Here is a 142,226-nt window from a genome sequence, read left to right on the forward strand (position 1 = left end):
CACCTGACTAAACTTCATAGGTGTGTGTGAATGTCATCATAGTGATAGTGCAGCATGTCCTGAATTTTTTATTTTTATTTTTTATTTTTACATTGTTTTGCCTTGTGTAGTTATCACTTACTTTTATTTCAATCAGGCATGGTTGGGCTGAAGCTATGGCTGGAATCAGGACCCCTCACGTGAAGTACATTTGCCCTCATGCGTATGTACCAACGTACAATACACAACTGTTAACTCTTCATGCGGCCTGTCTGTATGTGTGATGTACATGCCGCTTTCGGTAATTTTCCTGTCACTACTTACTGTGCCAGACCGGTCATGCCAGTCACCCTCAACATGAACATGGCAATGCCCTCCTGGTGAGTCTTGGTAATGTATTTGTATTTTTGCCAATATGCCTCCCCAAATGTTGCGTCTAATGTCATAAAATTGACATGACCCACAGGTTTGACATCATTGGACTGAGTCCAGATGCTGAGGAGGATGAGACAGGGATTAAAAAAGCTGCAGAGAACAGTATGTTCATCTTGTGTGTTTAGTAAAATGTTAAAAACATACTTATACATATTGCATGCTGGGTGGCTTATAATTATCTGTAATGTCTGTTTACTACTGCAGTAAAATCTTTGATTGATCAGGAGGTAAAGAATGGGATTCCATCTCACCGGATTATACTGGGTGGTTTTTCTCAGGTGAGAATTCTTAGTGAACTTTTGAGTGACCTGTGCCCTTTAGTGTCCCTTAATGTGCTATTATTGAAATCATTCAAGCACATGCACACTGCCGGTACTGGAGTGTGCTGCTCATCATTAGTAAATTATTTGTTTATTTTAATGTCTTTGTGTCTGTGTGTAGGGTGGTGCACTTTCTCTTTATACAGCTCTCACTACTCACCAGAAACTTGCAGGTGTTGTTGCTCTGAGCTGCTGGTTGCCCCTCAGGAACACTCTCTCTAAGGTATAGCCTATGGTACATACTGGGTGTGTATGTATGCATAATGGTTCTTCCCTCTCTGACTCTGGTGAGTAGATGAGTTATTTTTGATCCTTCACATTATCTTGTATTAAAATATGTGTTCTGTCTCTCTGTGTGTGTGTGTGTGTGTGTGTGTCTAGTCAGCCCTTGGCAGTAATAAGGAGATACCGGTGCTACAGTGCCACGGGGAGGCAGATCCTCTGGTTCCACTGATCTTTGGCTGTCTTACAGTGGAGAAACTTAAGACCATGATGAACCCCAACAGTGTCTCCTTCAAAACATACCCCAGGATGCCCCATAATGCCTGTCCCGAGGTTTGCTTCAAGCTTGCTAACTAATTTTTAGCATTTTCACCTCAAAGCAGATTGTATTTTTGAAAAAGTGGAAGATTTCTGTTGGGGTTTTTCAGTTAATACATCTGATTTTAAAAAATGAGGATCAACATTGGGAAGTTTTCAAACAAAACCTTTCCTTTCTGTTTCACTCAACAGGAAATGGTGGATATAAAACAATTCATTGAGAAGCAGCTTCCTCCAATTGACTAATCAGTAATGTTTAATTGATCATTTGTAATGATCAATAAGCCCAAGCTCCGTCCAGCTGCTATTTTTTCATTTGACTGTACTAAATACAGCCGAACGCACCCAAACCTCAACTTGGACTAATCCTGATAGTAGTACAAATCTTAGTATGCTTGACAGTAACCATACTGGACTCTACTGGATTTATGCAGGACTTCTGTGACTTTAAAACCCCCAGCCATGAACACCGTTACTATAGTAACCTTTGACTTTGTGACATTGAAACCTCTTGCTCAGGCTAAGGTTTGGTTGCCATTTACACGTCACCTGTCATAAAACACAGTTTCTGGGACTACTGTAGGGCTCATGTAACAAAGTAGTCAGGACTGTAGGGCATTAGCAAATAAAGTCATTTGTTGGGGCGGGCGGTGGGTTCCTAATGTTATAATAAAAGACATGAATGATGCCACGTGAGAGTTTCAGTTTTGTGTGAAATGTGTGAGATAAATATTTGCCTGTAATAAGCCTGTTGCATTAAACACTTGCATGCATGTGTATATATACAATGCAGTATAAAAAAGAAACAGCTGTGAAAAATCATGGTCCTGTCTATTCCTATTCATCTGTAACATGTTTGTATACTGGTTATTTATGGTGTACAAAGCTGTTGTAATCCTATAACACTGAATAGCAAAGAAGTTGTTATTTTAGACAATAGCACATTAGACATTTTTTAAAGTAGGATGTTCATGTTCTGTGCACTAGTCATGGGATTTCAGATATTTTCATATTAGAAGTACATACAAACTTGATTACTGAAAAAAATAACTCAGTGTTTGCTAGGTGAACTCCAATTTTTATCTGGAAAGTGACATTTGACCAAAAGCTTGTGTAACATTAAATGACAACACAAAATGACATGAAAGGTACAGTATGTGACAAAATGCTAGTACAACAAAACAATGATTCTGCACAAGGCTTTTGAATAATGCTGCATTCTGCACCTTGTGCTTTGTGTTGGAATTATGTATTTTCTTCTTTTTACCAATGTTGGATGTTTGAAAATACTGAGCTCTTTCTACATAAAGTGGTTACACCCCTTAAAGGAGCAAGAAGTTATTTTCCCAATGCCAAAAAAGAAAGCTTTATACTGACACCTATTGGTCTGGATGTTTCAGAGATTCTGTACTAAATCAGTTTTAAACATGGCTGCCATCATGTGGGGCACCCACTTACAAAATCAATGCAATATAAAATAAATATATAAATAATAAATAATCACTATCATAAATATTATTTGCTACTTTATGGTGGCAAAAGTGATTACTTGCTCCTTAAGTGCTTGAAGCTTAAGAGTTTTTAGCATGTGCACATAAGAGAGTAGACATAGTAATACACCAGCACACAGAATCACTGGCAAATGTTTGTGCTTTATTATTGATTTATCTCTCTTTATACAGTCTAACCTGTATACACATGTGAATGTATCAAATGGTTTCTCAGAACTTCAAAAACATGCATGTAGTCATAAATATGAGATCAAAAATCTGAGTTTGGTCCAAGTAGATCAGTTTTGCTTTAATGTCTGTGCATGTGTGCGACAGATAGATATTTAAGTCTGTTTATACAGTCATAACTTTCTCTGTTCTACTATAATTGAAAGCACCTTGATTTGTAGTGAACTTTATATTGAGAACATCTATATCCTAATCCACGTCCTCTATATTTATAGCAAGGCACAAGTATAAGTCTGCCATTTTAGCGCCCTATGCACAAGTGTGGCAGAAAATAAATATTCATATATCTTCATATCGTTAGTGTATCCCTAATCCCAAAGCACAATACTACTGTTTTCCATTTTCAACCAATATCTAATAGCTTTGTGGACTCAAAGTGTTATAAAAATACACAAGAACCTTATTACAGTACATAAGGGACATTGTAAAGTGAGGATGTGAAGAGTGTGTCAATGTTTCCAAGTTTAGCCTGATGCAGAGCACTCTGTGTGTAGAGCAATTTTACTGTGCTGACATTTTTATAAAGGTTTTGTTTGCTTTGTGTTGAATGGGTTTACTGGCCAAGAAATGGACTGTCCTAGGCATTTGATGATATGTGTGAGTATAATTGTTCAAAAGCTGTGTGTGCTGTAGATTCTGAGCACACAGGTACACATGTCTGGGTGTGTGCCTGAGTGTGCATGTGTTAAGACTCGTTGGGCAGGTCAGGGGTTTCCAGGCTCTTGATCAGCTCGGCATACATGCTGGAGTTCATGTATCGTGGGTAGGAGTCTCGCTGCATGAGTGTGTATATCTGCTGCTGTGCGTCGTCAAAGGTTTGTGACGATGGCTCCAGCATGTTTTTGTTTATCACGTCTCGCACGCGAGAGTCCAGGCTCACCTAATTACACACACACAAACACAAGACAGGTGGCAAATGTAAAGGAAATAATTATTGTTGTACCCAGTACCCCATTACAGTGTGTTCCCATTATGAGCTCTGTTGCCCTTTGCCACAGTCTGTTTCGGTGTGTATCTACACTAGCTTTGTGTGCACGCATCTCGAGATTCATAGCTGTGAACTTCAAGTACTTCAAGATATTTCTGACCATTGGCTACAAAACAATGTAATTACATGCTCATCTTTATACACAGACATCATTGATCTGACCCAACATCCTTTCCACAGATTTTCATTTTTTACACAGTATGTGCGTTTGTGTGTATGCATTTAGTGGATATACATCTACCTCTCTTGGTGACAGTATGGAGATGTAGTCTTCATATATTTGCTTAACAGTCTGTTCCACCACAGTTCTGTTGGTCTCTTTCTTCAGCTCCTCACAGGCCAGCCAGAACAGCAGGTTCTCCTCACTGAACTCAGTCTTAAGAAACTGCCGGAAGTGGTCCCTGCCGCGTGCGCTCTTAATCAAATGTTCGAACGACTGAGCCCACAGACGGGCTTCATCTAGGGTGGGACCAGGTCTGTAAAGAACGCCACATTCATGTTGCACATCCTCTGCCTTCCATTTCTGATTTTGCCATTAGACGTGACTATTAATTTACATCGACTCATTATATGAAAAAGGTAGTTATCCTTACATGGATACTTTGATTTCTTTAACATGAGTAATAAATAACTACAGTCATATTTATCTGTTATGTGGAGCAATAAAAATAGCTTGAACTGTTATTGTACTCACAGATCCTCCACCTCAGGCTCGCTTTGTTTTTCACACATCCGCTCCTGAATCTTTTCATCCTTGGAAGCCTGCACTGTAAGGCTAGATGCACATACACACATAATGCAGCAACTTTTTTTCTACAGAAAGATGTACTGCTTATACTTGCTTAAGTGTGAGTAAAAGTAGGGTTCTGGTGTGTATACAGATCTGTGCCTGTGTTTCCGCTGGGATTATGTTGTATGTTGCAGTTTCTCCCATAAGATTAATGAAGGTTCCCAGTACACCTGCACCCAATCCACAACCCCCTCCCCAACACGCACACTCAAATAACAACACACGCACTGTGCAAATATAGTCTACAATAAGGTATATACAATGACTGCATACACATTAAACCCAAAGCCCCTTGGGCACTATTTCTATTACAGCCATACAAACAGAATTGTGGAAAAGTAGTGGGATCCAGAAACCATTAGTTCCGTTGGTTGAACTCTTCGCAGTGCTAACTCAAGCGTGGCTGCTTGACAGGCCTGGATTCACTAGCTCTGATTTTGTTGACGTTGTGTATAACCTGATCTGAGTCCAGGCTCTGTGCGCCACCAGGCTCAAAGAGCTCAACACAAGTCCTATGCTTGTTCTGCACCACGTGAGAATTATACAGGACATGAGAATTTTGTCCAGAATCAAACGGAATTGTATGTGTGCGCTCTCACCAGGAACAGCTGCAGCAGCAACACCAGCAGAAGCAGCAGGCGTTCGGGGGCGCGTTCAGCCAGCCGAGCGCGTGTGTGTTGACGCTGTCACGCACGTGTGTGTTGGAAGGCGCGATGACACGCGTCTGGGCTGCATTTTCGGCCTCCTGCGGCGGACGTTTCCCCATCTCCAACCGCTCTGACCCCATGAGCTACGGCACGAGGTTAGCTTTTATCACGAGTAATATCGGGAAAAAGGTTCAAGCCAAAATGCTGTGAAATCAACCAGGTGTGGCCTGCAAAATTAAGAAGCATTTACCAGCCGACACAGGCCATTACTTTATTACAAGACTAATGTCTAATCTTAGTAACTGCACACAGACGTACGGGTGCTTGCAACACAATTAATACTAATTTAGCCCAGGAGCACTGAATGCTGTAACACTGTAAATTAATTTAAGCAGCTGTCCGCTGGGACTACTCAGGAAGGAGGCCCGAATACCACAATACACAGCAGGAACGTAGCAATAACTAGAATCCATTGAGATCAATTACAGCACGGCACCTGAGTACACCACTGCAACACGCAAACAATAAAGTATCTCTTATATTAATTTCCATAACTGACTAGCATGTGGTACATTTTCGTTACGTAACCTAACGAAACAACATAGCAAGGATATGTTATTTATGCAAAAGTTTTGTGCTTAAATGTTTTTAAAGTGTTATGAAGTAAGCCATATCCAAACTCAAGAAAAAATATTAATTATCTTTAAAATAGCATTAAAACAAGAACAATACACCATAAACCATAATAGTTTATCATATATAAAATGGCTATAAATTAAACTATAGCCCAGTAGGTGTAAGAAAAGCGTTGACCAGTAACCAAATGTTATTTACGCGCTGTCGTTTCAGTTATTTCGTTTTATAGCCTTTGTCGTTCTTAAAAAACATATATTCCCTTGCACTGTATTCGTGAGAAACGGCAACGATATCGGCGTTTCTTTCAACAGCATCCTCGAGCGCAGGCTGAGGAATTTCTCAAGCCGTGGGCGCTAGAATGTTTTCCCAGAATGCAGCTTTATATGTCAAAAATACTGACAGAGGCGCCAGGTTTCTGAATAGTCTAACTCCATCAATTTGATACATTTTAAAATTACTCACCGTATTACCATTGGTGCCCGGTATGGATTAATCTTGGCGCACAGTTCACACGCCCATCACCACTGTGATTTCGTCCAGATACTGATTTCCACGCGCATGCGCGCGTCTGGCTTTCGCTGGGATGCGTTCTCTTCTGACAGATCAGATGTGTGACGGGGTCCTTTTCTACCAAATAGCGTAATTTTACCTAAATTATTTAGTTATTGTATGATTATTAAACATTCAGCAGTATTAGTGAACTATACGTAGACTGTGTGAAATATGACTAGACAAACCATAACTGTCCACATGAAATAAAATTCAGCATTTTACAGAAAATAAAAGTGCTTGGTCATAGTGTATTTATGACACATCACGTCTCCTAATAACGTCATCAGTATTGTAATAATAAGGGGAAAAAATACTAATCATGAACAGTCACCGATAGACATTAATAAGCTTCACTGCTGGCTGACGTACTGAATATGGGGTATATTAAGTACAGGTGGAACCTTTTCGATTAACCGATAAAAGGGACAAGATGTAGGCTTGCGGTCGATGTTTTTCTTAAGGCCATTTTAGCCTGCTAATGTCCTTGATTACTATCAGAATGACCTCAAAGACTCTTCGTAGGAAGACAGACTAACGTTAATCGACTAACTTTTGATATCTGTCGCGTATATCATGCTTCCTTTAAACCCGTTAACCCGTAAATCTGCTTAATTACTAAAGTGTGAACTACATGCTCACTGGGTGGTGGACATAATGTAAGGATGTTATTATTTAAAAACGTATAGAATATGTTCTTATTTAGTACATGTTGAACAGAAGCCACCCTTTACCTTCTTTCAGTCTTTCTTGGAATCCAGGCTAGTCCTGATATAAAATGACAGGGCTTATGTTGTTTTTTGATTAGGCCAACAGAAAAACCTGCTTATTTTTGTATCCTAAACACCATATATTCTCTAAAAGGGTCACTGAAGTTCTCAAAAAGCAAGTGTCCCTGGAAGGCTTTTGATCTCATCTTGGTGTTAGTTACACTCTTCCTGAATTTGTTTAGCAGTATACAATAAGGAATTCTTAGAATATGGGAATAGCATGAGGGACTTGTGAAAGAAAAATAAGATGTGCACGGTATTGTGCACAAATATGGATCCACAGGCTCCACAGACACTGAAGAAAGGGATGTTTTGTATTGATGATTGGTCCAGGACTTTGTGCACCTTACACCAGACTATGTATTTTCTTAACTTGGCTTTGAATACAGTATAAACAGTCAGCACCCCTCTCTGTAATATCCATTTTTCACCTTGCTAGCTAAGACTTGGTCATGGGGTACTGTTTGATTTCTGCAGTTCGGTTCATTTGGTGGTGTTTAGCAGTTGGTGTTTACCAACATTATTGGTTTATTTTATCTGCATTTATTTTATCATTTTTAAGGATGCAGTTCCTGACACATTAAATATATTTACTGTTTTTTTCACTAGGAACTGACTTTTTAGGCTATTTGGAAGTCCATCTCATTTCATTTTGTTTTTAAACTCACAATATCAAAGTGTTGATTAGTAGACCTCTTTTATATCTAATAGGTCATGCTTATATAGGTCTAATATGTACATAATAAGTCCATTTTCATGGCCTAACATTTCTGTTATTTTGTCCACTCTCTGTATATAACTTATTGAGTCATCTCATTGAAATCATTGGGTAAATTCAAATAATTTCAAAATTGTTTAATCAAGTCTAGGAACTGATGAGAAAATTAACTAGCTTTGTATTTTACAACTGACAGTTGTGCTGCATCACCACTAGAGGGTACTATCACTGTTTTTATAAAGGTGCCCATAACCAAAATGTGGAATTTGTATGTGTCTGTGTTATCATGAGTACTGTTATCACACTAAGAGGAAACAATGAGAAGATGAATCTAAATTCTAAAGATAAATGAATCTAAATTAATCTCACAAAGATTTATTTTTGAATACTGAGTTTAAAATTAGGGATGAGTGCCAGCACAGTGCTATAATCACCACAGAAATTCAAAGAAATTCTATGGACCCACCCCACAAATAAATTACTGTGTGAGTGAATTATTGGTTGTTTTAAACCAAAATGGGCCATGTTTCCTATTATGCTTAACGTCAAAGTCAAATTTGTTTATATAGTGCTTTTTATAATACACCATATCACAAAGCCACTTTACAAATGTATGGGTCCAGATCCCCAATGTGTAAGACAGTGGTAACAGTGGCAAGACAAAACTCCCTGGTCTGAATTAAGGAAGAAACCTTGAGAGGATCAAAACTCAGGAGGAAAAGCATCCTCCCTGGGCATCCCACTGTATAAACAGTCCATGCTATATTTCATTATATACTGTATTTAGACCATTTAAACCATTTGAGGCTGGTAGCAGTATTTTAGGGTAGGGATTCAGAAAAGGTTACGTTCAGGATTAATTTTAGTATTAGGATGATGACAAAGGCAATTTAGCTTTAGGATTAAACATTCAATTGTGCAAGGCTTGATTTCTGGAAAATAGCAACATCAGTTTGCTCACACTGAGTAAAAACAAATAGATAAAACCATGTTATATGCATAATCTCAGCATAGATGTGCAAGACATTTCAGCTGTCTTGAGAAAGATGATGTCTATATTGAAATCTTAAGATTTTTCATCTGGACAGCTGAAAGGCATCTTTCTGATAGCTTTGGGAGCTAAAATACATATTAATATTTCATCTTTCATATTTTTTTTTCCATGTTCTTCTCCTCTTAGTTCATTTCAGTGTCATGGTATCCCAGATAGTTTTTATTCTTCACTACAGAAAGGTATTTTGAAGATAAGATTTTACTGTGCTTGAAGCAGATTACCTATAGTAATGTTGCAGTATGCAGACAGAAAAAAAAATCAGTAAACGACCCTAATCAGGCTGAGAACATGACTGGTTCTGATGCCCTTGTTACCTCCAGCCACAGATGGGAAATGACACATCTCCACTTTTTATAGAATGCACATTTTTGTGTTAGGCAGCATTTGGATTAAAATAAAATTGTTATTTCTGCAGATAGTAAACTATATCATGGCAATGCATAGTATCGTTTTTGAGTGGAGCCATTTTATACATGGAAAAATCAGATTACTGGCAGACTAGTAAAGGACCAGGCAGCACATAATCACAATAATGCTATGAGTCCATTACAGTGCTCCCTCCCATTCTCTATCAGTAGTGCATCCATGAAACAGGAGCTTCTCTTCAGGGTTTCCTCTTCAGCGTTCAGCTTCATCAAGGGCAGTGGAGAGCTGTATGGGGAGAGCAGCAGGAGCGCAAGGCTGGCCTTGGAGCTCCAAACGCCTGAATGGACCTGTCTTTAGACTTCTGCTGCTCGATCCGCCAAGCGTGAGAATCTGAGCAGGGTTTAGTACAGCATCACACATATCATGCTGACAGCACAGCAGTGCAGGCACCAGTGAACAGGGTGTCACACAGGGTGTAGGAAACTGAGCCACCGGCTACTGAAACGCCGTCCGTGTTTTCACTAGATCTGACTTTCCTTCGCAGGCAACAAGTTTTGTTTTCAAAGGCTGCACGGTGGCGTGTGGTATCCAGTAAAAATAATATTTTTATAAGAGCAAAACACACGCACGCACACACTTACTTAGTATCATTCAAACAGTATTCTCCCATTCCTGTCAATTTCATGGTAGAGAGAACAAGATGGAATAATATTACTCATTATTCTAGCTTAAGAGAGAGAGAGAGAGAGAGAGAAAGAGAGAGTTTAAAACTGATGGGGTGAATGACCTGCAAAGACTATATCCATCCTGTCCCACTTGAAGTGAAGACTAGTGTCATAAAGTAAATCCACTGTGCATTTAAAGGGTAAGTGAGGCCTTTCATTCCTTTCTGGCTGACTGAACAGATAAATAAGAAAACAATGTAAACCTCAAGACATTAGCATTTAGATGAAACTATGAACCTATTATGGAAACAACACAACTGAACAGACATAACTCATGACATCCAATGTATTATTTTTCACAAAGTTTCTTGAAACATGAATGTTACACTCAAGACAGAGAAAATCTATAATTATAGATGTGCAAATCTGCCTCTTATGGGAACTAAGTCACTAATTGTGCTGTATTGGCTCCTTGAAGGCTCACTGAAAGCTCATTAATTTCTCCTTTACATCAGCAGTTCCAAAACAGAAGGACTGAGGCCTTTTGCTCTCCACCATGGTCTCCAGACAGCAACATGCAGGGAGTAACTGAGAGCATGGGGAGAGGGAATGAAAAGGTGCTAATGACCTGTCAAAGCGTTCCCACTATCTGCCTCGCTCTCACCCTGCCTCTCTCTATCTCACCCTGCCTCTCTGTATCTTCCCATCTCTCTCACCCTGCCTCTCTCTATCTCACCCTGTCTCTCTTTCACACCCACACTGCCTTTCTCTATCTAATCCTTTCTCCCTCTCACCCTGTCTCTCTCTATCCTTTATTATTCAAAGCACTGTGATGGTGATGTGGTTTCTGACGTCAGTTGTGTGGATAAAGAATCAACGGAGGAAGTGAACACCTAGTGTTCAATTGAATTGTCTTTATTTGTGTCCAGCTAAACTTACATAAACACTGTAATTCAATGCTGTTTTTTGTTTATATACTTCGATCCGTATTTTGAGCAATGGTTAATACTGAAAAGCAAGTCTGATATCATTTATGACCTCTCTGTCCCATGTAACACTGGAGACAATATTCAGACAATCACAGAGTTTACAAAGGGGTTGAACCAAAGCCATAGTTGATAGACATGCGAGGGTCAGTAACCAAAAAGAAAGCAAGCAAAGCATATGGAACAGATGAGAAGAAGAAAAAAACAGCCCAAGGTCAAACACCAGAGAAAGCAGTCCAAACAAGGCATGCAGGACAAAGGCAGACACAAATATCAGTAAAGTAAACAGGTCACTATACAGGGAGGCTAGCAAAAGGAAATCCACTCAGTTTGCACATTGTGGCCATGGCGGTACTTCACGAGGGTATGGCGCTATCGGTGCCGCGCATCATCAGTCATCCTGCATCTGGAGCCATCACCTGTACCTGCTCTGAAGCGCCCCTTTGTTCCTGTGTTAACTGGCACATCAAGCTATTATGGTTGCCTTCTCGGCTTCTTTTGTTTGGAGTTCGCTCTAGTCGAGCTGCTATGGAGAATGAAGATTCTCTCGACTTTCACTTGCCTCTGGCTCCCAATGCTGTCACACAGGGCTTGTGGGAAGCGCAACACCATGTTGAAAACAGAATGTGAGGAGAACATACAGGGACACATGCACACACAAACACAAATGTCTCATTTTATCTTATCAAGGTATTCAAGAATCTTGTGTTTATTTAGACACACTGCCATGTTGCTAAAACACGAATTGCCTTGATAGTGTTTAAAACATTATTTTTGCAGTACCCAAAATTAGCTGGCCACTTACTAGCATGTTGGGTTTTAAACTGTATTCAAACAAAGTATTTATTAAAAATCAAATCAGATATTGAAAGTTACCTGTTATATAAAACATCTCACCATGCTGTATATTTTGTATTTGTTTGTGAGTTATGTTTTTGATTGTGCGTGTGTCATTAAATCTTTAGTCAGCCACTTAAAATGACAGAATAAAGATTTAGCATCAAATTATCATGTTCTGTTTATGCCTGAGATGTAGCAGTTATTCATAGGCCCATTCTTCTCTAGGCTCTAGTCAACTGCAAATTATAAACCAGGGAATATGGCCTGAAGGGGAGAGAGAGAGAGAGAGAGAGAGAGAGAGAGAGAGAGAGAGAGAGCGAGAGAGAGAGAGCGAGAGAGAGAGAGAGAGAGAGAGCGAGCAAGTACTGGGGTACTGAGTAGCATAAATCAGTATTAAACCATGCCAACCACCACCCCCTCCACCTCTCTCGCTCACTCACTCTCTCTTTCTCTCCTCAGTTTTCTGGCAACAGTGTTTGCATACCATTATCTGTTGATGCACAAAATATCTCTTAACATTATGTGTATACCTCCTAACTTTAAAATCGTGCACTAATTAGACAGTACTTGTTGCAAGGCTCAACTTCCTTTGATAGGACCCAGTAATTTAGCTGTTGTGCACATTCATACATGTCTAGTAATTGGGATGTCTTTGTGTTAAATATTAATCCATGTGTATAAACTCATAATTATGTATATTTTGTACAGACCTTGGATGGCCTGTGGGTTAGCTGTATACTTATGATGTCCTCTTACAGAACTGGGCAGAGACAGACTACATTGTACTTAAAAATGTTCGCTTGAATTCTCTTATTTCTGCATATTAAATGTATTATGAGTCACACTATGGCTTTTTTATAAATGTTTACTTAGCCAATAAAAAAGACTTTGGTTTGGCACTTGCTGTCTCTTTCTTGTTCATTTGACACATGCACTCACCCACCTCCAGTCCCCTTTATTTATACTAATCAATGATCAGTGTTATGCAATTATGCAGTGTTGGATGGAAGATGATGTGGTGGGGGACTTGGTGGGATTCATGTCAATCCCAGAATGGACAAATAAATATAGTCTCTCTGACTCAAAATCTTCTAACTCAAAATGTTTAATCCTCAGATCTCCCATTAGGCTCCTCCATTAGGTCACTGTGAAGGACAGTGTCTGATCAGATGTGTGTGCAGTCCCATCGAAATGAGAATCTCATTGATTGGCTGCTGGTTTTCTCTGACTCCACTGACTTCTGCATTCATTGGGAGCAAAGACATTAAACACATACGAACCCAGACATGTACATACATACCTATGCACAAGCATCATTTTCCTTTATATGTGTTCATCATTACTGAAGCTGTATTATTTTTATTGTGTTCCACTATTCCCCTTTTTGCAATTAGGAACATTGCATTGTATATTAAATTCAATTAAAAAAACTATTATAAAAAAGTATTTTTTATATTTTGATTACTCAGGTAAAGATGCAATGTTGAGAGTTTAAGGCAGGATTTATTTGAGTAGATGAGTGACCTTTATTGTGAGCAATTCTAAAGTCATAATCTATAAAACAGTTAATGGTCATGCAACTGGGAGTCAGTGAAACAATAATAGAGTACATGAAAACTAAACCAAACAAGACAAAGCAAGAGAAACATCGAATAATACAAAACACAGAAATTTGGGGGAATAAATACCAAGACTAAGCTGAAACATGAAACACAGAAATGAATGTCAACATGAAATATACTACAACATGAAAACACAGAGAAGCTTACAACAACAATGACCAAACAGGTCACATAGGAGTCCACATGGCATAAGTACATACCAGGGCAGGGATATACAAAACACGAGACGGGCTGAGAGAGAAGTAGAACTAAAGCAAAAAACACAACCACATGGCACTTAACGCCACGGGAACCTTGACACAAGGACATGAAGAAACCATGACGTAAGGCTAGGTTTAGATGTGTGTGTGTGTGTGTTGGGGCATATTTTCTTGTACAGCTTAATCAATGAGGATGAATCCTTCCTACAAATCAGCCATTAGAATGAAATGAGGTCTTAGATCACTTGAGTGCTCTAATTAAGATTTATTATCATTTTTCTTTTTTTCTGTATGCTCAAATAATCTATACGTGATTAGAAAATCAGTAGTGTTATTAGGATTTGAATGGTTAGTTTAATGCTTTTGTGTCACGAGGAGCTATCACGAGGTGGATGCATATGCTGAGAAGAGCAAGATTTATTAAGGGCAAATCCACGATCCGAGTTGTTAAAATGGTACAGGGTCAGTGAGCCAACATGGAGAGTCCGGGAATACATAGTAAACAAAAGCGACAAAAAAAATACGATAACAGAATAGAAAACAGGCTACAAAAAGGAACACAAACTACATGACCAGGTTAAGAAACACCAGCAGAGCAAACATGACAGGGTTTAGTACATACAACTACAGAGAACAAAGAGATGTGGATTAAAAAGACAACTAATAGGGAAAAACACAGGGATTAAATATACAGGGTAATGAGGATTAACGATGCACAGGTGTTAAAAATGAGAAGGTGAAAACCAGAATAAAGACTGGAACAAAAATGGAGAAAATGAACCAGTGACATGAGACAGGAAAACCACAATGACAGGGACTTTCTTTTTATCATAGTTCCTAATGATCACCAGATGATGTGCCACTAGGTCATCTCTATGGTTTTCGAGGCCACAGATGCAGTTATACTATAAAATTATATTCTAGAACTTTTCTGTCATTTGATGTTTTCTGCTGCAAGGTTTCATCATCTATATTGTCCCACAGTACCTTAATGATGACTATGTAATGGAGTTGTTTTGGAGGCTACCTTAGGCAAGACCAGGCCCACAACAATTGTCCTTGGCCATCTGAGTCAGAGTTGAGATCACGAACATAAATCTGAATAATTCAACATAGTTTTTTTTAGAAATACTTGAGAATTTGAAGGAAAAGTTCAATGTTAAGTTCAACATACACAGTAACAAACACAAACTGTTTAATGTGCAATTAATTGATAAAAAGACAATAACTAATTAGTAAATGTCCTCCAAGTCCTAAAATGGTAATAAAAGCCGTGATCATCAAAAATTTTTTTTACAATTCCTGCAATTTTTTTTTCTTTCAGATATTCGGTGGTCTCAGGAATAAATTCCAGGTGCATGGTGATTGAAACTGAGTTAAAATAGATTCTAAAATCATTTGAGTCCATGAGAAGGCCGATACAATTAATATGTGCTTTCAAGATAAGACCAAGACCAGTATAGAATAATACAACTGTAAAAGGTAACAAACTCATTAATTAATTAGTAAAAAATACAGATGTATATAATTATTATACAAAATACTGTTACCTCTGCGATCCAGTGAACCCAGTTTGATGCCAGGCTGTTGGTGTGGAGTCTGCATGCTCTCTTTGTGCATGTGTGGGTTTCTTCTGGGTCTTCTGTTTTCCTCCCACATTCAAAAGTCATGCACGTTGGGTCGATTGGGATCTCTAAATCGGTGTGAATGAGTGGGTGTAAACGTTTAGCATGGAATGCTTGCAAAGTGTGCTCAGTATGACTTTTCTCAGTAAATGCCCTGAGTAATCTCATCCACTACATTGTCTCCTGATTGAATATAATGACATGCCTGCCAATGCCTGAATATCTGCAACTTGTATGCCTACAAACATCTAATGCTAGGAACTGGACAATGGTAAGTGGATTTGTGCATCTGTGAGAGTTGCACATAGCTTGAGATGTTTAACCAACTGTTCCTTCCTGGCTTCAAAACATAGCCTTGCAGCTGAGAAGGCAACTTTGACTTGTCATGTTTTTTGACCCATAATTGGTGCACCAACACCTTTATGCTGGTAGTGTTGGAGTTGATGTGGTCAAGAGGATTGTAAAGACTATCCAGAATTCTGTAGTTGTTCTGCACTGTGGTCAAAGAACAGTCCAAAGTCCTACATTTGTGCTCAAACCTATGCAACTGAACATAAAATTATTTTTGAATCATATTCTTAATATTCTCTCCAGGCTGGCTGTGACCCTGGACATGCTTTTGTAATATGAACGTTGCAAGATACACAGGCTGCATTTGGTTCCAAAGTGAAGTATCTGCACCTGATATACTGATGGGCTGTCTCTCTGTAAATCCATCCAGAGAAATTGTAGAAGGGGCCTATCTTCTGGAAACAGCCACATCTGATTGCACATCCCTGGATGTCACTGCTTAAAGCAAACAGCCTGATGCAAACAGCCATGAGAGCAGAAATCTCATTCACATTGAGGCCATACTTTAAAGAACTGCATGGTTCATGCCATTATTTTGTACCATATGAGAAGGACTGTACCAGGATTCTTCTGACTGGTGCGTGTAATCTGGATTCAGCGTCATGGCATAGCCAACCTTCAACTGCTTCTACATTTTAGCAAGTGTGGGATGTTTTAAACCCTGAGAAGAGGTGTAAGCACAACATTTGAGGAAAAATCGGGTCTTCTGATACTGATGGCACTGTGAAACATTCGTCCACTGCAGAAGGCAATTGGGGATTTTCCTTTAATAAATCTCATTCTTCTCAGCGTATGCGTCCACCTCATGATTGCACATCATTACACAAAAACATTCGAAAACTAACATACACAGACTGCTCAACATAGTGCATTGCATAAAAAAACACAAACAACAAAATAGTTACCACTGATGCAGAAAGAGCCTTTGACAAAGTCAAAAGGAAATTCTTATTTGCCACATTACATAGACTTAGGTGTGAAGAATAATTTATACAATGGATCAAGCTTTTATACCCCTCAACTTTCATATCAGTAAACACTAATGGGATTATATCACAGCGCTTCACACTACAAGGATGCCCTCTCTCCCCATTTTTTTTTTCCATATTCATTGAACCATTAGCTGCAGCAGTACAGCAAAACATAAATATAAAAGATAAACAGACAACAACTCAGCACAAGATCAGTCTATATGCATCCAGCTTTTCTTACAAAACCGATGCTTGTGAATTAAAGAATCTATTCAGACTATAGAAGGTTACTCCAAAATCACAGATTAGTCTGTCAGTTGGACCAGATCCACTGTACTGCCAGAACACAGTTGACACAACTCAAACACTACCTACTAAACACTAACAATACCTCTCCCACTAAACACTAACACTACCTATCCCATTAAACACAGATACTAACTATCATACTAAACACTAACACTACCTATCCAACTAAGCACAAACACTACCTATCCCACTAAAAACAAAATAGTTCATATATTTAGCATCAAAATTTCCACCTACCTGTCAGAGTTAAAACTAAACTCAACTTCAATCCCCTTCTCAAAACAAAAAGTGATGATCTCCAGGAATGGATGAACCCCCTGTCTCTCTCCCTGGTAGAATAGCTATAATTTAAATTACAGTATTACTAAGATTTAATTACTTATTCTCAGGGATCCCTGTTCAGCCACTCTCCACTTAATGCTATAATTTTTACTGGAAAATAAATGACCTAAAATTATCTTACCACACTGCAGAATTCTCAGATCCATTAAAGCTAAAAGCTCCAAATGTTTACTATTATTTTCTTGCTAATCAACTACAGTGCATATTAAAACAGAAAACAACCAGACAGACTACTCATGGGTTGATACAGAACAAACACTATGCAAAGATATCACTATATCAGACTTACCATTCATCACATATTCATAAATTACCTATTTCAAAAGTCAAACAGCAGCATCAACTCTAATAGCTTGTTGGAAACTCCACAAAAACTCCTCACATTCACCAAATGTTCACTCCTGTTGGAACAACTCTAATTTTGTCATAAACAAACAATAAATAAGCAAAAAGGTTTTATGGTATGGACTGATAAAGGTATCACACATCTCAAACACATTTGACACAATAACACTTGTCAGTGTAACAACCGTCCCAGAAATATAGCATTGGCGGCAACCAGTTTCTCTAATTCTATCAGCTAAAATCCCTTATGCTCTCCAAAATCAAATTAATGATTTGTAATAATATGAATGATTTGTAATAATATGTAATTATTCATTTTTAACAATCCTTTTCACACTTGTCTCAATACCATGCCCAATTTTTCAAGACACTTTACACATTCACCATACCAGTGGACTATGTGAACTGAACTGTCTATATAATATGTAAGACATATTATTTTAAATTTATTAGAAGGTTTATTCAGGTTTTTTGTCTTCAGCCTTGTTACAATTGATAAAGTGGTCAAATTTGCATTGAAATGTGTATGTACGTAGGGAAAATATAGATGTAGCTGTCCCTGAAAAGATTTTTCCACTATTACTGCAGTACATGTCATGCTGAAATGCCTGGCTGCAATTTCAGCCCCCAACTTACCCAGGTGTTTTTGTTTCTGCCCTATTACTATATTTGGAGTGATGTTGATGAAAATCTATGGCCAAATGCAATGGACAGGATGGATGAACCAGGCCAACTTCTGATATCGGAAGGCAGAAAAATATGTTTGAATTACTGTATTCAGTGAAAATATTGATTTGGCAGTACTGTATTTGTTATTGATTCTATATATATTTATTTTCTGAACTACAGTATATTGCACTGAGTGAACAAATACAGTAAAACAATACAGTAAACCCGCTGATGAATACTGTGGCTTTTGTGATTTGTTTCATTATATTGTTCATGTATTGTTTTATATTATATAGTAAATATTATTATTCTGGGTTTCTGAAAAATTTTTGTGTTTTTGCTTTTTCTCTATTTTTTTGGTATTTTGCAATGTTACAAGTTGTTTGTTTTTTGAAGTTCATTGTAAATTGAGGGACAAAATGCCAGCTCCCTGGTATAGCAGCCAGCGTGCCCATTTAACACTAAGTGACAGTGTCCATCATACCATCCTCCCCTTCAGATAGTAACAGTCCCCATCACACTGCATTCACCTCTGGAGAGTGTCCCCTGTGCATGACACTGTCCACATGTCCGTCCACACACAACTGCCCTTTGCATCAGGGCCACACCCAAGCCATCAGGGGTCCTCACACTGGGCTACACCATCCCCTCACAGCAGAGGTGGGTTCATCAATCTGGGCACACTCCCAATGGCAGTGGGCACTTCTGACACCATGTGTAACAATGGCTAAAGGCAGCCACCAGGGACTCAAGCCCAGGGCTGACAGAAGGAAAACATGAGCTCTGATCACTGGACCAAAGAGCCGGTCTGCATCACATTTGTCAAATTAGATCATCAATGTAATTTTTTTGTTGTTTTTTGCTGAAGTAACCATTGACTAAATTAGTAAAAGGGACAGCCCCATATAATTATGCAAATGTAATAGTCTACCATATGGAATTTTGATTGGGTGCTGTGCAATGCATAGTGAGTGAGAGTTCCAAGGGTGAGCAGATGTTTCATTAATGAAACTTTGTAGCAAAGACAGAACCTTTACAATGTCAATTTTTGCTTACCTGTTAACTTTTTTAAATACAGTGCATCTGGCATTAGTCTTGCTGAGTGGGATTCCTCAAGAGCCTACAGTAATGACTGCACTGACTGTCCATACATGTAAGTTTATAAATCCCCCCCACCCCCATCACCAACAAAAAACAAATAAATCCTGGAACCCCCGTTGCACTGATGGAGAAAGAGATGTGAACTGTCTTCCACAAATATAACTTTTTATATTAACGGAAATATAGCAAGTGGGTTTGCAGATAAAGTACTATTCAACATGGAAATTAAACTCACTGTCAAGGACATTTAATGGAATCCAAAAAAGAAACATGAAAATGTGACATTGAAATAAACCTGTGGCCTAATTTGTTTAAATTCAGTACCCTAAATGCACGTAAATGTCACTCTCTAGCCTGGATCCTCTTTCTACGTGTTTTATTTTCAGAACCATTATCAGTGCACATAGACATACTGCACCATGTCTGCACATGGTGCCATTTGCTGTTACAAGTCATTATGAGTAATTTGCTGTAACATTTTCGAGATTTGTACTCATGGTGTGCTTTCTGTATTTAGTTCCTGCTGGGGATATTGAAGAGGTTGTTGTTCAGTTTTGATTCCTACAGCATCTTCATGATGATGACTGGAAGTAATTCAGAGAACAAGAACTCATGAAAATAAGGGGTTCCATATATTTGATCTACTATATAAACTTTTCATATACTATTTAAATATATGTTATATAAACATTTTACTCCCAAATTCCATACAGTCCACATATTGAAACAAAGAACTGAATTAAATGTTTTTTTAATAAAGCACAATACAAGGCACATTATGCCTACCAGATACTGCTGAAGGGCAATTTAAACTTAACTGACATTGGACCTAACAGCAACCTAACCTTGAGCACTGTCAGTTTCAGTTAGTTGAGTGGTCTATTCATTAGTATTCAGTACTGACAGTGATTATGATCCAGAATTATCTGTGCTGCACACTTTTGTCAAGGTCAATTAGTAAGACAAACTGGCTTAAATGTATCATATGAACAGACTTAAATATGTTATGTTTACAGTACTCATAATACTCATAATACATTAATGGAAATGCCACTGATATAGTAAACCTTTAGGCCTCCATTTATGTGGTACATGTCTGCCATCATATACCATGTTTATGCAATATCAAATATCATGACTACTAATATTCATGTTAGACTTGTCAGACAGCTCAAATAACATCAGTCTGAGTTTAGCAGTAGTATTTATGACTTTAAGCAACTCTGAGTGCAGCTTTCTAGTCGTAATCTTGGAAATATATAAATTTACGAGGACCTTATGAATGCACTTTCTAGCTAACTAACTAGTGTTACCTAGTTAGGGACAATAGACCTCACATAAATCGTAGATTATAATACTTACCATTGTGTAAGCATGACTAACTGCTGTGATTTATATAAGTAAATTAGGTTGGAAAATTGAACATGTAAATTCTTTATGAATTCTGACTGCTTTTGGTTCAAAAAATCAAACAACTGTTAAGCGGTTTTAGGGGAAAAATAAAATACAGAATAAAATATTGAATATGGGCCTTTTAAAGGTGCAACAGTGGCAAATGAATACAATTAAGTGAAAATAATGACAAAGTCTCTTCTACTGATTGCTATCACAAATTGTAATCCATGTCAAGAAAAACTGGAATGCTTTTGTATGCTTATGTATGTTGAAGGCCAAACACTTCATCTACCAGTGTGAATATTGTAATACTTATCTAGGACAGTGAAATTGCTAATCTGACTATTTAAGGCTAGTTCAGCAATTTGACTAATTAAAAGTGACCACATAAAGAGAAAGAACAGGTCATAAAAAAACTGCTTCAATAACCCCCCCCCCCCCTCACACACACACACACACACACACCTTTCCATAAGCTTTATTTGATTTCGCTGTATTTTACGATTCACTGCTTTAAGCAGTATATATTTGATTATAGAACAGATTAATGATTGTGCCTCATAAACTCAACAGTTAAATGTGTGCACAATCTGACACACACACACACACACACACACACACACACACACACACACACACACAGACCATTGCACACTAGATTACATTTGAAACAGGTTATCAAGCCTGGACTATCTTCATTAAATGTTTTGATTAATAAGCCCCACTTAATTAGAAGTATTTTGCTGCAAGGTGTGCATGTGTGTATGTGTGTGTGTGTGTGTGTGTGTGTGTGTTTGTGTGTAGATTTACTGTCAAGCCTGTGCTGACAGTTAGAGCATAGCAGTATAAAAGAGGCACTCAGTCAGGGCCAACATGACTCTCTCATATTCTCTCTCTCTCTCTCTCTCTCTCTCTCTCTCTCTCTCTCTCTCTCTCCCCTAAGGTGCCTACCTAACTTTCATAACTGAATTTAAAATTTCCTTTATTGACATGATTGCATCAAGTACAATATTGATACTCAGTTCTTTTCTTTTAATCAGAATTTCTAAAGATAATGTAATTTAGTTAAATGAAAGCTAGTCTGGAAACCTGATCTTCAGAACATTAATAGAAGAATAAATATAATAACAATTATCTGAGAGAGTTTGCACATGTTTTACACTTCTAGGTATCAGCATTGATGCCTGTATTTCAACAACATTCTAGTTCAATGGTATCTTGAACTCTAACCTACTGCACTTGCTATGATACATTCTATGAGTAAATGACAAAGCACTTTTATAAGTCGTTGTGGATATGAGCATCTGCGAAATGCCATAAATGTAAATGTATTACTTACGAGAAAAAGTAATACAAAACATTACACACATTTTCTAATGATGATTTTCCAAGATACAGGTTAAGCCTGACCATCTATTAATTTACAGCTTCAAAAAACAAACTTCTTTACATCTGAACCAGGCTTTAGGTCTGCAGCAAAACGCATCTTAGACACTGTAGTAGGCCTATGATTCAGTTTACCTTTGAGAGTCATCATATTGAACTTGAAGATGAATTACGTAACAGTGTCAGAAGTGTGGAATTAAGAATGGCTGATGGAATAAAGGTGGGAGGTTCATCACTCACTGTCTCTCAGGTGGGGCGATAATGTCTCATATTTTATAGTGATGGCTGCCGAGTCTCACTCCAGTAAATAAAAAAATCAAACAAAATACAAGTTGCTTGTTGCATTTGTGGGTTTTTTTGGCAAAATGGATTTTTTCAGCTAGGAAATTTCTCTTCTGAGAAATTCAGAATGGCTTAGAAATCTGGACAGCTATGTAGAAAGCATACCTCCTTCTTAACTCTCACCAAACATTTATACTTTTATCTTCACATAACCAAATCAGTTCTTTGCTGCTGATTTCTGTATCTCGACTGGTCACTTGGTCTTGTAACTTGGTAAGAATCGTTTTTTGCTGTTTATCTCTGACAGGGAGGTGATAATCTTTTTTAAGACTCAGTCGCACTGTAATTGGAACAGCTGTCAAATTGTAAAAAGCAACAATATTCCCTGTGAAAAAGATTTTGGCAAGTCTGCCTGAAAACCACACCTCATGTGCCTGTGCTCTCACAGATGGGGTAATTAGTCCTTTCTGCCAACAAAGGAAATGATCGGACTACACTAGAAACTGAGTGGCCCATATATTCCTTAGTCTGAAACTGTGTGATAGGCTTGTCAATCCAGGACGCACAGCCAGCTCTAGCATGTTGCTGTCTGTCTGACAAGGCTTATTAAGAAGATAAATGTCTGCTATCATGATTTTGACCTTTGACAGCCCATCTAATTGCAGTGTCCCAGCGAAAGGGTCCCAAATTCAAATGCCAAAACACAAGTATAAGAGGAAGACTTGAGAGGAAGACGACTCTTTGACTTTGGTCAAGCACTGAAAGAAATATTCATTGACACATACCCTCCACATCACATGCACTTCCAAAATACACAATGAAATGTTCTTTTCACACTCTGGTTTTTACACTGAGTAATGTCGTCCTTTTTTATTGTTTTTGTTTTGATATTGTGCAGTTTACATATGTACCATGTATAGACCAAGGAAAAAGTAAGCAGCCCAGTGGAAAATAAATACGTATCTCATTTTGTGAATCTCATTTCAAACCTATCATTAGAAAAAAGAGTGTGGCGCTCAAGCCAAACAGCAGCTTTTCATTCTCCTGGTGTTCATGTTGGCACGTAGCCTTGGCTAAGGACATGAGAAGCTGGTCAGTGGGGACCATTTACATTGCCTACCAGAAGTACTGCTGACTAAGGCCTTGGCTGAACAGGGTTTTCATGAATCAGGACGAAATATTTGAGTTGCTTGTCCATTTTTTTTTTTTTTTTTGAGCTGGGTCTATCAACCAATTGTCTTTACTTTTAGTTAATTTCATTCACCCAATTTATGTTTACTATACCAAGCCCTGTGAAAACAGGGGAAAAGAGGATCTTTCAACTTGTACTTACCGTTGGATGTGCCAAAGATTTTATAGATTCCTGATAAATGCTGTCTGACATTTATAAATGATATAGCTATGTGTGTATGTGTGGGTGTAAACCCGGAGACACGTTTGAATGCATGGCTTCTACAGATGCACTTCTCTAAGTATTGTCCTAAACGGAGCACAAAATGTTCTATTTAATGGAATGTCATTGAATGTTGTCTTTTTGTTGCAGTTTAATTATTCATGACATCACACCCTCACTTTCCCTGGCCATGTGTGTCTGTACTTGCTGTCTCTATAGGTGTTTGTGTGTGTGTGTGTGTGTGTGAGTGTGTGTGTGTGTGTGTGTGTTTGCATGGTGAAACTGCAGCCTCTAGCTTCGTATATTTTGTGTCCTACTGCACCTGTCAGAGATTCATCCTTCCTGAAGATGAAATTATTGAATTATAGATGGTGCTCAAATTTGGTTTTGATGCAGTGAGGATAGCCCAAGGGTCATGTGTTTGAGTTACTGAATGTGTGCATGTGCAAGTTACTGTTAAAAAATAACACTGCTGGTGAATTCACTTGTTTTCTGGTTGTGTGCAGGAGAGTGTGTGCCTCTCCATGAGCAAAGCTGAGTCTACTGCTTAAGTCTTGTTCTCTTCCCCCCTCTCTCTCTCCCTCTTGCTCTCTCTCTCTTTCTCTCTCTCATACACTATCTCTTCCTCCCCTCCCTTTCTGCCACTGTCCCTCACCCTCTAGTGCCCTCTGATTTCTCTTACTCCCTCACACACACACACACACACACACACACACACACACACACACACACACACAGTGAGAGAAGCTGAGTCAGAGCTGCTCTGTTGTATTGGCATGTTCTGCAGGTTTGTGGGAGATTCTAAATGCCAGATCTCCATCTGCTACTGTGAATTTTGCTTGGAGCAATGAAATTCATGCCTTCTGGACCCCACTAAACTGCCAATACACAGTCTTATCCCAAATAAGAATGCCAGCTGTACAGTAACAGAAATATCAGTGATATTCGATGTACAGTGAAAATATGACCAAGTGATAGTGTGTGTTTGTGTGTGTACCCACCTCTTCCCATGTTACCATTACGTAACTCGGTGTTCACACTCTTCCCTATGAAATGATCAAGCTGTGTTGCTTGCTGTACAGACCTGTGGACTCTTCAGTTACAGTCACTCTCATAATATGGCTGAAGGATAATGGACAAATTTGTTTTTTGTTTCTCTGGTATTTTTCTAGGGTTCATATGGTGCAGTATGCCAATGGCTATTTGTTTATTTGTAGCTGTTTGTTTATTTGTTTTGCAAACTTGGAGCTGTGGTACTGACTGGAGAAAACAGCCAATAGGTGTTGCTGATGAATTTTAAAAAATGCATTCAGCTGTAGTTAACTGTAGTTAAAGTTATAGGTATCTAGAGTGCTGGACTCTTCCATACAGAGACTGCCACAATGAAATGACCTAACTTGGGAGCAATTTGAAATGAGAGAACATACATTTAACAATTGTTGTGATTTAATATATTTAAATATTTTAAAACATTTAAATTTAATTCCATAGAATTTATTTATAGATTTCTCTTTTGGAAAACAGTTGCCTTCAAGCAACTGGAAGAAATGATAGCTTGCATAAGAATTGATATCTTGGTGGAAATATTTAGCACTAATTAGAAGCAGCGTGTTTTTTCTCGCCAAACAAAAACATTATTCTTGGATCTTCACTACAGGCCACTTATAAAAACGAGCACAAAATCTCCACAAACTTATTTTCCTCAGGAACATATGATTTATTTAAATATTTATATATTAATTAATTGATTTAGGTGTTTTTAAATACCCCAATATGCTGTGTGCTTCTGGATCCACACTCTTCACCTATCCAACCATTTTTCTGTATGGTTCTCACACCTTATTGTCAGCCAGTCCAGAAAACAGACAGCATATTGCAGTATGGAACATACCTGGAGTCATGTATTTGTCAATACAGTATTGTTTTAAGCAGATTTATATATTCACACTTCCCAAAACTGTAAATGTCACATTTTATTTTTAAGCAAGGATATTATTTATCTAAACACACACACACACACACACACACACACACACACACACACACATACACACACACACACACACACACACACACACACTATCTGCCCACTCAATATGAACCCGAATTTATGAACTGCTGATCCAAGGGCCATCAATCAAAGATGTCCTGGATGTCTTTGTATGTGTGTGTGTGTGTGTGTGTGTGTGTGTGGTAACCTTTGAGTTTGTGGGTTTACCAACTCTTTCCTCAGGATTAAACTGCTCTGCTCCTCCACTGGGGAGTCATTTTGGCCAGGCCTGCCATTCACTTTAAAGTATACATAATGAATCCTTCTGTCTCCATCATCCGGCTCCTTGATTCTTATGATATTAGCAGCACAAACCATTTAGTAGCCTAGATATTTGCAACTCACCAATCCCAATAATCACAGCCTCCCCTTGAGTGCAAAAAGAAAACTGCAGTTTCTTTAGCTAAATAAACGTTATTATTGTTATTTTCCACCAAAACTATCATAATCTATCCATGCAAATATGCATTTTGTCAAGAGAGGAGTTCAGATCAGAATGTATTAGCAGTTGTGAATATATATGTGAATGGTTCATGATTTACTCACATTGTGTTTATTGGTATGATAGACACCAATAGAGAACTATATTGTGTCTTTATCACACGCACACACAGACACACACACACAGACACACACACACACACACACACACACACATTCTCAAATGCAGTTAGAAAGTTTACTCTGGAGCTTTAACTCAATGAGTATTCAAAGCATATTTAATGTGAGGCTTTACTGAATACCAGAGAACTGAGCTGCTATAGCAGCAATAAAGGCTAACATCAGACATTCATCTCATGTACTGCTGTATGGCCATATTACAGAGTTGGTGTTAAAACTTCAAGGACTTCAAAAGCACAAGAACGTCAAGAACTTCAAGAACACTAGTCTAGAAACATTACCACACAATTAAATCAAATTAAACCAGAGAAATGCAAAAATATTTTTATGTGCCTCTCAGAAGTAATAATGATGAAACTTTTGGCAAACACAGACATCATACAATATAAATAAAGTACGTATGTCTGGTCCATGGTAATCATCTTAGCCTTGTTTAATTTCTTTGATTTGTTTAATGCAAATGCAGATTTCAGTCCTTCTCTCTCTCATGTTTTTATCTCTATCTTTCTTAATATTTTGTTTTTTTTCTTGCACATATGTCAGACTGGGAGATTGTAGTCCATTCACATTTTACTATAACAACAACAAAGGTACTTTCTCAGACTTCAACATTACATAACACACCTGAACTTTGAGACATTAATGCAAACAACTGTTCAGCAGATATGTAATAAATAATATTTAATTCCAAATGAATTCATTTCCATTTCAGCGAAAAGGAGAGAAAAATCAACTTTTTTAATAATAAAGAATGAGTAATGAATGAATTAACTAATTAAAACCAGTGGTGATTTTAGAATGCCTTTATACAGGCACGTACAGGCACACATCATGTCTAAAGATATCAAAAGGTCTCAAATTTATATATAATGTCTAAAATTTCATGTGTGGAAAGGCAGTGTATGAAATAACAACATAACGAACGTTGTGATTTTTGTCAAAAAAATCAGCAAACTGACATTTTTCTCTTCCTTTCTCTGGTGTTTTTCTCTTCATCTCCCTGTTGTTTTTCCTTTCTTTTCTTTTTCAAGAGTACATTTTTACCTTTCTTTTTTCAGACTACTCTGTTATATGAGAGAACCTGCATGCCCTTGTGTTCAGATCAACTTATAGATGAATTTCCTTATCCAACAGGACACAAGGCAAGATTGATTTATCCAATATCCCCCCCTACACACACACACACACACACACACACACACACTGACAAGTCATTACCCCTTTATTTCTTGATTTACCTATACATTAACATATGGGTGTTGAGTAAGTATGATGAGTGTGTGTCAGGGTGTGTGACAGGCCTGGATGTGATGGATGAGTGTGTGTCAGGGTATGTGACAGGCCTGGATGTGATGGATGAGTGTGTGTCAAGGTGTGTGTCAGGCCTGGATGTGATAGATGAGTGTGTGTCAGGGTGTGAAGAAAAAACTGAAGAGTGCTGCAGTAGTGAGATGTGGCCTGTCAGGTGAATGTGACATTTATCATACTCACCCCACTTTGAGGCACATACACATACACACACACACACACACACACACACACACACACACACACACACACACACACACACACACATGCACACACACATGCACACACACATACCTTGTGCTCTTTTTTCACTAAACATCTATGTGTCTAAGTGTAGTGATTTTAGTACTTTTAATAAATAGTCAGTTACAGTTGATAAATTTAATTGGGGCACCACCCTGATTAACAGGGAAAATGTATTAATTTTAATGATTGCATTAATGACTAATAATTCAGTCTCAAGTCATGAAAGTTGCCAATTGGATATGTGATTATTTCTTGTCTACCAAACATTATAATATCACTCGGGCTCACAAACGTAATAACCAAGGTATGTTTATTGAATAAGCTGAGATAAGAAAAACATGCAAAACAATCATTGAATCAAAGATTCTATTAATGACCAGGAGTGTCTAGTTCACTAGAATCATGATCACAAGCCTAACAGTGTAAACATGCTAAAGTTAACACAAACAGTTTATGGTGGATACAGGTATCTAGATAATTATTAAAAAATAATTAGAGAAACAAAGTAAATAGATTGGTTTACGCAATCTATGGGAGTAATCAAACAGGTTATCGATCAAAACCAACAAAGGAAACTTATTAATCAACAAATGTGTAATAAGAGTATGCCAACAGTAGGAGGATCAGGAGTGAAGGCCATTGCAAACAGTAGACAAGTAGAGTTATGAGGTGGTGTCGCAGGTGAGGGAAAATAGTTAACTCATCTAATTTGATTAATAATCACTAAAGCTAATAATGATACCAACTGGTAACATATGAGGGAAATGTTGCCGATTAGCTGGCAAACAGTCTGGAGATGCATGAGTGTATTTCATTGGATCGTCCGGATAGCACAGAGAGTGCAAGGGAGTGTCCATTTGACTTTGGGCGACAGGTCAACGTGCCAGATGTTAAGATCAGTCTTTCATCCAACTGCCTGAATGATGATGAATGTAGTGTCCTTGCTGTTATTGTCCAATGACTCTGAAGCAGTTTAAAGTTCTTGGCATCCAGTGACTGTGTGGTGACCAGGGCTCTTAGACCATGGAATTGGACCTTCGAATCTGGCTCTAGTGAGAGCCACATAAGTAAGCCTTTCAGAATTTAGAGTGGCTTCTTTATCAGTAGTGTATTGGAATTCCAGTCTTGAACAGATGGGTGTGTTCAATAAGAGCCATGATGGGTTCCGACAAATACACACTAACAAAAAGAAATTAGCATGATAATACATTAAAGGATAATAGACATTAAAATATGACATTAAAATATGGTAATTTAAGAAAACCAAGTATTTCTAGCTGCTTATTGAGAGGTTATTGAGTTATTTAAGAAATGAAAAAAACAACTATGTCTACGCCAAAGTTTAGTGGGGGGTTCGCAGTTTACACCTTGGACCCTACTAGACTGCTAGACTCGACAGACTCCACTCTACCCCTCTCAACTTTTCACCTCAGCTCACCGACCCAACTGAGGGGGTAGAATTGATCAGTTATCTATTGGCCTGCCTAGGTCATGCATATTCAATAACCTCTGTTCACGATTAGGGGAAAATAATTTAAGAAATACAGGAATACAAGAATACTTAGACTCCACCATGAAACAATTATAAAGAAAATAAGGAAATAAAACAATAAAGGAGTTTAAAAAATAATAATAAAGAAAATCATACTCCAATCCATTTCTACTTCCTGGTCTTAGAACGGGGTAGAGCATTTGGATAATCAGTTTAATTACAATCCTGGTTTCTAGACATTACAAATGACTAACTGTAATATATTGTCTAATTGGTTCATATAGGATTTCGGGTAAACATAACTAGGAGTGAGTAACAATTTATTTACAATTCTAGAGGGTTAGGAGCCAGGCTATCTTGATAGCTGGAACATTTATGTCACATGATAAATTAGGTTCTTGTCTCCTTTGTCCATGTGCTCTTGAGGAACATCTACCTCTATCCCTTTCCCTACCTCCTGCACTTGGGCTCCCTCTCTCATCCTGACTATCCTTTCCTCTTACTGCAATGTTGTCTTCTGTTTTTGTTTTATAGAGGTAAACCTTCCTGTGTTTTATTTATACTGCTTATGCCTGATAGCCATGTTTGAACAAGTGGTTCACAGATACAATTTTTTGAAAGGCAGAATTGACGTTGCGTTCGAATTTTGTGTCACTGTTTGTAGTGTTTTATAAACAGCGTGAGGCTGAGAATGTCCTTATAGCTATGTAGAAGTGGGCTGATGTTTTTCTCCTTGAGCCTCACTCGCTGTGTGTTATATTTAATTGTACTGTGTAAGTAATTGCAAAAAAAAAACAACTGTAAAACCAAGCAACATGTTTTGCCATTGCTGAGTATTTTCTGATTTCCTTGGTGACATCAACTTTTCAAAACACTGTGTACTAGGAAACATATAATGTGGTGTGCTGAAAGGGCTCAAATTAATACAACAACCAGACTGCAGGTGAACACACCCCAAGTAGGGCTGTTTTCTTTTTACAGTCCATTACTGGGACAGAGCCAAGTTGCCCGAACTGATCTCCTTGTGAGTGAAGTGATGTGCCAAGCTACTGGGAGTGACAGGAGATTTTCAGGAGGAGGCAGTCTGCCAGAAAGTAAGATGCATAGCGTCTGGCAGAGGAGCGCTTCAGTGCAATGAGACAGAGGACGGAAATCAGGTGAGAGAGACAGAGAGAGAACATAGCTGATAAGTATTTGCCTGGAGCCATGCTGCTGGGGCTGTCCAAAACACGAGTGATGAAAGTGTTTTTTCAATTGATCAGTACCATGGACAGCTACATGCTGGCTCGTAGAGGCATGTGGCTTGGTTGTTAGGTGACCTGGGCCTTATCCACAATAACAATAGTTCCAACTTTGGTGCATCTCTCCAGAAATGGAAAGAGTCAGCTTTGTAACACCACTTTGTAACATCAGTTCTAATAAACATCTACAGTTCCCTCAGAAATGTATTGGCCTTGTTATTATTTGCCTCGTTAAATCATTTATTTGCCTCGTTAAATTATTTGCCTCATTGCCATCAGTTAAATCATTTAAAATTACATTTCCATCAAGTCATGCATCACATGACTGCTCTGTGTGGTATTAATCAGGCAGACCAGCATTTCTAGAATCACTTAGTGGTCATCTGAGTAATGGAATGGACAAAATGAGTGACTTTGTGACTTTGTATGTGGCATGATTATTGACCCTGGGTGTGCAGGGGTTCTGAGCTTTTAACACGCAACCGTTTCACATGTTTGCATTGAATGGTGTGAAAAGCACAAAAAACAGTACCAAAAATTAGTGAGCCGGTGCACAAAACACAGTAGAGGAGTAGAGGATAATAATGCAAGTCAGGCACACAAACAGACGCCACAACCGGGCAAATCACATCTTCATTGAACACTAGTGTGCAGAACAAGGGAGCACATCTCCAGTAGGCAAAGGATCATCAAAACTGAACCATTGTAGAGTGGAAAATCATGCCTGACCAGTGGAACCCAGGTCCCTTTTGCATCATGCTGATAGAAAGACTAGAATTTGGCTCAAAAAACATGAGTCTGTGGAGCCCGACTGTGTGAGATCAGCAGACCAGACCAGCGGAGGCAGTGGTGTGGGGAATGTGTTCCAAACATTATAGCTCCTTACTCAGCACTGCCCTAAGGGTAAGGTATATCTAAACATTGTTGCCAATAAAGTGCATTTATGGCTACAGTTTATCCAGCCTCAGAAGGACAATTCTAGCATGATCCCAGGTAAAGAGCACATATCCTCACTGAACGGTTCCAGGAAAATAACTGCGAGTGGTCCGCGCAATCTCCAGCTGTCAGTCCAACTGAGCGTCTTTGGGAGAAGGTGGAAAGGGCTGGTTGGAACTGTTCACTTCACAACCATCGTGGCATTCTGGCACAGCATCGGTGCCCCGGCTCCTCCTGCATCCTGTAGAAGTCGTGCCTCCGTGAATTTATGCTCTCCTGTATGTCAAAGGAGGAACAGCACACCAACAGGTTAGTGTGCCCAAGGAGTGAGCAAAGCAGTGTAAATCAATGAATAAGCTCATGGGAAGAAAAGGATGACCATGCAGAAATCCGAACCAAATAAAATCAAAGATATGTGTGCCCTGTCTGATACAGGGAGCAAGCATGCATTTGATTCAAAAGTTATGTATTGGATGAAACTTTTATTCATTGTCTTAAAATGACAAAGAGATTGCTGTCACTCATCATTAATCCAGTTTTCTGTACTGGTCAGAAAAAAAATCAACATTTAATGCGTAGTCTGTATCGGTAACTCTCTTAATTTCTAACTGCATTTTTCTGTCTAATCGGATTCATGATTCGTCATTCATTGATGTCATCAGAAGGATCTCAGCTCAGTGGTCGGTTTTAGTGAAAAGTTTGCAGCTGTATAGCGGAGTGAAAGAATGGCTCAAAGGCATTACTCTCAGCAGGAACTTCCTTTCTGATTCTGAAATGGCTCCCTCTTCATCACATGCTGCATAAAAGCTATTACCTTATGCCATATATGGCCTACTGTATGGAACAGAAGGAACCATTTCAGGTTCACCCACTGTAAGAAATTGTACATGACCATTTTGACAGCTCAGAGCCAATTATCCCAGCGTAATAACTGCTGTTTTAAATTTCGGCATGGTAAGGTAAGAGAGCAAAGGAAGAGGAAAGTGTCTGACTATAATGGTTCATCATTAGACCTTTGAGAGGAAGCATAACTTAAACATGCATAATTACAGAAGTATGCATGAGGAATCCTGAAAACACTGAGATTTTCTGTATTTGTGTGTGCACAGACTGGAAAAAGACACCCTTTTGGTATGAATAAACAAATTGGTTTTATTTATAAGGAGATAATCCACAACTGTAGTCATAGAACATGCAAAGTTCAGAAACCAGAGCGAGTGCAGGCAAAACATATGAGGAAAGCAAGGGTGTAAAGGAGAAAACAGTACAAAACTAATCCAGGTATCAGTCCAATAAGGTAAAAAGAAAAAAAAAAAGAAAAAAAAAAGAGAGGCAGAGACAAACCAAAGGACAAAACAGTGTGGCAGAAAGACCACTTGGTATAATTTAGGTGTGGCAATACATGACAATGAATAGATCAAACAAACAGGTTTAGACAAGTGAATGATAAGCAGCAGGTGAATACAGCCAGTAACAAGGGGAGGCAGAGTGGATGAAGTTGAGGTCGAACTGGATGGAGTGACAGATGGACTGCCAGCGGGTGTATGCTGGTGAATGTAGTCAGGGCCTGGGAGCGTGTGCGTGCGTGTGTGTGTACATGCATAAAACGTGTGTGTGTGTGTGCGTGCGTGTGTGTGTACATGCATAAAACGTGTGTGTGTGTGTATGTGTACACGCATACAATGTGTGTGTGTGTGTGTGTGTGTGTGTGTGTGTGTGTGTGTCTATGTGTATATGCATGCGTGTGTCTGTGTGTGTGTGTGTGTGTGTGTGTGTGTGTGTGTGTGTGTGTGTTTGTGGTTCTAGATGTCACACTTGTTGATCATAATTTGCATTCCTTATTCTCCTGAATAGGGGAATCCTTATTTAATTAGGCTTTAAACTGATAGATGATATTAAATTACAAAACTAAACGGTTTCATATTATTTCTTAGATCGAGATATGCAAGCCATGAAATAAATTGATTATGATATGACGTTGCAGAGATTGTTCCATTTTTCTCGCTCGATACGAGAATGCGCACATTGACATCTCTCGCGTTTCGCCTGGTAAAACTCGAGATTCAGCGAAAGCTCGTGGCTGCGGGTAATTGTCATTATCTCTGATGTCATATTTGGAGGAAAGGAGGGAAGTGGATAGCAGTGACTAGAGGAGGAGCGGATATTTGCGCCCACTGGATGCTCGAAACTCCGTCGCGCAGTGGCGGTGTACTCCAGTCCCTTTTCGCGCTGACACCAACAAAGTTTACCCCTCGACCCCACGTCTACACAGAAAGCGCAGGAGCCCGACTTTTTTTTACAGCTTTGGCTGCAGTAACCAGGTAGGCTAAACGTCTAATATGTAAGAGGCTAAACTCATAAAATGTTATGGCAAATGTTACGATAATATGTGAGTTAAAGTATGTCTGTAAAAAATGCGAAGGCGCTGATAGGAATTAGGTTACAGAATTACTATACTGAGTCTAAGTTTGTACAACTTCAGCCCATGCAACCTAATGCTGCTGACCCATTCTAAAGCATATTCGTTTCTTTGCACCAGGTAAGATCCTGTTCGTAATTATCTGACATTTTATAAGTTTGCTTTCTGTCTCTCTTAATACAGAAACATGGATTCAAATCTGGTGGAAATAGTTAAAGAAGATAAGTGTCCTCCTACACTCGCGGACGAGTGTGCTGTTAACACATCGCTGACTGGTGACACCGAGTCGCAGAACCTGACACTCAGCAGTGAATGGACGCACGAGCCTATGTTCGCGCTTACCCCGGTCATCGCGGCTGTTTATATTCTAGTGTTCATAGTGGGGCTCGTGGGAAACTGCCTCGTCATGTATGTCATTATCAGGTACGGTATTCGTTGTGTGTCCACCGATTGCAAATCACTAGCAAATTGTTTTGGCGCTAGTCTCTTGAGTTTCACGTGGCAGATTGCATCACGCATAGGTGGGTTTTCATTAACGTCCTCGTGCGTCTCCGTCCTGCATCTTACTGCAAGTACTGGGTCGTAAAGATCTACACTACTTCGTAATTAAAAATTGTTCAGCGTTACGTGCTTTTCATTTACATTTTTTGAAAATGTCATAATAAAGATGATTATGTCGATGTCGTTTCCACAAAGGTGTGTAAAAAGCAAACCCCAAAAAAGGAAAACTATCTTAAAATGATCAAATGTTCCCCACTGTGGCGTCTGCGCCTGCTACGTCCACTTTTTAAATACTGATTTGTAGCTGTTTATACAGAAGCGTGGATACCTCCGATTAGCTGAATTTACTTACTGCACATAGCTTACCGCAGAGACTCTAATTTGTTCACGCTACTGCACAAACTTTGTTCTGTTGGGTAAAACAGAGCATGCCTTCTTAACCAAATAGCTTATAAATTGTTATCTAGGCAGTCATAAAATATCTGTATTATTTAGTTTTGTTATCTTAACATGCTGCTCTCTCTCTCTCTCTCTCTCTCTCTCTCTCTCTCTCTCTCTCTCTCTCTCTCTCTCAGTGAGTGAGTGAGTGAGTGAGTGTGTGTGTGTGTGTGTGTGTGTGTGTGTGTGTGTGTGTGTGTGTGTGTGTGTGTGTGTGTAAGATTTAAAGCGTTGCTTCCCTTCTGTAACTCAATGAATGCTGATACAGGGCTTTTTAATAGCACTGCTGTACAGGCCGGCAGCTAAAGCTCTATTTACGAGGTAACACAGAGATAAATTCAAACCCCAATTTGGAGAGAGAGAAAAAGATAGAGAGAGAAACCCTGGACTTGCCCAAGGCACACATTCCTCAGTGGAGATCCTACATAGATCTGTATGTGTCTACATAGATCAATACGTGTCAAGATATTATCGAGGCTTCCAGTGATTCCTCTCTGTGCAATAGACGGCTTTATTCTCTGCCTATTCATCATTTAAATGAATCTTCTTTATAAGTCCAAGGCATGAAGCCAGAATTAACGCTCACTCCCATGGCTGCTCCTCTGCAGTTCATCACTATACTGGATAAGTTGGAACATCAGAGCTCACTTTTGCTTAAGTTTTTTTGCTTAGAAATAGGGACTAGAATCTTGGTTCCAAGCATTTATTGTCACTCAGTCTATGGTTTGTTACCGGTGCTCCTGTTCTTTTTTCTCAAGTGGCTTTTCAGCCTTCCACCCCAGGCTGTCTGCTGTCGCATTAGCAAAAAGCTTTATGGATAAAACCAAATATGCTGGAAAGGGTTATTGAGGTGTTCATTTACACCCTAAACATATAAAAGCTGTGGCATTTAAGTAACTATTGTTCAAATGCACAAGAGTTTATTTTATTTTTGTGTTTTCATTCATTTTAAAGATTTTTCAGATGGGTAGTTTTGTGTGAGCCTTTTGAGGCCTTTTTGAATGGAGAATCTGTTTTTTAGAAGGCCAAAATAAGAGCGAAATCCCCTGTTGGTATCATGATCTGTCTCCGTCTGTCCCTGCAAACCTAGCAAAAGGCCACCTGTTCATTAGGGTGCACTTGTAACTATAAGAAACAGTTGGTCTGTTGTTTCAAGTGTGCACTACTGATTGCACAAGAAGAGTATGCTATTATGTATGATATTGCTGATAGTACTGGAAGCTGCAATAAGCAAATAAGAGATCCAACAAATGTTTTGTTTGTTTTTTTTACTGGGTGGTGTATGCAAAGTGACCAATCCTAGTTACTCTAGTTAAGTGTTCTGTGGGTGTTTTGATGAATCATAAAATTCACATATTTTAGAAAACACAAATACCTTTGGGCAAAAACAATGCAGGAATGTTAACCATGTCACACTGAAAGTTCACCAGTGTGTTTTAATATGTTGCAAGGCATGTATTATTATTATGATTATTATTTTTGTTTGGTTGTTGGGGTATTTTTCCCATATCATGCAGCAATACTACTCACTCATTATTAACTAATTTTTCACTCATTAACTCATTAATTACTCGTTATTAACTCAGTGTTAACTCATTGATTATTATAGTCAGAGCCCCAACAGTGTGTGTAACTGTAAGTGGACCCATCTGCAAACCTGACTGAGAGGCACCAGCTCAGCTAAGAGATCCCTGCACATGTGTGGACATTTCCTCCAGCCACATTCCAACACCTGTCTAAATGACATCATAAACCAGAGTTTTGGCCTCACAAGTCTATGTTGTGATCCATGTATGTTAAACTGTTTTGTAATGAAGAATGCTTTTCGTCTCATAAGGAATTTTTTTAAAGTAAGGAAATTACAAAAAAAAAAAAAAAGGTTTTGATTGCTGCTATGTTAAAGACTTTCAAATAACAGGAAGGCAGTTAGAAGCAAGTATATTTATGAATGGGGCTATAATGTCATTGACATTTGTTAAGTGTCAGAAATATCCTAAATATTCAATACTTTCCTTTTACATATTCTTTTTTTTTTTATCCCTGAATGTTGATGTGATAACTGTCATAACTGTGTTCTCAGTGCAAATCACAAGGTCCCTGCTTCAGATCAGGAGGGAAAAGGCTTCTCTATCAGTATTCATCTTATTCATCTATAACCAGAATGAGAAAGTTTTCAAATCAGAGGGAATCCAATGGATGCATGCACACCCAAAAAGTAATTTTGTCATTCTTACATTTCAGAGCTTCTATTAAATCTAAATTACCGAAAGATAGCTCAATGTGTCTACCCAGGGCTTTTGCTAAAAGCGTTTTCACTTTTTCACTACATCTTTTGATTAGACATCTATTTCTAGCATTTGCTTTTATATCCTGTTTCACTCCCCTCCACAATGCCTTCCATTAGCTAGTGTGCCTATAACAGTGTATGTGTACAGTATAACTATAACCTGTTATGTCATTAATAATGTCTCTCTGTCTGGACTCCTTGTGATATTAAGTCCAGCCTGTCTTTCCCAATACCTTACATGTACTTTCATTTTTACTTATGTATATAATTTCAAAACCTAAAGCCCTCTCTCTGCCGCTGGCAGCAATCTTGGCATGTCTCTTTGAGATCTTTCTCCTTGTATGTGACAAGAAAGACTCAATGGGAGGAGTCGGAAAGCTCATGAACATCTGTGAACATGAAGTATCTGTCAGTTGGATTTCACTTCAAAAAATCTAATCCGGGCCTCAGTTTCTCTTTGTTTCGCTCTCTCTGTCTCCCTCCCTCACACTCTTTAATCACTGTGATATATTTATCTACACTGAGACTTCAAATCAATTGCTGTACATCCTGTCAATGGCTCTCTAAAAAAGGGTAAAAAATGGATAATGTATGGGACTTGAGGTGTTAAAATATAGACTGTTTGTAGAAGAGTGGGGTTTTTTTTGCTACAGGATATATTAGTGATATATTCCCCACCATATTCACCAGTTTTTCTGTGACACTGATAAGTTGCTTTGCCTCTGAAATGTGCCTGTCTCCTTACATACCCTTCCTTAGATACACAAAAATGAAGACTGCAACCAACATCTACATCTTCAACCTGGCACTGGCAGATGCACTGGTGACTACCACCATGCCATTCCAGAGTGCCAACTACCTGCTGAACTCCTGGCCTTTCGGCGAGGTTGTTTGCAAAGTCTTCATCTCCATCGATTACTACAACATGTTCACCAGCATCTTCACACTGACCATGATGAGTGTGGACCGCTATGTGGCCGTGTGCCATCCGGTCAAGGCGCTGGACTTCCGCACGCCACTTGTCGCCAAGGGCATCAATGTGGGCATATGGGTGCTGTCCTCAGCAGCTGGAGTGCCAGCTATGGTGCTAGGTGGCACACAGACCAATAATGGTGAGTTGCGCTGAGCGAGCTTGTGAAGCAAGCAGGAAAGAGGTGGGGGTAAGGCTTCTGTGGCGGTAGAGGGAAAGAGGCGGGGCCAAGGGTTATGTGGAGGAAGTGGGAAAGGGGCGGGGCCAAGGGTTATGTGGAGGAATTGGGAACAGGGTGGGACTAAGGCTTCCGAGAACCAGCTAAGGCAATGGCTCAAGCACAGAGTTTAGTTTCCTTGCACTGCACTGATGGTAATTACACAGCTCATGCCTCCATCTGTTGATGCGAAGTGATGCATGAGGGCAGTCATGAGGTCATCACACAGACAGCATGTGGCAGTTGGCTCTCTTCACTGCATTTGTGCTGAGACATTTATGCCATGATGTTGCATGGTCAGCCCTTTCACAAATACTTGGAATGGGCTAAACATCAGGTAGGCTGTGTGTTTTAACAATGACCCTTACAGGCTGCTAGACTTAGAGCAGGGTTAGCTATAGATAATGCTGAGAGAAAATAATTTGTTAAAGAAGATATTGTACTAGATTTTACCACCACTGTGTTGACTTTGGCTTAGAGGGGCTTTATACGATACCTTTGTTGCGGGGTGTTGTTCATCTACATTCATCTACATTCATTCATCTTTCCCTTACAGTCCTCCTCTTACCCTTTTCTAAACCAATTGTCTTCTTCCCTCCTTTGCTGCCATTTCTCTCAATCACCCATCGCAGGCACCACGGAGTGTGCGCTGCAGTTCCCCGAGCCGTACGAGTACTGGGACACACTGATGAAGGTCTGTGTGTTCGCTGTGGCCTTCGTGGTGCCCCTCCTCATCATCAGCGCATGCTACTCGCTCATGCTGCTGCGTCTGCGCAGTGTGCGTCTGCTCTCTGGCTCACGGGAGAAGGACCGCAACCTCCGCCGCATCACCCGCCTCGTGCTGGTTGTAGTGGCCGCGTTTGTCGTCTGCTGGACACCCATTCACATCTTCATCCTCCTCAAAGCCTTGGTGGCCATCCCCGAGACAGCAGCAGTGATGGCTGCCTACTTCCTCTGCGTGGCACTAGGCTACACCAACAGCAGTCTCAATCCCGTGCTCTACGCCTTCCTGGATGAGAACTTCAAGCGCTGCTTTAAGGACTTCTGCCTGCCGGCGAGGGGGAGGGGTGAGAGGGGGGGGCGGGGCAGTGGGGTGGCGAGAGCAGGGCCTGGGCGACCCCTGCGGGCGGCCGAGGGCCCCCCCAGGACGGCCAAGCCGGCATGACTAGTCATGGAACTATCCTCCATCACGCAGGTGGGAAAGGAGGACTCCAATGCGCTGGGGCTGACGCAGGTCTCGTCCACACTCTGACCCAGGACACGGGCCTCAGACGAGACTCTGAAAGCTCCATCACTCATAGATGTAGAGCACTGTGACTGACATTAACAGTAGGACCAGACATTAACAGTAGGACTCCTACTGTCATACTACAGAAAACAGCACACTACCTTTAGCTCTCGGCATCGGTTAAGCTTTGTTGTATATATATTTGAGGCATACATATACTATACACGAGTTCTTTTGACCCTCATGTAGAGTGTAGATAGCAGCAGGCTAGCTTTTAAGAGTCTCACTCATGGTTTAACTCCGAAGGGAAAGGTCAGTCTAGCTTTGACCTCTCATTTTTCTCTCACTGATATTCACTGAAGCATACGGACACCCTCAGATGGCTAAGTGATGTGAATGGGGATCACTGCGTACTGGGCGTATATATGACACACTGTAACTCCCTTCCACACTCACTCCCAGGGATAGAGGAGACTGAAGTCGCACAGCTTTGACTGTGGCTTTTAATGTGAGGCTGTTGTATTTCTGAAGGACACTGGCTTTCTGTTACCCAGAGGCTTTTGGCAGAATATTTTCTGCTCATTTTTTGCATTTTGTTTTTGTTTGTTTCTTGATTTTATACATTCAGAAGTAATTTGAATCTGTCTCTTTTACATGCTGATCCATCAGTCTGTGTGATTGTCTTTCAAGCTGACATAGTTGATCACGTATCAACAGTGAAAAATACACTTGTGTGACCATCCTGCACTGTTCCTGTAATTCTGTATAACATACAGATACAAAGTGCACTTTAAGGGCCTAGATCTGGGGCACCTTCAACAAAACACTACATATGCCAAGCGCAATCTGCATAAATACCTTTTAGATTTTGCCACAAAAAAGCAACCTATTGTGACCACAAAGAACACATAAATCTCTATCCATATAAGCTGCTGATTTTTCAGCTGTCCCTTTCAGTTGCCCCTGGAAAGCCTGCCTCCCTGGGTTGTTTGAAGTCCAGGCACATTATGTTGCAGTACGTCCAATTTGAAATAGGTCTCTTTTAAAAATGGCCATATCATATGAATATGTAGAGTCTTTTCTTTTGCTTATGACAGTGATATCATCAGGGGTTTGTAACCCCTGAACTGAATCTTTATTTAAATCTCGATAAAGGGCTTCATTTGGACATGCTGGAGGTGTCGAGGTAGAGCTGCAACCATTACATAGTGTCACCAAGAGTGTGACATTATGGAATGTTTCACTTGTGTTTGTCCCTGTGTGCAGTTCTATACCTTCAGCATGGAAATGCCAGTGTATTAAATGTATTACATTTGTATATTGTTAGTATTTTAAGATATTTTGTTCTGTTTGTGTATTTGTAGATTGTAAGCGTTTGCACTGTATAATGTCCACAATTTATCAGATCAGCTCAGTATTAGCTGGTTTATATTTAGCTGCTGCTTTACGCAAAGTATAATTTAAATGACGAAAATCTTTTCTTGTAGGGTATTAACAGGAATGTGCTGGCAGCAATTTAGGAGGCTATATATATTTATTGAGATTCAAATTATATTCATCTGATTCATCATGGTGTGATATATTTTGCCTGGGAAGTTGTCATTGTTCTGCCAGTAATGAAAAACAGGCAATGAAGCTCAGAAAAGAAGACCAGAATCTGAATTAGGGCATACATTGTAGGATATATATGAAGATATTTCTCAATCATAAACTGCTATGAAATGGTAAAAAAAAAAAAAAAAAAAAAAAAAAAAAGTCCCATGTAAATCGTTTTTTAGATGAATAGCTGTAAAAGAGCATGTGTATGCCTCCAGCCCTGAAGGTTTGATGCAGTGATACTCCAAATAGTACTCCAGTTAGTGGTACTCCAGGTAGTGGTAGTCAAGTTAGTGGTAATACACTAACCGTTAATTCACTAATTACACTGATAATGGCACTGTAGTTAGAGGTACTTCAGTTAGTAGTAATCCAGTTAGTAGTATGTCTGTTAATGGTACTCCAGTTGATAGATAGATAGATAGATAGATAGATAGATAGATAGATAGATAGATAGATAGATAGATAGATAGATAGATAGATAGATAGATAGATAGATAGATAGATAGATAGATAGATAGATAGATAGATAGATAGATAGAACCGTTCTAAGGCCTTTCAGGGCTGGAAATTGGCACACACTGACATAATACTGTACTAAGACTGTACTGTTTGTACAGTGGCATCACTAACCTTCATGTAAATATATTGCTGTAATTATCCAATGATGCTTTACTTGCTCCTCTATAACAGCTCAAATCTCTCATTGGACTTTAATATATTGTATTTCTTCCAAAATATGTACTGTTTGTTTTTTTGTTGAGTGTATAGGTGTGTGTGGTCATTTATGTTTTGTTTTATCTTTTATGTTAAAATTAAGGATTGATTGTGGACAAATGCAGCAGTATGGCAGTGCTCTAAAACATTAAACCACAATACATAGCAGTATAACACACTAACCCACAGTTCAATAGAAAACCACCATGAAGGAGATAATGTGTGTGTATGCTTAATGCATTCTGGCTGTGCATTCTATTGGTACTGTATGAATTTTTATGCCTATGGCATATCTGATTTAATTTATGTATTTTCATTAGAATATTCATGAGTAATTTGTGTGTGTGTGTGTGTGTGTGTGTGTGTGTGTGTGTGTGTGATAAAGACTGGGATTAGAAACAGGTAAAGACATAGCAAATAGCAGTATAGCTATAGAAACACACATTTTTTTGTTTGTTTTCTGTTCTGGATTGCTTTTCCTAAATCAACTGTCTAAATTCATTTCTGGTATTTGAAATGTTAAAGAAAAGAAATTAAGCTTATAGCATGGAATGCATAGTCTTTTTACACTTGTAATTGCCATAACAAGAATAACTCAAATGCTGAACAGCAAAGTTAAAAACCATGTCAGTTATTAAAATGTTCTGTATAAGAGACTCCTGGGTTTCCAGAATAAAAAGATATGCAGGTAAACTAAAAAAATGACTTTGTTCGTGACTGTTGAATGAAAAATGAAAACGAATATATTGAAATAATTAAAAAGGCAGACAGGCATTGTATTAAATGTGAAGTAGAGGGCAGGGATTCCCAGGACTCGATCATCAAACAGGTGGAGAATAGAAGATTGGACAGCTAACAGACAGCTAAAGTGAAATATCCACTGTGACACATTCAAAATCATGAACTACACTGGCAAACAGATAACAACACAAAACACCGCAAAAGTATGGCTTGATAAACCTGTTGCAGAAATAACTTGGTGACCCAGACTCAGGGACCCTCTGTGACCAGCAATGACTCCACGCCTTGAGCATCACAAAATATTTCTTGCAGTGATGTACAAAGACACACAACCTGGTGTAAGGAGCAGTAAACAAGAACTCTTGATCAAGGTGAATTTTAAAAGTTAGCTAAATATCTGAAGAGTTGTATTTCACTCTGTGTTCCTGTAGGTTGGGTCACTTACATCTGGTGAGAACCAAAGTTAAAACATTGTCTACCAACTGTAAAACGTAATAGAGAGTTGCCCATATTTGTACAGGCAAGTTACTACATACAAAGCAGTAATAATAATAGTACAGAAATCCTATACTCGAGTAAAGACAGATTATTTGGGTAAAATGTTACTGCTGTAAAAGTAGAAGTGGTCCAAAACTACTGCTAAATGTTTTACTTTAAAAATACACCAGGAATTGAGTATTAGCATTCCTAGAAGGTCTAACATCAATAAGGAGATAACATGTAATTTATTCAGGCTTAATCAGGCTTGTTTAGTACTTGATATTAATAGATATTAATAATAATGATTCTGTACGGTGCATGGCAGCTCCATTACATGCACATTGTCACCAGATAGACTGACCTCTGTCTTCAGCATTGTGTCAGTCTAATGGAAACAGAATTCACAATTTTCCATCTATCGTTTCTCCATTCCTTTATCCAGACCCTGTAGATAGATAGATAGATAGATAGATAGATAGATAGATAGATAGATAGATAGATAGATAGATAGATAGATAGATAGATAGATAGATAGATAGATAGATAACAATATTTCCATCTCAAACCAAGAATTTTACCTCAGCTCTTTGCTGCGGTTAAGCAAGTTTTATTAGCGGGTTCACATCTCCCTCTAGCGGCTACAATACATTTGTGGCAAATAACACTACACAATGGATTGTTAAATTTAAAATGTCACATTTCCACTATTTCCGATTTCACTAATGCACACAGTAGTGCCTGTTAGTGAATAAGATAATGAGAGAGAAAACTAACGAGAATAATGAGAGGAAAAAAGGTTAAATACATAAAACATAACCACAGATAACAATAACAGTAAACTACACTGTGTGCAATCTGAGCAAGCCATGTCCAAGTTTCAAATATTCCTTAGTATTATCAATAAGGGGGATCTACAAGTTTTAAAGTAGTCCATAGATTCACACTCATTATGAAAATAGTTAGCATTCTTACAAGCTCCCAGCCATATAGTAAATAAGAGTCATACTATGGCTTTCAATATCACTCACTAGGACATGACTGACCCCAGATTAGCATTATTAAACTCTTGCCTCCCAGTCATAATCATTGTCACTAGGCTATCAGGCCAGATGAGCGCTCTCACGGCTCCCCCCTTCAGACATAAAATCATTCTCATTATGAAGAAACATTCTTACAGTAACCCTCAGAAATATATATCTGACATTAACTAATCCCACATAAATAATCTTATATATACTAACGTCAGATCGCGTCCCCCGGCTAGGGGGGACGGCTAAGGTTATAGTCGAGTAGGGTTATAGTCGCTTTTGTAATTTCTGAACCCAAATCAGTATCTTTACATCAATCCTCAGTGATGCTGTATAGCTACTTTCACTATGACTCACATCTATCTATCTATCTATCTATCTATCTATCTATCTATCTATCTATCTAGATAGATAGATAGATAGATAGATAGATAGATAGATAGATAGATAGATAGATAGATAGATAGCCATCATGGGAAAGATACGAATATTTGTGTGACTGTGAGTCATTTTACTACACGTGACTTAAATGTGACGTCAGAGTGAGGTTTCTTCCGGGTTTTTTTGGTTGTGTTGATTGTGTGTTGTGTTCTTGAGCAGTTCAACTTCACTGGCGTTGTTTTAGATTAAAATAGTGTTAAAATGAACCGCATTTTTGGCAGAGGAAAACCCAAAGCGCCACCGCCAAACCTTGCGGACTGTATAGGAAATGTAAGTGTTTATTTAATCAACTTGTCTAGCCAAAGAAACAAAGAAAACATGCCTTGTTAGCTAGGTTAGCTAGCTGGCGAGTCGTTGCCTGTTATTAAAATAGCTAGCTATGTGTTGTCCTACACACAATAGAGTCTGCTAGTGTTGTTGTCTATCTAAATTATTAATAACTTTATTATTAGCTAATGCTGGCTCTAGCGACATGTTTCAATTATACAGGTAGGCTAACGAACTAAATTGCTAGCTACTGTTTTGTTACAAAAAGTCACCCAATGTGTCAAAACGTAACGGCGGTTTCCTTAGCTAGCTAACCTATCTAACCTAGATAGCTACCCTAGTTAGTAAATGGACTTGCTTTGTTGGTTCTCCAGCTTCCATACAGACAAGTTAATCACCGTCACACTGACAGCTAGTTATCTTGTTAGCTAGCTACCTGTCATGCCTTGCCCAAATAGCTGTCAGCTAACCTAGCTAACAACCAAACTGCCAGGGAACCTATTTTTGCCATGCCATGTCATGTAGTTAGTTAGCTCTGGAGTGGATTGGATAAAGAAAGGGATTACTTTTTGGGGGGTTTCATAGGTTACACACGACCTAATGTAAAATAATAGCAACGTACTTTATTTTGGTTACTGTGTGTGCTGATAGCAGCTTGAGCACTGGCCTAACTACAGCCGTGACCCTGTGAATTATTTAGGCTTGGAATGGCTCCTCAAGGGGAAAAGGTGTAAACAGGATGTGTAAACTAAACCGGTCACACACGTTTGTTGCAGATCCACAGTGACATCGCTTGCTTTGTTTTCTGTAGGCTTTCACTTTACCTCTCTCACCTTTCTCTTAACTCTAGGTAGATTCTCGGGCAGAGTCCATTGACAAGAAGATATCCAGACTTGATGCTGAGCTCATGAAATATAAAGATCAGATGAAGAAAATGAGGGATGGACCCTCAAAGGTAAAGAAAGCCTGAGATCAAAATACTCATACATATAATCATGTGCCTTATCACATACAGGCATCATATAAGCACTGAGCATTGTCTCCACTGAGGTTTTTACATCCTATGCTTGTCCTTCTTTCTTTCAGAACATGGTGAAGCAGAAAGCCATGCGAGTTCTTAAGCAGAAGAGAATGTGAGTACGTGTGTGTGTGTGTGTGTGTGTGTGTGTGTGTGTGTGTGTGTGTGTGTGAGAGAGAGAGAGAGAATCACTATAAGTGAACTCTGCTACCGCTGCAAGCCCTGTTGTTTGGCCTAAATCTGAACTGGCCTGTGAGGGAAAGTGTTCAACATTCTCCTATGATTTGAAATGGTGATGATGGCCATTCATAGGCATATGTAGGCATTTGTATCTGAGGATATGCAAATAATCTTCAGTCTCCCAGCTTGTTGTTACTGGTGCGTAATGAAGAGAGAAACCTACCACCTTCAGTATGGGCTACAACTAAATACAAGAAAATACATAGCTGTAAAAAGGGAGTTTTTAATCATCTGGTTTTTAAAATGATACTTAAATGTATGTGTGTGCAGGTATGAAGGCCAGAGAGACCAACTGATGCAGCAGTCCTTTAACATGGAGCAGGCGAACTACACTATTCAGTCCCTTAAAGACACTAAAACTACTGTAAGAACACACAGATCCCTAAATTGTTTAGACTGGCTAAGAACAGCTAAGAACCCAGGAAGGCAAATTTTGTGAATGTCTTTCAGAAAATTAATGCATCTAAATGTTGGTATGCTTTAATTGGTCTCTTTGGAGATATGTGAAGTTAATATAGTAGCTCATTTAAAATAAGTAGCAGCTAACTTAATTTTTCTATGTACCAATCCTGAGGCACTATCAGCTATTAAATATGAGTATTTATCCTTAATTACTGTGTGCTCATAAAGTGTATCATGGGCTCCATTTTAACAGGTGGATGCAATGAAAATTGGAGCCAAAGAAATGAAGAAAGCATACAAGAATGTGAAGATTGATCAGATTGAGGTGATTTTTGTTTTCCCTGTTTGGAAGATTACTCATAAAATTCTGAAAATTCATCAGATATTTTCCCTCACAATATGAAAGTCACTGTCTACTGCAATGTATTAAATTATTTTTCTAGTTTCTAGTTGTTACACCTATATTTTAAGTGACATTTTCAACAACTGTTTTACCTCATACATTAGCTGGTGAGCTATATAGAATATGTGTGTGATTTTATTTATTTATTTTAAAAGAGTTAGTGGTTTGTGGAAATAGTGGCTAAAGCAGGTGTTTGCTGTACTATAGGATCTGCAGGACCAGTTAGAGGATATGATGGAGGACGCTAACGAGGTACAGGAGGCTCTGAGCCGCAGCTACGGCACACCAGATATTGACGAGGACGACCTAGAAGCAGGTAAGCACAGCGATGTAAAGGTATCCAGCTCCACCTGGGAATATCTCATCATCAAAATGGAATTAGTAGAGTTCTTTCAGCTTCGGAATACTTGGTAGTGTCCACTGAGATTTATAGGCCATTACATTTCACAAAAATAAATCTAAATTAACTACGACACATGTATTTTTCAGAACTGGATGCTCTTGGCGATGAACTCCTTTTCGATAACGACAGCTCCTACCTAGATGAGGCTTCCACAGCTCCGGCTATACCTGAAGGAGTGCCAGGAGAGAAGAGCACCAACCGGGTAAAAACAACCACCATCACTGCTCGTGTGTAGATTTGGTAGTCTCTAGGGTTTACTTTTAATTAGTTTCCGTTGTCCAGTACAGAATTGAATTGACTGATTAGGGGAATTTGATATTCTGTTTCTTTCTGATACAGGATGGAGTTCTGGTGGATGAATTTGGCCTTCCTCAGATTCCAGCTACATAAGGAGAAAAGAATGTGGCAGCTCACCACAAAACCTGGTTTTTCTCTCTCTCTCTCACACACAAACAGCTATGACAACTGAAAGACTGAGACATCTGAACGTCTGGACTTTTTAACAGACCAAGTAAACATTGAGACAGTTGGTGGTCAAGATGAACATAATCTTGCTTGTGAACACAGCCTCTTGGTCTTGATCTGTCCCAAATTATTCTCTTTCTTTATAAGGAATGTATTTAATCTAATAAAGTCAGGAGTATTCATTAATCATCTCCAGTTATATCGGATTTCATTTTGATTGCCAGAAACAATTTATTTGTATTTTGCTTTCTAAAGGAAGTACCTATTTGACTTTGTACTGCAATATTGTTGCCAACTACCAGCAAATAAATTATTCTATATTTGACATTTTATTGCCAAAAAAGTTTTTCAATGCAGAGTGGGAATTATATTTAATTAAGTATAACTCTTGACTTTATGAACACTTGACACCTTGAGTTACTAACCAAAGAACAAGATTACATTGTTTATGGTTTTAGGTAAATCAGCCCTTAAAACATGGACATCACTTACAGAATATATTCCACATCCACAACAGTCCATGGCTGTAAAATTCAAGCTAAACATCATTTGATCAATAACACAAACAGTGTTCCAAAAGACCATGGTCCTTTATTTTGCTGAATAATTTCTATAGCACTTTTATGTTCAGCTAGATTACACTGACGTTCAAAAATACATTAGACTTCTAGTTTGAGCTTCTTGTGAAGAAACAGCAATACTTGAACAAAACCTCTCTGTTCCCCTATGCAACACATTATGAAGTATGTTTTTTGTTTGTCCTCTGCACTTTTGGAGTGGAGGGTGTTTTCATGTGGCAGTCTATGCTTTCAGCAATCTGCTTGTGTTTATGAATGACGGGTTGGAACCAGTGATATCCATGTCACCAGCAGAGTCTATAGCTGTGTGGGAAAATCTTCTTGTGGAGGTATTCCACTCTCTCTTCCTTGCTCTCCAGCCTTTCAAACTCATAATAGGGAATCTAGACAGAGGGAAAGGCTATGAGACCCTTATAATACATGCATGCAGTGTTCAAACCTATACTTTTATATTAAATAGATACAATAAAAGTGACCCATTGTACCACATTCTAACTTGAGGTGCAAAACTAGATTAGGTACATAGCAAACACTCACCTGAACAACTTCATAACCCAGAATCCTAAGATGTCGCTGCTTGATAGCTTCCTTTCCCAGAAGTTGTTGGGCATTAGCAGCAAAGCGCTTTGGCCCATCTATACACACAGCAATCCTGAGAGCATTTATACACACAAACAGATGGAACGTAAGCTGAGTCTCAATCTCTTCCACACTCATGAAAAACAAACATTTCAACACATTACCTTTTATATACTTCCTCAGCATGACTGGCTGGTAAGACATAGCCTTCTTCATCTAGCTTTATCTCTACATCTGGGGGGGGGGGAGAAAGGTAGACTCAAATGTGACCAGTGTGTTTATAATGTAGACCATCACAATGGATCTGAAATTAAATAGTAACTGAAGAATTACAAAAGTAATGATGCAAAGTACAAATAATTTGTGTATATTGCATTAAATATACAAATTAATTTCACTCACTCACACACACACTTTGGTGGTTAAGGTACTTGACTTGCCCCACCACTGCCAAGTTGTCACTGTTGGGCCCCTGAGCAAGGCCCTTAACCCTCAATTGCTCAAGCTGTACTCAGTCATAATTGTAGGTCGCTTTGGATAAAAGCGTCAGCTAAATGCCATGAATGAATCTCTCTCAAATCAATCAACAAGCTCAGTGGAATTCAGGTTATCTCCACTAGGTTAGTAAGTTAGGGTTGACATGTTTCCAATGATTGTGCTGCTGAGTTTTGTTTTTTTTTAAAATTGATCTTAGCACTTTAGGCCCTCCTTCAGAACTCATCCAGCATTGGCATCATTAATAAAGTGGAGCAAGTTCCACTGGCAGCAACACACAATGCCACCATGGTGTGGCATGCCGGTGGTAAGCAGATGCTGGCTTTCTCCACTTTCCTCATTTCATAACTAGCAGGTTAATCTTCAAGTCAGTCCTTAAACTGTGACCTTTTTCTGTTCTTGAGGCTGGCTGGTGGTTTGCATTGCAGGGGCTGAGCGCACTCTCATAGTTCAGCACACAGAAACATGCACGAGATACAGCACCACATCTAAACTCAGTTCTACATTGAGAGTATTTATTTATGGTCACATGAAACAGAGGAACTGCATTTGCTGCAATGTAAGCACTGTATGAACCAACAGCATTAACTGCAGTGCAGTTGCTCGATATATTAAGTGCATGCATTTGTGTCTCAGGTTCTGGATGTGTGCGGGTATGTTACCGAGTGTGTAGCAATATGGCGTCAGGACTCTAGAGGCAAAGTATGATCGTGCTCCCAGCAGATCCACTAGGCCTGTCTTCACAGCATTATACAGCTGAGGATTCACCTGGGTCTCCAGCGAATGCCCAGAAGACAGGAACGACTTCACACGCAGCTTTGGTAAGACCCGTGGGCTCTGGAGACACAACCATGCACACCCACCCCCACAAAGAACCGTGAATTCACTGCCTCACCCATTTGTTTGAATGTATGGCGTGTTGTAATACATACATTGTAGAATGGGCATTCCAGCTTTATCGTCATGTAAAGCTGTGCGAGTTGCGCATGTACCACGTGATCCATCCGACCACCTTCCTCTGAGAGAAGACAACAGAGACTGAAACAAACTATACGTTATATACATCACTGTACAGAAACTGATAGCACCAAGACGTTACATTTACAGCATTTAGCTGACGCTTTTATCCAAACCGACTTACAATTGTGACTGAGTACAACTTGAGCAATTGAGGGTTAAGGGCCTTGCTCAGGGGCCTGGCAGTGGTGGGGCTTGAACTGGCAACCTTCCAATTACAATTCAAGCACATTAACCACTGAGTTACCACTGCCCGTCTCACTACGACGGGTGCTGCATTTTTGATCTCCCACTAGGGCTGCACAATACATTGGCTGTTATACTGACATCGCAATATCTGTATTTGTGATTCTGATATTGTGTGCCTGTTTCATGCTTCCCCTGGGCTCTTACCCTGGAGCTGCTGTAGGAAGAATGGGCTGAAAACCCTGGAGATGTAGTTCAGTGGGTACCGCTGCAGGAGTGTGCAGGCATGTAGCAGCTCCAGCAGAGCCCTGGGCTGGAAGTGTGCAAAGCGGCCCTTCAGAACGGACTCAACCTTCCGGAAAAATCTCCTGGCTTCCTGAGGCATGTATCCCATGGCTGCAAGTGCCACTATCTGCCGAGACACCTGCCCCGTGGTGTACTCATCTGCCCGGTACACGAAGCTCTCGGCAACCGTGTCGAAAACACCTGGCGAGAAAATGCGCCGCTGGGCAAAATACTGCATCACCTTGGTCACCGTTTCAGGGTAGGCAGTGAACGCCATCTTGGGCACGTGATGCTCTAGTGCCTGAATGAGGAAGTGGTCACTGTGTCCGTAGTACATGAGCGCCAAAAGCACATTGTCTAGTTCTACATTGGTGAAGCTTGGGACATGGCGTACAGTCTGTTTGCACAACGCGATCACCAGTGGTAGCACCTGCGTTTGGCCCAGTGCGACTAGTGCTCTTAGTGTCTCACTGACTGCTGCAGGGTCCATTCTCGAAGTTAGGCCGAGTGCCCGGCTGTTCATTCGGTTTAGCAGATCCTGGTAGCTTCCACCCTGACCCAGACCGCCTGCTAGCATGCTGTACATGGTGGTCAGCTCCTCCGTGTTCCAGTTATCTGGAACTTTATCTCGGAGCTGTTGCATAACTTGGTTTAGCATGCCACAGTCAGGCCCCTCTAGTGCAAAGAGTGCGCGCGCTAAACTGCACAGCGCAGCAATGCCAAGGCGACCCATGTCCAGCCGCACCTGGCTCTCTAACATGAGCCGCACGACCAGGCGGCTCCACGGGTCCAGGTAAAGGCGTGTGCAGCCCAGCAGAGCACTCACCACGATGTCGTCTTCCAGCTCGACAGAGTCCCGCTCCAACCTCCCGCACAGCTCACCCAAGGCCTGGTCAGACAACACTGACACTGGGTCCCGCAGACCGCCGGTTCCATCCTGCTCCACGTCGGCCAGCCGGTGCAAGACGGAGGCGGCAGCCGCGCCTGAGAGTGGGGGCGACGACCTCAGGAGGTCCAGGACCTGTCGTGAGGAGGCGCAGGAGGACAGGCTCTCGTTAAACATACGCTCCTCCTCAGAGCTGAGGCGGTGCAGCAGAGAGGCGCCAGATCCTCCCAAGGAGTAGTCGCGGGGAAGCCGGACAGGACCGGCGACGAGGAAGAGAGGGTGTCGGCACAGTCCTCTCTGAAGGAGCCTCCAGCCTCTGGCCCAAATCTGCGGAGCACACACATGCTCTCCTGCCAGCACACTCAGGCCAGCGGGTGAGAGAAGAAGGGAAGCACACACTTTCTTCAGCACATGCCGCCTCCGAAGTACTGTCAGAGCCATGAAATAGGGTTACAGCATCCTTCACCTTGTGGCACAGCAAAGTAAACAACCAACATGAAAAAAAGTTCACTTCCAAACAACGCATATAGCCAGCACAGTCTTCCACTGTATGGTGCAAGCTAAAGTTAACGAGCAAGCGATTTATCCAAAACCAAGTGGGTAACAGTCTAGAACACCTGGCAGAAGGTCACATGGCTTTTGAAGATTTATAAAGAGAAATAAGAAACATACACATTCGATGCAAGCCTTGTAGAAAAGGAAGAAGATTGCTTACGAAACGCTATTAGCTAAGTAATTTATGGTTTGAATAAATCCATTTGAAAAGGAAAAATCCCCTTTAACACGCATCCCACTATGCGGTGTTAACATAACATAACATAACATAACATAACAAATCTTAACACGGGAATACTTTGCAATAAAAACGGACAGCCAGTCAACTAAATTCAAACTGCTCCAATAGTTCCAACTGCTCCAAAGGCGGTCATTTCTAATTTTACATTAGCTAGATATATAAAAGAATGTCCATGTGCAAACGAAAGCTGTTCCTATTTATCTAGCTAGCACACTACACACACGTAAGATAATAAATTACCTAAAGCTGAAGTCAGACATTGCAATACAAAACCACTCAACCCATAATATAATAACATACAATAATAGTTAAACTAGGTTATTTAGCTAAGTGTCGGAAAATAAAACGTACTGCACCTGAGTAAGGGTCAGATACTTTTAACTGCTCTCATAGTGACTTTGCGTTTCAGCACAGGTCCTACAACCACGACGCATGCGTGGAAGGCACTGAATTTTGATTGGTTTAGCTTCTAGCTCTTGGGCGTTGACGCGTTATGACGCGTTACTGAATTATTGCTGCTCATTGTCTTTTGAAAATGACGTTTAATTGCGTAATATTTATGTAGTTTAGGTAACTTTCCTGATATTTGTGATATCTAGGTATTTGCAGCAACTAAAACGCATGTTTAGTCAAATAATTATTTTGAACCGGAGAAGGATTAATTTCCCGGTGCCTGCCAGCATTCAAGGAACTCGTGTGTTTATTATATAGTCATTTATATAGTAATTAACGAAATTCTATTATGTACAGCTTTTGTGGATGTTTGGATTCTCTCTCTCATATATATATATATATATATATATATATATATATATATACACACACACACAAACACAGAGAGAGAGAGAGAGAGAGAGAGATTCAAAATCATAGTACTTTCCAGAGAAACAGAAGCACTTTGCTTGCACACCTGTGTCCAAAATGTTTTCTCTCGAAACTGTGCACTTTACTACAATTTTGAATATCTCTACGTCTCTTATTAGAGTACACTGCATTTACTCCCCTATAATCTGCTTTATATATATATATATATATATAAACACACACTCACATGTATAAATAAACAGCATCCACATCCTAATAAACAGTTCTTCACCAAACACTTGAGAAGCAGCATATTTTCACTCTGGCTAAATTTGAGGCAAGATAGTACATGCTGGCAGGAATGCAGCACTGTTATTTAAACTAAACACAAACCTAGTTTGAATTTTACTGCACTTAACAGTTCATTGAAGACATATCTGCACTACACACCAAGCTAATAAATTATTATAGTGATAGCCATACTTTATCATAGGAAAGCTGTTTAGAGTCTAAATTAGTTGCATGGTATTGGCTCATTAAAAGTTCTTCAAATGTCAGCACTGCACATCTTCAGCAACTTTCATAGCAGCGTCAACCACATTTAAATCAAGAATTTGATTTTCATTTAAGAGACAAATAGCATCGCAGGTGGAACAAGAACATGAGTTTATTCAAAAATGTTCATATTTATTATAAAATGTAAAAATTCCACTTGAGGCCATTTCAGGAAAAGGTCACTGTAGCATCTCGACACAATTTCACATTTGAACAGTTTTTAAACACCGAGAAACAGGACCTTTTGGAGGCCTGGGACTGGTAGAGGTGCATATATGCTGACTGAAAATAAAAGGTACACTTTTGGGGAAAGAAACCTAGAAAGACTCAATTTATACAAGCTGATAGTTACCTCTTGATTAATCAAATCTTCATCTCACAGACAAAACCTAACTAAACATGTATTTCAAAGTAATTGGGTGTAAATTGAACAGTGCTAAACTAACTCCACTGGATGACACATTCACCAGTGAACATAACCATGCAAGGTCTAAAATCGGACTCATTCAGCATTTAAAAGGGGGTGGCAGCTCTCTGACCAAAATATTTATCCCAACATGTTGAATGAACTGGTTTTAATCTAGACATTTCTCCCCTGAGTGCACCTTTAACTAAACACACACAAAAACAGAGCAGAGCTGTAGGCGACTTTCTGAAGGGCTCCAGAAGCATTACATAAGCCTGCTCTTATGGAGCAGGCAGAGTGAAAAGGAAGGAGCTTTCTGTGTTTAATCATCTTTGTCTTTGGCTCCATGTTTGAGGATACGCGTGAACTCCCCATAATTGAAGTTGTTTTTCTTGTCAATGGGAGCCTCCCTGAAAAGCTCATCAACTTCCTCATCTGTGAACCTGTCACCCATAGTGGTCAGAAGTTCCCGCAGATAGTCTTCCTGGATGAAGCCTGAGCAGAGACGAGAACGTATATATTGTTCACAATGTAACTTAATGTCATAACAGTTCTAGCTAGTATAACAAACAATAGAAATCTGAGGTTTCCAATAGCTGAGATTAGCCACAAACGCAACCAACTAGAGTTGATCAATATGTGAAAGTGATGCATGTTATCAGAACCTTTGTGCACCTTTCCAAATCCACTCCCTTTAAAAACTTAAATTTTTTAAAGGCATCATTACTTTTGACATTCTGGTATTTGAATTCTATGTGGAAGTCGCATCATCTTAGTTCTACTGCACATGTGTTATGGTCAATATAACATGGTTCTCCAGACTCTGAAAGCAAGAGAGGCTCACCAGTCCCTTCCTCATCAAAGCAGGCAAATGCATTACGGATGACGTCCTCTGGGTCAGTTCCATTTAGCTTCTCTCCAAACATAGTAAGGAACATTGTGAAGTTAATGGGTCCTGGAGCTTCGTTCATCATTGCCTCCAGATAGTCATCTGTTGGATTCTTGCCTGAGGAGATTAAGTGAATATCCCTTATTTGAGAGCTATTGACTTGGGTATTTATCTAGTGACACTCCTGGCTCAGCATAGCAAATCGGCATAGGTCAGCACAACCTACAGAGATGCTGATTAATAACTATTCAGGTCAACCCGAGGGCAAGACCGTTCACCAGAGCATTTCTAGTCCTCAAGAGAATCACCTTGGTAATATGGAGTAAGTGAATCCTAAAGAAATCTATAGCTACTGGCACTCAGTTTTCAAAAAATAAATACTATGGCTGATTGATCAAACATTGATCAAGATTTCGTTAAGTTCCTCACTGACTAGGTAAGATTAAGCCAAATCCTGTCAATGTGCCATCAAGCTTGTATCATTCTACAGAAAAGCAATTTTAAACAGAAGTTCTTTATCCACTTCTTTCTTTAGAAGAACTTTATATAGTAGAACTGTATTGCATCTCTCCATATATTTTATAGCACTGAGTCTTGTTTCTAACAGCATCTCCATTTAAAGGTATTTTTGGACTTTAGCCCATTTGTACCACTCGAGGATACCTTTCTGAATAGACAACTAAGCACTTTTGTAAGGGGCTTTGGATAAGAGCATCTACTAAATTCCGGAAGCGTAAGGAAAAATGCCAACCCTACACGTACTCTAAAACAAGACTAGTTTTCTTTCTGTAAAGTAAACCCAGAAGCAATGAGATTACTTGGCTCCAAAATCAAACTGCAGAACTGAGGCCAGTAAGTTGACTAGAGCCATTCCAATACTGCTATACAGAAACTTCAAGAGACAAGTAATGAGATCTACAATGGGTATGTATCAAATATGCAGGCTGTATTTACACTGGAGTCCCCAATGTTACTTTCTCTTCCACCTTGATTATGCTTATTCAGTGGGAAATGTAATAAGTGGTCACCCTAAAAACATTCTCCTCTGAAATAATTCATTTATATAATGCAAGAGAAAAGTGAGACTACTCGCATGAAGCCCTTTTATTACCAAGTGTATATCGTGCTACATGCCATATTGTTACATTAATATCATGTCAACATACAATTTGCTGGTGTAGAAAGGGGCTATGACATCAGCCTTACCCAGAGACGCCAACATGTCATGCAAATCTTCCTTGTCCACAAAGCCGTCACGGTTCTGATCAATCATGTTAAAGGCCTCCTTGAACTCCTGGATTTGTGACTGGTCAAACATGGCAAAGACATTGGAAGTAGCACGCTGAGGGCGCTTCTTGGTGGTCTTCCCCTTTGCCCGCTTGCTTGACATGATGCCTCTGTTGTGTTTTAACTAAAAAAAAGAAAAGAAAAAAAAAAGACTAAACATTAGGAGTGAATTCCAATAAGATTCCAAGTGAATTCCAAGTGAATTTCAATAAGAGTAAACACAACTGCTTGTCCTAATTACAGAGTTTAGTGTTGCCACAATTCAAATGACACCATGACTCCTGTCATAGAATGGACTGCTTTCATTTAAAACTGTGGAACACATTTATGCTTTGACCTGTCATACCTGACATACCAGGTCTGGGTAGAACTCTAAACAATGGTACTGCGCAAATGCTAATCAAGTGACTAAAAACATGCCAAATGGTTCAAAGCTGTTCTAAACAATTCTTTTCCAGAGAGAGAACAATACTCGCATTTTTAAAGACAATTTCTAAGTAGTTAAGCAGACAAACTATGGTACAAGCAAGAAAGTCTGTTATTCTTGGCCACTTATATGTAAACTTAATTCATCTTCAACTACTATGAACCTCAGAGAAATATCCCAGAAGATGGAGAGCATTCAAAATAACGATTGACAAACCAATCAACTTTAATTGGACTGCCTACAAGATTTGTTCATTCAGGGGGAAAAAACAAACTTGCTAACTGCTTATCCTGTTCTAAATTACCCTTATTACTCACCATGACATTTATGCACTATAAACTGGTCAATCATACCAATTAGTCTCTCCTGGAGAGAAGGCAATCAAATTATCTTAGGTATTACAGGAAAGTCAAAAATTCTGAGCGAAGTTAGAAAACGTTTGAGAAGGAAGCTAGCACGGAAACTGCCCTATATTTTCACCCATGAGACTGCTATACATAGATTTAGGATTTCAGATTAACCCAGTTAAAACGTTGGCCTATAATTTAGTCATCTATACTTTATATTACTGCAAGTACGTCTATATATTCACACCTCTCGCGAATTATTTACCAACTTAAAAAACTATCTATTTAGGGACGCTAGCCAGCATGTTTCATCGTTGGTTGATTAGTTGGTTAATTAGTTATTTGGTTGATTCTTGCAGCATATTCCAAGCGGCTCTGACAAGCAACAGCTCTACAGACGTTTATGATTTAAAATATGAGAGGAAGAGCCTGCCCATAAAAGTAGGTAGGTTAGGTTAGTTAGTTAGTTAGATAGGTTAGCAACACTGAACCGGAATTTCGCTAAAATAGCCAAGCTAGCTAGTACCTACTGTCAAGATTTCACACATAACAGGAACCAGTTTATTCAGATAATCATCATAGTTGGGTATCTTAGCTAAAATATTCAGGTAATCATCACAGTTGGGTAGTTTAGCTAAAATATGCTGCGTTTTATTCTCTGGCTCTGCCTGCTAATCGCTAGCCTGTTAGCAAGCTAGGTAACTCGAACGTGACATCCGGCTTCAGCGAGAAGATTGTAATATTAATCGTGAAAGAAACAAAGTGATGTAAAAAATACATCTTTCTTCGATACAGCTTTTAGAGAGTGTGAAAACCTGAAAGTAATTTAGACACGTATGTACGTGCGCCTTACCTTAAACCTGACGCACTGAACAGCTCACGCAACAACCACCGCCCAAACTTCCTGATAATCGGTCGGTTCCGCGCAGGCTAGCCAGATCAGACCAAGTACACAAATAGGGGTGCACACAATTGACAGTTTAACATATATACAAAACAACAAGAAACAAACCGACACAATAACTTAAACAAAACGGCATTTACGTATTCTCTTTGTTTATTATTCACCGTACGTTTCACCATATGTTTTACGATGTCAAAACATTATACACAGTCACAATTTAATTTACCTGTGTGTTGCCACTTAGATTATCCAAACATGCCAGCGTCTTCTCTACGTAGACGTCCTCAAACATGTCCATGTAGGGAATATTTCTCTTTGGACAAAGTTTCCCGAGATTTCCCTGGAGGTTATCTAGCTTGGAGATACTACTTTGATACGTTTCCAGGGAGATTTGCTTTAGCAAAGAAACTGGTTAGACGGCAAAAGGCCAATTCGAAAAACTGAAGCAAATTTGTATTTTTACAAAGTGAGGCAGAAACATCAATATATAATGTGGGTCTAAGAATGTTTTAACACCAGTGGTCTGAGATTCATGATAGAAGAGTGTTAAGAAAGAAGGTAAAAGGTATAGTTTGATATGTATTCAAACTGTAGCCTAGGTTAGTTTGTTATCCCTATTAGACATACAATATCCTGCATAATTTAACATTTTTTTAAATTTATGTTTGCTATTTAGCAAAACAGTAAGAAAATCTAGCCTTATTAGTACATAATTTCCCAACAAACCATCTTCTACTTTAGCTCATTGCTTGGTGAACCTCTTGATTTCCCGCTTTTAAAAGCTAACAGGGGAGTTGGGCAGAATAACTATAGTTCATGCTACACAGAAAACAGTGGCATAAGGGCATCTTACCATGACAGTCAAAACTGAACTCTTAAGACATGTCTGTTGCTATCTCAGGAAGTCCCAGTTAGGATATTTCTGAAAGGTCTAAAGGACAGAAGGATGTGCAGTATTAAAGTGGGTTAAAATGACTACATACTTTTACTTTAAGCTGTAAAAGGTAAACTGAAACATAAAAAGATGAGGTTTCAGATTTGGTTTTAAAATGGGTGTTTATTTACATTTTCTTGATTACACTCAAGTAGTATGTCACCCTACACAGAGAACATTACAGTGGACACTAGTTACAAGCAGGATGAGTTAAAAGAATTTCCAAAGTTACAATTGATCTTTATTGCAATAATTAATTTAGATAGTTATAGGCTAGCTATCTTTTGTAGGATAGTTTGGAATAAATGTTGCATTATAAAAAATAACAGCTTATTGCTGTAACTATACTCAAGTTTAATGAAAACTACATCTGGACAGTTAGATACATAATAATATTTTATAATAATAAATAAAAGTTCAAACACATAAGCATTGCCAAGTAGGGCATTGGAAATAGCACCAGAGGTTCAGAGCACCGGTACCAGACAAATAGAGCTGTCCAAAAGGATTCCCAGTCCAGAAACCTAAGCATTGCCTGGACTGACTATTTAAAAAAGCACATTACTCCATGCCACACACATGGATACTCTATGCAGTATGCTGGGAGGATGCAAGATGCTAGGAGGAACCACATAGTCTAAGGGACACAAGCAAGTGGCAGGGATCATATAGAGAAACATATGGAAATGATATAAGGTGGGCACCCCCCAAGTCCAAATGGGAGGAGTCACAGAGATTGGTGGAAAACAACTATGATCCTCTGGGACCTCCAGATCCACACAGACAAGAAAGTACTGGTGAAACAGCCAAACAAAGTGGTATCAGTGATTATTCCAAGTGGAAATAGCAAACGGAACCGTCTCAACTTTCTAGTGGTTGTTCACATGCTTTTTATTTCATACTTGGGCCTGTACCAGAAGTCTACCAGTTGGAGGCTAGGGTGCAGTATTTTTGCTGTTTCTGGGATTGTGCTTTTTTCAACTGAGATAATGTCATTTCTAGGAGCTGTTTGTAGGACTCCTCCATCTTAGGGGTCTTAGCCCCAAATGAGTCTATCACAACTGAGACATCCTCAGTGTTGGTCTTCCAGATTTTCTCTATTTCTTCCTTCAGTCCCTGGTATTTTTCCAACTACTCATATTTCTTCTTATGGATGTTTCCATCACTTGGGACTGAAACATCTATTACCGCTACTGTTTCCTGCATATATAGGCAGACCATATATACATTATGCAACTTTGTCATTGCACACAGTACTAGTACAAGGCAATAAAATGCTGTGTAGCATCTACCAGAAAGTACAGATGAGTAAAATAGCACAATTGCATATTAGAGTGCAGTAGGAGGGATAAAAATATGATGAAACAATTAGCAAGCCTTCTTTTGGTTTCTCCAATGTTTCTCTGGAGGGTCTTTAAAAAGGGAAGCATATAATTGTCTAAAATGGCTTTGTATACTGTAACATTAACATTGTCCTTCACTGCAACTAAAGGACCTAGCAGAAACCCTGAAAAACACCACCAGGGCAAATTTTACTGTTGGCATTGTGTATTTCTAGTAAAATAAATAGGTGGGGTGTACATATATTTGTATCAAAGAGTTACTTAAACTATTTTGTTTTTGTGTGCTTTTTAAATTCATTATTAGTCAGAATTTAATTAACCCATCTATGTAGGAATATATAGTAGCCTGTAATACAAATCTTCTCTTTAACCTTGTGATGCAGCATTCAACAAACAGAAACTGCAGAGGTGCAGTGATATACAATAAATATGAGATAAACACAGTAGATAAGATGTTTGTAACCTCAATATTGATTGTGTTCCTAATCACACTATTAAGTCATTGACAAACTGATTATGACAATGCCTTAATCACATTTACATATTTATTATTTGTTTTTTATGTAAAGTACATCGGCTGACATCTGCTGTCTTTTAATGTGCTCTATTAATAAATATGACTTGACATAATCAGAAATTTAAATACCTCATTTAAATAATTCAGTATATTAATATGAGAAAAAAAACATTTTGAGTGTCTGTTATTCAACTCAACATCAGTTGAGAGTTCCCTCCTCTATTGTGTAATGGCTGGGTGTTGAAGTAGAGCAGCTCAGTGTGCCTTGAGGATACACTGTACAGTTCTATCTGTATTATTTACAGTAGGCCTTTGACTGGCAAGCAGGCTCAATGCTCGATTGTAAACAGAGTGGGAGACTGAGGACTCAAAAAATCCTTGCCAGGTTGAGGGTTTCATCTAGACAGACACAAATCACTGCAGCAGATACTCAGGGATAGCAGCTTAAACATTTAATAGAAGACTTCACAAAAGAGAGGAGTTACAGTGAAGCGCGGTGGAAGATATCTTCAAAAAAAAACAAAACTGGGGAGACAAGGACCTCTGGTGGCAATCTTGGGAATCCAAAATAGTTTCAAGTTTCAAGTTTCAAGTTTGGTTTATTTGTCACATACATAGTCATACACAGTATAACTCGCAGTGAAATGGTTGAATGCTCTGTCCAAACTGAGGAAAAAGAAAACAGGGGTGCATAGCGAAATATATATTCTATATATATATATATATATATATACAAAAATATATTAACAGTGTATGTACAATATATGTATATTATGTTTATATACACAATGTACAATGTATATATGGATATTTAAATATGTATGTACACAATGTACAGAATGTACAGTCCCATCTTGCAATTGACATATTTACAGTTATGTTACATGGTGGTAATTGAACATATTATAGTTATGTTACATGGTGGTGGTGGTGGTCCCCACAGTTTATCAGTTTCCCTGATTCAGGGCCCAAATGGCCTGTGGGAAGAAGCTCCTCTTCAGTCTCTCTGTCTTGGTCTTCAGGGAGCGAAAGTGCTTCCCTGACCTCAACAGAGAGAAGAGTCTATTGTTGGGATGGGTGGGGTCCTTCACAATCCTCCTGGCCTTGGTCTGGCACCGCTTGTCGTAGATGGTCTGCAGGTCAGGAAGTTCCGTACGAGTGATGTGCTCAGCTGAATGCACCACCCATTCGAGTACTTGTCTGTCCTGCTTGGTGCTGTTCCCAAACCAGACTGTGATGTTCCCTGTGAGGATGCTTTCAATAGTGCAGGTGTAGAAGTTCCGCAGTACCTTGGAGGGCAGTCTGAAGTCTCTTAGGCGTCTGAGGTGGTAAAGACTCTGACGAGCCTTCTTTGCCAGGGAGTTGGAATGGTGGGACCAGGAGAGGTCCTGCGAGATGTGAACACCAAGGTACTTGAAACTATCTACTCTCTCCACCGTGGTTCCACTGATCCTCACAGGTTGGTAGTGCCGCTCCTGCTTCTTGCTGCAATCTATGATCAGCTCCTTTGTCTTGCTGACGTTTAGGAGGAGATTATTTTCCTGGCACCAGTTTTCCAGGTATTTAATCTCCTCTAGGTAGGCCCTCTCATCGTTGTCCGAGATCAGGCCCATGACAACGGTGTCGTCAGCAAACTTGACAATGATGGTGGAGCTGGAAGTGGCTGTGCAGTCGTAGGTGTACAGTGAGTAGAGCAGGGGGCTTAGGACACAACCCCGAGGAGCTCCAGTGCTGAGGGTGAGAGTGGATGACAGTTGCCCACCCGTACTGATTGTGGTCTCTCTGTTAGGAAGTTGGAGATCCAGTCGCACAGGGATGTATGCAGTCCTAGATCCTCCAGCTTAGTAGTGAGCAGGGAGGGGATGATAGTGTTAAATGCTGAACTGTAGACAACAAACAGCATTTTAACATAATTACCCCTCCCTTTCTCCAGGTGGGTCAGTGTGGTAATAAGAATGAGAAACAGCTAAGGCAAATTCATAAAATATCACATGGACTTGGAATGGGTTTCACTTTGAATTACATGGATATGCTAATAGGTTTCACTAAGGCAGGGCTATTACTACAGCTGTTAGGGACTGTCTCAGACTTTAAGAGTTAACAAAAAACCTGACTGACAGACTTTGTCATTGCACACAGTACTAGTACAAGGCAAAAGTGATTTAACTTTCTGTCAATATAACACAAAAACTAGAGAGAAGCTTCTATCTCACAAAAATTTATCACATTAAAAACCACCAAGAGTCAAAGTTGAAGGTACAGGAAATATTGAGTTCTGTCTTGAAAATCTGTCTGATCATTCATTAACTGAAAGTACAATAACGAAGAATGGAGTGGCCAGTATTTGAAGAAAGATTCAAAGCAGTAGTAGTCTTACAAAAATAACAGTCTCTTTAATTAATGTCATGCCTCTTGGATGAAAATATCTTTCTGTCTCTTGAATGAAAAGTCTTAATATGAAGGCATCCGATTATACACAACACTCTATATCCACAGCTTTCTTAGCAGAAAATGTGTTAATATTTCAAGTCTGAATCTTTCCTTTCCTTGGCTCCCTACTCACGCATCTTCACCAGACAATGTGTGGGTTCACCATTGTGATTGCACATCCACGTATAATTCAAGCATCAAATTCATGTGATTTTTCTATAAGGATTACAGTAGATTAGTCATAAATTTGATTAGAATGGATATGGAAATGGAAAAAAGAACAAGAGCACAATGTTTAGAAGGCCAAAATAGGAGGAGTTGAAAAGAGTCACAAGGCATTGTCCCAGGACCAAGAGAAACATGACACTGTCACAATAAACTCTGGCATGAAACCTCCACCCCCCTACCCACTCCTCCATCCCCATCCTCACTCTCAAATACCCTGATTTTAGGCGGCATCTTTGGTATGTAGCTGAGGTAACAATAGCATGGCTATTGTTAGTGTGGAGCACAGCTGTGTAGTCCACTATAACAAAGTGGAAGGCTTTTTACGGTCTTCAATATTTTAGAAAGGCAGTGAGGGTATCAAAGCAATTAAATATCTTTAATGTGATTATGCTATGTCTCAGATTTAATATTCTTCAATATTCTTTGATAACGGCTTTGCACATTCTTGGTGTTCTCTTAACCAGCTTCATTAGGCAGTCACTCATGATACCTTTCCAGTGTTGAAGAAATTGTCACATATGCTGAGTACTTGTAGGGTAAGGAACTGTACTTTATGTACTTTAGGAACTGTACTTTAACTGTATTTTATATTTGTATATATTTATATTTGACTTAAAAACTAATTTAAGAATAAACTATAAGATTAAAATGCCCCTAACACAATGAAAAACATACACTGAGTCAGATGGGTCTAAAATTGGACTGACTGTGCATGTTTTTTGTTTTGTTGGGGAGCGGGGATTCCTCAGGTAAGAGGTTTTGTGTGTGTGTGTGTGTGTGTGTGTTTGTGTGCGGGAGAGAGAGAGCGAGAGAGAGAGAGAGAGAGAGAGAGAGAGAGAGAGAGAGAGAGAGAGAGAGAGAGAGAGAGAGACTAATCAGACACTTTTCGACGAGACTTACAAATGTCACGCGACTAGGTTTATACACTCACATTTATAATGCAGGAAAATAACAAACGAAGTGAAAAAAGCAAATGACTGACTTATCAAGAGTAACTTATCTCTGCGAGCCACCAGACAACGTGAGAGCGTCTCCGCGGCTATATTTAACGGCCTCCCTGGCCATAAAAGGTCTCGAGGGCTGCTTCGACATTCCGGCTCGCGCCAACATTATTTTTGTTGTGTAGTCTGCAGTCCCTGTCCGCAGCGCTGCGTGCACCCGTGGCTTTGCTTGGATTTCCACCTTTGTTGACTATCCTTTGGTCTTGGAGATCGCTCCTCACTGGCTTTCAGGCAGCAGAGGTTCGTATAAGGTGAGACCAATGGTGACTCAATTTGCTATTAGCAACATAATCATTCTTATTCATTGAACTTGCTATATGACATTTTAAATGATAAACCAGTCCTTGTGCTACAAGTGTACATTACATACATCATGACGCATGTTAGTGCCGAAATAAGCTGTTAAATGGATTTTGACTTTGATGTATGTTACATCGCATGCTATTGGTTTGCATGTGCCTTTTGCTCTTTGAAGGTCTGCTCTACTCCAAAGGTTTGGAATTACAGATTCTCAGATTCTCTGGATGATGAAGGGGAAAGCGAGCTAAATTCACATTTCACTAATGCTGATTCCTTTTACCAAAAGCTATACTTTAATTATAGTATTGTATTTTGTATAATTTAATTATAGTATTTAATAGCTGTAGGGTTAGTTAAATTGTTAATACCGAAAACATGTATATATGATAGTAATAATAAAACTAATCTTGAGTTGATAATCTTGAGTTTCATAGTTAATTATAATTTATAGGCAACACTTAACATTATGAGGGTCATACTGAAATTTAAAAAATGTCATAATTATTTTAAAAAATATTGCATTTTGTGAGGCTTTCGATTCAGTTTAAATACTAAGGTTTAACTTTATGGATATTGTTTAACTTGTGTGTAGACATTTTAAGACTAAAAGAACTTCAGAACAGAGGGTAGGCTCTGAGATAAGGAGAACGCGATGTCCGGATCGATGCCGTTCTACCAGAAGCACCACCGTCACTATGACCGTGCCTATCGTAGCCGGGAGACGGCATCCGCGATCAGCCAGTACCAGCAGAGCTCCAGCAGTTACTCTGCTCACAGAAGCAGCAGCACCAAGGGGTAAGAGGGTGTGGCAAAATAGGGGAGGCAGCCAAGTTAACCTATCACATCATCTCCTGAAACCATCCTTTAACTTCTACTTTGGTCCAGGACCCCATTGATCCAGAACATAACATTCACTTTCCTGCATGTTCTCACTAAAGTACTAAGCCCCTGGTTTGTGAATCTTGCATGCTCTTTTGCCTTTGGTTGTGCCTGGTGCAAACAGAAGAAACTGTTTGGCTTACACTTAGCTTTTCTTTACATATCTATTCCATCTGTTTCTTAGTCGTGTTTAGCTTTGAATTATTCTTGGTCTAATTTTGAGTTACTTCACGTTTAGCTGTTGTTGATTGTGCTGGGATAGTTAAGGCCTGATCAATGTGCAGCGGCACAGGACTGAAAGCTCTAGGAGCAGCAAAAGGCAAATGGAGAGTTCTGAGGTCATAAACACTAAGGCCTAAATGTGGCTTGGTTGTTAATATTCAGTAGTTAAAGGCCTGTCAGATTTTAGATACTGGAGTGACCTTTAGTGTAGCTCAATCCATCAATGTGTTACTTTTTTTCATTTGTTTACTCTGTTACTGTGACTTTTAGCTTATAGTATAATATCTGTTTATTGGGTAATGTTAGTAGTGTAATGTCAGAGTTATATGATACATTGTTATGGTATGGGCTTATGCTTGAAACTGTACACTAGAAACCTCAAGCATCCATCTCAAGTACTCTGGCATTTTAAACTGCAAATCTGTGGTTTTATGGTTTCCATTTGTACTACGTGTGGTCGTTTTTATGACAGGAACAGTACAGCACATTGTACATTCTCAACCCTACACCAGATGTTCTAAACTGTACACAAATGCTGTCACACGCTGACTGACATGCGCACATGTACTCACATGTGAGCACATACAGACACACACAAACGCATGCCCAAAAAATCACATTCAATTATACAGATGCACGCACACCCACATGCACACGCACTTGTGCATGCACATACGCACTTCCTTAGAAAGCTCACTACATTTCCTGTTTTTGGCATGTCTGGATATCAGCGTTTCAACATACAATCTGTTAGTTCTTTTAGTCTTTAAATGTCTGATTATTTATCATTTAAAAAGTGAATGTTCATGGAGTATGCTTATTAGTTTGATCACTAGGACTCTGGGGTTTTGTTCTCAGCATGCTGATATCATTAGTTCCAAAGAAAGACAAATATGGCTTGCATATCAGGGTTGTGTGTATGGATTACATATTACAAGTTATATTTAGGTCCTTAACTGAGCTTTTGGACACTGTTCATATTGAGCAGCACAGTTTCATTTATCTAATAATTTAAATGAGGCCGTCTAGAAATCATTAGCCTTCATTTGGCTTGGGCAGATTGCAAATGCTGCAGTGGAATCTGAAGAAAGAATTGTATGATTAAAATACAAATGAGCCAAGGAAGCAAATGAAAAAGGATTCATTCTTTTGTGTATGTGTCGGTTTACCACATTTTCTTAAGAAACTCTCAAAGTTCATTCTTGTTAAATGCATATCCTGTATACTGACTGACAGAGGAATTCAAACTTGGTGTAAATACAATCACTGGACCGTTCATTACATGTCCAGTGTCCTGATTACCTCACTAATGTGATAGAGCCGTTCTTGTATTTATAGTGGCAGTTCTGTTCCAATGGTAGCTCAGTGGTTAAGGTACTTGACTTGTAATCTGAAGGTTGCTGATTCAAGCCCCACCACTACCAAACTGCCACTGTTGGGCCCCTGAACAGGGCCCTTAACCCTCAGTCGCTCAAGGTGTGCTCAATCATAATTGTAAGTTGCTTTGGATAAAAGTGTCAGGTAAATGTTCACTTGTGAGTTAGGTGAGCTTTTCTGTATAAGTTCTTCAGTTTCTAGGAAGGTGATAATTCTAATGAAGGTGACAACATATTGATATTGGTCAGCTCTGTTTTACGATCCTGGCCAGACCTTTGGCTCCAGCTGGATTCACAGAGATGTGTGGGCACAGTAGAAAATAACAGCAGACTGGAACACCTGGAAAGAATAGATGTGATTGATCAGCATGAACGTTGCAGAACATTGGCAAACAGTTCTTATTTGGAGACTTAACCAGCTTGCAGACTGAGTAGAGCTGTCTGTAGCAAAGACACAACACTACATAGAACATATTAATTGCAGGCCTTCTCAATGATCTCATTCTCATGCCCAAATTTGTGAGTTTCACCTTTCACCTATTGTAATGTAAGAATGTATAGGACCATTAGGCTGTTAGTTCAGGAATATTAGAACCTTTTATCCAATGCCATTTAGTGATAAGTATATCACAAAATGATTTCAGTGACCCTCAGGACTTGGAAGGAGCTTATCATGGTGGTGCCTCCATAGTTCACTCCATGGATTCCAGAGTTCTGTTGGCATGACTTCTCAGACTAGAGAGCCCCATAAGGGACTATTCACAAACCAAAACCCTCCGAGTCCAGACCCAGCTGCCTTGTAGTGGTTCTACGCTCCCCGCTGGGTTCCATAAACACTGGTGGTAATGAGGCCCAGTGTTGGTGACACAACTCAGGCAAAGCAAACGTACATCAAGCTAAACGCTCGAGTGTGGTTAATGTCCCAGCACTGAAATGACCATGCATGGTGCAGGAGGAAATGGTGATTGCAAGAACAACTTCCCGACTGTCAAGTGTGTTCTAGGATGAAAATGTGCTTCATCTGGGCCTAATAAAAACTATGACTACAATTTATAAAATAAATAACTCTCTCCTAATAATGCCCTACATTGTTTCATTATATTAAAATGATTCCAGGCAATGATAATGTTGATTCTGCATGGAGAATTTTCTGCATTTATAGCAGTTTGCTGACTCACACACCTCTTTATTCCTTTCAGTATTTGCAGAGTGCTGTCAGCTGTCCACATACTTAGTTAATAATTTTATAAATGCTCATTTTTATATCCTGTTTTTGTAATTCATAGAAATGCATTATAGAAATCCAGATGAAAGTGAATGATACAGGCATATGAAAGAGTTTTTTCTTTATGGACCATCCTGGACAGTGTGGACCGGTGACCTTTCACTCACGACCTATGGATTCAGTGACACGCTGTCCAAAAATAAACCCTTATGCACAGCATTGAGCCTGATACACCACGTGACCTCATCAAAGTGTTTCACTTCATAGCAGCATGCGGGATTACTCTGTTTCCACAGCACGGTTGGAAATTAGCATGTTGGTGCTTCACATGTTCTAATTATCTTCCAATCAACAGTGCACTACAAAATTGTTTTGGGTGGTACACATTGATTTCGTTGGAGTTTGCAGTAACAGCCAATGACATTTAAGCCATGTTGGCAGGTTGTGGGTCAGTCTGGGATACCTTGCTGCTCCATAGGGCCAGTTGGTTATATAAATGTCAGATATTTCATTACCATTTGGAAGGAAACATGTTACTTGAGTTATTTAACATCTTAAATTTCTCTGGCAACCTTATATATGAATCTAATATGAGAATATATGAGAGCTCTTTGAATCACATAAACAGTGGGGAATTGAGCACACTATTAATCAGTATGGGATGCTTGCACGTTATTCTCCGATACTGGAATTATGTGCTGCATTTGTAAACACAGACAATTAAGTGCCATGTCGACTGTGTCTCTATTTTTATTGCTAGATTATTTCAGTGATGTTTTCTTTCCTCTGACTCATACAACTCTCTTATTTATTCATTCTCCTGACTTTCCAATTCACTTTACAGTTTCTAAATACACATGCTTGTTTGAGACATACTTCAGCTTCTGAGCTTAAGGTCAGGGTTGCAGTGTCCTATTAGACGTGTGTGTGTGTGTGTGTGTGTGTGTGTGTGTGTGTACACTGAAAGTTCTCTCAAATGTGCAGGCTAGTTAAAATTTCAATTTGCTTTTAATCCAGCATCACACTGAAGCAAATTAATTCACTTTCTACTTTTATCTTTTCTACTTTGAGTGGATTCTGTTTTTTTATCTCATAGAGTTGCTTTTAAATTCAGACAAAGGACATTAACTCCCTTCTTTATCTCTCTCCCCTAATCGCTAATTTCCTTCTTTAAAATCCCTCCTTCATGACCCATACCACCTCCTAAATGCCTTATTACCCATAACACCTCTGCCATTGTGCTAGATATTTACTCTCGTGTATGATTATTTTTGTTGTGGGCAATTCAGAGCCATCACCTCTGCTTTTGTGGATGAATCGGGACTGAGTCCCCAGCCAAAGAGAACCAAGCCCTCCTACCTGGCTGTGGATAAAGAGAACCAGATTATAGGCTATGTGGTGCCCATCTTCAGAGGGAGGTATGACACAAGAACTCCCCAAATCCAGGAGACCCATAATGATAAGGGGAAATGAAAGGAATTTTCTTGTAGTTCAGGAACTGTTTGCCCTTCTAATTCTAGGTTTCTGAGCACAGGTGTAACTACCTTACTGGATTCTTCATGTTTTTTAGTAGTTAAGCACTGGCAATAATCCTTACCTGGACACCAAACATATGTTCTTATGTGAGATTGAAAGGGGTTGTCCCATGTAAATGTGTGTGTGTGGGTCTGTATGTGTGTGTGCCCGTGACACTTATAATCCACCCTCAACCCCACCCACTCCACCCCAGTCAGGAGTTTGCGACTGGTCTGTCAGACACTGAGGAGGCTCGGGCCAAAGAGACCGCTGGCTACCTGGCCCGTCGAGACCTCTTCACCAGTGGCGTGGAGATGGATCGTGTGGAGCACAAGTCACGCCGGACCATCATGAGGGAGTCGGCAGATCGAATTTCCCTCACCAAGAGGGTCAGTGATGATGACTATTTGTTCTCAGACTTGTAATACATTGAAATTAATAGCGCGGCAGACAGGTACATAATAGTGCATAATCGCTATCGCCTGCATCGCGACTGAAATAACACTTTGGACCATCCCGAACATTCAGCACTGAGCAAGATGTGACAGATATACATTTATTAATGGCACAAAATAACTGACAGAATAGTGGACTAAATTGCACAGTGAATGCAGTCAAAGAACACCATAAAACTTACCATGTAGAACATAATGAAGAGAGAGAGAGAGAGAGAGAGAGAGAGAGAGAGAGAGAATGCAAGAGAGCATGTCATCTACCACAACCCTGTCAGTTTAATGGTGCTAACACGTTGTACCACTTTGGTGCCAGATTCCTGAGGTTGCTCCTGTTTCTTATGCTACAGTGTCTGTGTTCTGGTTGTCTTTGGAGACTGTGCTAATGTTGTGCCAGTGATGCCATCACTGGAGTGCCTGTTAATAGCTGAGGGAATCCCCAAGAAGAATCTGGTTTCAGCCATCTTTCCAGACATACGGGACCACGGAAAGTCACAGACGCTGAAACTGCTACGCTAACTGCCTGTTACATGAGAACCAACAAAGCTGTGCCATTTTAGAAATGCTATTGGAACATCAGTAGATTACAGCATGAGGATTGCCTACTGAGTGACAAAAAATAACTGTTTGCTTTTAAATGTCTGGATATTTGAACATGAACTGTGCATCTTGAATGTGCCAAGTAGCAAGATTTAAATGCCCAACAAGCATGACATACATCCTATGTGGGATACAAATGAATGGCTGTAAGCAGCTGTAACTCTTTATTTAACTGGACACGAAGCCTGTGTGTGCACCTGCATCCCACAGATCCATGAGAACGAAGAGTACCACAAGCAGCTGAACAAAGACAGCCTGATGCACCCTCCCGAGTTTGTGATCAAACCTCGCTCACACACCGTGTGGGAGAAACAGTGCGTGCGGCTACACTGCACCATCACAGGATGGCCCGAGCCCCGAGTAGTGTGGTGAGTATACGCATGCGTGCAAACAGACCGCACACACACTTACGTTAATACAAAAGTTTTTTTTTTTTTTACTGCAGTATTAACCTTAGGTTAATCTTAAATTCCAGGCTTATTATTTTTGCTCTGTTCGTTCACAGTGGCTCTTTTTCGTCTCTTCCTGGTTTTGTTTTTTCTCGTAGCTCTTCTGCTCTTACCTGCTGCCCGTTCCTGGCTTTGTCCACACTTTCCTCTGGATTACATTTGTTTCTCTTTCTCGTCTCTTGTGTTCTTTTCTGCCTTGCCATACCTGTCGACTTTCAGGTACAAGAACAACATCAGCATTGACCCTATGGCTCAGCCAGGGAAGTACAAGATAGTCGACAGTTACAATGTCCACTCTCTGGAGATCAACAGGTCTATACACACACAGCACATCAGCATGTTTACACCGCATACAATATACCTGTCATATCAGGTCATAAACTCTGCCTTTATATATATATACATTTCCGAACAGGTTGAGGCAGCAGTCTTTATCATGCTCCATGTCTCAAAAACAACGTAGCAGTGTTAAACTCTCATTGTCAAAACTAGAGGCCCAATACCGCAGAGGCCATAGTATTTGGCCTTGATCTGATACTTGATCCATACCTTTCATGGCTTCTGTCTCCATAATACAGGGAGCATTTTAAAAAGGGCCCTGCGTGTCTGGCATTCGTTAACCTTTAGCCACTGTGGCTCTCATTCTATCACATTGCACACTCTTGCACGAAATCGAGCAGTTTAGAGGCCAGTCATGCTGATGTGCACTCACTGACACCGTAGTTAAATATTGACCTTTAATGATGTTGTCTTGTGCTGTGGGGCTACATGATAGATTGTAGTGCTCGCAAAAACTATGTCGCCCTGCAGTTGATGACATCACTGTTTGGAATCCGTTTCTGTTGCAGAATTTCACTTTTAGAAGCCCCGTAACTCCATGCAAGCATGTGAAATGATTTACAGTGTATGCATGTGTGTGTGTATGTGTGTGTGTGTGTATGCGTGTGTGTGTGTGTGTGTGTGTGTGTGCGTGTGTGTGTGTGTGTGTGTGTGTGCTTGTGTGTGTGTGTGTGTATGCGTGTGTGTGTGTGTGTGTGTGTGTGTGTGTGTGTGTGTGTGTGTGTGTGTGTGTCTCTGTGTGTGTGAGGCGCATGTGAGACACTGCTGTGTATGCAATCATGTTTCTCTGCTGTTTAAGGTGTGACTTCGATGACACGGCCCAGTATCGTGTGTCAGCCATGAACAGCAATGGGGAGCTTTCAGCTTATGCTTCTGTCGTTGTCAAACGTATGTTAAAAACAATCACTTTTAACTAATTGCATTAAATGATGTCAACCACTCAACCACTCCTCAGATTTGAGTTTTGTAAGGGTTCAAAAATCCTGAGGTAAAGTCAAATAAAAATGTCTAGTAATTTTGGACTCACCACGCATCACAAATCAGTACATGTACTATCTGAATTTCAAAAGCAAAACAGTCCCATTTATTTTATTATATACACAAAGTTCTTTGGAATTGAAAAGAAATCTAACAGCCTGACATTGATTTGATATCTAGGATTCAAAGGTGAAGTTGATGAGTCCCTCCCATCTCCCAGACCCCGTAAGTTTTTTAAAGTGAATCTTGAACCAGTTGAATTGGTTTAGGATACTAATTTGAATTGCATTCAAATTTTTGACCTTCGCTTATGTGTGTGAACAGTAGGGCTGTGAACTTTAGGCCCCTGCTGCTAATGCTAGCTTGCTAATGGATGTTTTGTTTCCCATGCACTGAAGAGAAACAGTTCGGCTCTCAAGGTAACCGGGCTGGAGGCTTTTAGTCCTTTTCCTCTCCCAAGCATGTTCGTGTGGTGCTCTCACAATTATATTTCTGTTGTGCATGCTCACTCTGTCTCAGTCTGTCATTCATTTTTGAGCTGGGACTTCCCAAGGACTCTAGCGTCTATGCCGCCATTTCTTTGTAATTAAGCAGACCTGGTAGTCCCCAGCGTCCGGCGTGTCCAGCTGTGTTTTACGAATATTTGCACTTTTAATATTAAATATATATCTCCTTGTAAACATTTGCATGGTGCCATGCTTTTCCACAGATGTCTCTGCGTATTCCAGAGTTTCTCCAGGTTTCTGTGTCTTCCTGCACACAGTGTAATCACATCTGCATTCTTGGATTTTTTTCCGCCATCTCAATCTCAATCTTAGTCTATGGCATTTGTCCTATTAATGAAGTTCATTTGCATTCTCTTTGTCATGGTTTCTGTGGTCTTTCTGTTGGTATATATGGTATATAGGGTTTTGAATGTTTGGTCTGTTTTTGAGTATCTTTGTCTTTCTGTGACTCAATGATTCTGATTTAGACCCCATTGTAGTGCTGACCGATTAGCAGATAAAGCAGATTTCCTGTGTAATTTGTGTTTTTGTGTGTGTGTGTGTGTGTGTGTGTGTGCTTGTGTGTTAGTACCTTGCCTTGAGTATGGTGTGACTTTCGAAACACACATTGTGGAGAAGTTTGATGTGTCGTTTGGGCGTGAGGGGGAGACACTGAGTCTGGGTTGTTCTGTGATCATCTACCCGTCTCTGCGGCGCTACAAGCCTGAGATTGAGTGGTACAGAGATGGTGAGGGACCAAGCCAGCATCTCATACATATATTTACAGTCTGCATTCATACTATATAGCATACTAAACTATATGTAAATACAGAAAAGAGACTGAAAGCAGTAAAAACATTTTTGAGAGTTTTTGGTACATCTTTTTGTTTTTTACATTTTTTTTCTCCACTGGTAAAGATTAAGAGCAACTCCTCCACTTACAAAAGGAGTTACATTACAGAGACTTTCCCACATAAGTACAGTCACTAAAATTGTGGTCCTTTACATTAACCTGATTTTGTGTATGTGTGTGTGTGTTTTAGATAAGTTACTGGTGCCATCGAAGTGGGTTCAAATGCACTGGAGCGGAGACAGAGCCACGCTCACACTCACCCACCTAAACAAAGAGGATGAGGGACTATACACATTGCGTGTCATCACCAAGTCTGGCTACGAGACACACTCTGCCTATGTCTTTGTTCGAGGTAAGCTCTGGCCTGCAACTGCAGGTGAGGGTGAACAGAATACTGTGCTACCCCGGCATCTTGTCCCAGCAGCAGTATATATGAAGACTCACTGATAGGCATTAAACTCTGAGATAGCCCAGATAGGAGGTTAAGATCTTTTAATGTCATGACCTTAGGCTTGGATGTGTTCGGCTCTGGTGTTCAGTAATGTTAAGCATGGTCACACAATTATTTCACTCTTGTCTAGCAGTGCATGTGGCAATGATCCGTCACGGATGGTAACCCTTCCCATACAACGGTCATCCTGAATTTAATCGATAAAACACAGAAACTCACACACACACACACACACACACACACACACACACACACACACACACACACACACACACACACACACACACACACACACACACAACACGCACACATACACACAAGTGCTAGACCATAACATGCAAAGTGGCCCAGGCAGCTGTGGAAAATCTGATGGCAGGCCCTTTTTGTTGCTGTGTGTCTGACTCCCACTGTGCTGCGTGACCTCATGCGAGTGCAGTGATTAGATCCAGAGTGGCCAAAGGGCTGAGAGCTTTGGTTGATGGATGTGGCAGAATGTCTTTCCAGTTCTTTGTAAGCTTAAATATTTAATTCTGGAAAAATACTGTAAATCTTGTACGTGTACTGAAAACTTTGTGAAATTGTGTATTTCTTTTTTTTGCTTCCCCCCTTTCAGGCATGTATAGGAACACAGAGACAAATAAGCAAAAGATTTTTGTAGATTGTGGTCAAATACACATACATAATTGACACAGTAATGGATATTGTTTTATGCTTGTTACTTCAAGATCATTTTGAAACTAAAACTGAATGCAGTTGTATGTCCTGTAAAAACCTAAGGGAGGCCATTTTGCACCATATTTTACTTCAGAAATGCATTTCACACTCAAAATAATAATTTTAAAACAATGAATATTGCAGAAAAAGATTTTTTGGTTGGAGGGTGGGTTTTCTGTCTCTCTGTGTGTGTGTGTGTGTGTGTGTGTGTGTGTGCGCACGTGTGCGTGCATGTATATGTGATCGTGTCTTTCAGGCTGCCCTCTGATCTCATGTTTCATTCTAATTTTGTTCCTGTGTGTGTGGAACAGCTCAAGTACTCCCTAGAGTCCTGACTAAATCATTATAATCCTACACACTTGCCACAGTACAAAGAATTCAGCACCCTACCCTTCAATATTACTGCATTTCTAAGAAGAAACTGGAATAAAGAATGTCAATTTACTACCCTGTAAATCCTCTACAGTGTGTTGTTAACAGTTTCACTGCTGGACACAGGCAGGTGCTGTAGTTCACCTGGTAGAACGGGCATCAATATTTCATGGGTTCGATTCCCAAGCATTGCACACACTGTAATACTAATCCATACTGATCCAAGTCACTCGGGATGCCGAATGCTTTACATGTGAGCAGAAGAGTTCATGTTCTATGGATTTGGGAGAGCAGATGTACAGAATGCTAACTAGCATGACCTTGTGTGTGTTTTAGATGCAGATGCAGAGGTGGCAGGAGCCCCTGGAGCTCCTCTGGATGTCTTTTGTCAAGAGGCCAATAAAGACTATGTGATTGTTACCTGGAAGCAGCCAGCCGTGGATAGGGGCAGCTCCATCCTGGGCTACTTTGTGGACAGGTACGAGTCTACACATTGCTGCTAACCTCATAGGAATGTCCGACAGCATTATGCAGAGCCCTCCTAAACCTTCAAACAAAAAGGTGGTCAAAAACTCTGCTGTTTGCTGGATAGAGTTTTTTTGAACCCAGTGATGTCCTTGTGCACCATCATACAATAACTAAATAAAGCTGTTTTTAAGGACAGCTTGTATGATCTCATGCCATATTTAGAGGGGAAAAGGCACTTGATGACTAAAGTTATAACTGGATTCTCAAAATGGCATGGCCCGCTGGTGGTAGCAACGGCCCCCTGGTGGTAGCAACGGCCCCCTGGTGGTAGCAAAAAACTTCTGTCCACCCCCACCCCCCACCCCCTCTCCTGCCCACACACACACCACCTCTCTCTCTCTCTCTCTCTCTCTCTCTCTCTCGCTCTCTCTCTAGGTGTGAAGTTGGTACCACGCATTGGATTCAGTGCAATGACACACCAATAAAGTTTGCCCGATTTCCTGTTACCGGCCTCATCGAGGGCCGGAGCTATGTTTTCCGAGTGCGTGCTGTGAATAAGTGTGGCATGAGTCATCCATCACGAGTGTCCGAGCCTGTGGCGGCCATGGATCCCGCTGATCGCGCTCGCAAAGGTGGGAATATTCTACCATGCTAGCCAAAATGCTAGCTAATATATGCTAGCAAACACATCAGCTAAAACGATATATATGTGTCCTAGCTTTCTTAGAGCTTGTAAGAAAGTGATGCTTGAAGCGCTTTCCAGAATAAGCAGTAAAACGTTAATAATTATTAGTGTAAGTTGTCAAACTTTCACTCTGACAAACATTTGTCCCTGTTTTTCTGTCCCTGTTTTTTCTTTCTCTCTCTCTCTCTCTCCTGTAAGGGGCCTCGGCACCATGGACTGGTCAGATCATCGTCACAGAAGAGGAGCCCGTTGGTAGGAGTTGCTTCTCCCAAGGCCTCGCCGCTTTCACACTGACACACATCCGAACAGTCTAGAATGGCCGTATGATGACTGCCAATACCAATATACTCCTGCATGTCCTAGTCTCAGCACTGTTCATTACTATTCACTATTCACTATTCATTACAATGTTATACATTGAAAAAAAGGATTTGTTATTTCAACCTAAAAAAGGAAGTTAGCAAATAGCAAAACAATAAGAAACAATAACGAATTTAGAGTTCAATTAAACCAACAGGCTACCTTTTAAATTAAAACAACAAATATGCTCATAATGTGCTCATAATTACATAAATGCATACCTGTGGTCAGTGAGCAGTAACCTCTGAAATCTCCATAACTCTTATAGAGGGTGTGGTTCCTGGCAAACCTTGTGAGCTGATGGTTACAGAGGCAACCAAAAACTATGTGGTGCTGAGCTGGCAGCCCCCAAGCGAGAAGGGTCATGAGGGGGTCATGTACTACGTTGAGAAGGTCAGCAGATCGCAGTAACTTCAGATTTCCATCATAAGTACACTATAGGGGCTGGCAGTATGCATCTCCCCTCATGTATCCCTCCTGTCTTGCCAGCACAGTGCTTGAAGTGTCTGAAGGTACAAATGTATGCTTGCCTGTTTGTGTCTGTGTCTGTGTGTGTGTGTGTGTGTGCGCATTACAGTGCGTGTCTGGCACTGACAGCTGGCAGCGCGTGAACACTGATATCCCAGTGAAGTCTCCTCGCTTCGCCCTGTTTGACTTGTCTGAGGGGAAGTCCTACTGTTTCCGTGTACGCTGCTGCAACTCCGCTGGAGTGGGTGAACCTTCGGAGCCCACTGAGGCCACCGTAGTCGGAGATAAACTGGGTGAGAAGAGTTTATATGCTGCTTTAGGACATCACACAATAACAGTCTCATATACTAGTCTCCTATACTAATACCTACTGTAGAATATCCAGCTTATGCTATGTTTAGCCTATTTAGTGATGATGCCTTATGAGTTATGAGTTATGAGCACTTATGTTCCGTAATGGCTTCAGGACAATGCTCAGTTTAACAATGACATGTCTTCCACCATCCAGATATCCCATCAGCTCCGGGGCGTGTAGTGCCAACTCGCAACACAGACACATCGGTTGTGGTGTCCTGGGAAGCCTCGCGGCAGGCTAAGGAGCTGGTGGGCTACTACATTGAGAGCAGTCTGGCCGGGACGAACACCTGGGAAGCCTGTAACAACAAACCCGTCAAGGGCACCAGGTACTGCAAAGCCCCACAGACATGAAAGAAAACACACCCAAGAACACAAAATCCTGCAGCACTTTGATGCTCTATAGAATTCTATGATGTGCGTGTGTGTGTGTTTTTGTTTGTGTTTAGGTTTATATGTCACGGGTTGACGACTGGTGAGAAGTATGTTTTCCGTGTGAGGGCAGTTAATGCTGCTGGGATCAGTGATTTCTCGCAGGAGTCGGAAGCCATTGAGGTTAAAGCTGCCATTGGTGAGTCAACGCTGCCTGAATGTTATGCCAGGTTTTCAATCCGGATGTGGAAAAAGTTAGGTCAGATTAATCAGATGGGCAATGCTTTTGTGAACAGTGTTCCATGTTCCAACTTTTTCCATGTTCTGACTTCATCTCTGTTCTGAGAGGGGACATGTTCACGACTCTGTCTACCATTCTGATTCCCTCTGTGTTCCAACACCATCGTTCCACTGCTTCCATGTTCTCCATGATGAGACCACACCCACACTCTACAACTCTGCCTATGTTGCACACAGGAGGCGGGGTCAGGACTTGTAGGCTTCCTCTAGTTTGGGTCCTAAGTGATCCAATGTAGTGGTGACTACAAAACCGGCTCACCCGCCTGGCTTTCTACACTCCCGAGTGTCCCAAACCCCACTTCCACAACAGTATTCCCATCCTGTATTGCTTCCTTTCTTCCTTCACCTATAATTCCCTTCTGAGCCAAGCCACCCCCACTTCGTGACCCATGGTGACATTGGTGGTACCTGAGGCTTTATACTCTCCACTTACCCTGTACCCATGGTGACTGAACCCATGGATTCGCCTCATTTTAACTCATAACCAACATCACTTTTTCATCATTTATTTGGGAAGACTTTATAGCATTATTGAATTTCTTTGGAGGAAATCGGTGGGTTGTGTTGCCAAATAACCATATGCTTATTTCATCAAGGAATGATACAGTCACTGTATAATTTTCATCTGCATGAACTAACCTCCTTCCATTTTTAATACTTTTTTAATAGTGTGACCTCTCTTCTCAATCTGTGATACTCAGATACGCTGTCATACTGTCATGCTCTCACACTCATTCTTCCTGCTCCGATTATTTCCCACTCCCTCTGCTTTTCCATTCTTCTCCTTTGGCATGAATCTCTGTTCAGCCATCTTGTCTTCATTTTTTTTTCCACTTGCAGTCAGTTGAAGACTACATATTGCTGTGCGACTCAGAATTTAATCCTTATGTTTTATCTCTAATTTGTAACCAATTATGGTTGTTGGCAATATAGTAATAGTGACAAAAATAGATACATGCATGCTGCTGCAGAAAATAAAAAAAATATATATCAAAAACAAGACTAAATAAAAAGGTAAACATTATGGCTGTATGAAGTAGTGTTTGCATATTGTTTAGAAATGTTCGTGTGCTACTGCGTGTGACCAATTGATCTCTGTTTTTTCCTTTGCTGTTCCTGCTAACTCTTCTAGGGGGCGGTGTTCCTCATGGTGTGTTACTGGAGTCGGGGGGTAATGTGGTTGGACTAACCAAGCACGGTCCATGTGGGGAGGGCAGGCATGCGCCCCCTCCTGCCCCTGCTACCACGCCGCTAACTTCTCTAGCTAATGTCAGCAAGGGGGCCGGGGGAGGGGCCGACAGCAAAGGCTCAAGAGGGCCTCCGAATGCCCTCAGCACAGGCAAAGGGGCAAAGACAGGCAGTATAACCTGGGCTCCCCAAGCAGGCTACCAATCGCACACTGAGTCTGGCACTGGTTCCAACCACCAAATGGGCGGTGAGCCAGCTACCGGGCTGGTGTCCGAGCAGGTTGCTAGCACCTCCACTGAGAGATTAATGGAAGGCGCGATGGAACTGGCGACAGAAGTGCCGGCAAATCATAAGTCCTCAGTAGACTCTTCTTCTCCGGAGCAAGGGAACGAGCAAGTCAGGGGGGATGGGTGCAGAGGGTCAGGTGAGAAGATGGAGTGAGTGAGCTTTTTCCACTCCGAGCCTACACACAATCTTCTTATGTCCTCTGAGTTCGATTGTCTTTTTCTTTCCTCAACCACCTTACTCTTTATATATCTTCATCATTTTATATATATATATATATATATTTTTTTTTTTTTTTTTTTTAAACTTTTTTCTGGTCTTGAACTTTTCTACTTAATTCTTTTTCTCAGTCGTTCCTGTCATTCCTACAAGTTCTCTGACATGAATTTTGTCACGCTCTATCAAATGTACTCATCCTGGTAAATTAATTTACTTCATGATTTTTTCTCATTCGTGAAGTTACTGCATGGAGTTGTGCTATTTTCACACATTCCTTCATTGCATTTAGCTAACAGGTGATAAAATGTATCAAATGAGAGGATGGCACATTGTTCAGAGGTGAGTTTTTAAGACCACGCAGTGTGCACTTTTGCTTCACGCAAACACAGATGGGGGTTTTCTTGGCACCTGTACAGCACTGCCCGCTGCTGCCACTGCAAGCATCACCTTCCTTAGCTTATAAAAGGCACCTACTGAGGTTCTCAGTAACTGTGTGGAGAATTACCAATGTACAAGATACCACCATTACAATACACAAATTGTAATCAGGATCTCTCCTGATCTAGGGTCATTACTACTTCCGTTATTATATCTGATTTGCTAACTGTGATTTATATAAATTAATACTGCAGATTTTGGTCTAAATTGATTGACATCTTTAGACAATGTATCATTATTTCCACAACACCTGTGAAAACGAAAGAGAGAGAGAGGGATGAAATTGTGCCCAGATTGAGGTATCAGTGTCTTGCTGTTGATATCCTATATGAATGGTAACCCGCAGTCCTCCGATATCCCAGCCTCCCCTGCCCCACCCTTTGGCATCACCGTGCTGGAGTGCGTGCGAGACTCTATGGTCCTCGCCTGGAAGCAGCCCACCTTCATGGGTGGTGCTGACATTACCGGCTACTTCGTGGACTACCGCGAGGTCATCGGCGGAGTGCCTGGGAAATGGCATGAAGCCAACATCAAGGCAGTCAGCGAGCGGGCATACAGGGTGAGTGCTTAATCACATCTGCACCCATCCTGGCACCTGCCCTGTTATTTGCCATCTGGCATCTTAGCTGGGTGCATCAACAGTCAACAGTTCCAGGGTCAGTGTTTATTCCTCTCTCACTTTTCATCTATCTTCCTCTTCCTCTCCCTCGCTCTCTCCCTCTCTCTCTCCCTCTTCACCAACCTCTCTCTGTTGCCAGGTGTCTGAGCTGAAGGAGAACATGCTGTATCAGTTCCAGGTTCGCGCTGCCAACATGGCTGGGGTGGGCATTCCCTCTCGGCCCAGTGAAATCTTCAAATGTGAGGAGTGGACCATTGCTGTGCCGGGTGAGTGTGTGTGCATGTTGGAAACAAGTGTGTGTGTGTGTGAGAGACAGACTCTGACTCTGACTAACATTTTCTTTCTCCCAGGACCCCCACATGATCTTCAGCTGCAGGAGGTGCGTAAGGACTCCTTATTGTTGCTGTGGAAACCACCAGTGTACCAGGGTCGTGACAAAGTCAATGGCTACTACGTAGACATCAAGGAGGCAGAGGCACCTTTTGAGTGCTGGAGAGGAGTTAATGAGAAGGCTACGAGCAAGACATACATGAAGGTGTGTGTGGTGTTTTTTTTGTGTGTGTGTGTGTGTTCGTGTGAGTGTATGTGTGTATGTGCAAATATGATTCACTAATGGGTTTTTAACAAATGAGTATGCGTGTATCACGTACAGCGTGTGTAACAATACACTAACTGATGGCTTATCTCCATGGCTCCAGATCAAGGATTTGAAAGAGGGCGTGACTTACATTTTTCGTGTCCGAGCTCAGAACAAGGCCGGTGTGGGCAAAGCTTCCGAGCCAACAGAGCCAGTTCTGGCTGAAACTAAACCAGGTATAAGCCATCATTGGAAGTGTCTCCTGACCACAATTGATTTCTGATGGCTTGACTCTCAGACCCCAGACCAGCAGACTAATTACTGCAATGTGATAGCCTGGCATAAGTATAGTTTTGTATATTTGCAAGGCAAAATGTTCTAGAAACTAGCTTATGCTTTAAGGAACGCTACAAGCATAAGGGGTTCAGTTTTACCTCAGTGCTACACGTAGTTTACTAAAGTTTTGTACTTTAGGATATCTAATAAGTCAAACTGAAGACCAAACTAAATGAAACATGACAAGATAAAAATCTGATGAGAAAACAACCCTCACTTTTTCTCAGGTACTGCAGAGTTGGTTGTGAATGTTGATGATGATGGCGTGATCTCGCTGAATTTCGAGTGTGCTAACCTCACTGCCGACTCCAAGTTTGTCTGGTCCAAGAATTATGAGGAGATCACGGATGATAAACGCCTAACCATGGAGACCAAAGGCAACAAGTGAGCGTGTGTTTCTTTTTCGGATTCATTCTTACTAAACGTTAAGATATTTATTAGGAAACACGATTAAACAAAGCAACTTTTTGTCATCCAAAGACATTTGCTCATAATACATGCAGAAAGAAAAGTTTAAACGATTTAAATTAAGACCCTTTTGGGGTCTAATATTTCACACAAACTATCGTAGGTAGGGATATAAAATGATATTTGATAAGCTGTATGAGTATCTCTTCCTGAAAACAATTGTGTAAATGAGTTTAGTAACGGGGAAATGTCACATTCTGTCACATAAATTATGGCAAGACTATATTAACAATAAAAAAGGTTCAAGCAGAGCTTTGTGTACAAGTTAGTTTATGACTGATTTGTAACTGATCCTGATTTGTGAGTGATTCTGTAGCCACGGGGTTTTAGGGATGGCATGTGCCGCTGTTATGGAGTGGTGTGGCTTCTTTGTCTGTTAGTCTATCGAGTTCCTGCTTTTCCTCGTGCAGGTCCAAAGCAATCTTTAAAGCTCCCTCAGAGGAAGACCTGGGCATCTACTCCTGCCTGGTCACCCACACCGAAGGAGTCTCTGCTAGCTACTCGCTCACTGAGGAGGGTATGCCGTCTATTTCAATATGTCATAATCCGAAACCTTTTGCCCTGCTTTCCTGCATTAGCTTACGTGGTGTGTTACCCTTTCTGAACACTGTACTGCTTTCTCTTTATGACAGGCCTGAAGGAGCTGCTAAAGATCAGCCACGACCACAAATTCCCAAGTGAGTGTTGGACTACATTTCCCACAATCCTCTCACAGCACAGCTACACTACTGCATGTTCTGCTCTTTTGAAAAAAAAAAAACAGCAACTTTCACTACCCAACAACCTCTCCAAAATACTTTCACATATTAACTGTTCCCTTGTAAGTGAATTAGATTCTTCAGTTCATTATTGTGTATGTGTATAGGACATCAGAATCACAATCACAACACATTTACATTAGCTACTTTCTTCTGCACATATGAAGAATATTACATTATATTACAAACAATTGTGTACTGGCAGCACCAACAAGACCTTATCACACCCTTTCTATTCTACCCATAATTTTCCTTGAAATGACAGTATTGCAGTAGATCCTGTTGTCTGACTTTCTCACAGGTTTGTCTCATCTCTGTCTCTGTCTCACCTCTGCCCTGTCTCACCTCTGTCCCTGTAGTTATTCCTTTGAAGTCAGAGCTGGCCGTGGAGCTGCTTGAGAAAGGCCGGGTTCGCTTCTGGCTTCAGGCTGAGAAGATGTCTGCCAATGGCAAAGTTGAATACGTCTTCAACGACAACATCATCTCCCAGGGAGACGTAAGTGGAACACACACATACAGCTGAGCTTGTGAGTGTATGTGATATTGGAAATGAGGAATCGGTGACTGTTTTCATATGAAGGAAACCACTGGAAATGAGGAATTGGTGACTATTTTCATATGAATGAAACCATGTGTTACCAGGCTCCAATTTCATTGTCCTTTAACAGACACACATCACTTGTACTTGTGTTGGAGAGGATTGTTGTATTTGTTTGTTTGTTTCAGAAATATAAGATGAACTTTGATAGGAATACTGGCATCATTGAGATGTTCATGGAGTCACTGGGCAAGGAGGATGAGGGAACATTCACGTTCCAGCTCCAGGACGGCAAAGCTACCAACCAGTCCAGCCTGGTACTCATCGGCGACGGTACACACACACACAAACAAAAAAACCCCACAGGCATTAGTATTCACATTTCCATATATTTAAGAGAATGGGACTGTCTGTTTTGCAGTTTTCAAGCAGTTGCAGAAACAATCTGAGTTCCAGAGGAAAGAATGGCACAGGAAACAAGGTAAAAGTTTGAATAGTGTGTGTGTGTGTGTGTGTGTGTGTGTGTGTGTGTGTGTGTGATTGTGTGTGTGTGTGTGTGTTTGTGTTTAATCACTTGAATTTTCTTGTTAGGCCCTCATTTTGTGGAGTACCTCAGTTATGAAGTCACACCTGAGTGCATTGTAAGGCTGAAGTGCAAGGTCAGTTTTTAATTCAGTTGAATTCATTTTAATTCCATTTCATTAAGTTCAGACCAATTGGACACAGTTCACTTTAGATAAACTATACTGGTCTATACTGACCGCTTAACTGTATGCATAACTACTGGGGTCTCTAGGTTGGTAATATGAAGAAGGAGTCTGTGGCGTTGTGGTATAAGGATGGAAGAGAGATTAAGGCCAATGAGAAACTGGACTTCTCTGAGGGAGTGCTGACCCTGGAGATTGCCCAGGTGAGCCTGTTTGCGGACATTTATGAATGTTTACATTCAGCTGACATTTTTATTCAGCTATTAGGATTGTCTCTTCAACCACCGTTCTTCTCTTCTTTAATTGTGGTTCTTTTTGTTCATTCTCTCTTGAAATCCTCTTTAGTGTTTGAAAGCCCCTTTAGTGTCTGACTAAAGCCTAACACCTCACACCCGCGATAATGAATTTGTGTAGTGTTCTCACTATGATGTGTCCTTAACTTTTTATAGCAGCATAGTATGCGTGTGTCTGTGTGTGTTTGTATGTGCAGATGTTTCAGGGTTAGATGCTTATATGAGAGCATAAAAGAGTCAAAAAAGTGATATGATTATACATGTTATAAATGAGTATTTGATCTTGTGTGTGTGTGTGCATGTACATGCATGTGTGTTTGTTTGTGTGTGTACATGGATATGTGTGTTTGTGTGTGTATCTTTGACAGATCTCTAAGAAAGATGCAGGTGTGTATGAGGTGGTTGTGAAGGATGACAGAGGCCAGGATAAATCCACACTGAACCTGACTGACCAAGGTGACTTGCTCGCACTTTAGGAAATGTGTTCATCTCTTTCTGTCCATGAGGCTCGTCATTCTGATGTAAACAAAGCTAACAAAGTGTATTTCTTTGCTCAACCTTTCTAGGATTTAGGGACCTGATGAACCAAGTCTTCAGTGTTATTGGTGAGTCTTCAGGATGAGACTTTTGAAGACAACTGATGCACTGTGTTGATAAAGCTTTTCTCCAATGTGTTCATTCTTGTCAACATGTTTGTATTTTGTATTATATAAATAATTTATTGTTAACAATCTAGCTAACTCCTCCACTCCACTGAAGATTCAGAGCACAGAGGAGGGCGTTCGCCTGTATACCTTTGTCAACTACTACAATGATGAACTGCTCATCACCTGGCACCACAAGTATGTGTGTGTGTGTGTGTGTGTGTAAGACTTAGTCTGTATAAGCCTCTGAGGCTTAATGGTCTTTCCTGAGTTAGAGGCAGGTGTGCTGTAGATGTCCAGGCCTGTGCGTTATTAAACTACTCTGGGATTTAGGGATGCTGCCATTGCCTTTACTGATCGGATTAAGAGTGGAGTGGTCGGAGAGCAACTGTGGCTGCAGATCTCTGAACCAACCGAGAAAGACAAAGGCAAATATGCCATAGAATTCTTTGATGGGAAAGGAGGACTAAAAAGAACAGTAGAGCTGTCTGGACAAGGTAGCCCCAAACACACATACACACTCACACACATGAAAGCACACACACACTCATGTGCACGCACACACACACACACACACACACACACACACACACACACACACACACACACGAGTCTGGTAAATCGGTGAAAGGTGATAGTACTCTAATGTCACAATGTGCTTCTTCTAATATTTTCAGCATACGACGATGCCTATGCAGAATTCCAGAGACTGAAGTAAGTTGCTGAAAGCAGTGGCCTTGCTTGGTGCTGCTCTGCTGTATTCCTCCATGGTGGGGCTGCTTATCTTATAAACGTGACGCTTCACTAATTTATACTACTTTCTCTCCTCCCTCTGACTGTCTGATCTGTTTATCTCAGGGCTGCAGCTATTGCAGAAAGAAGTGAGTAAAAAGTCCCAGCAGTCACCCACTCCCCTGTTTGCACACACCTGCATGCACTCACACACACGCACACACACACACAGACAGACATTTCCAACATGCTCCTTTGCTTCTCCAGATCGTGCTCGTGTGGCTGGAGGTCTGCCTGACGTGGTTACCATCCAGGAGGGCAAGGTACCAACTCCTGAAGTCCACTATACCCCTGCACAAGCATCAATACCATTTGCTCACTTCTACAGCTATGTTCACCTAACTGCACGTTCATCTGTGCCAGGACATGCTATGATGACATTCCACAATAATGTTTCTTGAGTAGTTAATCGTATATGACCTAAAAATATCTGTCAGTCTGAGCCCCCTCTAACCATCCAATATGACTACACCCTCTGTATATGGTTCATCTCTGTCCTGTCTGTAAACCGCTAAACCTTCTGCTTTCTTTTCTTTCAGGCCCTCAACTTGACGTGTAACATCTCGGGTGACCCCGTGCCTGAGGTCACCTGGCTGAAGAATGACAGGGAGTTGGTGTCCGATGACCACTTCATCCTCAAGTTCGCATCGGGCAAGTTTGCCAGCTTCACCATCACCATGGTGAACACCAACGACTCAGGCAAATACAGCATCCTGGTGAAGAACAAGTACGGCACGGAGAGTGGCGACTTCACCGTAAGTGTCTTTATCCCAGATGAGGAGCCCGGCAAGAAAAAATAGGAAACACTGCAAGCAGAACTGGGCATCAGCGACTGGAAAATGAGTAAATATGTACAAAGGTCGAAAGATAACAGAGCCACTTCCAAAGAGTGCCCTCCTAAATAATTAGCTGATTGTGGTGCCTGGAAATAGAATTTGTTGATGATGGTAATTTTCAGAAAACATACAAAAAGCCCTGCGATAAAATAGGATGTTTAGATGTCAAGGGGTAGTTTCACTTTTAGAGGGAGCAGTTACATAATGGTGCTAAACAGAGGACATGGGCTGAAGGTAAAAACACTGGTCCAATCTTTTATCCAACTGTCACATTAATACCAGGCAATGCATTTAGCGTGCTTTATTGTATTTAATGAGCTAACAGAGAGCTTGTTGAAGTACCCCAGGACTGAGCTTCCTAGTCCCGACTATAAAGACGTCCCCGTTTCTGTTCCTTTCCACCTTGCGACACACCTGCATTTTACAGTTTGTTGCCATGAAGCGGAGCAAAAAAGTAATGGTGTGTCCTCAAGGGCTGAACTGGGAATGCCTGCTAGCCACGCTAGCCACGCTAGCCTAGGGGCAGCATTTTAGCTTTACTGTTTTGTTACGCTCGAGTGTGTGTGTATGTGTGTGTGTGTGTGTTGAAGGTTTGCTGAGAAAAAAAGGGCAGCCCTGACCTGAGAAACTTTAAAGCTCTGGGATGTTGGATTATTTGGGTTTGCTTTATCTTCCCTCCTTGCTGGGAATGTGTGTAGAATATGCTGTCAATGTGTTATTAATAAAGTGTCATTTCACTGCATGTTAGTAATGACATCCTTCCACATTTGAGTAGTATAACATCACTTCCTGAGTCAGTGCGCTGTTTACTTTGCACAGGCACCATTTCCCTGGCATGTCATTGCAATTGTGACATCACTTATTGCTGCATAAAGGTTTTGGCAGTACTTCCTGTGTCATTACAAGACAATGATAACTGTCCTGTTTTCAATAAACAGAGCACATACTCCCTCGCTTCCCTCTCTGTGTGACTGCACTGTCTCATTCTTGCTTTCCCCACCCTCCCTCACTCCCTTTCGGCACTCGTCTGCTCCTTCACTCCTGCCATCTCACTCTGCTCCATCACTGCCAGCCCTGTGTCTGGTGCGGGCGATGCTACCCTGGACCCCTGAGCGAAGGAGCGTGCGGCAGGCAACTCCACAGGCTCCCTCATGCCTTCTCTCATACATGTGCACATTCTCAGCTTCTCTCTCTTATACATTCGCATACCCATGAAAACAAAGAGAACAATAGGGGGAGAGTCATGGACATCACGTCCATGCATGACGTTACTGATAGTAGTTGCTGTTTGAACAGTGTGTAGCAAGTTTTTATTTTCATGCAGCAGCCAGTATTTACACTGTATGTTCCCTATTACACTAAATGGTACCATATGAGCTAGAGTCTAACAATCATTCACAATAATTTGTCATTTTCTCATGTTTTCCATCAAATTTAAATTTATTAGAATTAAACTGCCTAAACAGAAAATTAGGAAACATTTTACACAATGACATCATGATGTTTGCTAATGATCACCAAACTGCACAAGATATACCTTCATTTTGAAATCACCCTCAAAAATCTTTAACACTGCATCTGTGGGGCTCTTAGGGTAAGCAGTGTAGAACCAGGTGATTGTATTCACTGTGCAATAATTTTGTCTAAAATACGTGTATTAAATGCACATGGGAAGTCTTGGTCTGTTTAGACTGTTTATATACAGTCGATATGACCCATTGGGTGGAATACACTCAGTGCCTTCTCTGGGTGTATTATGACACTGAGTGCCTGTGGAAATACATGGTGAGATCTCCAGATTTTCACAGTGATTGCATTCACTAGTGATTACATTCACAGCGAGTACATTCACTAGTGCTTACACTCACTAATGATTACATTCACTAGTGATTACATATGCAGTGATTGTATACGCAGTGATCACATTCACTAGTGATTACATTCACAATGATTACATTCACTCAGAATCTATACTAAATTGCTGTTAGCAAAACAGTAAGAAGGTAAGTAGGCATTCCACATATTCTAAATGCCCATATGAAATAAATATTTTATGTTATTCACTAAAACTGGAAAAATCCAGTGTATGGTTACTAGCTACCAGTGTCATTCCCATTTCTAGGTATAATTCTAAGGTAAAATATAATGTCATATGTTCTAATTCTTTGCTTTAACAGCTGAACGTGGTGGAGAACTTGGGAGACTTGGGTGTACTTTCATACCTGGCTGATGCAGATGGCAATGTGGTTATTGGGCCCACAACACCCACTCCCCCTGCTCTGTTGTCTAAAACTCCAACACCTGTCAAATCCAAACACTCAACCCCAGCCATTTCCACTACACCTGCTTCAAACAATGCAGGTTCTGCTGCCACAGCACATCTCTCTCTGTCTTCAACTACCCCCATATCAGAGGAGAAAACAGCAAATGAGAAAAAGAAGGAGAAGAAGAAAGTGGCAAAAAGGACAGGTGAGATGGTAAATTTCAGAGTTATTTAATGTAGCTAGAAAACATTTGAGAACACTTTTGCATGACTAGCTTATAAATGTAAGCTGATGTAAATAATAATAATAATAATGACAAAAAATGCATGGAGCAGTTTACACTGCAGTATCTTTGCTTTAAATCAATGTAATTAATAGCTTACAAGTCTCAATGTTCTATGGCCAAACGAGACAAAAGATTTATGTGAAACTGCAATCTAGGAAACTTTTCAAACCTCTTCCAAGCTGTTAAGCATGTTGGGAGGATTATATTGGTGTTGAATGGGGCTTCCTGGCTGCCTCTGGGCCTGGAAGGCTCTCAGTCACTGAGAGACCAAAGAGTTCCAAGCTGTGTGAGGAACTTCTCTGGGAAAATATTAGGGTGTCTCTGTGATCCAGAACTTAAAGATGCTGGCTCATGTAGCATGACAGTGATCCAAAATACAGGAGACAATCAACAAAGGTAAAAATTCATTTTAGAACAGCCAGTTCCAGTCCTGACCCTAGACCCCTTGAGGTGAAATAGACTGTTCCAAGCAAGACTAAATTATACATATAAACATTTGCAGAGATGAACATAACAAAAAACCTCCGTACAGCAGCTGATCAGAATTTTACGTAATTAATATTTATTTTTTAATCAATTTGTTCAGTAAAGAAATGGCAGTGTATAGTGTTTTTGGCAACTTAAATGATGATAAGATCATATTTTATGTGCAATCCAGATAATTCCAAAAGTATGTAGGCACTAAGATGTGTAACTGTTTTTGAAGAGGGTGAGAAATGAATCTGTCAGAATGAAGTTTTTATCAGGGCTGTCTCACACAGATTCTGTTGTTTTGAAACGACCCGTTGGAGAGGCGGCATCAGATGGGGCCATGCCCACAACACCTGTTTCACCGTGAGCACACCCACTGTCTGACCCAGAAACAGCACCACAACCATCAGAAGAAGAGTGATACAGTGCGTGTGTGTGAGTGAGTGACACAGAGAGCGAGCGAGAGAGAGAGAGCGAGAGAGAGAGAGAGAGAAAGAGAGAAAGAGTTGCATCCAGGAACAAAAATAATGCTTACTAATACTTGCCTTGGTCTAAGGCTCAGAGAAAAGAACATAAGTGTTATGCTGTAGTGTTACTGTGTTTCTGTTCACGTGTGATGTGTTAAAAGGCACTGATCCAAATATCTTTGAAGTACTTTTCTCTGCAGTGGAAGAAAATATCTCCCTGCCTGTTTGTAATAACTATATAAAAGCTTAAGTAAAATGAATCCCATGTCACTTATTAACTTTCTCATTTATTCAATAATTATTTAATAAACGATGTGACTGATGAACAGTTTTTGTGATGATTGTTATGAGTCATATTGTGAAAAGAAAACTGATCATCTGTTTTATGTAAAGGGAAGAAAGTAAGGAGTTACATTTTCACATTGTTCAACTGACATGATGAGCATGTATTTGTGAGTGTTTCTCCAGCACTCATGGTAACTCCTGCAATACAAAGTATTTTGCAGGACACTCACCGTTTTCCTGAAAGGGCCAAATAGAGAGAAAAGTAATAAAGAAATAGGGAAAAATAGATCAGAGAAAAATAATTCTGGGGCTTAAACAGGCTATCACACCATGAGCGTGTAAAATATTCATTTATTAATTACTGCTGCTACTCTGTAAAATTAAACATATTATTAATAAATAACATGAAGCATTCTCCCCCAAAATTTCTAAATTTGGTACTAATATAATATTTAACTTTCTCAGTTTGAAGGGTAGGCTAACGCTCCAAACTGACCCCGGTCAAGTGAGATTACAGTTTTAGAAATGTTTCACGTGATTTACAGTCAAGTACATGAAGCAGCCAGAGGACCTACACCATTTACTGCGGAAATAATGTCAGCTTTTTCTCTATACATTGCAAAGAATGAGAAACGTTTTTGCAAGAGACGTGTGCGTCTTTCAAGCTGTGGATCAGCGCCTCGAATGACAGCAAGCAGTATTCTGAATCTGAAGTTGGACCCTCATTCAGGTCAAAGAATCTTAAACCCATTTTTGTCCATTGTGTATGGAATAAACAACATTTTCTCACTTTATAGTGATATTTGTCAAGTAGTACAACTAAAGATTCAAGGACTTATGATGGCTACTAGACACATGTGTCATGATATTATGGGACCACAGATAGAACTTGGGGGTTTTAGTTGGCATAATGTTACCATAAATGGCTGAATTTTAAATTAAATAAAATAGTAAGTCTAGGTCTAGTATCCTCCTTTTACTAGCACTGTTGTCAGGTGAGAAAGACATGGTGTACAGGCTCATTCAGATGACTGGGCTTAATGTGCTTGACAATAAGACAAAGGGCAAAGCCAGAGAAAGCCAACCATTGGATTGCGTGACCCTAAAGTGGTTACGTTGCTTACTGGGGTACTAAGAAAATTAGAATTCATTCTGACTGACCGTGTTAGAAAAAATATATGTGTATGAATTTCTGTCATTTGCACTGAAATGCGAATAGTGGCTGAATCAAAATGCATGTATTACTAGATGGCAAGCTGTTTTAATATAGATTAAAACAACTCCAACTTTAGATATTTATGCCATGACAAGAGACATTGGAGATGTTGTTAATGCACAAAGCCGTGTGTCTGAACACTTGTGACTTAGAATTCTTGCAGAGTAGCGAAATGAGCTAGCCAAACCACATATCTCTTTTCAATAGTAGAGGTGTGTATATTGAAATGTAAAATGCTGATGTCCATGCAGTAAACAAGAAACATGGTATATTACAGTGTTTGTTAAAAAGCCTCAGTGTTAAATCAACAAAAAATGGTTAACAGAGAGCTATTGAATTATAGTTCTTGTGGGACAGCGTGGGGCAATAGTATTTTGAGTTTTGAAACAAACACTAACACTACCCCAACACTGTCAAATGTCTTTTTTGGGAAATGTAACATTAAACTTGTAAAAATGTAAAATATTTCTTTATATTCCTTAAAATAATACGATTAATGTAAAGATTTATTGCAGTATTTGTGCTATTATTACAAATTCTTTACACAAATTTATTACAAATAAAAGAATTGTCTGAATATGACACGGAACAGACATTATGACACTGACCATAACTAAGCTTTGTGTCTTAATGTAGGAAAGGGGGTTGTGTAGTATTACTATTATTTTACCTTTCTTTCCTTTGAAACTTTCAGTTTAGAGGCCGAGAGAGGGTGGGGCCTTTGAAGATGGTCAGTATCACGCTGTCTGAGAGTACATACTTCCAGGTCAATGACGCTGGTGCCATGACAACAGGCTTAGAGCAAGCCCAAGTGAAACCATTTGCAAAAGCTCAACCACTCCTTCCAAACCATAACCTGGAAAGCAGCCACAATGTTACCCCTCAAGGCCAGACCCTAACACAAGTGACACGGACCCTAAATCACAACCTCACCAGAACACACCAGAAGACTCTGATCCCCATATGTTCTGATTCAAAACCCATGCAAGCACACCAGACAAAAACAGGGTTACCTGACTAGGCTAATAAAGAAAAGAAAAAACAGAAAACTGTTTTAAGCAACCTATGGGAATGACCAACCAGCAAAGACTTATCAAACAAACAAAGACCATAACAAACAAAGACCATTTAATAGTGAAAGAGCATATGGCTAAAAGAATAACAGAAGGCTCATGAGAAAAGGGGAGACCACTGTGAAACAACCGTACGGAGATCTGATCTAATTAAATGTAGAAACAATAAAGTTACTACTGATACCCACTCACAATGTAAAAAGGGAAACGCCCGTGCTTATGAGTCACTGGTTTGACCATGTAAAACTATTGGGCTGGCACTGAGAGAGAGTGTCCAGCTTCCTTCAAACCGCCGGGATGGCACTGAGAGAGAGTGTCCAGCTTCCTTCAAACCGCCGGGATGGCACTGAGAGAGAGTGTCCAGCTTCCTTCAAACCACCGGGATGGCACTGCGAGAGAGTGTCCAGCTTCCTTCAAACCGCCGGGATGGCACTGCGAGAGAGTGTCCAGCTTCCTTCAAACCGCCGGGATGGCACTGCGAGAGAGTGTCCAGCTTCCTTCAAACCGCCGGGATGGCACTGCGAGAGAGTGTCCAGCTTCCTTCAAACCGCCGGGATGGCACTGAGAGAGAGTGTCCAGCTTCCTTCAAACCGCCGGGATGGCACTGCGAGAGAGTGTCCAGCTTCCTTCAAACCACTGGTATGGCACTGAGAGTGTATTTGCTTTCCCCAACATTTGGCAAGTGCACAAGGGATGATGACCAAAGACGGGAAAACGACCAGGTTTCACAGAGCAAGGGATTGGATTTGCAGAGCTGGCTCGATCAGAGAGTCATAGGCCTTTGTGGGAAGGTCTTTCCAGCAGGAGTTCTGGATTTGTTGCCAGCAGCACCTTGGAACTCTAGTCTTAATCAACATAATCAGGCGAGTTTGCTTGCTATAAGATGAGATAAGTAAATTCTAACAAACACAAACTAACAATGAGAAATTAGCAAACTAACAAAGAAAGAAAGAAAGAAAAAAACAAGAGATTCAAGTCTTAGTGAGGGACTATTAGCTTGAAAGAAAAATTTGAGTCTTGATTTTCCCTCTCAGAAGTTTTTTTGTAACGGTCCAAGTGATCAGCAGGAAGGGGAGCACCCCACTTCACACCTTGTACCAGACTGAGAAGGGGATCGAACTTTCCAGGTATATGTTGGGAACAGGACATGCCTGGTTCATATATATATTCAATGGCCTTTGTTTTGAATTCCGGTAGGACATAGGTTACAGGAATACATAAGATCACCAAAATGAATAAAACAAAAAAAATTATACATTTATTACCAATTTCTACTTCCTGATTACAGTTCCTTGAAGTATAACTAGGCTGGTAAGAGCTTCCTGCATTCTGATCAGTAGGTTTTATGACACCTGAGAAGAGGAGGAAGGATCAGAAAGCCATCTCAGCTTGGTAAGATATCAGCCAGGCCATTTATGACTTTGTTTGTCAGCATCATGGTGGAAGAGGGGTCCTGGGTCCTGTCCATGGGATGGGGGGTGAGAGAAAGCTAACCCTGAACAGACCAAAGTTAACAAATTATCAAAGGAATAATTTGTAGTCTGTCACTACATTGCTTTTGGAAGACCGCCAGTATAGCAGAGTGAAGTTAATCCTCACTGCATCACATGGCCATAGATGCAGAACTGTGAGGTGATCCAGGCAGTGCTTTTGAGATGGATTAGTGTCATGTGACCGGAAAACATGTTGAGAGCAGTTGCTGTGCTATGCAGACTGCAAGATGCAGATTAACCGATATGTAGGTCAAGCCTCTCTGCTGTATTTGACTGCAGTTGACTACAAAATGTAATAATCATATATCACAACCTTTGATTCTTCAGATTTAACAACTGGACTCTTTGCTGCGCTGATGATCCTCAGTATGCAAGCTTTTCAGATGGCTGTGCCCAAGGGTGGAGTTTCAGTGCTCATTAGATGGAAGGTTTTGTAGCTCAGTATTGATATAGGAGGTTTGTCATGTTGGTATGTAATTTAGGAAGCTGAGGAAGCCCGGGTGAAAGAAAATGCCAAAGAAAACCGGTGGTTGTGTAGGAGTTGTGTATTTACACACACACACATAGCCACAAACACACAGAGAGAGAGTGTTAACATATAAAAGTGAACAAAATGTACAAAAAATACATTGAAATGCCTCATGTCTTGCAATCAGAGACCAAATGGGTGTCCAGTGTCCTGCCCCACTACCGTGACTTCCCCACCCACAAGTAAGTGCACTCAATAAATGAACCACAACTAAACAAACCATTAAATGCATTTCATAATGAAACATTTTTAGTTCTAGTTATTTGCATTGTTTTCAGAGTCCCTTCCCAAAATGTCAAAAACTTTGACAAACTCTAACTTTATAGTATGTGGAAATAAAACTGTAAGTGTAGGCTAAATTATTATTGATGTTTCCACAAATGCACAACAGATGTATAATTTTAATTATTTTAAAAATAATGTGGTAACAAAGCAGATGTCACTGGTCACTAATAAGGGTAACGTGGCCTTATTTGAATATTTGCCTGTTCTTAAATATATTTATTTAAGAAAATATTTGAATGATACACTTACCTTGTGGCTGATCACAAAAGGCAGGCTTTGAATTCTTTGTGTTTAACTGTCCTGGAGTTAAGACATCATTGCAAGGTACTGTAGTCTAGAGGCAGTGGTGGCTCAACACACTCAGGGGGACACATAAAAGGAAAAGGATACTGAATTTGGATTAAACGTGTTGTAGTGTTCAATAAGAAGCTGTGTATCTGTAGTCGCCAGCTTTACTGTTAACGGCTTAAAGTGAAGTAACATTCAACGCTTCTGGTACTGTTGAAAACATAAGGCTAATATGCATTAGAGTAGCTGCCAGTATTGGTAGCAAGCTGGCAGACACCTGTGAGTATGAACTAAAGAACAGCTAAGAAATGCTACAATCCAGTCTTTACCTGTGACATTTATATGGAGTATGGACTTGCACTTGAAGTAAAGTGAAAACAACAACAACTGAAAACCCCAAAGTGTTTAAAGATAAAACTTGCGGATGTGTGGGTTCATTCCAGGATGTGTTCACCTACAAACACACACTTTTTCCCCATGTGCTGCATATTCACAGCAGAGGTCATGCAGGAGTTGACCAGAGTCAGCAAGACGTCGTAAGCTTATTGACCCACGTGTGTACTGATCAGAAGTGGTGCAGGCACAATGAGGCTCCACTGTCCGGCTCCAGCACTTAACAAAGGACGGAATCCATGGACACATTGTGCTTTGCGTTTAACACACTGCTGTACTTTAGGAGCTCTTACCAGTGCTATGATTCCTTCCTAAAATAGAACTGGCTGTCGAAAGGATGACAGCTTGATCTGACTAAAACATTGAAGAAACCATTCCCAGTCACCCAATCTGAGCTAAAAAAGAACGAAAGCCTGCAAGCTTCAGGGTGTCCATGAATTCTGAAGGATAAGAGTGGCATTCTGGGACACTGTTCTGTGAAATAACCTAAAGGACTTGTAGTGACCACAGAATGTTGAGTCTCATGTCACTTTTTTGAAAGATGTTTAACTAAGCAGCTATGCAAGTTTATCAAATGCTGTTTTTGTATGACAGAAATGAATGATTTAGCTACTTATAATGCGTTTGTATGAACTTATTTAGCTCACAATTGTTTGAAGTTGCCTGTACTCTGAGTATTTAGAAGCAATTACTATGAAAAATGCCATATCTGCATTTGAAGCCTTGTTTGTATACAAGTGTCAGAGACTCACTGCACAATTTTGGGATAGTTTAATCTCAAGTAAGATTTTGCTTCAAAAAGCACCAGATTTGCTTATGTCTTTTCAGGGAGACATTGCAGTGCTGCTGTGCTGCTGACAGAACATAATAAAAGTGGGAAAATGAATGTGGATTTAATTTACATTATTCCAAGTACACATCTATAAAGACTGAACATTCTTTAGCTGTGACATGAGTAATAGAAATGTGCCATCTCCTATCAATGGTACAATAGCACCGTTGAGATTAAACAAAAAACAAAAAAAACATATTTATTATTTCTGTTTGGCAGTACAAAATGGCATTCATTCATTACATCATTTGAACATTGCCAATCACACTGTCAACTTACTAAATAAGACATTATTAAAAGTTCATGTTTCTGATATAGGCCCATATTCTTCATAATAATGGTACCATAGATCACTGTGTGCTACTCATAAAATGAGTGCACTTAGAACAGAGAGTCCTCTGTTACAGTAGATTCTTTTCTGTAATAAGGCTTTGTACAATCATTTCAGGACTTAGTTTCAGTACTTAAAAATATCTAGTAATATGTTTTGTTAAACAAATAGCTTCCACACAGATGAGCAACTACACCCACACATTTGTGTTTTTTTATATATATATGAAATTTTTAATAAGGCGGCTGTTTACATTTTATTGTTTCAATAAAAAACAAGAAACTATCACACCTCCCTGCATAATGGTGTATGCATCATACATAAATAAAATTATGATACTGTCACTATGAAAAACTGGCATCTCCAAAACAATGATATAATGGAAGCCTCGATCCTTCATTAAATAGTTTAAAGAATTTGTAGTTGAGACAGACAAGAACTGACCCTTTACTATTAGTGCTGCTGTTAAGAACGAACATTTGAGGGAAGACATTTAGCTCTCCGGAAACAAACTGAGGAAATGTTAATACTTCTGTTCTCACAAATGACTAAATTACAGCCCTACAAAACATCAGACAATTGTTTAAAATTTTGGACTTTGTTACTTTGTGACCACATTACCCCATAATTGTAATTATAATAATGTCTCTTGGTATACTCTTCATAGGAATATGTTTCTTGAAACATCATATAGAATTTCTTTCCTGGTTCAGAATTTGGACATCATCCCTTTTCACCATACGTCATATATCTTATAGGGCTTTAAAATTAAGGAATTATGTTTTAAATGACTTTTATAGCAGAAACAGGCATTTTGCCTCTTCAAAACATGATCCTTTTTTCTTTGAGTGGTTCCATTTCTGCCCGACGTCCCAGGATGGCGTGACACCACGAATCCATATGACATTCCACGGTTGAACCTGCTTGGTCTAGCCTGCTGACGATGGGTTATCTATTGGCTTGTAAGGGGTAAAGCAGTACACCACTAAATGTGGAAAGGACTTCAGTGGAGACAGACACTGCCAGCGTTCCAGACATCAGTACAACACCTGCCTTCTGGCCCTGTCTAAGGTCAAGCACAAGGCTGGCGGAGGCGGAACCACCGCAGAGGCAACCTGTGGAGGCCACGGCCCCTGATCCTGATGTGTCAAGCCTCTGGATGCTGCGATTGGCTACTGAAAGAACCGCTTGTGCTCGGTCTCCTTCTGGAGCTGTTATCACAACGCTTAGCAGGTACCGCCCATCCATGGGCGCAGTAAATACACCTACAGGACAGACATGGACATGTTTATGTGTGCCTCCTATTTGTCATTTTTATGCACATAATTTATAAATCAACTAATAATCCAGTAATCCATTAATAATATATTTTTGCTAAATCGGTGAAGTGCTCGTGCAGAAGTGTGAACCTGTATTTGGGTCGTAGTGTCTGCCATCATTAAGCAGCACTTTGTTGAAGCGGATGATGCCAACCTCTCCAGAGTAAGATGATAAGAGAGTCAGACCAGATGAAAATGACACGGGAGCACTCGTACTCGTACCACCTGAAACACACGCGCACACACATTTCATACATGCTTTGCAATATGTGTATGTGAAGTACATGTGTATATTTTGAATTACTGATTTTAAAGTTATATCTACAATTTATTAAAATCATAAGAACAGTTACAATGTACCTGAGAGAATGTGAGGGATGATGGAGACTGGAGATGAAGGCGGATAGCCTGCAGGGCACAGGGGAAACACATAGCTCAAAAATACTGTCATAATTACTAACAAGTTATGACAAACACCTATTTTATAACTCTTGAACATACATCACAATTAAATCTGACATAGCCATATGGCTCCGGAAATTCAGAATGGAGACAGGCAAAAGGAAGAAGCCCCCCCCATATGCTTTAGGGAGTTTTTCCTTGCAACTGTTGCCCTTGCTCACTGGGGGCTTGGACCCAAACATCTGTAAAGCTGCTTTGCGACAACAGCTGTTGTAAAAAAAAGTGCTATATAAATAAATTTGACTTGACTTGACAGGCAGAGCTAGAAGGAACGGCCCACTCACCTGGTGCGGCAGCATATCCTTTAACAGGTGTCATGCTGCCATTGGCTCCCTGAGGAGGGCGGGAGGAGATCTTGGTTCCGGGTGGTCCCGCCTCCCCAGACTCCAAGACAGGAGAAGGTGGAAGGGCAGAGCTTGTCTCCATGGGAACACTGGACTCTTCCATACCACCATGAACACCTGTGGGGGGGGGGGGGGAATTAGGAGCGAGCAGAACAAGTAATAACATTACTGTCATAGTAATGACAGTACTGACAGTTAAAAGGACAGACAAAACATGGTTTTATAGACCTCAGTCTGTTTCTTCAGACAAATGTAGAACTAAAAACTTTCAGGATGGCTCATTAACTGAGAGCAGCACACCCCAAAGGAACTACAAATGGAAAGTGTGGGCAGTCGTTCAGTAGTGAGTGTGGGAAAGTTGAAGATTACAAGGCAGCTCTAACATTTTGGCAAATTACACACCATTCTACTTGATGAAGCAGCTTTCTATGAAGAACTCCGTGAGAATCTCTATTCAACTGTTTATCCTGATCATTCAAAACATAGGGTCAGAAAGTATAAAGTGATTTACAAAGCTAACAAAAAAACTGCATTTAAAAAAAATTGTATGGATATAGTAAAACCATAAAACACTATGAAGAAAATGCCTTTCATTATTGGGAAATATCCTAAGCTTGTGGTTACTTTTCCCCTCAGTAAAAAACATGTGTGTTTGTTTACTTACACTGGGCACAAGTGTTTATGACAACTGCTTTACACGTAACCAAACATCTAATCATGCTCTACCACTCAGAGTCACTCAATGTTTACAATATGCTATAATAATATTTAATAATATGAATATGAACTCATGTGAACTCTTAATATTGGTAATGACATTTATACTGGATAAATATATATAAACATTTATAAATATGTATATCTATATATTTATTTAAGGACAAAAAGGTAAACAACATGTGTTCTCTTATTCACAAGAGAATAACCAGCATTCTGAGGGGAAATAAAAACATCAATGATACCCCATTATGATGATCTAACACATACACACGCACGCATGCATGCACCTTAATCCTGGGTGTTCTCTGGCTGCTACTCCCGGTAGTTATATTTTTCAAAGCCTTTTAACTCAGTTAGTAATAATGAAACATTTCTGTGTACATATTAGGGCTAGTTTGGATTTCATGCACCTCTTACGACGATAAACGTGGATGCAGTAAGTGATGAAGTAATGAGGCAAACTGATGATTATTTACAGCTCATCACTTTAAACGATTGCAACCACACTGCGTAACTGTTTCTTATCCACCTCTGTTCTTAGGACAGTGAGCTGACCCTCAGCAAGAAGGTAAGCGGGTGATTTAATTGATGTACTCCACATAGTATCCCTGTGCTTGACACATGACGTCTTTCAACAGGTATCTGGCTGCCAGCTGGCCAGACTTACATCCACATGTCCATACATGTATCATGTTGAAGTAGTCAAGTAAATATGACCTTTTTCTTGACCATGCTTTGATCATTATGGGGTCAATGGATGTTTTCAAGCAGTAAAGCTACATTAGGGTGCTTTTTGAGGACAATACATTTCCTTGTCCAAGTTACAAGGTGGCTTAATAACAGGCATGGCTGTAAAACCATAAAGCCATTTAGTTCCCATGGCAATTTGTCAGAGAAGGCAAGAGACAAAACCTCCTCAAACTTTTTGCTCTAAATAAACAAATGCCATATAATTATGTTTTAAATCAATCCATAACTTTTAGAAAATGTTTAGATTGCACAATTTTTTGCACAAATGTTTAGATTGCACAAAAACAAGCAGAGATTAACAAATAACCATGGCAACTCTATAATGGAATGCATACCTACCAGAGAAGCATACAGCCTCCTTAGTAAGAGATTGACCAATTAGTATCAAGATGCAAATTCTAGTATGCCATTCAAGGCTTATAAAAAAGATGGAAAAAAATAACCATATGCAGTTGCATTTGGCTACAATAATGTTAGCTACACAGAGTCATGTTGTGGACAAATTAGGTCAATGATCAGTTAGTTTCAGTTGGTTTCATTACATCTATTACGTTCATGATTAACGCTGGTTCAAATGGCTGTGGACTTGGAGCATTTGCTGGAACTGTGTTAACTGTATGGATGTCTGTCTTACCAGTTGTGTTTCTCAAGTTGTTGGAAAATACGTGACTATCTGATTGGGTAACAAAATCTTCTTGATTAGTCTTTATTCACACCTCAGACTCATCAGAAATTTTCCTCACGGACTGCTACTATTCAGTTCAAAAATCAACAAAAATATGGACTATAGCATATTTTGCTAGTAGTCTTTGTCTTAATTCAATCTTGTGTAATATCTGTATTTGTGCTAGATGAAATTGCATTTATACATGTCAAGAACAAACTCTGAGTTTACCAGCAAAATGCTAAAAAACAAAATAAACAACAACAACAAAAAAAAACATGAAACATGATATGGGCCTTTCCTGACACCTCTTTCAACGACTTTTACTGACTTCTGGCAGAGCCTGAAAAACATACACATCTCAGTGGAACAGCAGCCTTCCACAGGTGGGCTTGAGACAGTATGAAGCAGGTAGAATTGGACATACACATACTCCATTTCTTCCTTGAACTGAAGAATTTTAAGAGTCTCTATTAGCTCTCTATTAGCACTTTGCGGGTCATTTAGCGTTGTTACGTTGAGAAATGACTGCACTGTGCACCACCTACTTGAATGTCAGCAATCATCAGGCTGCTTGTGTGAAGGAAAATACAGATGGATCAGTTTGGGAGGAGAAGGAGAAGAAAGAGAAGAAGAAGAAAGATAAAAAAGAGGAAGATAATGACTGAAAATCTACACAAGAGGCAATTGAGAGGCACTCCAAGCTGAAATGCTCTCTGAATGTCTCGTATCAGGACATGGCTGATAAACCAGTGACCGTTCTTTCCAAAATGGAGTCTGCCAGTCAGGTCACCCCACCATGTCCTGATAAAAAGTCTATAAATACACATCTATGCAGCTGGTTGAAAAGGACAAGTCAGACAGGAGAAGGTGGTTCACAGCCACAGTTCAAAGGTCAGAGTGCACCATGAAGCCAACACACTCACCATGCACACAAACCATACAAAAGATCAAGGAACTGACTGCTGGATCTTGCTCTCATTAGCACACATGCACGAGATGCAGTGTAGGAAATGCAGCAGCAAAAGGGGCCCCAAAGTGTATATTTGTTACAGAGCTGAAGACATGCTGCCACGCTCTAATTCACACAGGGAGCTGAAGGGTAAAAGTGAGAGTCAGTCATTTGCAGGGCCATAGAAATGGCTGGGTTACAGTGGCTTTGTTAAAAAAAAAAAAAAAAAAAAAAAAAAAAAAAAAGAGACATACAGTGGTATGGAATACAATAGGCCTGTTGTGTTTTTGGAGCATCTGAAATGAATTATATTCATCTGATATATTGTACACAATCTGTAAACTTGGTTTAAATGAAAATAGTGAGGGGAACCAACGGTTTAAAGTAATTGTTTCTAAATGTGCCTAAAACATTAAAAAGAGCTCTCAGGTTTCAAACATTGGTGGGTGCATTAGTCCTTGTTTTTAAAGGAATTACCCACTTGGGGGTCTGGGCTTATAATCTTTACTGTGCTCATACACACACAGGTCAAATGAGCAGCAGATGCGCGCTCACACACACACACGCACACACAGAAAAGCCAAGAGTTGCTCAACTCTGGGGCCTGTCTTTTTAGAACAGACATGTGTGTCCAATTAGGGTACCCAGAAAAAGAACTACCTACCTTACACTGCAATAAATAAATAAATAAATAAATAAATAAATAAATAAATAAATAACATATGCAACCCTCGCTCATAGGAAATTCTTCTCCAAACACTAACGCTTACTGGTGAGTTCCTTAAACAATCTAACCCTTAATTTCAGCAGTAGAATGGAGCACAGCTGCAACCCAGTCTCACAAGACTAGACTGCATTTGACATCTTCAATATTTCACTAATGTAAATTATTTTAAAAAAATGACTACAGAACTATTTAGTCACTAGACCCTCAGCATTTACATTAAAAAAAATCTTGTTCATCATCAGTGCTACTTTTGACACTGACACACTTGCTACTGAAAGTGCTGTTGAAGGAAACACGATTACTGGTAGAGAAGATTTAGCCATTAGCCACAGACTCTTGATATTTCCATATAACCTGTTTTAAATGGCTACTGAGATCCTACCCTATCAATACCTCATGACCAAAGATGTGTCCAAGAAAGTACACTTACAGAAAAAATGTTAGCATTATGACCCAGTCAACAAGGAAGCAACATTACAGATGCTATCAAATGTTGTTTAATAATCCTATTAACATAGTGTCGTGTTTACCTGTGTACTGAGGTGTACTGGTGGTTCTGTTCTGCTTGCACACTGTGGTGTGTGTATTTGTTCTCAAAGCATTGATGTCTGTGGAGTGCGCGAGGACAGTGCTGTTGAGCTGCCGGATGCAGTTCCAAAGTCCATGAACATGTTTGTTGAGTCCATCTTTAATCCGCAGAAGGCTGTCCGACATTGGCTCCAGCCTCCCACACAGGCTTTCGATTCTGGTCAACCGTCCGTCAACCCCAGACAACACGCCTTCCAGCCTGATGACCACTTCTTGGCTCCTCCCACAATCCTCCTCCAATTTGTCTAATCTGTTAGAGAGCTCATCAGTGTGATTTTGACAGTTGACCATCTGATTAAGCCCTCTGACTGAGTTCTCCATATTTTTAACCTGTTTCGCGAGAGAGCCCACCTCACTCTTCAGGCTTCCAGTGTGTTTCTCAATCTCTGCCATGTATTGGCTGTTTGTGTGATCTGTTGTTTGTGATTGTGGGCCTTCTACACTTTGCAGAGTTGCACTAATCTGACTCTCCAGTGCTTTGTTTTGTGATTCTTTGCCTTCTTCCAATTCCTTCCTCAGCATTTCTTCTAGTTGGAGGAACTGCACCGCCACCCTCCTCTCCACCAGGCTAAACTTCGCCTCGAACTCCTCCTCTTGGGCCTCCTGCTGAGTGATCGTCTCATTCAATTCACTAGCCAGGCTCTGATGTGCATTCTTCATGTTCTGGATGTCCAGTTGAAGGTCCAGGACATCTGACCCATTCGGAATGCCTGCTGAGATAAGGCGCTGCAAGTCTCCGATCTCCTGGTGGAGACGAGCTTCTTTGGACTCCAGGAGCTCAGTGAGACTGAAGTAGGAGGCCTCCTGCTCTTCACACTGCTCTTTAACCGAGAGCATTTTGTAGTCACAAGCATTCTTCAAATCAGCCATCTTAATGTCCATTCCTTCCAGCATCTCGGTGCGGATGGCTTGAAATTGTTCATCAATGTAAGCTTGGCAAGGGCAGTCAGGAGCCGAGGGAGGGGATGGATGAGAAACTGCAGATACTTCGTTTAGCCGATTCACCTGGCCTTCAAGGTGCTGCAGCTTTGTCTCAAGGTGATGGATTGTGTTGGTGTTGGTGCTGATGGTGTTGGAAAGCTCCTGGACCTGCTCCTGGATCTCATCTGTCACTGAAGTAATTGGAAGGTCCAAGGGCAGCAGGATACTTTCAGTTCCTCCAGCCAGGGCGCCCTGCGGCTGTCGTAGATTACCCAGGAAGTTTAGAATAATCTTGCTCGTGTCCTCTTCCAGGTCAAGCCGCAGATTATTGTTAGCAGCCTGCAAGTCAAGGACCGCTTGGGAGAGTCGCTGCACTTCCTCCTCTAGCTCTGTGACTCTAGAACCATCATTGTGGCCTCCAGCTTTCCCAGAATAGCCACCCTCAGTCTGCCGGGTTTGTCCATTTTGGCCAGGCTGTGTCCAAGGATGTGAACCAGAGAACACTTCTGGTCCTATTGGAGAATACAAAGTTACCATATAAACACTATACACACAGCTAACAAATCACCATTTTTCCTGTTTAGGCAGTGTTCATTCAAAAACCAAGAATGCTAAATAAAAATGTAAAGACAAAAGGTAGTACCAAGAGTTCTTGGCTCTGCTAATGCCCTTTATTTGTTACCTTCTAGTTGCCACTGAAAAGTTCTTACAAGGCTCTACAGTTCATCAGAAGTCATACCAAGGAAATTCGGTTGCTGCCCATGAATGGGTGGTGGATCTGGGCGTGGTTCTTGGAGAACATGAGGAACCAATCCAGGATCCTTAAGCTCCATGCAGTCATGACCATGGAAACCTGGGCAACATCTCCACTCCAGTTCAGTCACCTGCTTGTGGCCCACCTTGTACATGGGTCTCATATGAGTACGGTATCTGAATTCACAGATATGACATAATTGTCACATAGCATCAATTAACTAACAATTATTAATTGTACAGATTAATGAGAGTATCACCATGGACAAACAAACAACCCTATGTTGCTATCCCAGGGAAGACACTTTTAGTAAAGGACAGTCCACATCTGTCATAACAGCAAGTGAAAATGTGATGTACTGATGAAGCAACAGTACACATTATAAATATGTATGTGATTCAGTACTGGATGTTTAACATACTATGGTGTCCAAGTCGTCTATAAATGACCATATTCCAACACTGACTAGCCTATGGTGTATAATTACAAGCTGAAGATGTGCTGCCCATGCAATGCAGAGCAAAGTGTCAGCTTTAAACCAGTCCACAGAGGATTCTACCATGTAACTAATCTGGTGTGGATGACCCCCTCTGTCATGCTCCATTTCTCACACTAGTCACAAACTTAATCGTTCAAGGAAAAATAAAGTATGGCATTATTACATGGTGCATAATTCATTATGATTTAATCCAACTGTGACGCACATCTGGAGTGCAACTCGGAAAGCAAGAGGGTTAAATGACTAATGTGTGTGTGTGAGAGAGAGAGAGAGAGAGAGAGAGAGAGAGAGAGAGAGAGAGAGAGAGAGAGAGAGAGAGAGAGAGAGAGAGAGAGAGAGAGAGAGAGACACTGACCATGAGCTCACTTGTAAACTCACTCTCATCCATATGCACAAAGGGCATATGAGCCCTCTGTGCCAACAGTGAACCACTGAAATTCATAGACATTAGGTCATTAACAAATGCCTTACATCAGTGCTTCCTAATATTTCATCAAGGAACCCTTTACCACTTAGTTCCTGACCAAGGACTCCACCCACAAAAATGAACAAGAAATAAAAACATAAAATAAACCTTTTTGACATCAGTGATCACTCTAACCCATCACTGGTGCTATTATTTTGGATAATCAAGTAATGTTCACTAGTTAATATCACACTGACAATTATTTAACATATACATAATTCAATGTGATAAAAAAAAAAAGATTTCAGGTATAAATGCATTAAAAAAATTCAATTGTCTAATTTTGCTATTACCTTAGCTGATGCATCTGTAACACTGTTAGTTCTTAGCCAAGGTTCTTGACTCTAATATGGTGTGCCTCCACAATACTTATGCATCACCAGAATCTCTCCTCACCATTGTTAAAGTCATAAAATAGCTTAGAGCCTGACATTAACAGTCTTTCTATCAAAGTGTGATCAATGTTTGATAGGTTGTGGTATTCAGTTTATCTCTGCACATTTCCCACAATGTCAGTTATGAAATTTGAGATATATGGTCACATAGATCCATGATGTCAAAAGTTCTTCTCATGTATGTGCGCGTGACCGAGACAAATGACCGAGAGAGAGAGAGAGAGAGAGAGAGATGTTAATCATTCAAATGTTATCCGACTGAGAGTATTGGGGGGGGGGGGGGGGGGGCAGTTTTCAGAGGCATGATTGCTAATTAACTGCGTCTTCTCTAACAGAAATAAACCTCGGCACCAGATATAAAATCTCCACAAAATGTCTCTGACAAAGCTTCTTTTAACTAGATTGCATCTCGGACCTCGCTGTGCCACGAGGCAATCGTACTGGTGCCCTGCTGACCAATAAAACCCAGCGCGCCTCCGCCCTTCATATATTATCTGGAGAAACTTACATTACACGCTGCGCGCAGTCAGGCTGATGCATTGGGCAAGGCGCGATCTCGGGTTCCACGACGCTCTCCGTCCCCCCCAGCACAACACAAGTCACGTTCTTGTGCACGACGAAGGCACACCAATTTCTGTGTGAGTGCAATTCCGCAATATACAATAAATTAATCTGATTAGTAGTACACCTAGACTAGCAGGGACTCAGGGAGTCTTCTCTCCACTCCAGAATAAATTGAACTGTTATTACGTCAAGATATATACATCCATTACATATGACGTACATGCACATTATCGGACACGTTTAAATGGTATTAGATGAATTGCTGTAGTAATCGGCAGTGTTTTAACAGTTAACTCTTAAGTAAAGCTGGCATAAAACAGTTACATAAAACATTTTCTGCGCTATCCATTCTTTACAAATAGCAGAACCTAAATTCGTGTAGACCCATTTTAAAGTAGTACACTCACTTGTTCCTTTGCTGTGCAATCGAGCTGGAGTACGGGGAGCCTTGGAATAAACTGTATCTCGACGGGGTTCCATAAATTAATGGAAAAACTATCAAAAGAATCACCGTTGATGGAAGTATACAGCCTGCACATGTAGACTTCATGTTTAAAGACAAAACTACAAGGCGTAGTATATGGAAATAGCACAAAAACCTACACAGGTTTGCTTGAAGTTTCGAAGGCAGACGCCCCAAGTGTGAGATGTACCCCCGCCCGTGCGCCCCGCCCCCGCCCGAGAGCGCGCACACGCGCTTTACTACCTCTGCTTCTGAGCATGTCTCATATGCTCTCTGGTTTCCAAACTCGTTAGAGCTGCTTTGAGGTCTTCCCATAAAGGTAGACGGACGTGCAATAACATCTTAAATTGTACATTTGGAAGATAAAAGGTATACTCAAACCTTTTAAACCGAGAAAATCTGTACTAGGCTATTTGGGACGAAACGGCACGATGTCACTTACTACAGAAACTACACAACGAACGTTTATGACATTTATCTGCAAACGAATTCAGCCATTTTTTACTTTTTTATAGTTTGTAAAAAATGAAAAACAAAAACAAACAAAAACAAAATTAACACGCCAAGTCAGCAGGTTAAGAAGTGCAAAACGAATAACGCGCAAGCTCTTGACCATCGCGGTGGAACAAGCATAGGCCGGTAGAATAAGAAGTGCACCGTGTCCTGGCGCGTTATAACCCGTCACGGCCACAAGGGCTCTTGGTAACTACTAAAAACCTCCGCCCCTCCCCTCTTCTTTTCTCCTCGTTTCGATCCATACCAGACAAGATTAACATCGGAAACCTTCCATTTTGTCTTTACAAACGTGTAGAGCAGCATGCATTATTCACCAGTGCATAATTATAAATGTTATAATATTTGTAACTATAATTAGCTATAAATGTTTCACGAATTAAGAAAACTATAAAAAAGGAAGCTATTTAGTCGTCAAAATGGAAAAGAGCCATTTCCAGACTGACTCCTGAATGGATTGTTAACGATTCATTAATATATTATTAACGATTACAGAGTTGCTGGTGTTTTTCTTTTCTTTTTTGGGGGTGGGGTGTATATAACATGCTGGCAAAGAAAGTATACACAAGCGCACAGAAAAGTCAAAGAGAATCTTGTTAACTGATGTAAACAGATACACATTTCTTTTTCTTCCTTTTTTAAGAACAGAAACATACAGAATAATACAGAATGTGTTTTTTTACATGGTCTATAAACTGAGCTGCCTTTTCTGTTGAAATCAACCAGAAACTAATTAAGGTAAAAAAAAATGGTAGTAAAAATAACATATAAAAAGCACTTCATATCATCAAAGGTTTAAAAAGATCTAGAATTTGTGAACTTAAGTATTAAACAGAGATTCTCACAGTATTTGACAGAAGGTTAAGCCCTGGTTACAGAAAGAACATCCCTCTGGAGTTTTTGCAGCAGTTAAAAATAAATACTGGACTGAGATGACTTTGCTGGCTGGTCTCAGGGTGATCCCATCCACGGATCTGTAAAAAGAGCAAAGTGAAAATATTTCAAGTTAACGAGGGATTAGAGTTTTGCGAAGTTGTCCCAAACAATCTTGGAAAATGCAAGTTTGGTACACCTTTTCCTGCAGACAGGCCTACGAAATCACTTTCCCACCAAGGAGAGAATATGGTGCATGCTCTACTAACCCTCTGTACCTTTAGCCGTGACTGTGGTGTTTCTAAAACCCCAGCACTGAGGGACAGAATGGCCTGTGGACTCACGGTCCTTTCAGAGGAATTCCATGCTGTGAGCTTGTTGCAGCATGGTTGTTACAGCACAGTTACAGTGAACCTTACAAGATGGGACTGTACGTTCTGTACATTGTGTATATAAACATAATATACATATATTGTACATACATTGCTAAAATATTTTTGTATTATATATATATATATATATATATATATATATATATATATATTTGTCTATGCACCCCTGTTTTTCTTTTTCCTCAGTTTGGACAGAGCACTCAACCATTTCACTGCGAGTTACACTGTGTATGACTATGTATGTGACAAATAAACCAAACCTGAAACCTGAACCTGATTTAGTGTAGGATTCTGGGTAAAAGGAAGAAGAGCTTCCCCATCTTGATTAATCTAGAACTGAAATAGCTACTCAGTTATCCGTGCATTTCAACGGGTTCTTTACCAGAAGATATACCAAATATATATAAAATAGTGTTTAAAAGTCCTAGAAAAAAAGGGCCGTCAGTCTGCAGTATGCAGTCACTTCCTGATACCCGATACTGATTTTTATTTCTTCCTTTGTTCTTTTCAAAATGAGTCAACTTCAAATCAAAAACAAAATTTGTTGAAAATGGGGGTCAACATTGCTTGGACCCTGCACCTGAGGAAACCAATTGCTTATTCAACAGCTCAAGAGGTGGGACTCTTACCGAGGGCTCGGCGGGTTTTGCGGCGAGCTCTCTTTGCTGGTGGGGAATCAGCTGCGTCTACATTGCTGGGCTTTGCAGCTGAAGCAGGGAAGGAACGCACAGGGGTGCTGGCTGTAAACAAACAAACAAAAACGTATGAGGGCCTTAAACACACCCACACAAGTGCCTTAATTACTCCGATCTGCAGTTGGTTTCTAAAGAAAGCATGTGCAATACACTTAATGCACAGACTTTCATCTCACACACAGCCCACAATCCCAAAGGAGTCACAAAAATATAAACAAACAAACAAAAAAAATAAAGTGACACCCTAACCCACTCACTGAGTTTTTGCTCAATGTCTCTGAGCTCCACCTCTTGCTGCCGGAGCTCCTGCTGTTTCTCTTTCATTTCAGGGCTCTTCATGTACTGCATGTGGCTGTCATAATCTTTCTGCCTCTCCCATGTTTTCTGTATTGCTACAGAAAGCTGCTGCAGCAATTCTACACACACACACACACACACACACACACACACACACACACACACACAGGGTAAAAGACATTAAAGATGTACACTGCACGCACCTCAACAATTACTGTCATCATAATAGTATGCACAAGAGTCCTAAGATATATAGAAACGAGAGAGAGAGCTACTGCATGAAGGACAAATATTTGAGCAGCTTGCATTACTTATTTGCTTGCATGTGGTTTGGTACTCTTTAGGCAGTGGTGCTCCAAACACCTGCCCTCTCAGCTTCTCTATCGAAGGGGCCTTGTTCTGCAGGCCTCCAAACTTCCCGTTGCTACGGATACGCTCCCCATGCCGTGTCAGCAGGGTAGGGCACTGCACCTTACTCTGGACCACCTGTCAAACACACATGCACACAAAGTATGCCTGCTGCTCAGAAATACGTATAAAACTGCAGACAAATCATTCTAAATTTAGGAACACACCTTTGCACATGCAAATTCAGTAACATTTAGCTTTTACATGTGTTGTATTTATTGTTGATTTTGGCAAGAACTAGTCTGATTTGTTTTTGCTCTTGGAATGTGATTACATTAACAAAAATAAGTGTTTGCGAGTATGAAAGTTTCTGTTATGACATTTCTTTCTACCCTTCTACATCATGTGCTTAATAAAATGAACACGTGCTGTCCAAAAGTATAACCGGTGAAATTAGGAATGGTAATGAAATTTGTCTTGCTGCACGCACTTACCCCCTTGCGGTAATGATTGGCTGAGTCCAAATCATCCACTAATATGGTGTCTCCAAGAAGACTTGCGAAGACTGTCCAAAAATGAGACATGCATGGTTACTACAGTCTCTTTCTCTCTCTCGTTCACGCACCCCCCCCCCCCCCCCTTTGGAAAGCCAAGTGACCCATGGTGCCAGAACGTGTAGGCTGAAAACACATGGCCCTTAGTTAACTCATTCTGATATGGGCTATTTATTCTTTCTGACAGAAGGGCAAAAAAATAAAAAAAAATCAGCAGAGTAGTCTACAGCCACTCTGACAATGAGTGCTGAAAGTAACCTTCCACAGACACAGACACACACACAAAAGCACAGCTAGGCGAGCCTGCCAATAGTGGCCATATGAGCATCTGGAACTACTGAAACCCAACTCAGCGAACTCGGCTGGGGAGAGGACAGCGCGCACTCTGTTCCTCTCCAATCTCAATGACACAAATGCTACAGCATCTCTCACCCTCCCCCACTGCAGAGTATTCAGCTGGGGGTGTCATCTGGAAACAATCAAAAAGAGGAAGTGAGTCTAACACGTTGACTGCACAACAGCGAGGAAAGATAACGCTATACTGGCCAGCGGAGAGAGCGAGTGCTGTTCAGCATGGCTGACGACAGTGAGAAGGTAGGGGTGCTGAAGTGTCCAGTCTCACTGAGTCACATCCCCAACCTCATAACCACCGACAGGAAATGGTGACTCGGCTCCCACTTAAATCTGTCTGTCATAAAGGCTGAGGAAGTGGGTGTGGGTGTGTGTGTTTGTGTGCATGCGTGCATGCTCCAAGAACTTACCCATGTTGCAGCTTTCTGCATGCTCGGGAAAAATGAGAAGATCTCTAACGAACACAGGGTTCCCTACAGGGTGGAAGAGATTCCCTTCGTTCCTGATGTGGGGCAGCGGCCTGCAGGGAGCACAAAACACAGCCAGGTGCTCGTGGAAAACCAACAGAAACAAGCACTGAGGCACAGGCTAAAAACTGGACAGAGTCGTTCTGAAACATTTAAGAGCAAATGAGAACTATGAATGTGTGCGTTTCTTCCTTTCCTTCTTTCTGCCTACCTCTGCTACTGCTATAACCAGTGAATTTCCTCTGGGATTAATAAAGTGACCAACCAACCAACCAACCAACCCACCAACCAACCAACCCACCAAGACTCTCACACAAAAAAAGGGGGATCACTGTCCTGTTGGGAAGCATACGTAACTGAATCAATCAGACTTGCTTTGGTGCAAATGAAAGTGGACAACAGGTGCACTGGAGAGACAACAAGACAACCTTCAAAAACACAGTGGCCACAGAATTACTCTCTCCTTATTGATTCGTCTCTACAGTGCTGTAGTTTTGTGTTTTGCTGGTGTCATTTTTACTACTACTAATGTATGTCACTAATACATTCAGGTTGTACAGGTACTTCAGCTCCTCCAGGATGGTATAGCCATACGTGCTGTGATTTGCTGGGTCTCCCATCCCAGGCGCAAGAGCATGGAGGAGATACCAGGACACTGGTATTACACGAGGAGAGCTGAACAGTGCATCTGGGCATGTATCTGCTCCAATGTGTCAGGAGGAACAGGAGGAGCACTGCCAGAGCTGGCGTGCATGTTTCTGGTTTGCAGGGCCAATGTTATCTAGTGGGACCAGTACTCACAGCCCAGCACCAGGCAGATTGATTACCAGAACACCAGAACTAAACACGTGCCTGGCACCCTGCGGTCTTCACAGATGAGAGCAGGTTGACCCAGAGCACAAATGACATATGAAAGAGTCTGGAGATTCTGTGATGAACATTATGCCACCTACATCATCCAGCATAACTGGTTTGGTGGTAGGCCAGAAATGGTCTGAGAGGGTCACACTTTGAGGGTCTCACAAACCTCCACGTGGTAGCCAATGGTACCCTGACTGCTGTTAGGTACAAGGATGAAATCTTCAAAGCCAAATGTCAGACCTTTTACTGGTGCAGTGTGGCCAGGGTTCCTCCTGGTGCAGGACAACAATTGGGGATTGGGACTAAACAGCTGTGTATAGCCTTAAGAAAACCACTTTGCTAGGGAGCATAAAGATTGGACTCTGGAGCAATGGAAGAAGGTCATGTAGTTTGATGAGTCCAGATTTACCCTGTTCCAGCGTGATTGGCGCATCAGGGTAAGAAGACAGGTGGCTGAAGTGATGCATCCATCATGCCTAGTGCCTACTGTACAAGCCTGTGGAGGCAATGCTATGATCTGGGGTTGCTGCAGTTGGTCAGGTGTAGGTCACGTTATGTGCCCAAAGAATGAGGTCAGCGGACTACCTGAATATACTGAACGACCAGGTTGTTCAATCGATTGATTTTTTCTTCCCTGATGGCATGGGCATTTTCCAAGATGACAATGCCAGGTTTCATCGGGCTCAAATTGTGAAAGAGTGGTTCAGAGAGTATGAGACATCATTTTCACACATGGATTGGCCACCAGAGTCCAGACCTGAACCCCATTGAAAATCTTTGGGATGTGTTGGAGAAGACTGCGCAGTAGTCCAAATCGCCCATCAACAATACAAGATCTTGGGGAGAAATTAATGCAACTCTGGACAGAAATAAATGTGACAATGCATAAGCTTGTGGAAATGATGCCACAGCGAATGCGTGCCATAATCAAATCTAAAGGCCGTCCAACGAAATATTAGTGTGTGATCTTTTTTTTGGCCAGGCAGTGTATTCATTCATTCATTCATTCATTCATTCTCACTCACACACACACACACACACACACACACACACACACACACACACACACACACACACACACACACAGAGCATCTGTAAAGTATTCAGAGTGCTTCACTTTTTCCACATTTTATGTTACAGCCTTATTCCAAAATGGATTAAATTAATTTTTCCCTCAAAATTCTACACACAATACCCCATAATGACAAAGTGAAAAAAGTTTGTTTGGAATTTTTGCAAATTTATTTAAAAAAATAAATCACATGTACATAAGTATTCACAGCCTTTGCCATGACACTCAAAATTGAGCTCAGGTGCATCCTGTTTCCACTAATCATCCTTCAGTTAATTCGACAACTTGATTGGAGTCCACCTGTGGAAATCCAGTTGATTGGACATGATTTGGAAAGGCACACACCTGTCTATATAAGGTCCCATAGTTGACAGTACATGTCAGAGCACAAACCAAGCGGCAAAGTCCAAGGAATTGTTTGTAGACCTCTGAGACAGGATTGTATCGAGGAACAGATCGGGGGAAGGCTAAAGAAAATTTTCTGCAGCATTGAAGGTCTCAATGAGCACAGTGGCCTCCATCAACCGTAAATGGAAGAAGTTTGGAACCACCAGGACTCTTCCTAGAGCTGGCCGCCCGGCCAATCTGAGTGATCGGGGTAGAAGGGCCTTAGTCAGGGAGGTGACCAAGAACCCAAGGGTCACTCTGACAGAGCTTCAACATTGCTCTATGGAGAGAGGAGAACCTTCCAGATGGACAACTATTTCTCCAATCAGGCCTGTATGGTAGAGTGGCCAGATGGAAGCCACTCCTCAGTAAAAGGCACAAGACGGCCCGCTTGGAGATTGCCAAGAGGCACCTGAAGGACTCTCAGACCATGAGAAACAAAATTCTCTGGTCTCATGAAACAAAGATTGAACTCTTTGGCCTGAATGCCAAGCGTCATTTCTGAAGGAAACCAGGCACCGCTCGTCACCTGGCCAATACCATCCCTACAGTGAAGCATGGTGGTGGCAGCATCATGCTGTGGGGTTGTTTTTTGACAGCAGGAACTGGGAGACTAGTCAAAGTCGAGGGAAAGATGAATGCAGCAATGTGCAGAAACATCCTTGAACAAAACCTGCTCCAGAGCACTCTGGACCTCAGACTGGGGTGAAGGTTCATCTTCCAACAGGACAACGACCCTAAGCACACAGCTAAGATAACAAAGGAGTGGCTTCAGGACAACTCTGTAAATGCTCTTGAGTGGCCCAGCCAGAGCCCAGACTTGAACCTGATTGACCATCTCTGGAGAGATCCGCAAATGGCTGTGCCCCTATGCTCCCCATTCAACCTGATAGAACTTGAGAGTTTCTGCAAAGAAGAATGGGAGAAACCGCCCAAAAATAGGTGTGCCAAGCTTGTAGCATCAGACTCAAAAAGACTTGAGGCTTTAATTGCTGCCAAAGGTGCTTCAACAAAGTATTCTGCAAAGGCTGTGAATACTTATTTACAATTTTTTTTTTTTTTTTTTTTTTGGGGGGTGGTATTTTTAATAAACTTTCAACAATTCCAAAAACCTTTTTTCACTTTGTTATTATGGGGTATTGTGTGTAGAAAAAAAATTAAATTCAATCCATTTGAGTATGGCTGTAACATAAAATGTGGAAAAAGTGAAGTGCTGTGAATACTTTCTGGATGCAGTGTGTGTGTGTGTAGATAGAGGGGAGAAAAAAAAAAATCACATTTCCATACGTTTCTGGAGCAACACTTCATTCTCACTGCAGGTGTGAGTTAGTGGATTTTGCAGGCTTTGGGATGTGACAGAAAGTCATTAGACTGATATAGACAGTTGTGTTTTAAAAAATAAACATTTTAAAATAATTACATTTAACTTCTAATAGGCTTAGCTTTTGGGTTTCACCTGTTATTTGGTCTCCAAAAAACCGTCTCCAAGGGCATGACTTGCTGCCGTCCTTGTGTTTCGTCATAGATTTTCCGCGCTGCAGCTGTTGTCTCGGTAACCACACAGTCCATGTCCCCAAGGAGGTGCCAGGAGATGACCTTTGCTACATCATCATCTTCAACCTGAGCCAGGTGTGCTATCTACAACCAAACACAAACAAGTCAAAGGGACTTCTGCTCTTCATTGCAGTCCCTCAACACCCAGTCCCTCAAGTAATCAAAACCGTTTTCCTTCAGGCTGTACATTGCTGAAAGTCTTAAATCGCACCCAAAAGGCACAGAGAAGAACACATCAATTTACAAATAAAGAAATGGAGATTTTCCTGTTTCCTCCACCACACCTTTCCTAGGACATCTGGGCTGCCTTTGAATGGATCAGGCATGGTACATTTTCGCCGTGGCTGATTTTGTATCCTCTCCAATTCTGCTTTCTTCTGAGCAATCAAATCCTCAACTGCCGACTTCTATGAACAAACACAAGAAGACACTGCATTTAGGACGTCTTCAAGGTGATCCTGAAGTCATTACAGGGGCTAGGAAACACAGTGGAAACAATGGCTTTGCATCTCCAGCATTCCTTAATACAGACACACGTTTTGAATAATGGTTTAAAAAAAAAAAAAAAAAAAGTCTAAGAAAGAGCCTTGTTTACCTGCCAAGAAAAGACAGTTTGGGGGCTTTTGGCCTTCTCCAAAGAGGCACTGTTGTTAGCACCTACCCTATGTATTAACTGTTGTTTATTGCACATAATAAACTGACTGCTGCCCACTGGTCCTCTACTACATTCTTGCAGGACATGAGCATGGAATCATGACATGAATTTCCTCACCCTTTGCATCAGCATGAAAAATAACACTTCTTGTAACTGTTAGAGCAGATGCAGGTACAACCTCAGTTCTGTCTACTTGTGCAGACAGAACTCCTATGATCTGAACCTGATGGGCCTACCAACAACATCTTAAAATGCATCAACATTGACATAATTGTGTCAATTCTTCCCTGAGAAGAATTGCGATTTCCCAATTGAAGTAAAAGAAAGAATGTCCCTGTTCACACCAAGTGAACAAAGTAGTGATTGACCTCTGCAGTCTCAGACAGGGAAATCCTAGTCTCCCTAGTCTTATGGCAATTTCTCAGTTAAACAAAAATGTAAAAACTATATTATAAAGAAATCATGTATACTCACATCAGATAACTTGGAAACATCTAATCCGATTTTACTGAGTTCTGATTTGAGCTGAGATGCTCTTCCAGTTGAGTCATTCACTTGACCTAAAAAGAAACAAAAGGGTTCTAAACAATACTTTATTAATGCATCCACACACAGACATGCATGCGCACACGTGAGCGAGTACACAGATGCACAGACAGACGTGCGCACACACGGATGGACACACACACACACACACACACACACACACACACACACACACACACACACACACACACACACACTTTGCTATATTGCCTACTCTTGAGTTCTGAAATGAGCTGTTTGTTGGTCTCCAGAATGTCTTTGTACATCTCAATGGATCGAGACAGCTGGTCTCTCTTCTTACTCATAGCAGCCACAACCTTCTGACTCTCAGCATCTAAAACACAAATACACTAAATCCGACTGGCATTCCGGGAGGTGACAGTTCATCTTAACCGGGGCTGTGTGTCACCCCATACTGACCGTTGTAGAATCTAAAGAGCAAGGTGAAAGGAGCAAGGTATGGGGCTGGTCCCTGAATGACTGGGCAGAACTGCAGCTGGTACTCGGCTCCGTCTTCACCTGGACTGTTCTCCATTAGGGCCAGGTTCTACACACGTGCAAAGACAAAAACACACCCTCGATTCCTGCACTTTATATACGAGATGCAAACATAAATACAGAATTTGGGATGATTAGCAGATAGGCAACACGTGTATGCATGCACAGACTCACAGTGATCGTACTCTGTCCATTGGTGAGGCTGTATGTTAGGGTCTTGGTCTTGTTCTGAAACCTTGGGAGGTCCTTTGTGTCTTCTCCCTCCACACTTAGCACTTTCACAACCACCTGGCCACTGAACCTCAAACCAGCTGGGTTATTGTATTTGTCCTGTGGAGAAAAACAAACAAACACACACACACACACACACACACACACACACACACACACACACACACACACACACACACACACACACACACACACACACACACACACACACACACACACACACACACACACACACACACACACACCCTGAGGCAAGTGAATGAGAGTGAGAGAAAGGAAGTGCTTCTGCACTGCCAGCCACTCCAGTTGGCATATATTCCTTTAACACGTTTTTTTCAGTACATTGTAAATAAAACAGCAAATCAAACTGTGCAGGGATAAATCAAAGCAATGCATTTGTGTCAGTTTAAAGAGGTTTTATGAACTGTCCTGGTAAAATCCCAAAACATCTGTACTGTAGCATCATGAAAACATGGAGTCCTAGACTCAAACATAATGTCACTGTACAGACCTGTATAGAATGTTATGGTTGTCTTGTATGGAGCTTTGCAGATAAAACACACAAATGCAACCCACCATAATGTTCAGGCATAGCTTCTCCAGAAGGGTGCGATTGGCTTGCGTGCTGCTGTTTGACACCACGGGGGTTGGAGGGACGGTATCTGGGACGAGCTTCACTGGCTTATTGGGAACCACATTTAGAGCGATCTGACATCGGAGGGAGGCGGGGTTTGGGGGCAGGAAACATCCGTCAAACAGGCACAGCTCATGTCACAATCGTCTCACATTTACACAAGTGCACAGCATAGCCTGAGTGGGTTCTGTTAGTATCAAGGAGCAGAACAAACTCTGAAAGTGCAACGAAAACGATACTGTAGCGTAGCAGTATGTGACCATCTAAAAGAAATATATAGAACACCAAAAGTTTAACTGCATAGACAGAACACATATTGGACTAGTATGTGATGGGAAGGGAAAGGTTTGAGCGAGGCAGAGGTACTTGGATTTTGCTGTCCAGTGTAATGAGTGTTTACACTGGGCGCTGGGAATGAACACATGGTCATCCTTTGCTCTCTGCAATCCTACACACAGCCAGTTCAATTTCCTTTGTGTTCTGAATTTATACTTTTGGACATGGCTGAAAATCAGGTTGTCGCATTCTGGTATTGTTGACTACAAAGCCAACATGGTTTATTTATTTTGGACATAAGCTGCTGTGTATGATTATGATCTCTAAAACCTGCAAGCATTTTAAGAGATATCTGATATACACTGAATGGCCTGTGTGTCCATGTCTCTCACCTGACTGCTCCAGAGGCACCTGCTCTTTCCTACAACAAGAACAAACTGCACCATGTATTTTCCCACTCGCTCTGGAATCTCCTTATCTCTGGCAACAGAAACAAGATTTCAGGGGCTTTATTCACATTTTCATCTCTTTGTCATCTTAATGTGCTGTAAAAGCATGATCAAAACAAACATGTTTTAACAAATCATGGAGAGTACATAAAATACCACCCAAGAGTCTACAAACAGCAGCAACAATAATTAAGAGTACACCAACATGAAAAAATGAACTAAAATCTATATTATATTGATATTTAAATGTTTAAAATGAATAACTAATATTTTACACACACACACACGATGAAGGACCTCTATCTCAAACATGACAATTCAGAACATCTAATAAATATATAAAAGAATTCTTGTGCATTTTCATTGCATTATTAAAAATTTAGGCAAGTCCTGAATTAGTCAAGGTCATGGCCATGATATCCATGAAACACACACACACACACACACACACACACACACACACACACACACACACACACACACACACACACACACACACACACACACACACACACACACACACACATTTATTCATCTACGTGTAGCATTGTGGAACTTCATACCTAAAATAAAAGTGGTCATCCTGTTTGCCCATGGGTTTACTGCACGTAAGAGTTGTTGCCTGAAATCATCAAAGCAAGAGAAATGTAAAGCATATTTAAAACGCAGCTCGTGGTGCAGTTCCTGAGGCTCCTACTCACCTCAGGCGGAGGGCGTGACCCCGAGGCTGAGCCCTGCCATAGCAGCATGGAGAGGTCAGCTGGACTGATGCTCCTTACAGGCCCACCCTCCTCGGACACCACCGTCACTTTAAACACTGCGTGCATGCGCGCACACACACACACGTCAACTTGGATGCTGCCTTATTTGAAGTGTTGAATACAACAATGGCTTCACATGGTGAGAAAAAACAGTGCCTGCACATCACACACACCTGGGAAAACATCTCCTGCCATTAACATGGCTTCGGTATCATATTCAACATTAAGATTGACGGGGTTGTTGGGATCGGCCATCACGTTCAACTTTACGATGGGACCAGGAATGCTATTTCTACTGAAGGACCCACGGAATTCCACCTCATGCTCTCCTCTACAGACAGACAAAGACACAAACACAGGGTCGGAGACGGCGAGGGGGTAAGCAGACGCCACTGAACAATTCTGAAGTGTAATTGTCACCATTTGTAATCAACCAGGGAATGTTACGAATCTCAGAGGTAGTGTTCATTACTGGCTTTACACACCTTCCTGCAGTCACTGTCTCTAGCTTAAAGCAGGCCCTTCCCTCTGTATCCACAGGCTGGGACATCACTGAAGATTTAACCTACACACACACACACACATATTCAGAGAATACAAATGAAACTGCATTTAAAACTGAAAAGTATCCCCTTGGTTTAGCTGATACCTTGAGCTGTGGTGATCGAGTTTTTATGGCTATGACCACTCGCTGGTCTGGAACAGGGTTTTCCCACTCATCACACAGCTGGAGCAGGAACGGCGTGTTCAGGCCTCGGCCGTTAAACACATGGATGGGCTACACACACACACACACACACACACACACACACACGTAAATACACAGGTATCTTCGCCAGTGGGACAAACATTACTACAAGCAGGACAACATGTGAATTTATTATGACCCATACTTTTTTTCTGAGATATTTAACTATTCACTCAAAAATGAAACACAACTGTTTAGAAATGTATGGGTGTAAACAATTATTTTTTCCTTTTTAAGTAAAATGATTACTAGTTTTGTGTATGACACAGACCAAGATAAACATGTTGGGGGAAGGTTAATGAAAATGGCACAAGTGTCCTTCACCATTTCTGGGGCATCCAGCAGTATAATTTTCACCGGTGCTCCAGGCATGACCTTCACTCTGGCAAACTCCTCAAATTCCTGGTACTTGAAGCACAACTCCCTTGGACCAGGGGAACCTGCTGAAAAGCGCACGCCATGCACCAACACACTCCCTGAACTGTTCTATATGTGCACGAGAAAACCACACACACACACACACACACACACACACACACACACACACACACACACACACACACACACACACACACACACACACACACACACTAAGATCAACATACATGTTATAAGATGGATCAGATAGGTTGTGTATTAGGTTGTGTCTCCATTTACCTGCCATTCAACTTTCAAGGTCGATGTGTCCAGGTTATTTGCAGTCACACTGATTTCTTTCAAGCTATCAGCACTCAAAGTATCTGTCTTATTGCCATACTGATCAACCACCTCAACATCTATAACACACACACACACACAGTCTTTATAGCTTTTAAAAGAATTAAAAGTAGTTTGTCAAACAGAGGAATAAAGAATTTACAGCAAAAATAAATAAATTGATAAATCAAAAATAAATAATCATCATGTCACCTACTGGGTGTCTGGCGGACACTAGTTAAAGTCCTTTGAGCTACCTTCAAGGTAATTAACTACATATTAAACAATTAAGTGATTTTCAGTGCTGCTTTAAAACGTACAACTGGAACTGCATGAAGTTCATTTGAAGGCGAAAACGATACAGCCAAAAAATGACAATTTATGCCTAAACACTTGGATGAGTAGTTTGGACTACAAATATCACAACTTACAAATATTTCCTGCAAGAATTTCTCCCAGTCTGACAGTTGTTTCACTGAGAATTATTCTCAAACGCTCTGGCTCATCTGGACGTGAACTAGACAAACAGACAAAAAAAGGTGATTCCATTAAATGACCCAAGTGTCAGAGTAAGAGGAGTGCAAAACTACAGGGAGTGATTTGAGCATGGACATGGGCATCATGGGCCTTACACTATAAAGAAGGATGTTTCCACTGTGTGCTGATCTCGAAATGCCACCTGGTAGAAATGTTCACTCTGTGCTGTAGTGGTGACAGACACGCTGGGCAGCAGTCCATTCACCAGTTCTGCTACTCTAACCTCAGCCGTCCAGTTCACCTAAATATCACACAGACAGACACACACTTTATCCTGTGTGTGATTCTCAGAATCAAAATGGAGAGACGTGCAGGCATTTACCTTTATGTTATTTGCTAGTTTTGGGGTTAAAGGCACCAGCCTTCCGCCCTCATCATACAGCCTGAAGCGCAGACTCCCCAGAGTGTCTCCTGCTGTCCAGTCAATGCGCTCCATGTTCTGAAGCACCATGACATCATTGGAATCTTCCTCCTGCCTGTACACCTCCACCTGAAAGACGCGTGTGCTCGGCAAGACACGCAGGGTACGCTCCACACAGGAGACAGCCTTCTGGTTCTGCGCATAAAAGTACACGGTGATATGAACACAGGAACACAATAACTATGCAATAACTATGAGAAACATGAATATGATGAATGAAGAATTAAACATGGTGTGCAAATACTAATTCCAAACTTAAACACTATGTTTATTAAATACACAAACTACTTATCACTATACTATTAATATTTAGACATATACATGCATGTAGCCAGAGTGTGTACTCAAGAATAAAACATAAATAACAAGGTAATTGTAAAGCAAATTCCAAACATGTAAATTTATGAGAACATTTAAAACTGCAGTAGACATGCAAGGTCTTGGAGATGCAATGGCGCTTATGGAGTGGAACAGCAACATATCTTACAGGAATGCCAAACTTGGCCGTGAGGATGTGCTCTGTGCCGACCTTCTTCAGCTGGATTGGTTTAGTGAGCAGCAGGCCAGAGCCAGTATTACTGCAGTCGACAGCATCCACTGTCAAATCAGGGGCTCCTAGTAACTACACAAACACACACTAAATCAGGGACATGCTCACACAGCCACAGAATCAGGAGTTACTGGAGCTGTACAGGAAAAAAGCTACAGTCTAACACCACCATTTCCCTTTCTTTTCGTTTTGCTGTCTATGTGACATTACACAGGCGATGCCCAAAAAGTGGGAAAACCCTTTAAAATGATCTGGATTTGGCATGAATGGCTCAAATGTATAAACAAATTTACAATCAACATGCACATGTTATGTCTTTATTTTGAACAAATTAGTTTGACTGTCAGAGAAAGTGTTTTATTGGAAATGAGCTGAACAAAACAGCAGTAGTTGCTCGCCAGTCCTGTGCAGCAGTGAGATGGTTTTTTAGTTCATTCCTCCATACAAAACTGTTTCAATTCACCAATATTTTTAGGATGCCTTGCTGGATGGGCCTGTTTTTAGAAGACACCATTTTAGACTCAGCATTTCACAAGGAATGAGGTCAGGTGACACTTGCACTAAGGAAGGCCGCTTGTGATGAACTGCTTCACTTCATTACAAATGAATGTTTCTTATGGGGCTGTTTTTGTTAATAGTGTGCAGACAAAAAGATTTTAATTAGAATTCATTCTGAATCGATTCTGTTTTAGGGCCACTCTGCTGTTCATTTACTTTTGTTTGAGTGACAACTTCTTCCGAGTCTTAGCTGGACGCCCTGTTATTTTGCTGATTAACTTCCACGTACAGCTTAGAACTCACTGGTTCCTTGATAAAGTATAAAAAAATGTATCAAGAATGGAGGACACTCCATGAGCAATTCATGTAGAAATCCAGATCATTTGAAAGAATTCACAAACCTTTTCACAACTAGTCTGCATTACCACACAATCAACAATTACATGAGACTTGTTTCCTGACCTGGATGTTACAAGGTAACTGAAATAGTATTATTAATATATTTTTAAAAAATGATACATTTTCACATAGCATTGTAGTGTGTGCGTACATATTCATGAAAGTCTTAAGTGTCTGCCAAAGACTGAACGCTTTAGTGGGCGCTGGCAATGGCGAAGGTGATTGCGTTACCTGGCAGCGCACAATAAGTTTGGAATGTGTTGTAATGTTCTGGAACTCGTCCTGAACTTCTACTTGGAAGCCCACGGGTGTGCCGTTCTCTATGGAAACCTCACATTCAGGAGACACCACCAGCAGATGTGGAGGGCCTAGGGTATAAAATGAAGTTACCCCAGTAGCAAAAGTGCCAACATGAATTTTTGTACTTCTGCTTAAACCGTAATCATCCAAACATTTTTCACTACTCAAATATATTGCCTTTCCTAAAACAACTGTATGTATGAAGGAATGACACAAAAGGACTGTGATGAATATACTACAGAACTGATCAGAACCAGTTCTTACTGTAAAAGTATTTTAAAAACTGATACAGAATTACCATTTAACTGTGAATTTAACAATGACTATCAAACATATGCAGCATTTTATAAATTTATAAATGAGTTAAAACTTCAATATGACTATTTGAATGTGATGCTGGTAAAAACAAACAAACAAAAAAGTGAGATCCCAAGTACGGAGAAAGGATTTAAAGAGGTAAATTCACTACTTAAGCTCTGCTGACAAAGCAAGTGGACAACTTTCTGTTCATTTTCTAAGTGTTTCACTGCTATTATGCTGCATTTCACTGTGGACATACACATACCTGGGAGAACTCTCATTTGGAAAGAATGTGACTCTTGTCTAAGGCCTGGAATGATGACAGTCACAGTGTGCATCTGTCAAAAAAAAGCAGGTGAAGATTAAATCTTATGAAGTTGAAGTCTTATGAACTAAAAAAAAAAAAAATCTACTTCTAGGAGATGGCTCAATCAAACCAAAGATCACATCATGAGGCAGGATGGACTGAGTGGAATAGAGGACTGAGACATCAACATTGCACTGTACTGACTGTGGTGGTCACTGATACAGAGCAGGCACTGGTAAATAAACCTGGTATTATTTACATCTACAACATTCAGCAGATGCTCTTGTACAGAGTGACTTTTGCAATAGTGCTTAGCTGAAATCATAGATACAAGGCCTTAAACTAGTATATCATGCTAAAGTGAAAGGATGTCATTAAGCTAGAATCGTGTCAGAGAGAAAATGCACAAGAAAAAATACATAAAAAGATGTGTATATATGCACATAATATATAAAAATGTAATTTAAGTACTTTTTGAAAAGGTATGTTTTGAATCTGAATGTGAAGACAGCAAAGGACACAGCTACACAGACAGGCGGTGGGAGTTAATTCCACCATGGGGGGGGGGGGGGGGGTTGTCTTGAGACATGTGTCCCTGTCTCTTGAGGGGTGGTGTTTAAGATGTGCTGTACTTGAGGCAGGAAGAGGTTCAGGTAGGAGCCTACTCCCCAGGTCCATTTTGGCTATACAAGCCAGAGTCTGGGTTTTATATCTGATGCAGGCAACCACAAAAGGTCAGAAGAGAGAATGCAATGTTGTGTGTATAAACTTCAAACTGAGTGAATACATGTTAGTTATGCAGCTGCTTTCTGGATCAACGGCAAGGGTCAAGTGGCATGTGCATCGAGGCCTGCTGAGAGTTTCAGTAGTGCAGTCTTGAGATGGCGAGGGACAGGTCAAGCAACCGAGTGGCTTCTCTGGAAAGAAATGGCTGAATCCTACCGATACTATATAAAGGAAACCTGCATGTCAGGGTCATGTTAGTAACATGGGCAGAGAATGGTAGCTGGTCGTCCAGGACCACACTCAGGATTCCTGCATTTTTGCATGGCATGATCAGGGTGTTCTCTAAAGAGATGGAGGTAATATGAGGAATATCCAACAGCTATGTCCTGCTGGTACCAAGACAAACACAGCCTGACAAATGCACACTGACCTTTTCCTGATGGTTCTTTACTTTACCCCTGGCTCTCAGATCTTGTAGGGTCAAGGTAGTTTCACTTGAAGTGGTCCGTTCATAACTCAGTTCCAATGAACTAGCAGGCGTGTGTGAAAAACAGAGGGCATGATTAAGCTTAGCCTGGCATATACTTTAGCTCCTAAATGTTAACCTTTTTTATTCCCATCAATTAAGAATCAAACATTTGTATAAGTAAAGAGAACTATTAATTAACTTATCTGACAACTCTGTGTTTGTTGTGGCCTAGTGTCAATGCAGTGTGCGACCTTGTGGACTAACTTTAGGCAACAAGCTTTACTATCAGTCATGTGAAATCAGTGGTCTATGCCAGGGCTAAAATAAAATGTGGATGAGTGCAGTTTTGTCCATTTTCTGCAAACTACCTGCACTCTAGCTTGGGTTTGATATCAGAAGGGGGCTGGGTTGAATGGCCAAACTCATCCTTAAATTCCACAGGCAGAGAAAAGGGCACCCCCAGCTGAACAGGACAGGGAACTGCAGGCAGAGCAAAGGTTGCAGCACTGCTTTCTAAGAAAGAGAGAAAGAAAGAAAGAATCACACAAACATAAAAACAAGAAACAAATGGATTAATTATTTTCATGATAATTCTAATAAAGGTCGAAACAGTACAAATGCTGACATGAATCACAGTAACTATGGAAACAAACAAGCTGAACTTTGCCCAGGTCCTGAAGACCTGCCAGCCTGCTGATTATCCTGAACTTCGATACTTTCTAAGGCGGACCAAGACCATTAGGAGCATATAATTATTACAGGTAGGTGTGGCAGAGTTGGATCTAACTCTCCAGGCTCACAGATCTGCAGGAGAAGGGCTGGGCACATACCAGACAGCTTGCTTACCTGCCCCAGTACAGGGTAACTCAAAGTGAACCAGATGAGCACAAATATATTGCTTAAAGTAATAATTTATCCTTAATTAAGAATTTATTTTGCCACAAGTACAGAATAGATCCCCATATTATTCTGCTTTGTTTTAGCATGTACATAAAAACAAAAATAAATACAAAAATACATTCTTAGTCTGTTTAATGTCACAACTTATTCTGCATGTGTTTGGACAATACAACCTTACATTTATATCACAATATAAATTCAATTCTGGAAAAGACTTGTTTGGATGACATAATATCCTGGCAGCTTACACAATAAATGAATACCTCTAGGGCAACTCTGTTTGTGCTGGCTTGTTGAGTCACATCAAAGACTGTATAAATGATGTAGAAGGTTTACGTCTTCAGCCAACAGGTATTTTTCACCCTCAATTTATTCAATTCCAAAAAAGAGTGTCTCTTAATGAACCATTACAAAATGTCTGCTTAATACTTTTACAAACATTGCTTTTGTACAATGTTTGAGAGACTAGATTGCTTTATGACTCCATGGCACAAAGAAATTGTACATACAAACTGGAACTCACTAAGGGTTTTTTCTATTTGTATTTTTTTTCTTGCCAGCTAACAAATCTTTTGCAGCCAAATGGCCTATCATGCCACTTTCAGGACTTTCTCCATGCACTTTCAGTATAAAGCAAAAATGCCAGCATAAGAAGTAACAGTATATATGAATTGAAAATGGTGAAGTAAATGTGTGCTGCACCTTTAATACTGAAGTGGAGTTCATAATGAGGCAGTTTTTTCCCAGCCCATTCATTAGCTGAGGTCTCACTCAGAATAGTCTGAAGTCGCATTGTGTACTTCCCCAGTTTATTTAGATTTTCTGAAAGCACAAACATAAAACACATATGAATCCCAGTCAGAACATGACCTAAAACACTTCAGCTAAAACTTAGCTCGTTATTTACATAAAAGTCCTCTATCAAACAAGCTTGAGTAAAATAAAAAAAACAAAAACAAAAACAAAAAAACAAATGTACACAAAAACATGTATAGTGGTTTGTTGTATTTGAGAATAAAGTTTTAGTATAGCATTGATATGAGCGTGATAAAACAGAATCTCATCCTCAGGGCTATCTTCATTTATGATGAGTGACATCGTAATGCCAAAAGTGTTTAAACAGTGATGAGGAAATATGCTAGGCAGGTTCCAACATTACTGCCACAAACAGCCTGATGCACTCTTATTTCCAAAGTGCATCTTCACATCATTTAGCAGTGTGGATTAGTTCTGATGGTGCATAATGTCTTTACCCATTACTTTGAACCAGTACTCCCACTTTGGGGAATGTATGCCAATGTGGGAGTTGGTCTGGACGTCCCCCTTGGGAGCTGAGAATGCAAGAAAAGATATACCACAAGCACATAAGCACACACTGTTTGCACATCATCTCAGGGACACAGGCAATTGGAGATGAGACTCACAGTGCCACATGACTTTGAGGTCAATCGAGAGTTTTCTGGCGTTGACGTTTGCTACCGGCAACCGTGACATAGCCTCCCCTTTTTTATTCAAAATCTCAACTTGGATTGGACCTACAGAAGAACAAGTCAGAATGTCACAAATGCACAGATAAAACCATAAGACAGCTGGACAATATACAGAGATCATACAGAGAACATTTTGGTTGATCCAAGCCCTGCCAGTATGGGAGTGTAATTTTCTAGGTAAAACAAAACCTCTGTCTCTCTGTCAGTGTGTGTATGTATAGGTACCCATGGGTGTGCCAGCTGGTCGAACAGCTTTTTCAGGCCATGGATTCCCCTCCGGCCATGTAATCCTCAGTTGATCAGGAAGCCTAAAAGAGAAAAGTAAAATTTAGCAGTGCGCATACATGACCAAATTAATAAATAAGTATTGTGAAAATACTATAGGAAGAAATAGGTCTAACAATTCAATAAGTATGCGTCATATGTAATTAGCATAACCCCTGTTCTCTGTTAGCATGAGTTAGGTGTTTCACTCTGGAACATAACAGCATGTGCCTTTTCTCTCATGGGTGATAGCTGACACACTTGTGTATCTGGTCTTCTGTATTAAATTCTGTATCTCACAGTGGGATATCCTAACTTCTGTACTGCTGATAAAGCTAGTCTTGAACACCTGGCAACAATGAATCAAATCTTTGCTGGGTTGGATAGTGGAGGCAACATTTAGTATGGTGTGTGCCATAACCAGTGCCTTTATATGCAGGAATGATATCAGCACTACCAAAGTGGGACCTCGGCTTGTCTGCACACCACTGTTCAAAGACTTGTATGCATAAAGGGATCTGATGGAGATCACTTTGGAGTCTTGTAATAGTTGTTCAGTGGCAGTCCTGTTGTACTCAAGTTCCCTCACTTGAGTGCCAAGCCCACAGTCAGATGCAGTCGTATATGATGATGAGATTCTCCCTGTGGCTGAGTAAGCACAACAGGAGTGGCCAGAGATCACCATGGAGAAACTGAATAATCCATGCTAGGCAGTGCCTTCCCAGTTGTGCCCTCTGATCATGGCGAGGGGGACAGAGAAAGCTGTTTTTTTTCCCCCCTCCAAAACGTATGGCCCTCAGATTGACAAGTCCTGTACATCAGCAGTCTCAATGCCAATCTGAGTGAGGGCAGAGGTCGAAACCTCTCCCTGCCAGTTAACATACAGCGGCACTGTAGTGGTGTCCATCCTCACAAGATGGTAAAGTCAAATGTATGAAGGAAGAGGCCTTCACTTCTTTACAGTTCATATGCATATTACAGGAGGTGATTTCACGTGCCAGTTATAATCCTGCCTGTAACATGCTATTCCCCTTCTTCCAAGCATTTCTCTTTAAGGAGGTGCAATGGCTGCCACTCTCAGACTGAGTGACTGTACCAACAAAGGGGAGAACCAGGGTTAGGGTGAGTAATACCACTCCATCTTAGGTCATATGCAAAACTTTATGAAAATTTGCATCTTTCAGATGGATGTGAAACCATCCGGCACCACAAACGGTAACTGTCAAATAAGTGAGCATCCCTTGCTCAAGTGTTTAACTGCCACCTACATCAGTATCAAGGGCAAGTTTTCATTCTAAAACATGGCTGATTTATTTCCCTGTCACTCAAGAATAAACAATTCCTTTTGAACTGTGCGGGAATGGATAGGAACCATAGTCTTTAACCAGACTGCAGAACCCAGTGGGATGTGCTGCAAGCCCTCCAATGGTCCAGCCATGGAGTGCTCGTACCCTTTTGTGGCCAAGTTGGGAATGATCAGGTGCTTCATAATGAACATGCAGTAGGCTGTGCTGAGACAGTGCTTTTGTGGCTCAAAGTGCAAGGAATATGGACTCCTCACACTCATGCTCCTGTCATCTGAGAGGAGGAAATGAGCCTTATGACGGGGTCTTGGCCTGGCAGACTAGATTGGTGTTCTAGTCTGCAGTGCGAGCTTTCATTGTGAAGTGTACGTAGTGCTCACACAAGCCAGGATTTGTCCACTACTGCATGGGTATGTTGCAGCTGAAGATGTGCGGAACAAGCATGGTGCATCTCCTCTGCTAGAGATTTTACAGCCACATGAGATGCTTGCCTCAGCGTTTTCTGCACTGCAGATTGGGGTTACAATTTTCTTGGCCTTTCAGATTATTCAGCATCTGTGAGTCTTTTCACTTCATCTGTGGGAAGTTTAGAAGACTATATCTTGTCAGGAAGGATATAAATCTTTTCCAGTTAACACAGTCCCAGTGCATATGTTGGAGCTGGTGCTATTCCTATGAACTAGTGAACCTGTGTTTCCACAACGATTGCACACCTGGGCGTGGGCATTCCCTAGTCCGGAAAACGAAGTCGGAAGACACTGTATAAATAAGACCCTGTGATTTCCGTGACGCTGAGAATACAGATGGCTAAAAAAGGATTTCAGACATAAAAGTCATGATAGTGAAATGACAAGAACCCGAATTTGTGAATTTGTTCTTTATGCTGCTGTGCTTACTACATGCATCTTCCTTTGTGCACATGCACCATATTGTGCATGGGTTAGCTGGTAATGTAGGAATAATGTCAAAGAAAGTAACTTTGGGTACACCAATAGCGTTGGAAAACTAAAGCCCATTTTACATCAGAAGCTGTGCAAGCAAATTGAGAGTACTTATGCCGTCACACTTGCAATTTCAAACCGGATGCCCCTAATCGTATAGTCAGTGTGTATAGGGACACAACAAAAAATATTCCTGCAGTAACAGCTGGAATGGGGAGGAGCTTTATGGTAGCCTACTACTGTGGGAACGATAATATAATATCTGTTAATTTTGTAAAGACAATAGCTGACCACAAGCTGCAAAGTGCATTTTATACTGATGGCCTGCTCAGTTATTTCTCCCTTTCTTTTAACCCTCTTTCCTCTGACTGAAGATTTTGCTAAACACTCAATTTTTTAATGTAAATTTAGCAAACTTGAGAAATGTTTAATATGTGGTACAAATGACTAACTGTCAATCAGTATAACCATCGTTATTAATTGTTGTTAACACAGAAAGACTTTATCCAGTTACAACAGACCTTGGCATACCAACTCAAAGTTTGTGCACAAACCTTACTTTCTAATTTTAGATTATGACGCACGTCATAAGGAGACATTTTATTAGCATTGCTACCTTCAAACAAGGACATTTGACCGCTACTCAAGATTTATTTAAATGCATTTTCCTGGTTTATTAAACCTTGGCGCTATCTGTGATATTATAATAATACCAGAAACAATCATGTGCTGGATTTATTTATTTACAGACTCTCGGCCATGTTTGGCCATATCTAAACCACAAACAATATTACACCCAAGAAACAGGTAAAGCAAGTTTGAGAGAATAAGTGGGGCAAAATAGCAAGTACTTACTTGGCTAGTTCATCCTCAATGTTTTTCTTGATGGACGCTGCTGTAGCCTGTCTGTCGATCTTGGATATTGGGATAGTTCTAACCTCATTATACAACTCCTTTGGTTCCTGGGGGCACACATCACACCCAGTGTACCACTACCACAGACTATGTTGTGTGCAAACACAGAATACAAATGCATACATAAAATATAACTGAAATGTTGCCCATGTATGCAATATGTATTCCAGCATTTCAACTACAGTTACTCATTTTAAATGCTGTAAGTGAACATTTCAAACAGCAAAACAGCATTTTTTACAGCATTTGCTTTATACAAGTTTAACACCACCACAAGCTCTCTTGTAAATTGGGCTTTTTGTGCAGTTCCTAATGAACCAGTATTGCTGATCAGTTTTCTTCAACCTATTATGAAATACTTCAGTGCAAATCAGAAATGTTTAAAATGTTCAAAAGAACAAACCACAACCAATTTAGTAAAGGCCAACGGTGGGCAAAACAAATATTACTGCCAGTGCATTCTGACATTAAGTTACTGACATTTAAGTAGCCAATGGAACTGCTACTACAGCGTGTGTGAACAGTTACAAAGTAGAACTCAGAGGGGTTTCTTGTTGAGTGAAACCTGCACAACTGATATCAGGGATTTCCCTGCTGGTTCACCACAGGCTTCAGAAGATTGCTCAGAACTAGTTCAGTGTCCACTGCTCAGAAGCATGCAGTGGTTTGCAGATAACTCATGACCTGTGGACTACCCATGTTATTGCCCCTTGTTTTTTGTCAGTGTAGCACCTACAAGGTATTTGCTGTTTTGGCTAATATGAAAACTGCTTGTGTTAAAAACTCTTCCTTGTAACACACCTTTTAGACATCTTTTATGCTGCCATAAATATTGATTATTCATGTAGCATGTACACCAAATCCCTCTCTGGTATAAGGTTTGTGTGTGTGTGTGTGTGTGTGTGTGAGTGGAAATGATCCTTCATGAAAATGTCTATTGCAAACAAGTGTTACTAGCAGAACAGATGAAGCATTGACGATCAAGCCAACAGACATAAAAGACACACGTGTGTGTTCTGTCCTACCAGTGCAATCTGGACATGCCCCCCTGTGGCATAGATATCTCCTTCATGGTCTCCATAGAGCAGAAACTGAACTATAGAGCCAAACAGAATGGGTTGAGTCTTCAGTGACTTCACCTTAAAGAGGGCGAGAGACACCACAAGATAAGAATCACCATCATTGATTATGTAGCCACAGCAAGATCACAGTTGGTGCAAGTTGGTGCGATGTGTCGCTGTTTGCATCGAGTGCTCACGTTTTGTCCGCTTTTGTACGTTTTGCCGTCCCACTTGATGGCCTTGAACTTTGCCCACGGCGACTGCAGCCGTTTTGTTGGCACATCTGTGCGAGTTGTCGTTCCTTGGAAACCCAAGAACTTCACCTAATCATGTGAATGCAAAAATCAAAATGTCGCACAAAGCACATGCCACGAAGCTGATGTCTGCTGTTTTTAATGGTGAAAGGAAACAAAGAGTGTGAAAGCTCATCGTCTGTGCCAAATAGATCGGCTTGGAACATGGTAAAAACCCACACACCTGCTTGTCATAATGCTCATGGCAGTCTTTCAGCCAAACCGCAAACTCACGATTGATTTTCACTCTCTGCTCCTGCAGCAAAGATAAGAATGACAGAACAATTCACTGAAGAACAAGGCTAATTAAATTATTTAGAATCATCATTTAATTGCATTGTGTATGAACTGTGTGTGTTGGCTCTTAACTACCTTCCTATAAGTAGGAATGTGTAGGACTATATGGTTATGATGACTGCAGTTATTTTTAGGAATGCTGATGATGTGATTAGTGTTACACATAGAAGAGACAGGTTTGCTGATAAGAAAAAGGATAAAACAGGCTAAGAAAATATTTGTATTAAATATATATTCATTAAGAAAAACAAACACCACACTATTTGTGCTTTGCTATCAGATTCAGCGTTACACTTAATACACAACAAATAAAAGACCAGCTTTCAACTAGCTGCCATTACCTGGCCATTGAGCACTCTAGTAAAGATAGTTTCTTTGTCTCGAAGCTGCAGTTCCAGGTCCATGAATGTAAGTTTATTGGTGCTGACTTGAAAAGAGTCATTGGTGAAGAGGACTCCCGAGATCCTGTTGTAACATTCTAATGGCACGGTGAAGACCTTTTTGGGTCTTGCACACCACTCAAACCTGAAATGAGCAGAAGCACCTGTGCAGTTTTGATCTGGTGAAAATTAGGGATTGAGATATTTCAGCAGAGAAGCCTGACCTAAAAAATACTGCAGCATCACAATTGCAAAATCTTTTGAGTACTGTGCTGGGACTTTGCTTTTATAGTGCTGTATGCAAAAAACCTTGGTGGAAGGCAGAGGTTAAAATAGCTGTGTGCAAATGTTGTAATGTTATTACTCATCAACTGAGGAATATGGAATTAATCGTCCATTCCAAAAGCACTCAAAGATGGGCCTTTTTCCTCGGCCCTCGGCTTGCAAAACAAAACAGTCGTCGTCATCATTCTCTGGAGCTGTAACACACACACACACACACACACACACACACACACACACACACACACACACACACACACACACACACACACACACACACACACACACACACACACACACACACACACACACACACACACACACACACACACACACACACACACACACACACACGGGTCATGTCAGCGAGAAATCTGAGGAGGAACATTATAACCCCATCTGGCCCAGACCTTAGAGCCAATGAACCAGATTCAAGAAGATAGTCAAAACCACAACTTTCTGGCCCAGCGGCTGCCAGATTTGTGATGCTGACCACTGAATGACACAGACACGCATGGACACAACCCTAAAACCACACAGTGTCTTCAAGTGTCCATCATCTGTTGATTGAGTTGGCCCTTTATGTTATTGTTGTGCTTTCTGCATTTCCCACAGGCAGGAGCAACACGTGCATAATTTTCAGGTGTGTGTGTGTGTGTATGACATTGCAAAGTACTTATCATCTTAGCCCTGCAATAGTGTATGTCACATTCCACACATTAAATACCTGGTGTTAGTGCATAAGGGTCCTCCGGGTATGTCTCTCTGTCGTACAGGAACGGATGATATCTGATCACTCCCTCCACTCGTGCATCTGGCCCTCTGCTGGCTTTAAACTCAAATTCTGCCACACTGGAGTTTATATAAAGAGTTTGCATGTCCTTATCAATCTCCCTTAGATTAAGGAGCCTTGGTATGCGAGGGGAGCGATCGACCAGACAGATCTGGAAGAGAATAAAGGGTGCAGACTTAAACTGGGTTAAGCTCCTTTCGGATGCCTGTGATTAGCTGCAGCAGAGGTTTTCAACTCGGAACCTTGAATCCAAAATCAGTCCCGTGACAGGAATTTTTTTTCAATTTATCGCACAACCGCACCTGGCAATTTATTCAGTGTTGTGGAAAAATACACAAAATGCGCATCATTGGTGTGAAATATAAATGTGGTTTTCGTAACATGTACATTCAAACATATACATACGTGGATGTCGATGTTGGAAGTGGAATCCTCACTTCTTGTGCTTCGCATGTCGTTTCCATGGATACCATGAACATAGTAATGATATATGTGCCTTAATTCAGTGGAAAAAAGCAGAAGCAATATAAGTGTTACAAGAGTTAACAGTGCATGCGTGTGTGCGCGCACGTGTGTGCAGCCACATTGGACACTTACGCCAGCTCTCTGGTCCACGAATTGAAGTCTTGTTTGAGGTAGGTAATGTGTTCCGGCTGGACTGCCGTAATGACTACAGCGGTGAAGCTGTCCTTGCCTTCCTCTTCCCGAACCAGAGAGTGCAGGAAACGCTCTTCATCCGTGTTCACGTGAGAGTCGTCTGCAGGCTAGCCGTTAGTGAGGGGGCAGAAAGCACACAAGGGACTGGTCTGCTGATTTTTAAAAGTATACATATTGATAAAAAGTATGTCATGTTTTAACTAAGCACGTTATATCTCTTGCATGTCCAACTTACCTTTCTGTTAAGGATGACACCAGAATAAATTTCCTCTTTGTTTTTTTCCTTTTTCTGAAAGTCTTCTTTAGACATGACAAATTCATGCACATCTGGAGAGCCAAGTGGTTTACTTATGATCTATATTTGGATAGGAAATGTAATAAGTGCATGGCTGAAGGTATGAGCTTGTGTTAACAAAGAAACCTGTGTGTTCTAACAGCCCGTTTGACATGAGAATTTGTTTCTAGAGATTAACAAGGCTGAAACGGGTGACGATCATTTCTGTAATAATGCATGCCAAGCAACTTCTCTTGCAAAGGCAAGTAAAAGTCATAGGCGTGAAACCAACAAACTGCAGATTTTTAATAAATGGACTCTGCATGGACTAATTGGGCTGTGCTATATTCAAGTAAATATATTTGCTAACTCCATTAGGTTAAAATACAAAAATCAGTTAGGCTATGAAAATGCCACAGTCGCAGTAGACACACACTCGCAGTATGCCAACTGCAAAACCCAAGATGCACTGCATTTAATAGTACTCTGCTTCAAAACTATTCATTCTTAGAGCTGTACATAATTGCTGCAGTATTCAGAACAATGAGTGCAACCAGTCTTAAGATGAGGACTCCATCTTTTTTTCAGCATCCATCTTTTCCAAAATGACCATGTCCTATGCAAAGCATTGCCCTGAAAAAGTTGCATCTTAGGAAAATCAGTAAACTGATTAGCACTTACCCGTACAGACTGGCCAATGTAAAACACAGCCTGCTTGCCTCCAACGCCAAAGTAGGAGATGTCGCTGTTTAGACTGCGTGGAACTGGACTGGGCCGCACATAGCTAGAGTGATCGCTATGGCAAGGAAAAAAAAACAAAACAAAACAACAACAAAAAAAAAAACCACACACACCTGATGACATTGCTTAAGCAAACAGAGACTATAATTTTCTAAACCTGACATTAAACTCCTGTAACTGGAAGACTGGCCTAACATGTATAGTGTTATATACACGAATAATCTCTAAAAAAAATCACAGTGAGCATCACTGAAGATTACTACAAATGTCTCATCACCATCAAGCCATCAGTGAACCTCCCTCCAAAAGCTATGGCTATATTTATTAAATGCAAAATATGAAGCCTACAGCATTAACCACATGTTCTAGAGAAGCACATTATTGCTTTAAGCCTAAACTACTGTTTACCTCTGAAAAATGCCATAATCTCGATTGAATTTGGAGAGACGATAAACAGCCCAGTTATTTAGCTCTTTAGCAGTCATTCCACGGCCGTTATCCATCACCACTACAGCTGAGCCCCCTTGAGTGTCATCAAACAGCTGAGACAGAGGAATGAGAGGGTAGGGAGGGTACAAAAACAAAGGCACAAGTCAGTACTACTACTCACACACTACAGCAATATATGTATTAAAAAAAGTTTAAAGCAGCATTCAAATCACTTACAAAACAGTTTCACAGTTGCAGTCCTGGAGTACCACAGCACCAAACAGCTTAGCGATTCCCTTCTCTAAAATATCTCCTTCAGCTAATAATTAATAATTTGATAACTTCCAAGGAGCTGAAACAGCAGGGCCAGAAGTGGGATCACACTAAACTGTGTGGTGGTGGGGCTCTCCAGAACTGAAACTGGAGGGTTAGTCGAAAGGAAATGCATTAGAACATACCAGCCTGATGTCTATGCTCCTGACGCCAGGATTTTTTGATGTGGCTGAAAGTGCATTGTCGATGAGCTCTGCAAAGGCGTAGGCTAAAATATATAAACCACAGACACCACCCATTAATAAATGGATTTCAAGACCACAGAGTACAGTAAAGAATTAAAGTGCATGTGCATGGGTGTGAAACAGAAATTTGCTTACGTAGCGCGTTCCTTCCTTCACTAGCATAATATTCGTACTGTCCACTCTGCACGATGGTGTGGTAATGGGGAAGATACTCAATCCGCTCTTGAGTTGCCACAGCCAACTCCTGATCCACAGAGTGTAGAAGGTGTAACGTCTTGCCATCTGTTAACTCACCTGCATAATCACAATGTAATAAAACTAACAATCACATTATGTTACACATGAGGAAATAGCTTAGCCAAAAGGCAAAAACGAGACTACCCAGGCTTGTTGCACCAATAAGCAGGCCTATTTTAGCACACAGGCCAATTTTAGCACACACATCCTGACAGTGAATTTGTGAAAGGTCATACAGAATGAGTTCCACATACATTCTACTAATCTATGCTTAGTGATCATTACCGCTTAAAAGTACTTACCATAAACATCTGCATTGATCTCCCTACGATCTGTGGTTGTGAGCACAAATTTCTCTTTCCCAGATATAGAAAACTCCTGAAATGAACAAAAACCATCTTGAGATGAATACTGACTTCCTCTGCTTTATCACTTCAATTACACTGGTTTTGGTCAGACATCTTGATCATTCATTTGCATAAACATACAATTCCATTATGTTAAATGTCTGAAAACATGGGACATGCCTCCAGGCTACTCTTATGCCTGACCACTGCTTAGGGTCATGTTAACATTTAAAACTGCAAATATAGCCAGATAGGCTCCTTGCTAGATTAGGGAAAAAAGATAATGCTAAATACACTTAAATTTCACACCTAAAAGGAACCTTTTCTTGGTCAATTTCAAGTAGCCAGAAGTAGACTTGTTCTATGTACAACTGTGCCATGTTTTCAATGGACACATTCACAAATTAATTAGCATACACTTTATTACATGTATATTTGTTATAATTGTAAATTTAGAATAGGGTTAGCTGCCCATTCATGTACACAGACAAGGTACACTGAGTACAGGACTCCAGTAACATCTTTCAACTGACTTTAGAGTTGAATAGAGGTATCGGGAGTGATGGATTAGCTTCAACTCATCATTTGCTGTAAAAGGCATGGCAGACATTAGGAAACATTAAAACTATGGAGGAGTTCTTTACATTTACCAGACGTTCTTATCCAGAGCGACTTACAAAAGTGCTTTGTCATTTACTCAAAGAATACATCCTAGCCAGTAGAGTAGGTTAGAGTCCAATATACCAATGATCTAGAATACTGGGGATACAGGGATCACTGCTGATGCCTAGAAGTACAAGATACGTGCATGTACAATCATGGACATCAAAGAAGAAACCATAACTGTGATTATAGCTCTCGGGCGTGTCACTGTTATAGTACAACTGAAATACAACTGGGCAAAATCGGAGCAACTATCCTCTCGTCAGATTTACGTGATGATGTCCCCCCCCCCCCGACTAAATATAATGTGTAAATCGGAACGGCAGCGAGTTCGCCGGTTTCAGGATGTGTTTCATCTGTCTAGATCGAATGCATAGTTCAGTTTTGCACCCGTTTATTAGGATGATAATTAGCTGATTAGTTGATTCGGGTGTTTCAAAAGAAGAAAATGCATGTAGATTGTATCCTGGACTAAAAATGAGAACCTGCTGCGCTGAGACTTACGAATACGAATAGGCTACAGAAGTAATTTCTAAGTAGCGTCTCTGAAGGAAGTTAACCTTTCTAGATTAGTGACTTGGCTGTTCTTACACACCTGTATTAAACCGATGAGCAGAACCAGGTTTTGCAAAATACTTGCTTAGTGTGCCAACTAGGAACCTTGCCAACAGTGAGGTGATGCTTCTTGTTGCCAGCTTAACTCACGGGACAAATTAGCAAGGTTAGCTACCCCCAACAAAACAAACAACCCAAGGTAGTTAGCTAACAAGCTAGGTAGCTGGCTAGCTACGTTAGCCAACTACATGAGACGCAGGTTATCTAGCAGGGGTCCACCCACCTTGCGCACAGCTTGAAGGAATTCCTTGTAGGCCACGCCACCGATAGCTAAAACCTTTTCAGCAGCAGCTTTGCTTTCTGGGCGACAGTCAAAGACAGAAATTGACCTGCTGACTTGTGAAGTCTCTGGCTGAGGAACTCCCGACTCCGCCATGTTTCCCGTGTAATGTTTCGATTCTCTGAAAAGAGCCGTCGCTATATACGAACACTAAAAGACCTTAAATAAAGGGCCCCAATGGAAACACCTCACCCCTCTGTTTCCGACATGTTTCCTGGGTGTACAAGTCAGCTGTTCCCCACTGCTGTTAAAATCCCCCAGACCTTAATGTTTGGGTGCCATTTTAAAGGCTCGCTCCATCAGCGCAAGAGCCCTCAGACTCCACCGCGCGCTGGACCGGATCCGCAACACGTGACTTCACAACACTGTTGTCAGTCGCCACGCGCTTGGTTGGACCTCGCAGGGTTGCCAAATCTAGACCCACACTAGAAAATAACGGCACCCGTTTTCATAAACACATTTTTTCTTTAACTGTTACCTACAGTTGAATGTTTATTCCTACTGATACTGCAAACCTTTCGGTTACTACAATTTAGCTACTCAAAACACGACACCGATGCCAACACACTCAACGTTAGCTAGCTAGCTAAGTTTAAACACTCATCATTGTTAAATCACGACTGGCAACCTTAATAAAATTCTCGCGCCATTCCTCGATTTTACAACATTATAGAACATGTGTTTAACACACAGACGTGAGAAACTACCAAAGTATTTTCGACCCAATTTTACAAATGAAGCTCCGCGTTACTTTAAATAAAACAAAACCCAAAAAAGACAGAATAATCTACTGATAAGACATACGCAGTAGGAAATCGCCAGCACTGTTACTCTAATGATGGCGACGCCAATACTGTCAAAATAAAGGTTTCACCCTAAACTTTAGTAAGGGCTGTAGCTAGCTATTTTAAGCACACGAAATGTAACCTGGAAGCCAAGCCACAAAGCAGTAAAGGAATCTACGTTTAACGTATTTTAAATTTGCTCTGCAGATTTTATCCTATCCCGAGATACGGTTACATTTTCGCAGTCATGGTTATATCTTCTTAAATGCCTTAATCAGAAAAAAAAGTAAGAGTGTCATAATTATGAGTATTGTTTTAAAAATATAAATCTAAACTGTCATTAAGCGTATTATGCGCTCTACTGATAATTTAATAGTAATATAGACGTAGAAGTAAAAAAAAAAAGATTTAACTGATTTTTCAAACGCTAAATAGTCGACGGCGATTGTTTAATACTAACTTTTAATTTAAAAGAAAAAACATGTCCCTTCGCTTCCCGGAGCGGAAGCTATAGGGAGATTGCTCGGAAAGCAACCTCCAGCTAATGTTTCTAGGAAAGCTTTTTAATGCTGATTTCCAGCACACAACCGAACGAAGCTGTAGCCTTTCCGCGTCTT

At 40.6% G+C, this 142,226-nt stretch overlaps 10 protein-coding genes and 1 long non-coding RNA gene across 28 annotated transcripts in view; 6 read left to right on the plus strand and 5 right to left on the minus strand.

Annotated features, from left to right (window-relative positions):
* The window catches only part of lypla1 (lysophospholipase 1), a 2,777-nt gene extending 816 nt beyond the window's left edge, over positions 1-1,961 (plus strand). For both annotated transcript variants that reach the window (XM_027013131.3, XM_027013129.3), the window contains exons 3-9: positions 137-202; positions 312-359; positions 446-516; positions 619-692; positions 856-957; positions 1,116-1,289; positions 1,467-1,961. In XM_027013131.3, the coding sequence (XP_026868932.2) occupies positions 156-202; positions 312-359; positions 446-516; positions 619-692; positions 856-957; positions 1,116-1,289; positions 1,467-1,520 (570 nt within the window). In that variant the 5' untranslated portion in view covers positions 137-155 and the 3' untranslated portion in view covers positions 1,521-1,961. The remainder of the gene's footprint in view (positions 1-136; positions 203-311; positions 360-445; positions 517-618; positions 693-855; positions 958-1,115; positions 1,290-1,466) is intronic.
* A 126-nt stretch (positions 1,962-2,087) lies between these two features.
* Positions 2,088-6,651, minus strand: LOC113579319 (regulator of G-protein signaling 20). The gene is made up of 5 exons (XM_027013156.3): positions 6,537-6,651; positions 5,391-5,581; positions 4,696-4,776; positions 4,243-4,477; positions 2,088-3,893 (listed from the first exon to the last, which is right to left on the minus strand). The coding sequence occupies exons 2-5, from the start codon at positions 5,576-5,578 to the stop codon at positions 3,699-3,701; spliced, it is 699 nt and encodes a 232-aa protein (XP_026868957.1). The 5' UTR covers positions 5,579-5,581; positions 6,537-6,651; the 3' UTR covers positions 2,088-3,698.
* Positions 6,652-33,783: 27,132 nt separating this feature from the next.
* On the plus strand, positions 33,784-42,971 carry LOC113579290 (delta-type opioid receptor-like). Its single transcript, XM_035519709.2, has 4 exons — positions 33,784-34,228; positions 34,510-34,749; positions 38,312-38,664; positions 39,372-42,971. Exons 1-4 carry the CDS (start codon positions 34,086-34,088, stop codon positions 39,902-39,904), a joined length of 1,269 nt encoding a protein of 422 aa, XP_035375602.2. The 5' UTR covers positions 33,784-34,085; the 3' UTR covers positions 39,905-42,971.
* A 2,108-nt stretch (positions 42,972-45,079) lies between these two features.
* Positions 45,080-48,493, plus strand: chmp5b (charged multivesicular body protein 5b). The gene is made up of 8 exons (XM_027013147.3): positions 45,080-45,240; positions 46,088-46,192; positions 46,324-46,370; positions 46,766-46,859; positions 47,151-47,222; positions 47,508-47,616; positions 47,790-47,905; positions 48,043-48,493. Exons 1-8 carry the CDS (start codon positions 45,172-45,174, stop codon positions 48,091-48,093), a joined length of 663 nt encoding a protein of 220 aa, XP_026868948.1. The 5' UTR covers positions 45,080-45,171; the 3' UTR covers positions 48,094-48,493.
* Positions 48,494-48,739: 246 nt separating this feature from the next.
* On the minus strand, positions 48,740-54,003 carry fastkd3 (FAST kinase domains 3). Of its 5 annotated transcripts, none has more exons than XM_035519707.2 (7): positions 53,347-54,003; positions 51,231-52,660; positions 50,753-50,838; positions 50,483-50,657; positions 49,490-49,559; positions 49,284-49,398; positions 48,740-49,129 (listed from the first exon to the last, which is right to left on the minus strand). In XM_035519707.2, exons 2-7 carry the CDS (start codon positions 52,633-52,635, stop codon positions 49,031-49,033), a joined length of 1,950 nt encoding a protein of 649 aa, XP_035375600.1. In that variant the 5' UTR covers positions 52,636-52,660; positions 53,347-54,003; the 3' UTR covers positions 48,740-49,030. The 5 variants fall into 5 exon arrangements, with proteins under 5 accessions (XP_035375600.1, XP_035375601.1, XP_081550588.1 ...); XM_035519708.2 differs by having other exon boundaries at positions 53,231-54,003; XM_081694462.1 differs by lacking the exon at positions 53,347-54,003 and having other exon boundaries at positions 51,231-53,340.
* Positions 49,998-51,377, plus strand: LOC145643388 (uncharacterized). Its single transcript, XR_014115752.1, has 3 exons — positions 49,998-50,127; positions 50,457-50,641; positions 51,238-51,377. It is a non-coding gene; the product is annotated as an uncharacterized LOC145643388 (long non-coding RNA).
* Positions 54,004-54,443: 440 nt separating the features above from the next.
* On the minus strand, positions 54,444-58,635 carry myl12.1 (myosin, light chain 12, genome duplicate 1). Its single transcript, XM_027013152.3, has 4 exons — positions 58,559-58,635; positions 56,851-57,055; positions 55,600-55,761; positions 54,444-55,250 (listed from the first exon to the last, which is right to left on the minus strand). Exons 2-4 carry the CDS (start codon positions 57,032-57,034, stop codon positions 55,078-55,080), a joined length of 519 nt encoding a protein of 172 aa, XP_026868953.1. The 5' UTR covers positions 57,035-57,055; positions 58,559-58,635; the 3' UTR covers positions 54,444-55,077.
* Positions 58,636-64,991: 6,356 nt separating this feature from the next.
* myom1b (myomesin 1b) lies at positions 64,992-91,791 on the plus strand. Of its 9 annotated transcripts, XM_027013103.3 has the most exons (42): positions 64,992-65,313; positions 65,538-65,555; positions 65,955-66,157; positions 70,354-70,482; positions 70,794-70,968; positions 71,842-71,999; positions 72,300-72,392; positions 73,219-73,307; positions 73,578-73,622; positions 73,796-73,816; positions 74,472-74,630; positions 74,926-75,087; positions 76,609-76,750; positions 77,176-77,372; positions 77,624-77,680; positions 78,054-78,178; positions 78,363-78,546; positions 78,762-78,936; positions 79,057-79,178; positions 80,412-80,429; positions 81,772-81,968; positions 82,168-82,294; positions 82,379-82,563; positions 82,727-82,841; positions 83,169-83,325; positions 83,820-83,926; positions 84,042-84,086; positions 84,527-84,663; positions 84,894-85,038; positions 85,127-85,186; positions 85,297-85,364; positions 85,502-85,615; positions 86,074-86,161; positions 86,272-86,310; positions 86,442-86,547; positions 86,683-86,846; positions 87,027-87,063; positions 87,208-87,230; positions 87,349-87,404; positions 87,681-87,896; positions 90,155-90,446; positions 91,289-91,791. In XM_027013103.3, the coding sequence occupies exons 3-42, from the start codon at positions 66,015-66,017 to the stop codon at positions 91,363-91,365; spliced, it is 4,749 nt and encodes a 1,582-aa protein (XP_026868904.2). In that variant the 5' UTR covers positions 64,992-65,313; positions 65,538-65,555; positions 65,955-66,014; the 3' UTR covers positions 91,366-91,791. The 9 variants fall into 9 exon arrangements, with proteins under 9 accessions (XP_026868904.2, XP_026868905.2, XP_026868903.2 ...); XM_027013104.3 differs by lacking the exon at positions 65,538-65,555 and having other exon boundaries at positions 64,992-65,302; XM_027013102.3 differs by lacking the exon at positions 65,538-65,555 and having other exon boundaries at positions 64,993-65,313.
* Positions 91,792-98,026: 6,235 nt separating this feature from the next.
* On the minus strand, positions 98,027-108,963 carry emilin2b (elastin microfibril interfacer 2b). Its single transcript, XM_027013159.3, has 8 exons — positions 108,723-108,963; positions 108,260-108,385; positions 106,377-106,567; positions 104,659-106,149; positions 100,256-100,432; positions 99,870-99,917; positions 99,600-99,734; positions 98,027-99,455 (listed from the first exon to the last, which is right to left on the minus strand). The coding sequence occupies exons 1-8, from the start codon at positions 108,863-108,865 to the stop codon at positions 99,139-99,141; spliced, it is 2,628 nt and encodes an 875-aa protein (XP_026868960.2). The 5' UTR covers positions 108,866-108,963; the 3' UTR covers positions 98,027-99,138.
* Positions 108,964-109,866: 903 nt separating this feature from the next.
* Positions 109,867-141,782, minus strand: smchd1 (structural maintenance of chromosomes flexible hinge domain containing 1). 5 transcript variants are annotated; one of them, XM_081695308.1, is made up of 49 exons: positions 140,768-141,782; positions 139,222-139,297; positions 138,818-138,976; positions 138,623-138,705; positions 138,144-138,277; positions 137,676-137,778; positions 136,956-137,075; positions 136,661-136,827; positions 136,469-136,559; positions 135,998-136,214; positions 135,353-135,467; positions 134,950-135,133; positions 134,496-134,567; positions 134,216-134,341; positions 133,983-134,096; positions 132,898-133,004; positions 129,759-129,841; positions 129,468-129,578; positions 129,297-129,374; positions 128,746-128,865; positions 127,512-127,656; positions 127,105-127,204; positions 125,907-125,979; positions 125,273-125,409; positions 124,082-124,216; positions 123,496-123,729; positions 123,269-123,414; positions 123,068-123,153; positions 122,598-122,716; positions 122,265-122,426; positions 121,842-121,970; positions 121,678-121,757; positions 121,366-121,523; positions 121,133-121,248; positions 120,995-121,053; positions 120,375-120,462; positions 119,649-119,780; positions 119,016-119,171; positions 118,764-118,890; positions 118,558-118,677; positions 118,272-118,357; positions 117,427-117,549; positions 117,045-117,226; positions 113,212-113,321; positions 112,391-112,461; positions 111,860-112,034; positions 111,509-111,667; positions 111,186-111,296; positions 109,867-110,265 (listed from the first exon to the last, which is right to left on the minus strand). In XM_081695308.1, the coding sequence occupies exons 1-49, from the start codon at positions 140,918-140,920 to the stop codon at positions 110,243-110,245; spliced, it is 5,955 nt and encodes a 1,984-aa protein (XP_081551434.1). In that variant the 5' UTR covers positions 140,921-141,782; the 3' UTR covers positions 109,867-110,242. The 5 variants fall into 5 exon arrangements, with proteins under 5 accessions (XP_081551434.1, XP_026868900.2, XP_081551435.1 ...); XM_027013099.3 differs by having other exon boundaries at positions 137,676-137,790; XM_081695309.1 differs by lacking the exon at positions 118,558-118,677 and having other exon boundaries at positions 137,676-137,790.
* Positions 141,783-141,937: 155 nt separating this feature from the next.
* Positions 141,938-142,226, plus strand: part of mettl4 (methyltransferase 4, N6-adenosine) — a 7,991-nt gene continuing 7,702 nt past the window's right edge. The window contains exon 1 of the mRNA XM_027013098.3: positions 141,938-142,226. This exon is cut by the window's right edge and continues 284 nt beyond it. Within this exon, the coding sequence (XP_026868899.2) occupies positions 142,154-142,226 (73 nt within the window). The 5' untranslated portion in view covers positions 141,938-142,153.

Source organism: Electrophorus electricus, chromosome 13 (assembly GCF_041902795.1).
Source record: "Electrophorus electricus isolate QZ-2024a chromosome 13, ASM4190279v1, whole genome shotgun sequence".
Classification (NCBI taxonomy): Eukaryota; Metazoa; Chordata; class Actinopteri; order Gymnotiformes; family Gymnotidae; genus Electrophorus; species Electrophorus electricus.

Excerpts from the sequence above, each read along its gene's own strand:
- emilin2b (XM_027013159.3), bottom strand. The coding sequence starts at position 108,865 with ATGAAGTCTACATGTGCAGGCTGTATACTTCCATCAACGGTGATTCTT. Across the intron at positions 100,433-104,658 it reads CAGTACACCTCAGTACACAG|GTGTTCATGGTGGTATGGAA; the intron begins GTAAACACGACA and ends CCCCCCCCACAG. Across the intron at positions 99,918-100,255 it reads AGGATATGCTGCCGCACCAG|GCTATCCGCCTTCATCTCCA; the intron begins GTGAGTGGGCCG and ends TGTGCCCTGCAG.
- fastkd3 (XM_035519707.2), bottom strand. The coding sequence starts at position 52,635 with ATGGCTCTGACAGTACTTCGGAGGCGGCATGTGCTGAAGAAAGTGTGT. Across the intron at positions 50,839-51,230 it reads CTTCCTACAGCAGCTCCAGG|AGGAAGGTGGTCGGATGGAT; the intron begins GTAAGAGCCCAG and ends GTCTTCTCTCAG. Across the intron at positions 50,658-50,752 it reads TGGAATGCCCATTCTACAAT|AGCCCACGGGTCTTACCAAA; the intron begins GTATGTATTACA and ends TTGTGTCTCCAG.
- smchd1 (XM_027013099.3), bottom strand. The coding sequence starts at position 140,920 with ATGGCGGAGTCGGGAGTTCCTCAGCCAGAGACTTCACAAGTCAGCAGG. Across the intron at positions 138,977-139,221 it reads GATCAATGCAGATGTTTATG|GTGAGTTAACAGATGGCAAG; the intron begins GTAAGTACTTTT and ends GTGATTATGCAG. Across the intron at positions 125,410-125,906 it reads CCAAATGAGAGTTCTCCCAG|GCCCTCCACATCTGCTGGTG; the intron begins GTATGTGTATGT and ends TTTATACCCTAG.
- myl12.1 (XM_027013152.3), bottom strand. The coding sequence starts at position 57,034 with ATGTCAAGCAAGCGGGCAAAGGGGAAGACCACCAAGAAGCGCCCTCAG. Across the intron at positions 55,762-56,850 it reads TGACATGTTGGCGTCTCTGG|GCAAGAATCCAACAGATGAC; the intron begins GTAAGGCTGATG and ends TAATCTCCTCAG. Across the intron at positions 55,251-55,599 it reads CTTTGATGAGGAAGGGACTG|GCTTCATCCAGGAAGACTAT; the intron begins GTGAGCCTCTCT and ends GTCTCTGCTCAG.
- LOC113579319 (XM_027013156.3), bottom strand. The coding sequence starts at position 5,578 with ATGGGGTCAGAGCGGTTGGAGATGGGGAAACGTCCGCCGCAGGAGGCC. Across the intron at positions 4,777-5,390 it reads TGCTGCTGCAGCTGTTCCTG|CCTTACAGTGCAGGCTTCCA; the intron begins GTGAGAGCGCAC and ends ATGTGCATCTAG. Across the intron at positions 3,894-4,242 it reads CCATACTGTCACCAAGAGAG|GTGAGCCTGGACTCTCGCGT; the intron begins GTAGATGTATAT and ends GTGTGTAATTAG.
- chmp5b (XM_027013147.3), top strand. The coding sequence starts at position 45,172 with ATGAACCGCATTTTTGGCAGAGGAAAACCCAAAGCGCCACCGCCAAAC. Across the intron at positions 46,193-46,323 it reads TGAGGGATGGACCCTCAAAG|AACATGGTGAAGCAGAAAGC; the intron begins GTAAAGAAAGCC and ends TCTTTCTTTCAG. Across the intron at positions 47,906-48,042 it reads GAGAGAAGAGCACCAACCGG|GATGGAGTTCTGGTGGATGA; the intron begins GTAAAAACAACC and ends TTTCTGATACAG.
- LOC113579290 (XM_035519709.2), top strand. The coding sequence starts at position 34,086 with ATGCTCGAAACTCCGTCGCGCAGTGGCGGTGTACTCCAGTCCCTTTTC. Across the intron at positions 34,750-38,311 it reads GTCATGTATGTCATTATCAG|ATACACAAAAATGAAGACTG; the intron begins GTACGGTATTCG and ends ACCCTTCCTTAG. Across the intron at positions 38,665-39,371 it reads TGGCACACAGACCAATAATG|GCACCACGGAGTGTGCGCTG; the intron begins GTGAGTTGCGCT and ends CACCCATCGCAG.
- myom1b (XM_027013103.3), top strand. The coding sequence starts at position 66,015 with ATGTCCGGATCGATGCCGTTCTACCAGAAGCACCACCGTCACTATGAC. Across the intron at positions 82,295-82,378 it reads GTGGACCATTGCTGTGCCGG|GACCCCCACATGATCTTCAG; the intron begins GTGAGTGTGTGT and ends TCTTTCTCCCAG. Across the intron at positions 86,162-86,271 it reads ACTGAACCTGACTGACCAAG|GATTTAGGGACCTGATGAAC; the intron begins GTGACTTGCTCG and ends CAACCTTTCTAG.